Source organism: Caretta caretta, chromosome 2, assembly GCF_965140235.1.
Source record: "Caretta caretta isolate rCarCar2 chromosome 2, rCarCar1.hap1, whole genome shotgun sequence".
In the NCBI taxonomy this organism is placed as follows: Eukaryota; Metazoa; Chordata; order Testudines; family Cheloniidae; genus Caretta; species Caretta caretta.
In genome coordinates, this window is record NC_134207.1 from 146,001,707 (window position 1) to 146,131,562 (window position 129,856).

The window sequence follows — 129,856 nt, forward strand, 5'->3', positions numbered from 1 at the left end:
TTTCAAAAGCTGGGAGGAGGGAGAGAAACAAGGGGTCTGTGGGTCTGTCTTTATGCTGCCTTTGCAGGGATAGACCAGGAATGGAGTCTTAGAACTTTTAGTAAGTAATCTAGCTAGGTACGTGTTAGATTATGATTTCTTTAAATGGCTGAGAAAAGAATTGTGCTGAATAGAATAACTATTTCTGTCTGTGTATCTTTTTTGTAACTTAAGTTTTTGCCTAGAGGGATTCTCTATGTTTTAAATCTAATTACCCTGTAAGGTATCTGCTATCCTGATTTTACAGAGGGGATTTCTTTACTTCTATTTACTCCTATTTCTATTAAAAGTCTTCTTGTAAGAAAACTGAATGCTTTTTCATTGTTCTCAGATCCAAGTATTTGGGTCTGTGGTCACCTATGCAAATTGGTGAGGCTTTTTATCCAACATTTCCCAGGAAAGGGGGGGGTGCAAGTGTTGGGAGGATTGTTCATTGTTCTTAAGATCCAAGGGTCTGGGTCTGTAGTCAGCTAGTCAAATTGGTGAGGCTTTTTACCAAACCTTGTCCAGGAAGTGGGGTGCAAGGTTTTGGGAAGTATTTGGGGGGAAAGACGTTTCCAAACAGCTCTTCCCCAGTAACCAGTATTTGTTTGGTGGTGGTAGCGGCCAATCCAAGGACAAAGGGTGGAATATTTTGTACCTTGGGGAACTTTTTGACCTAAGCTGGTAAAGATAAGCTTAGGAGGTTTTCATGCAGGTCCCCACATCTGTACCCTAGTGTTCAGAGTGGGGGAGGAACCTTGACAATGCCCGAGCAATATTTTTATACTCTTCCCTGGTGATTTGTCCAATCTTCCACTTCTTGTAAGCTTCTTTTTTATGTTTAAGATCCGCAAGGATTTCACCATTAAGCCAAGCTGGTCGCCTGCCATATTTACTATTCTTTCGACACATCGGGATAGTTTGTCCCTGTAACCTCAATAGTGATTCCTTGAAATACAGCCAGCTCTCCTGGACTCCTTTCCCCTTCATGTTATTTCCCCAGGGGATCCTACTCATCAGTTCCCAGAGGGAGTCGAAGTCTGCTTTCCTGAAGTCTAGGGTGCGTATTCTGCTGCTTACCTTTCTTCCCTGTGTCAGGATCCTGAACTCAACCAACTCATGGTCACTGCCTCCCAGATTCCCATCCACTTTTGCTTCCCCCACTAATTCTTCCTGGTTTGTGAGCAGCAGATCAAGAAAAGCTCCGCCCCTAGTTGGTTCCTCCAGCACTTGCACCAGGAAATTGTCCCCTACATTTTCCAAAAACTTCCTGGATTGTCTGTGCACCGCTGTATTGCTCTCCCAGCAGATATCAGGATGATTAAAGTCGCCCATGAGAACCAGGGCGTGTGATCTAGTAGCTTCTGCGACTTGCCGGAAGAAAGCCTCATCCCCCTGGTCCGGTGGTCTATAGCAGACTCCCACCACTACATCACCCTTGTTGCTCAACGCTTCTAAACTTAATCCAGAGACACTCAGGTTTTTCTGCAGTTTCATACTGGAGCTCTGAGCAGTCATACTGCTCCCTTACATACAGTGCTACTCCCCCACCTTTTCTGCCCTGCCTGGCCTTCCTGAACAGTTTATAATCATCCATGACAGTACTCCAGTCATGTGAGTTATCCCACCAAGTCTCTGTTATTCCAATCACGTCATAATTCCTTGACATCACCAGGACCTCCAGTTCTCCCTGCTTGTTTCCAAGGCTTTGTGCATTTGTATATAGGCACTTGAGATATTATCCTTCTTCCCAGAGCCACGTAGTCCGCAGTGATCTGCTCAAGGTCATTCTTGGCAGTATCATTGGTGCCCACGTGGAGAAGCAGGAAGGGGTAGCGGTCCGAGGGCTTGATGAGTTCGGCAGTCTCTCCGTCACATCGCGAATCTTAGCCCCTGGCAAGCAGCAGACTTCTCTGTTTTCCCGGTCAGGGCAGCAGATAGATGACTCAGTCCCCCTGAGGAGAGAGTCCTCGACCACCACCACCCGCCTCCTTCTCTTGGGAGTGGTGGTCGTGGAACCCCCAACCTCAGGACAGCGCATCTCATGCCTTCCAACCAGCGGAGTCTCCTTCTGCTTTCTCCCCCCAGACGTATCATCTGGTCCACTCTCCGCAATGGTACCTGCGGAGAGAACATGAAAACGGTTACTTACCTGTGTCCGCGTTGCTGGTACCCGGACATTCCCCCTTCATCTTCTGGAGGTCACATGTAGCTAAGCTTCCTCACTGGCCTCTTGGCTCCACTGTGCAACCTGCTCTAAATCTTTAGAGCTTTGTGCCCGTAGAAGCATATCCTGACTTTTGTCCAGAAAATCCTCAGATTCTCGTATGCAACACAGGGTCGATTCTCGTATGCAACACAGGGTCTGTAGCTCCAGACCTTCGATCTTCTCTTCCAATATGGATACTAGCTTGCACTTTGTACAGACAAAGTCACTTCTGTCCTGTGGAAGAAAGACAAACATGGCACATCCAGTGCAGGTCACAATAGCTGAATTTCCCCCCCCCCCTTCCATATCACCTTCCTACTATGAGCTTCCTCAGAGAAGTTGGCAAGATGTAAGCCTCACTGGGCTCACTCCAGTCGAACTTCCAGGCAAACTCCTGCTGTGTGCTGCTCTGCTGGTTCCCCGCCGCTCAGCTGGTTCGCGGAGCTCTGGCTATTTTTAAACAGCCAGGCTTCCCTGAAACAAACAGACTGCCCCAATACCTGCCCCCTGCAGGCTACCACCCAATCAGGCACTCGCTCAGGCTTTCAAACTGCCCTCCCAGCAAACACACACTCGGATACTCACCAATCCTAGGCAAACTCCTGCTGTGTGCTGCTCAGCTGGTTCCCCGCCGCTCAGCTGGTTCGCGGAGCTCTGGCTATTTTTAAACTGGGGATTGGTCCTGCTTTGAGCAGGGGGTTGGACTAGATGACCTCCTGAGGTCCCTTCCAATCCTGATATTCTATGATTCTATTATTCAAACCTAAGGGATGATGTGGTTACATTCCTAGGAGCTGAACAGTTGACAGCTGGTGGGGAGAAAGTTCAGTTAATGGGAATTTAGGGAGAGACGAAGAAGCTGAAGGTCAATAATAGAATAGACAACAGAGAAGGTGAGAAGAAAGAGACTGTAAAACGAGAAAAATTATAATGACCTCAAGAGAGGCTGCTCTTCAGAAGCAACCTTAGTGACAGAAGACATGTCAAGCAAAGAATGAGTGTCAGAAGTGTCAAACAGGACACAGAAGAGAATAAGAAACTCAAAGGAAATTTCTCAGGTACATGTACTATTGGGAATTTCAGCAAAGGAATAACAGGAAAGTTATTTTTGATTTGCTAATTTTCATAGACACGTGATATTTCTGTTTCTCATGCATCTACTTTTGAATCTTAAAGGTCTTGTGGATATCTGAAACCTTCTTAAAATCAAAGTTTCAATCACGCATTTCAGTTCCTATAAGAATTTAGATAATAATGAGATTTAGATATTCAGGGACTGGAAAATCAGGGTTTTGGTGATGGCACAACCCCTCTTGATGCTCCTCAGCTCCACTTTTTCCTCCACACTGCCCCACAGTACAGAGCTATGCAATATGCATGCGCTTGCCCTCAGAACACAGATAATCCTAGTAATGTTGTCTGATGGTCAACAAACTTGGCTTTTAATGCAGCAAAGTGAATTCCCCAGAAATGCCTTGCCACCAGCTTCCTTCCTTTTAATCAAGGGGCTGATAATGTAAGTGTGGCAGTATCACTTGGGAAGAGAGTTGGTCTTTTAAATATACATATTCCAGACTGTTGTAAAGTTTTATATGTCAATAATTAAAACCTTTAATTCAACCTGGAAACCAATAGTTAGCCATTGGAAATGACAGAGCACCAGCATACAAATTTACCTATAAGAACGATAATCCACTTAATAAACTGACCACCACATTCTGCATCATCTTAAGTCTCCAAATGCTTTTAGGATGTAGCCCCACATACAGTGTGTCACAGCAGTCTAACCTCAAGGTGGCAGAGGCATGGAGAGTGGAAATGAGATCCATAGCCAAAAGAAAGGGGCACAATCTCCTAGACACTAGAAAAGCACTCTTGGCCATTTCTTGTACTTGATCAGATAAAAATAGATAAAAACTCTAACAAAAAACTCTAATAAAAACTCTAATAAATCACCCAAATTGCAAAATAAAGTAACAAATGGTGGATGTACCACTCAGTCATAAGCATCAGTATAGTCTCTGTCATATCTTCTAATTGCTCTCCATAACCTACCACCTCAGTCTTACCTGGACTGTGTAGTGTGGCTGAATTACAGTTGCTGTAGGAGCCCAAACTTTGAATTTATTGACACTTGTGCATACATGAAACTGTAAACAGTATATTACCTATACCGATATGAACTTCACAATGGGAAGGGACTTTCTGCTTTTAACTGAAATTTTGTTCCATTCTATCATATATTTATGCAATGTTGAAGAATGAATTCTATGCCTCCATAAATTTCATACCAATGAAGGCTATTGATTCACTGGAGACTATCATAAAATATTTCAAAATGTGCATGCAAACATCTCCAAGGTTCAGAAATTCAAAAACTTAAGTAAAGTGAGGAACAGTAATGCATTTTCTTACAAGTCAGATAATCTACATTATCATAAGAGGACAGGACAAGGAGTAATGGTCTCAAGTTGCAGTGGGGGAGGTTTAGGTTGGATATTAGGAAAAACTTTTTCACTAGGAGGGTGGTGAAACACTGGAATGCATTACCTAGGGAGGTGGTAGAATCTCCTTCCTTAGAAGTTTTTAAGGTCAGGCTTGACAAAGCCCTGGCTGGGATGATTTAGTTGGGGATTGGTCCTGCTTTGAGCAGGGGGTTGGACTAGATGACCTCCTGAGGTCCCTTCCAACCCTGATATTCTATGATTCTATGATCATATGAAAAGGAAAAAAATGAAGAAAGAAGTTTTAAAGACATTAGCTTTTACGATACATTACTGTATGCAGTGGCACTGCCATATGATTGCACAAGTGAATCCTTTATAGCTGGCCTGTGTGTGGTGTTGAGGAAATTATGAAAATATACTTCTAATTATTTTCCCCACTTGACAAAATTGTAACTTGACTTACTTCACAGTGATACTTTTGACATACAGTAGCATAAGTAAGATCAGATTTGGGTCCTTGATGTGCTATTCTCCATCTCAGATCTGCTTCATCACATAAGTTCTCTCACTTTTTTCTTCCTACTTTGGCATTGTTTCTGCTGGTCTCATCCCTAATGGAAATTGCACTAGGCTTTGCCAGAATCCCCAACTAGTCTCTACTGGTTTTCTCAGATCTCTATTGCTTTCTTCTGGAGAATCTATAGCCACTAGACCAGTTGCTCTGTTTGAAAACTTAGCTGTTCAGCTGGGACCAGATGAAACTTTCAACAGGAATTTCTACTAAATATATTAGAATGTAAAAGTAAAGTAAAACTGTATTGTGCAGTCGTACAGTATAGCAGATATATGTGTAAACATTAGCACAAGCATTGGTGTGATTGTGTTTATTTCACTAATGCTTAGCATATGAGCAAAGGTTGAGTACTATTAATAAATCAGAACGTGTTCTGATAAAACAATGTATGCTTTCTTACAGGATAGCTTCCCTAGTAGGTATTCATCTTGTATTAAAAGAGAAAAGGTCACTTAGGGACTCGAGTACCGTACAAGAGCCTGTTGCTCACAACTCTTCATATTCTATATCAGGACTGCTTAAATATAGCTTATTAACATAGTACCAGAATAGATCAAGATAAGAGGTTTACAACAAAAACAAAATGTCTCTTTAGTTCTATATTAGTTCAGCTATAGGTTAGCATTAGATAAAGCTTAGTTCAAAACCAATATATGAGATCAACTGAAAGCAAAATGAACAGTTCACATTGCAATTACTTACCCTTCATTCTCTCTATTACAGCCAGCCTAATGGTATCAAACACAGACTACTATGAGGTTTGCAAAGACTTTCAATGTTGTGGGTAGTTAATATAAAGCAGTCTTGATCAGAGATTGTCTTATAGTGAGTACATTTTTAAGTGAGTATGTTTTTTAAAAATAAAATCATTATGTTATAGTTAACTGTAGAAATTAGGTGAACTCAATAAACAGGAGGAAAAATGTCTGCTGACAGTAGATGTAGGAACAGTGAACAAATAGGAACATGTGATCCTCTGACAATTACTATCACAGAATGTTTTTAGTTTCAAGGCTGCAAGACAGGGATAGATGAATTTAGTAGCTGGCAAGTAAAGGTGGCAGCATTTACCCACCACAAAATTACATTCCTCAGTGGAACTCAGAATTGACTGTAGACATTTTTGCCTATTGTGTCTTTCAAAGTCATTTCAATTTATCAGAACATTTTGTGTGTATTTACATAGGGAAAAAAGCCAGAAGGACACAGTGACTCCTCTGAAAATGATAATTTTTCAAAACTTTTGATCCATGACTATTTCTTCCTCTTATACCTCTTACAAATAAAGGAGTAGTTTTAACATGGAATTATTAATGCACATGGTGTGACACCCTGGCACCTCAGGGTCCACCACTGTTATATCATTCAGATAGGTTTTGTACAAAGTATGCCTTGTGAGGTGTCATTCTAAAAGTCTTGATCTGCTAGACAGTCATATCTCATTTGATTGTATGTGCTATCATCATATGTGAATTAATGAAGTTTGGCTACGTATGTGTTACTTAAACATGTCGTGAGGTTGAAAACACCCACAAGCAGCCTTTCAGGTACAACAGTAAAAAGACCAAACCATGTTAATGGCTTATTGAGGGAATGCACACAAGCACAAGGATTACCCCAGGAACTGTGTACAGTAGAAACCTCTCAGAGATAGCACTACACAATGGGAACTGTTTGACCCAGGTCACAGCAAAAGAGCTTTCCAGCAAGTGGGAAGAAGATATAAAAGTGGGTACCTCACTTTCCCTACAACAACACACCTGGAAACACCTGAGGAATAATGACTGAACTGGGGAAGGTGATGGTCCCAGGCTAAAAGGGATTGCTGGCCTGTGTATGAAAACCTGGGAAAGCCAAGCTGCAAAGCCAAGGCAGCTTGTGCCATAAGAATCTGCCAGCATGTTTATCACTCAGGATGAGAATTTGCTAATTCATATCCTATCTATCTATTAGGTTAAGCTCAGTTTGAGGTTTTGTTTATTTACTAGGTAATCTGCTTTGATATGTTTGCTATCATTTATAATCACTTAAAATCTTTGTGTAGTTAATAAACTTATTTTGTTTTAATCCAAACCAGTATTCATTTGATTAAGGTGTCTGGGGAAAATCTCAGCTTGGTTATCACAAGTGTGCATGGTCCTCTTCACATTGAGGGAGGGATGAACTGGGTGTTAAACCCATATACTTGCCAGATTGACCAGGGCAGGATTGTACTTCTCTGGGGTCTGAGGCTGGTGGTTAGAGAGCCTGTATGTGACTGCAGCTGGGTGTGTCCCTACCTGTGTGAATGCTGGTGAAAGTGCAAGCTTGGAGGGCTTTGCAACTGGTCACAGCAGCACAGTGTGAGAGGGAGCCCAGGCCGGTGGATCAGAAGGCTCAGTGGTACCCTAGTTCCAGGTGGCACCCTGGAGGGAACCTGTCACACACAGATATCAAGTACTTTCACATAAATTAGGAATTTGTGGAATTCCACCTGACCCATTGGATACATACTTGGGAGGGTAGCTTGAGCCACCTTGCATGCTACTGTGGTGACACTGCTTGCTATTTTTAGCACACTAGTTTGAGCAGATCCAGCAGATATAATGCCACACTGGGAAGCACTCTCCCACCTACAGTGTAGACAGAACCTAATAATACAAGGGAATCTAGAGCTGAGAGGAGAAGAGGGGAGGAGAAAAGGGAAATTTAAGTCATTTTTGCAGATAGGCTTTTTGTGGCCCTTCAATGTCATTACACAAAGTAATGTTTACTTCTTCCCCCCCCCCCCGCCCCCCAACGTTCCTCAGACGTCCTTGTCAACTGCTGGAAATGGCCCACCTTGATTATCACTACAAAAGGTTTTCTTCCCTCTCCCCCACCCCCACCCCGCTCTCCTGCTGGTATTAGCTCATCTTAAGTGATCACTCTCCTTACAGTGTATATGATAACACCCATTGTTTCATGTTCTCTGTGTATATAAATCTCCCCACTGTATTTTCCACTGAATGCATCTGATGAAGTGAGCTGTAGCTCACGAAAGCTTATGCTCAAATAAATTAGTTAGTCTCTAAGGTGCCACAAGTACTCCTTTTCTTTTTGCGAATACAGACTAACACGGCTGCTACTGTGAAACTAGTGCATTTTAGAATCCTCTGAAAATCTAGGATAGTGTTTCTGTAAAAAATGGATAAGCTATTAGACTTTAAATCCATCACTGATCTGGCACTGCATACTGCCTATTCTGCAAGTTTAAGAACATAGATAGCCCCTGCAGTGTGCCCTGAGAGCCAACAAACTCAGGCTCTATCAGTAGTTGGGGCAGTATAAATATCCTTCACTGAGCACCCAGTTCCAGACCACATCTCTTTAAAGACCAAATCCTGCTCTCAGTGAAAGCAGTGTCTAGAGTGTCCAGTGAATTGAATAGGAGCAGGGTCTTGGTAAATCTGGGAACCCTTTTAGCTCAAGCACCTCAAATATAAAGAGAGAAGATGAGAGACTCTCCAAAGAACTAAGAACATAAACGATAAGGGTTTCATAGATCAAAATACTCATCTTGAATTGCACAAGGGTAATATTAGGGGCCAATCCAAAGTCCATTACAGTTAATAGGAGTATTTCCATTGACTTTGGATTAGATCCTAGGAAAGCAGTAAATAAAATGCACTGAGAAAAAAAATCAAGTGTTACACAACAAATGAAAAGGTAAATGTTAAGCAGACCCATAGTGCACTGTAAAGCACAGCTGAGAAGCAAGGGACTGCACTAATGGGAGCCACAGACTTGATCAGATTTATTTCTGTCATCTGTATTATTATGTTACAGTTGTTTAAAAGTAAGCACTGATCAAAACTTGTGATAAAGTAATGGCTATAAATGGTTAAAGTATTCCATGAAAATTATTTTCCGCTTTTTTATTTAAAAATAAAATGTTTTATAATTAAAATTTGCAGCCTAAACATTTTTCTGCATGCCTGGAAAGTAGTGAACAAAGGAACAAAAAGGTCAGGATACTGCAAGAGAAGCAAAATGCCACTGTATTTTGGGAAACTGCATTAGCAAAGCTAAATTTAGCATTAGGTACACTTTTATGTGCTGGCTGAATGATATTTTCATCAATCATTTCAGGTTGATTTTTCACTTAGTGACCTCCTCCTAGCTAGAGGACCTGTTTCCTTGAAATCTTGAATTTACTAGCTGCCTAGTAAAGCTGTGGAGATGAGGAACTTTCACCTATCCTTTAAATAAGCATTTGCTGTTGTATTTTGTTAGTCATTGGAGGAAGGACTGGGGCCTGGGTCTACCAAGAGAATGCGATTAGGGTATAGTCATGTCCTTTCGTAGGTCCAATGAATATTCAAGTACCTCTCCTTGGCATTCCCTACTGGCTAGTTTACACTCTCTACTGGTGTGATGGCTTCTGTGAATTTCTCTTTTAAGTGCCTAAGGCCAAGATTCACAAAGGTACTTAGGCACCCAACTACATTTGTGAATCTGGGCCCAAGTTTCCCCATGCATTGTACAGGGAGCTTAGGTACCTAAATCAAGGGGCTCTGAATTCCACTTGGCAGTAGGTTGCCTAAAAGTTAGGTGCTGCCATGCTCTGCATAAGTCCCTCTTGTGAATCCCACCTGTAGATTCTTCAGAGTTACACGTGTGGACAACCTAGTCCTTCAGCCTCTAAGGGTAAAGTTCATCTGTGCCAGAAACAAAAATTTATCAGCGGCTGGTCCAGGACTGTGGGATGAACTTCCACAGGAACTAAGGACCATTGCAAACCTCACTCCAAGTCCAAGGCACATTTCTTTGACCTTGCTTTATTTTAACAACTACATAGCAACATGTGTATTAAAAACAAAAATTCCCTACCAAAACAAGACACTCCATTGTACACACACCTGTCTCTGTGGAGAAGCAAAGAGAAGAAATACTTGCCAGGTGCAAGTCACATTGCTTAATCATAGAAATATAGGGCTGAAAGGGACCTTGTTTGGCCAGCTAAATCAACCACACACACACACAATGAGGTAGGACCAAGTGTACAACAAGAAGAACACAAGATATAATAGGGAAAGAACAGGTTAAAGAATATTTAGATAAGTTAGATGTAGTCAAGTCAGCAGGGCATGACAATATTCATCCTAGGGTATATAAAGAACTAGCTGAAGCAATCTTGGCACCATTAGCAATTACCTTTGACAACTCATGGAGGATAGATGAGGTCTCAGAGGTCTGGAGAAGGACAAACGTACCTATCTTTAAAAAAGGGAAACAAAGAGAACCCAGGGAAGTCAGCCTAATTTCAATACCTGAAAAGATACTGGAACAAACTGGTACACAATCAACTTGTTACTACCTAGATGATTATAAGGAATAGCCCAAACGGATTTGTCAAGAACAAATCATGTCAACCCAATCTAATTTTCTTCTCAGACATGGTTACTGACCTCCTGGATAGGGGAGAAGCAGTAGATATATCTTCATTTTAGTAAGGCTTTTGACACAGTCCCAGATGACATTCTCATAAGCAAATTAGGGAAATGTGGTCTAGGTGAAATTACATAAGGCGGGTGCACAACTGGTTGAAAGACCATACTCAGAGAGTAATTATCAATGGTTCACTGTCAAAATGGGAAGGCATATCTAGTGGGGTCCCCATCCCTCAGGGATCAGTCAGGGTCCAGTACTATTCAGTATTTCCATTAATGAACTGAAGAATGGAGTGGAGAGTATGCTTATAAAATTTGATCATGACACCGAGCTCAAAAAGTTGCAAGCACTTTAGAGGACAGGATTAGAATTCAAAATGATCTTGATAAGTTGAAGAATTGGTTTTAAATCAACAATATGAAATTCAATAAAGCTAAGGAAGGAAAAATCAAATGCACAACCACAAAATGGGAAATAACTAGCTAGGTGGTAGTACTGTTGAGGGTTATAGTAGATCACAAATCGAATATGAGCCAACAATATTATGTAGTTGCAAAAAAAGCTAATATTCTGGGGGGCAGTAACAGGCATGACATATATAAGATGTAGAAGGTAATTGTCCCATTCTACTCTGCACTGGTGAGGCCTCAGCTGGAGTACTACATCCAATTCTGGGCATTATCCTTTAGGAATGATGTGGACAAATTGTAGAGAATCCAGAGGAGAACAACAAAAATTATCAACGGTTTAGAAAACCCGCCCTATAAGGAAAATTTAAAAAACAAAACAAAATTGGGCTTGTTTAGTCTTTCGAAAAGAAAACTGAGGGGGGACCTGAAAAGTGTCTTCAAATATGCTAAGGGCTGTTATAAAGAAGACAGTGATCAATTGTTCTCCATGTCCACTGAAGGTAGAATAAGAAGCAATGGGGGATTTAATCTGCAGAAATGGAGATTTAGGTTAGATATTAGGAAAATGTTTTTTAAAAGTAAGGGTAAGTTAAGCTCTGGAACAGGTGTCCAAGGGAGGTTGTGGAATCCCCATTGTTTGCTGTTTTTAAGAACAGGGTGGACAAACATCTGTGAGGGATGGCCTAGGTTACTTGGACCTGCCTCAGTGTAGGTGGCTGGGATGGCTTCTCAGAGTCCTTTCAAGCCCTACCTTTCTATGATTTTGTGATTCTATACACAGACCATCTGTAACCATGCCTTAGTGGGTCACATCTGAGGATGCAAAATTCAGGACAAACTGCTGAGAAATAGGGCAACCAAAACCCAAAAACTGATATACCAAACCAGCCACAAAAGTAAACTCCTATCTCACCACACTGGCTAACAAGAAAACATAAAGTCAGTTTTCTCAGGCATTCCAGTTCTTACATTACCGCCAGAAATACTGGATTCAGAGATTAGTGGTTCTTTATAACCAGTCTCATAAAATAATAGTTTCTTCTGATCCCAAAGGACCAGCTACACACTCAGGTCAATATATAACTTAGATCTTACCCAAAAATCATGCTGATGCCAATCCTTTAGTATCTAAAATCTAAAGGTTTATTCATAAAAAGAAAGAAAGAAAGGTGAGAGTTAAAATTGGCTAAAAGGATCAGTTACATACAGTAATAGCAAAGTTCTTGGTTCAAGCTTGTAGCAGTGATGGAATAAACTGCTGGCTTAATTCAAGTCTCTGGAGTACATCCACAGCTTGGATGGGTCATTCTGTCCATTTGTTCAGAGCTTCAGTTCGTAGCAAAGTTCCTCCAGAGGTAAGAAGCAGGATTGAAGACCAAGTGGAGGTGTTTCCAAGTCCTTTTATAGCTTTTGCCATGTGCAGGGCATCCCATTGTTCTTACCGTGGAAAATTACAGCAACAAGATGGAGTTTGGAGTCACATGGACAAGTCACATGTTCATGCCCAATTTCAGCACTACACTGCAGACAGCACATTTACATGACCTAGTGAGGAGGGCTTTAAACCTAGTGAGGAGGGCTTTAAACTAGGTTCACCGGGGGAAGGAGACCAAAGCCCTGAGGTAAGTGGGAAAGCGGGATACCGGGAGGAAGTACAGGCAGGAATGTCTGTGAGGGGAGGGCTCCTGCCTCATACTGAGAATGAGGGGCGATAAGCAGGTTATCTCAAGTGCTTATATACGAATGCACAAAGCCTTGGAAAAAAGCAGGGAGAACTGGAGGTCCTGGTTATGTCAAGGAATTATGACGTGATTGGAATAACAGAGACTTGGTGGGATAACTCACACGACTGGAGTACTGTCATGGATGGTTATAAACTGTTCAGGAAGAACAGGCAGGGCAGAAAAGGTGGGGGAGTAGCACTGTATGTAAGGGAGCAGTATGACTGCTCAAAGCTCCGGTACGATACTGCAGAAAAACCTGAGTGTCTCTGGATTAAGTTTAGAAGTGTGAGCAACAGGAGTGATGTAGTGGTGGGAGTCTGCTATAGACCACCAGACCAGGGGGATGAGGTGGATGAGGCTTTCTTCCGGCAGCTCGCGGAAGCTACTAGATCGCATGCCCTGGTTCTCATGGGTGACTTTAATTTTCCTGATATCTGCTGGGAGAGCAGTACAGCGGTGCATAGACAATCCAGGAAGTTTTTGGAAAGCGTAGGGGACAATTTCCTGGTCCAAGTGCTAGAGGAGCCAACTAGGGGGGAGCTTTTCTTGACCTGCTGCTCACAAACCGGGAAGAATTAGTAGGGGAAGCAAAAGTGGATGGGAATCTGGGAGGCAGTGACCATGAGTTGGTTGAGTTCAGGATCCTGACACAGGGAAGAAAGGTAAGCAGCAGGATATGGACCCTGGACTTCAGTAAAGCAGACTTCGACTCCCTCAGGGAACGGATGGGTAGGATCCCCTGGGGGACTAACATGAAGGGGAAAGGAGTCCAGGAGAGCTGGCTGTATTTCAAGGAATCCCTGTTGAGGTTACAGGGACAAACCATCCCGATGTGTCGAAAGAATAGTAAATATGGCAGACGACCAGCTTCGCTTAAAGGTGAAATCCTAGCAGATCTTAAGCATAAAAAAGAAGCTTACAAGAAGTGGAAGGTTGGACATATGACCAGGGAAGAGTATAAAAATATTGCTCGGGCATGTAGGAATGAAATTAGGAGGGCCAAATCGCACCTGGAGCTGCAGCTAGCGAGAGATGTTAAGAGTAACAAGAAGGGTTTCTTCAGGTATGTTGGCAACAAGAAGAAAGCCAAGGAAAGTGTGGGCCCCTTAATGAATGAGGGAGGCAACCTAGTGACGGAGGATGTGGAAAAAGCTAATGTACTCAATGCTTTTTTTGCCTCTGTCTTCATGAACAAGGTCAGCTCCCAGACTGCTGTGCTGGGCATCACAACATGGGGAATAGATGGCCAGCCCTCTGTGGAGAAAGAGGTGGTTAGGGACTATTTAGAAAAACTGGACGTGCACAAGTCCATGGGGCCGGATGAGTTGCATCCGAGAGTGCTAAAGGAACTGGCGGCTGTGATTGCAGAGCCATTGGCCATTATCTTTGAAAACTCATGGCGAACGGGGGAAGTCCCGGATGACTGGAAAAAGGCTAATGTAGTGCCAATCTTTAAAAAAGGGAAGAAGGAGGATCCTGGGAACTACAGGCCAGTAAGCCTCACTTCAGTCCCCGGAAAAATCATGGAGCAGGTCCTCAAAGAATCAATCCTGAAGCACTTACATGAGGGGAAAGTGATCAGGAACAGTCAGCATGGATACACCAAGGGAAGGTCATGCCTGACTAATCTAATCGCCTTCTATGATGAGATTACTGGTTCTGTGGATGAAGGGAAAGCAGTGGATGTATTGTATCTTGACTTTAGCAAAGCTTTTGACACGGTCTCCCACAGTATTCTTGTCAGCAAGTTAAAGAAGTATGGGCTGAATGAATGCACTATAAGGTTGGTAGAAAGTTGGCTAGATTGTCGGGCTCAACGGGTAGTGATCAATGGCTCCATGTCTAGTTGGCAGCCGGTGTCAAGTGGAGTGCCCCAGGGGTCGGTCTTGGGACCGGTTTTGTTCAATATCTTCATAAACGATCTGGAGGATGGTGTGGCTTGCACTCTCAGCAAATTTGCGGATGATACTAAACTGGGAGGAGTGGTAGATATGCTGGAGGGCAGGGATAGGATACAGAGGGACCTAGACAAATTGGAGGATTGGGCCAAAAGAAATCTGATGAGGTTCAATAAGGATAAGTGCAGGGTCCTGCACTTAGTACGGAAGAACCCAATGCACCGCTACAGACTAGGAACCGAATGGCTAGGCAGCAGTTCTGCGGAAAAGGACCTAGGGGTGACAGTGGACGAGAAGTTGGATATGAGCCAGCAGTGTGCCCTTGTTGCCAAGAAGGCCAATGGCATTTTGGGATGTATAAGTAGGGGCATAGCCAGCAGATCGAGGGACGTGATCGTCCCCTTCTATTCGACATTGGTGAGGCCTCATCTGGAGTACTGTGTCCAGTTTTGGGCCCCACACTACAAGAAGGATGTGGATAAATTGGAGAGAGTCCAGCGAAGGGCAACAAAAATGATTAGGGGTCTGGAACACATGAGTTATGAGGAGAGGCTGAGGGAACTGGGATTGTTTAGTCTGCAGAAGAGAAGAATGAGGGGGGATTTGATAGCTGCTTTCAACTACCTGAGAGGTAGTTCCAGAGAGGATGGTTCTAGACTATTCTCAGTGGTGGAAGAGGACAGGACAAGGAGTAATGGTCTCAAGTTGCAGTGGGGGAGGTTTAGGTTGGATATTAGGAAAAACTTTTTCACTAAGAGGGTAGTGAAACACTGGAATGCGTTACCTAGGGAGGTGGTAGAATCTCCTTCCTTAGAAGTTTTTAAGGTCAGGCTTGACAAAGCCCTGGCTGGGATGATTTAATTGGGTATGGGTCCTGCTTTTGAGGAGGGGGTTGGACTAGATGACCTCCTGAGGTCCCTTCCAACCCTGATATTCTATGATTCTATGATTCTATGACAGTCCACTCAGTGTAGATGGGCATCTCCCATGGTCCATTGTCAGCCAAGTGTTTCTTGATGAGCCACTTAATTCGAATAGTCCCTCCAAGATGTGCTGTGTGTTACCTTGTGGGCATTACCGCAGGAGCAAACATTTGAAATCCATGTATAGAGCCAATACTTATAACTTTAACTACAAAAACAATACATGCACCCAGATAGCATAATCATTACCAGCAAATCATAACCTTTTCATAGACGCCTCATTTGACAACCTTTGTACAAGATTTGCTGCAAATATATAACAGTGGTTGCAACAATTATCTATATGGTCATATTTTAATGAGATAATGTCACACCATCCCTGATAGATGTTTGTTTAACCTCAAATGACAGAGATTCCACAGCCTCCCTAGGTAATCAGTTCCACTGCTTAACTATTCTTATAGTTGGAAATTTTTCCCCAATATCCAACCTAAATCACCCTTGTTGCAAACTGAGCTAATTACTTCTTGTTCTCTGAGTGAATATGGGAGCTGTTAGGGGGCTTATTCCTTCACCCACTTACTTCCCTGGTCCTTCTCGCAAGAACAGAGAACAACAATACCCGAAGTCCAAAGGTGCAAACAATTCAATGTTTATTGGGGTTAACTTCCTGCAAGGATGATTCCAGTTTCCTTCCTTAGTGTCCCCCTTCCCAGCTCTGACACCACAGAGCCTTACACCTGTGTCCTTGTTCCCATTCCTGCCCTTAGCCAAACATGATTCCAATTTCCGCACCCCCATTCCCTGTTCCCATTTCCCCCTTTAGCAAAACATGGTTCCAATTTCCCCACCCCCATTCCCTGTTCCCATTTCCCCTCCCCACACCCACACCTTCACTTCCTGATTGACTGCAGACTATATAGTAAAACTTGTGTTCTGCTTAGCTATACCTTAGCCAATCATTTTCCTGAAATTTAATTAACCAATCCTAACATATTGTAACATGATTATGTAACCAATTATATCCCACCACCTTAATTAGTTTACACCCAGCAAAATTAATTATACAGCAGACAGAAACAATCACAGAGCCAGACAGAGATTATACAGACAAACAATAGCAAAGTGGGAACTATAATGACAAAACAATACAGAAGTGAGGATTTCACATCCCAGCTTTTGATAAGTGAGTTCTTGCCAGACAGGATGCTATCAAACTAAGTTTCCTTTTACATCTTCTAGTCACTTCCCTTTCTCTGGAGGTGATAGGCACTATCAGGACAGGATTGTATTCCTAACAGCCCAATAGCACCTTCTTTCTATGTGACTAGTTTGGAATGTGAGGATGTGACCGGTCACTTCCCAGCTTATGGCTGCCTCTGCTGCTTAGCCAAAGGCCTTAGCCTAAGAACAGGGCCTCAGACTGTCACAGTAAGGGAAGGACCTTACACTGGCAGACAGTGATTTTGATTCTTTCTTTTATAGCTCTATAACTAGCCAAGTGATAAGAATACACCTAAATTCTTAAAGTACAGGCCTTTGCAGACAGGCCTGAATATCTATATCCTAACAGGAGCCATAGGTCACCGTCTTCTGTATAACAAACTTTTACATATTAGAAGTCTGTTATGTTCCCTCTCAGCCTTCTCTCTTCTAAAATAAAATGTCCAGTTGTTTCAATCTTTCCTTATAGGACACGTTTTCTAACCCTTTTATCAGTTTTGGTGCTCTCCTCTTGACTCCATTTATCCACATCCTTCCTTAAAGTGCAGTACCCACAACAGGACACAGTACTCCAGAGGAGAGCTTACCAGTTCAAAGCAGAGCAGCACGGTGGCGTCCCATAGGACACTTCTGTTAATTAATACATTCAAGAATGACATTGCCTTTCTCACACCACCATCACACTATTGAATCACATTCAATTTGTGATCTACGGATTCTTTTCTGAAATATGGCTGCCTAGCCAGTTATTCTCCATTTTCTATATAGGCATTTGATTTTGCCTTCCTAAGTGTAGTACTTTGCACTTGGACTTTATTAAACTTCATCTTATTGTAGGAGTACTGCTACAGTCAGGATTGTGATAAGGAAGACTCACAATAATTGAATATTGCTGGACTGCTCCTGGGCCTGAGAAATGAGCACTGACTGGTGCAACTGTGTCATGATGCACGTCTGGGATGATGAAAAGTGATTGCAGAACTTCCAGATGTAAAAGGGCACTTCATGGATCTGTGTGCTGAGCTCGTCCCAGCCCTCCTTTCAATGCCAGATTCCTACTGGTCAGCGCACAATCATTTTGGAGTAGGAAAATCCAGACTGGGGACCATCGTCATCCAAGTGTGCAAAGACATTAAACATCCCCTGCTACACAGAACTGTGATTCTCAGTAATGTGCAGGAAATTGTGGATGGATTTGCAGCAACGGGTACCCAAACTCCAGTGGGGCGATATACAGCACGCATATCGCTATTTTGGCACCAGCCCACTTAACCACTGAGTACACTTACCAAAAGTGGTACTTTTCCACAGTTATGAAAGCTAATGGATTACTGGGAACACTTCACTGATATCAATGTGGGCAGGTCAGGGAAGGTGCATGACACTCACATCTTTAAGAACACAGGACTTTTCAAAAAGGCTGCAAGCAGTGACATTCTTTCCCAACCAGTGGAATACCATTGATAATGCTGAAATGCCAGTAGTGATTCTGAGGGACCCAGCCTAACTCTTGCTCCCTGGCCTCATGAAGTTTGGTACTGGCTGCCTCAACAGGGTCAAGGAAAGATTCAACTACCAGCTAAACATTTGCAGGATGAGTGCTGAATGTGCAGGTGAAAATGGAAGTAAACAGTAAACATTTATGTCCAGGTATGTAAACAGTAGTTCAATGTGGTCTGCGGTGGATATGTATACACCAACCTGTGGTTGTCACAGTATGGTATATGTGTAGCTACGGCTCTCCTTGTTCTTTTCTGGCGTGTATTTATAACGGTAAGGATGTAAGGGGGATGCCACATAGTATGTTGGAGGGTATAGAAAGCAGCAACCGTGGCATTCTTCAAGGACTACAAAGGCTGCTGGGATCTTTTGGCCTGAAGGTCAAGAACGCTCCACAGTATTTGTGGCACCCTAGAGACTAACAAATTTATTTGAGCATAAGCTTTCATGAGCTACAGCTCACTTCATCGGATGCATTCTTTTTGCGAATACAGACTAACACGGCTGCTACTCTGAAACCACAGTATTTGTGTTTGTTAACAGAGTAACCCCATTATATCTTGGTGCATTTCCTGATGCTCCTCTCAGTCCTTTTACATCTCATGAAGCAACCACTCTCTCCATTCTCCATTCTCGGTTGCGATCTGATGAGCCCTCCAAGTATGGTCCAAGGCAATAGTGGTTTGGAGATCTCTCCGAATATATCCTCCTTAGTCCTCTTCCTTCTCCTCCTGATCGGGTTCAAATGTTCAGCCAGCATATTTTATGTAGAAAGCTGTAGCTGTTTACCTTCATATGGTGGCTGGCCTTGCTCCACCTGTTTGTAGCAAGGCAGTGATTGGTTGTAAGCATGGGACATGATATCATGCATCAAGACACATGGCTAACAATCAGGAAAATGCCAATTAAACTTCGCTGTGTAAACAGAGGAAAAGAGGGGAAGTGAGAATTGGAGAGGAAATAAGATGACAGTCAACTTAAAAATCACAATTCTATCTGGAAAAAAATATTACCAACTATTGTACCAGCAAACCCCTCAGATTTCTATAACTTAATGATTAGAGAAAATGTCTTGTTTCAATTTACTCTACGCATTTGACAGCAATGCCATTTTTATCATATCCCCATAAAGTTGGATTGTGGTATTCATATGGGAGTTTCACTCAGAGAAGGGAAGAAATAAAGTATTCAAGTATGAAAAAAATCATTAGCACATCATTAGCTGGGGCCCAAGAGCAGCTATACAACCTGAAATTGCAATCGTTTTTTAAACTGACTAAATTTAAACTGACAGTCTTTTGCTGTCCCCATGAAAATCCACCTGAATTCTGCCAAGTTATGAGCCTCTGGAAAGTGCAGTTTACACTTGCTCAGTCACAATTTGGCAGATAAACTCTCTAGAGAGTCCACATGTATTGGGAATGCTCCAACACCAGAGATGCAGGACTCAGCAATTGCTCCTGCTGGCCATCGGGTCTGCTGTAGCACTGAGCATGGGTAGACAGCAAAGAAGAGGGGTCAGCTTGACTGCGATGCAGAGGGATGAGGAGAGATGCGTGGAATGTGGATACAGACTGTCTGGAAATGCTAGAAGTGGTCATGTGTGGAGCGAGAGGGAAGAAGGGGCAGAAAAGTGTCTGACCTCTAGAGAACACTCCCCATAGAACCTGAATAAAGCCCAAGATTCCTGAGACTCAACATTTTGCTGCTGTCAACAAATTACTGTGAAATCCACTGGAAAATCATGAGCATCATCTCCCTCTAATGCTCTTGGTAACTCTAGCTTATGATAAAGGTGTGCTGTCAATTTAAGGATTCTAACCCTGCTAGACCACCAGGGATTTTATGAACATTCAGAAGTTGGTTAAAGGCAATATAAAGGTTGCCCATTCACCCTTAATTTGGCACCTTTGTACATAATGAGTTTTTAGTCCCATACTATTTTTCCCATTGCACCCCTGCCTCATACAGTGCACATGGGGAACACACACACACACTGCAATAAGAAACATATATAACTTTATCTTACCCTTCTTCTACGAACTTTGCTTGTCAAAGTGGAAGGACATATTACATTTCCTCTAAACAGTTTGTTTAGATTTTAAAAATGTAAAAATAACAAGGTCAAACATAAGAACGGCCATACTAGGTCAGATCAAAGGTTCATCTTTCAACAGTGGCCAATGCCAGGTGCCCCAGAGGGAATGAACAGAACAGGTAATCATCAAATGATCCATTCCCTGTTGCTCATTCCCAGCTTTTGGCAAACAGAAGCTAGGGATACCATCCCTGCCCATCCTGGCAAATAGCCATTGATAGACCTATCCTCCATGAATTTATGTAGTTCTTTTTAGAACCCTGTTATAGTCTTGGCCTTCACAACATCCTCTGGCAAAGAGTTCCACAGGTTGACTGTGCATTGTGTGAAGAAATACTCCCTTTTGTTTGTTTTAAACCTGCTGCCTATTCATTTCATTTAGTAACCCTAGTTCTTGTGTTATGAGAAGGAGTAAATAGCACTTCCTTATTTACTTTCTCTACACCAGTCATGATTTTATAGAGCTCTATCATATCCTCCCTTAGTCCTCTCTTTTCCAAGCTGAAAAGTCCCAGTGTTATTAATCTCTCCTCATAGAGAAGCCGTTATATACCCCTAATAATTTTTGTTGCCCTTTTCTGAACCTTTTCCAATTCCAATACATCTTTTTTGAGATGGGGTGACCACATCTGCATGCAGTATTCAAGATGTGGGCATACCATGGAAAAATTGGAAAGAGTCCAGCGGAGGGCAACAAAAACGATTAGAGGGCTGGAGCACATGATTTATGAGGAGAGGCTGAGGGGACTGGGATTATTTAGTCTGCAGAAGAGAAGAAAGAGGGGGGATTTGATAGCTGCTTTCAACTACCTGAAAGGGGGTTCCAAAGAGGATGGATCTAGACTGTTCTCAATGGTAGCAGATGCCAGAACAAGGAGTAATGGTCTCAAGTTGCAGTGGGGGAGGTTTAGGTTGGATATTAGGAAAAACTTTTTCACTAGGAGTGTGGTGAAGCACTAGAATGGGTTGCATCCGATGAAGTGAGCTGTAGCTCATGAAAGCTTATGCTCAAATAAATTGGTTAGTCTCTAAGGTGCCACAAGTACTCTTTTTCTTTTTGTTGCCTAGTCACCCAGTTTTGAGAGATCCTTTTGTAGCTCTTTGCAGTTTGCCTTGGACTTAAATATCTTGAGTAGTTTGGTATCATCTGCAAATTTTGCCACCTCACTGTTTACCCCTTTTTTCAGATCATTTATGAATATGTTGAATGGGACTGGTCCCAGTACAGACCCCTGGGGGACACCACTATTTACCTCTCTCCATTCTGAAAACTGATCATTTATACCTACCTTTCGTTTCCTGTTTTTTAACCAGTTACCAATCCATGAGAGGACCCTCCCTCTTACCCCATGGCTACGACAGTTTACTTTGCTTAAGAGTCTTTAATGAGGGACCTTGTCAAAGACTTTCTGAAAATCTAAAAGAAAAGGAGTACTAGTGGCACCTTAGAGACTAACCAATTTATTTGAGCATATGATTTGATGTTTCTGAATGTACATCAAATCATATGCTCAAATAAATTGGTTAGTCTCTAAGGTGCCACTAGTACTCCTTTTCTTTTTGCGAATACAAACTAACACGGCTGCTACTCTGAAACCTGAAAATCTAAGTACACTATATCTAGTGGATCCCCCTTGTCCACGTGCTTGTTGACTCCCTCAAAGAATTCTAATAGATTGGTGAGGCAAAAACCTTTACAGAAACCATGTTGACTCTTCCCCCAACAAATTATGTTCATCTATATGTCTGAGAATACTGTTCTTTACTATAGTTTCAACCAGTTTGCCCAGCACTGAAGTCAGGTTGGGGTCACCTCTCGAGCCCTTTTTAAAAATTGGCATCACATTAGCTACCTTCTAGTCATTTGGTACAGAAGCTGATTTAAATGATAGGTTACAGACTACAGTTACTGGTTCTGCAATTTCACATTTGAGTTCCTTCAGGACTCTTGGGTGAATACCATCTGGTCCTGGTGACTTATTACTGTTTAATTCATCAATTTGTTCCAAAACCTCCTCTAATGACACCACAGTCTGGGACAGTTCCTCAGATTTGTCACCTAAAAAGAATGGCTCAGGTTTGGGAATCTCCCTCACATCCTCCACAGTGAAGACTGATGCAAAGAATTCATTTAGTTTCTCCGCAATGGCCTTATCATCCTTGAGTGCTCATTTAGCATCTCGATCGTCAGGTGGCCCCACTGGTTGTTTAGCAGGCTTCCTGCTTCTGATGTACTTACAATTTTTTTTGTTATTATTTTTGAGTCTTTGGCTAGCTAGTCTTCACATTCTTTCTTGGCCTTCCTAATTATATTTTTACACTTCATTTGTCAAAGTTTATACTCCTTTCTATTTTCCTCATTAGGATTTAACTTCCACTTTGTAAAGGATGCTTTTTTGCCTCTCACTGCTTCTTTTACTTTATTTAGCCACAGTGGCACTTTTTTTGGTTCTCTTATTGTGTTTTTTAATTTGGGGTATACATTTAAGTTGAGCCTCTATTAGGGTGTCTTTAAAAAGTTTCCATGCAGCTTTCAGAGATTTCACTTTTGGCACTGTACCCTTTAATTTCTGTTTACCTAACCTCCTCATTTTTGTGTAGTTCCCCTTTCTGAAATTAGATGCTACAATGTTGGGCTGCTGTGATGTTTTTCCCGCCACAGGGATGTTAAATTTAATTATATTATGGTCACTATTACCAAGCGGGCCAGCTATATTCACCTCTTGAACCAGATCCTGTGCTCCACTTAGGACTAAATCAAGGATTGCCTCTCCTCTTGTGGGTTCCAGAACTAGCTGCTCCAAGAAGCAGTCATTTCAGGTGTCAAGAAACTTTATCTCTGCATCCCGTCCTGAGGTGACATGTACCCAGTAAGTATGGGGATAGTTGAAATCCCCCATTATTTTTGAGTTTTTTATTTTAATAGCCTCTTTAATATCCCTGAGCATTTCACAGTCTCTATCACCATCCTGGTCAGGTGGTCGGTAATATGCTATATTCTTATTATTAGAGCATGGAATTACTATCCATAGAGATTGTACGGTAATTTGATTCATTTACAATTTTTACTTCATTTGATTCTACGCTTTCTTTCACATATAGTGCCACTCCTCCACTAGCACGACGTGTTCTGTCCTTCTGATATATTTTGTACCCTGGTATTACTGTATCCCATTGATTATCCTCATTCCACCAAGTTTCCGTGATGCCTGTTATATCAATATCCTCATTTAATATGAGGCACTCTAGTTCACCCATCTTATTATTTAGACTTGTAGCATTGGTATATAAGTACTTTAAAAATGTCGCTTTTTAGCTGTCTGCCATTTCGTGATGTAATTGAATGGTACTCTTCTTCATTTGACTGTTTCTCATCAGATCCTACCTCTATTTTACCATTTTCCATCCTCTCCTCCCTACTAGAACATAGAGAATCTCCATTAATAGATCCTCCCCTTAGGAATGTCTCTGTCCGAACCACATGCTCCTCCACACTTTTTGGCTTTCCCCCAGCCCTTACAAACTGCCATACAACCTTTTTAATTTTAAGTGCCAGCAATCTGGTTCTATTTTGGTTTAGGTAGCGCCCATCCTTCCTGTACAGGCTCCCCCTTTCCCAAAAGTTTCCCCAGTTCCTAATCAATCTAAACCCTTCCTCCCTACATCATTGTCTCAGCCAGGCATTGAGACCCTGCAGTTCTGCCTGTCTAACTGGCCCTGAGCGTGGAATCATAGAATCATAGAATATCAGGGTTGGAAGGGACCTCAGGAGGTCATCTAGTCCAACCCCCTGCTCAAAGCAGGACCAATCCCCAATTTTTGCCCCAATCCCTAAATGGGCCCCTCAAGGATTGAACTCACAACCCTGGGTTTAGCAGGCCAATGCTCAAACCACTGAGCTATCCCTCCCCCTAACTGGAATAATCTCAGATAATGCTACCATGGAGGTCCTGGACTTCAATCTCTTACTTATCAGCCTAAATTTGGCCTCCAGGACCTCTCTATCCTTCCCCATGTCATTGGTACTGTGACAGACCCAGACCAGTGGGGTACAGGAATCTGGTCCTATTAGGATCCAGGAAGTGGGCTGGAGTAAACCAGCCAACTGCTAACGGGTCGTTGCCCCCCCCAGGCTAAGGGGGGGATCCATAGGACCTGGAAGCCAAGAGATTTTGGGGGACAATTAATAAAATAACAGGAACAGGAGTGTGGTCAAAGGGTCAAACAAAGAGAGCCTGAAGGGGACACCGAGCAGAGAACCCTGGACAACGTCCACTGCTCCTCGAAGGCATCAAGGGAGTCAGTGGATGCCACCCAGAAGAACTTTGCCCGGATGCTTGAACAGATGGAGGATCGGAAATAGGCCCCACAGTCACAGGAGTCTCCATCGGCCAACCTCCTCTCCCTGGTTTTATAGATGGCCATTTTAGCCAGGGCCAGGAGGAGGTTGACCAGGAGGTCCCATGGCTTTGTGGGGCCACGGATAGGGAGTGCATAGATAAGGAGATGAGGGGAAAAGTGTAGCCAGAAACTTAACAAAATATTTGTGAGGAGCCGGAATAGGGGCTGCAACCTGGTGCACTCCAAGTAAACGTGCGCCAGGGTCTCCCTCACACCACAGAAGGGGCAGGAGTCTGGGACAGGGGTAAACCGCACCAAATACATGCCCATGTTCACAGAGCATGCTACCATGGAGCCGACAACTGATATCCCCGGCGAGCCTCGGGACCAGGGTAGAGTATAGACTGGGCCACCGGGGTTCCTCACCCTCTAAAGGTGGCAGGAGATCCAGCCACTTTGTGTTGGGGCAGGATGTGAGGGTGAGGAAGTGAAGGGTGTGGAGCATGAGCGTGTATAGATGTTTCCTTGGCGCAGTCTGGAAATGAACCAGCTGCAAGTTGTGCAGCTGGCTCACAGTGAAGGGGCGGGGGGGCCAGTTGGGTCGACGGGGCAGGGGCCTGATGAAAAGGTCTGGAGAGCCTGGAGTGGAGGGTGGGCAGGTCGTGCCTTCTCACAGGACCCAGTCGAGGTAGGCCCGAGCAGCAGTCGGTAAAGCGGCCTTCACCTCCTGAAGTACATACTAAGGAGTACAAGGTCTGGAGAGCCCCATGTGCCAAGCAAGCGTCAGGGGATCCAGCCACTCTCCCCGGTCGTAGTCCAGGAGGTCTCCAATTCTGGTGACTTCTGCCAGGACCAACCTCTGGTGCACCCAGGGGGACTCCACCACCTGCACACAGAGCTAGGGATTGTGTAGCAGGGGCTCCGCAAGGAGATCTGCCCCCTCGGTGGCCGCCACGGACCTGGTCACCGAGAACAGTTTCCAGGTCCGGAGAAGGTCCTGGTAGAAGACCGGCAGCCTGGAGAGGTCTTGCGGAAGACCTCTCGGATGGAGATAAAGGAGCTGCCAGTCATATCGGAGCCCTCAGAAGCGGCGCAGGAAGGCGTGCGTCAGTACTCTCCACACCGGACCACTTGCACCATAAAGGAGCCTCTGCAGGGCCTGGAGATGGAAGACATGGACCTAAGTGCACAGGCACTTCAGGCCCTGCCCTCCCTCCTCCAGGGGCAGGTGGAGGACCCCTGCAGAGACCCAGTGCATGCCTGGCCAAAAGAACTCCAGAATCACCGTCTGGAGGTTGGCCAGGAAGCCCGGGGCTGGGACTAGGGTGTTGAGCAGGTACCAGAGCATGGACAGGACTAGTTGATTGAGCATCAGTGCCCTCCAGCGAAGGGAGAGGCACTGGAGTAGTCCTGTCCATTTCTGGAGCTGCTCTGTCACCCTGCCCTCTAAACCGTGCCAGTTCTCTGGTGGAGGCAGAAACATTAATGCCCAGATAGAGCAGCAGACCTGGTCTCCACCGGATGGCCTAAAGTGCAGGTGGGAGGGAGCTAACCTGCCACCCATCCCCGACCACCAGGCCAGAGCGCTTGACCCAGTTGACCCGCACAGAGGAGGCTGCCAAGTAGACTTCCTGGCAAGCCTCCACCCACGCCAAATCACCTGGGTCCTGGACCACGAGGAGCACGTCATCGGCGTACGCTGACAGGAACAGCCGCAGCTCCGGCTCTCGCAGCACCAACCCCATCAACCTCTCGTGGAGGAGACAGCGGAAGGGCCAGAGCATACAGCAAGCCTGAGAGGCGGCACCCCTGTCGTATTCCCTGCCCGAAGCTGACCAGCTCAATCAGGTCCAGTTGAGCCTGACCAGACACTCTGTGGAGGCGTACAGCACCTGGAGAAAGCCCACAAACTGCGGTCTGAAGCCTAACACTCGCAGAGTGCCTAGGAGATACCTATGGTCCACCCTGTTGAATGCCTTCTCCTGATCCAGGGACAGGCGGGCGAATGACAAACCATCCCTACACCCAAACTCCAAGAGATTCCAGACCAGATACAGGTTATCAAAGATGGTACGGCCCGGGATTGGTGTAGGTCTAGTCTGGGTGGACCACGTCTGCCAGCATGGATGCCAGCCGCAGCAAGATGGTCTTCGCTATGACTTTGTAGTCTGTGCTGAGGAGCGAGACAGAATGCCAATTCTGTAAGTTGCGGAGGTCCCCCTTCTTTGGCAATAAAGCGAGCATGGGCTCACCTGCACGAGAGAGGGAGGACCCTGCTCTGCAAGGACTCGGCCCAGATGGTGACTAGGTCCAAGCCAAGGACATCCCAGAACATGCGGTAGAACTCCACGGTCAGCCCATCCATGCCCAGAGATTTATTGGTGGGCATGCAGCGGAGGGCTTCCGAGAACTCGGCCAAAGTGAGAGGCAGCTCTAGCTGGTCTCAATCGCTCGCACTGACTGTCAAGAGCCTGTCCCAAAGCACTTTGCAAGCTTTAGGATTGGTCGGATCTGTGGAGAGAAGGCCTGCTTAGAAGGTCCTGGCCCTCCCGCACATCTCCTCCGGATCTGTGAGGGGGGTGCCATCCTCTGCCAGAAGGCAGGTGACGTGCTTCTTGTCCCCCCTCCTTTTCTCCAGGGCGTGGAAGAAGCGGGAGCTGTGATCCATCTCCCGAAGGAGGAGGATGTGGGATCGAACAAAGGCACCCCAGGCTTTGGACCGCTCCGGGCCCTTGAAGACCATTGTGGTCTTCAAGGGCCCGGAGCGCCTCCCGCTTCTCCCGGCACGCTCTGCAGAGGGATGGATCCTCGGGGCTGGCAGCCAGATGCCTCTCCAGCTCTCAGACTTCTCGTTCCAACTGCTCTATCGCCGCATCCCTCTGTCGGCTGGCACCCCGGGTGTAGTCGCGGCAGAAGAGCAGGGCGTGCACATTCCCCACATCCCACCACCTTCATGTGGAGGGAAAGGTGTGCCTCTGCCCTCACCAGGCCAGCCAGAACTCCTGGAAGGATGCCACGAAGCCCACATCCTCCAACAAGCTATTGTTGAAATGCCAATAGGCCAGCCCCGGCCTCTCTGCGCAGAGAGAGGCTGTCACGGTGACTAGATGGTGATCCGGCTGGATGCTGGAGGAGTGGGCCCGTGAAAGGTGGAAGTGTGACAAGTAGGTGCGGTCCAACCGGGAGTGGCACAACCGATGGGCCTCCATCTGGAAAAAGGTGACCGTCAAGATGTCGTCTGGGTGGTGGTCATGCCAGACATCCACCAGGGAGTGATGGTCAACAATCTCCCAGAGATTGGAGACCCAGAGGTACAGCAGACAGCTTGGCACAGCCTCAGCCACCCCCAGCACCTTGGGCCCTAGGCTGGGGGAGAACAGGGTAGCCACTCCAGCTGTACGAACTGTGAGATGGCTAAAGTAGACCCTGTCCCCCCACTCCAGCTATCTTCGGTGGCCAGATCTGTATGGTTTTCCTGCAGGAAAACCACAGAGTACCCCCCACCCTCCGAAGGAAGGAGAGCACCTGGCACCTGCGGAGACCCATCCTACAGCCTCAGGTGTTCAATGTTGCAAAGATGCCATGAGGAGGGCTGGGGGGGATGTTGGATCATATTAAACAAGTTCTGTATTAAAATCACAAATGAGTTTGATTCCCCATAGTTTAAATTCCAGGGTATTACTAATTAAGAGGTCACTTGGTTTTTGGTACTGTTTCTCTCCCTCTATGTGTGAAACTTGCAAGCTGCTAATTGCGTTAGTACATTCTAAGACAGAGTCTGTTCTCAAAGCAATTCACACAGAGAGACTCAAAGCAATACTCTGTAACAACAGACACAGCACCCAGAGACTCCCCGCCCTTTTGTTGTATTAACAATTATGATTAAAATAGAGATAGAGGATGTATGTGGATGGATGCTTGGTGTGGATAATAACTGAATGATCAGGGAGGTGCCAGCCTAAGAATCCAGTGTCCATCATCTGAAGAACGCGTCAAGTGGAAATAACCAGACGACCCCCGGAGGGCAGACTGGAATCCACCCAACAGCCTCAAGAATGGGAGAACCAAAGAACAAGATAACATCTAGCAGCACGGAGCCGTCAAGAATGTGCTATCTGCTGATTGATTCAGCAACAGCATGATGAATCAATTCCCAGACTGGCATAGGAAGAAATTCCTATAAAAATGGACTCTAGAAAGTGAGAACTTTGGGGTCTGATTCTGCAAACCAACTTCCAGGAGCATCAGATGAGCATCTGACAAGGCCCTGCTCCCTCCTCATGTCCAGGCCACCTGGCCAGTGGCTTGGCATGAGCAACTGTAAGGCTGGTAATTATGATAACAACTTGCAGAACCTGTGTGTGTGTATGAATGAATGTGTGAATAAATATGAAATTGAATGGAATGTTATAGCTATAACTAACTGCTTACTATGATTCTTTCTGTATTCACAATAAATGTGGTATTTTGCCTTTTTCCTCTTTAATAAGATCCTGCTCCGGAGACCCATCCTACAGCCTCAGGTGTTCAACATTGCAAAAATGCTATGAGGAGGGCTGCGAGGGGATCCTCGCCGGCAGCGACATTCACGGTCCCCATTGGGCAGCGCAGCAAACTGTGACCTACCCCATAGGTGAGCAAGGAGTCACGGAAGCCATGGACCCTCTGGTAGGCCGCAGCAGCCTGCTTCCTGGTCCTTTTACCCTCCCTGATAAGGGCCCTTGCGGCGTGGAGGATTTTGTGAAAATCCCCCCATTGTTGGAGAGCGAGTTGCACCTTGTTGCGGGAGCCAAGGACATCTTCAAGAAATGCCCACAGCTGTTCTCTCGGCATATGGGGGGCCGGGGTCACTGGCCCCGGCCTTCCTCTGGAGGGGCTCCTGGCACAGTCCTGTGGCCCACCGAGATGGGGAGGCAAAGGGAGGACCCCCAATGTGGCACCAAATAGGCTGGTGCCACTTGGCCCGCCTCAGACCCCAGCTCAATTGGGGGCGGCGGAGGGAAGATAGCAGCCCCTAGTGGGTCGGGACAGGGGAACATGAAGGCTGCTTCCTGGGGGTCATCCTCTGGGAAAGGGAAGGAGACAGCCACAGGGGTGGCAATAGCATCATGGGAGGTAGAGAGGATAGGGACGGGGTCAGTATCAGGGGCAGGACAGGGGACAGGAACAGGGTCGGGATCCTGGGCCCCAGTAGCCAGGCTGCTGGGAGGTTGCCCCTCTTGGTCAGGCTCAGGAGTCTGCACGGTGGGAAGGGGGCCCTCTGTGATGCTGGGCTCAGGCTCTATGGCAGGTGTGACAGCCACGGCATCAGGAGGTGGACAATCTTTGGTGAGGCCCCCGCCCAGGAAGGAGGTCAGTTGCCCTGTACCAACGAGGGTTGCCCCTGGTGACTCGGGTCCCGGTGGCGTGGCACTGGCTGTCGCCTCAGTAGGCTCGGCAGCTGTCAACGGGGTGCCACCTGCGGCCGGGCAGATGGAAGAATCCAGGGGTCCCTCGGAGGTGGGAGCAGAAGCAGCAGTTGGGGGAGGGAACATAGGGAAATGGGAACTGGGGTGAGGTCGCCCAGATCAAGGCCTGCTGGCGGAGGGTCATCCTCCCCCTGGGTGACCAGGGTCAGACCCAGGGCCTTGATCTCCTCATAGATGGAAGGGAGATCGCCTTCCACCACCCTGGGGTTCTCCCCAGCAACACCTGAAGCAACGCTTGCCTCAGGGCTCACAGGGGCTTCAGATGTTTAGGGGGCAGGAGGGGCTCTATCAGGGGCCTCCATGGGAAGGGACTCCAGTGGAGGGGCAGCTCTTCTCTCCGGTGCTGCCACATTTTCCCCAGCCGGCACTGGTGGATGGAATACACCCGTGGGTAAAGCGGAAGGCTCAGCATCAGTGCCCCCCTTCCTGGTCTTCCGAGAGGCCTCTGCACTGGATGGAAGGAGTGGAGCCCGAGCCTTCTGCTTGCCCCGCTTCCTCTGTACTAGGGCCCAGCCCTCCATGGCATCATCTGTGGGCTGGCTAGCAGGGGTCGGGTCAGAGGGAAGGGGCAATGGCTCGGGGAGGTAGCAGTGGGGCAGCACAAGGGAGGGAAGATTCCCCCTGTGGCAGGCCCTTTCCCATGCCTGGTGGTACCCCTCTGCCCCCTCCTCCACAGGTCCCGCTAGACTGCATGCAACAGAGGTGGGGCTCTCCCGCTCATCTGGGCATACTGGGGGAGGTGTCCCTTAGGCCCAAGCGGGAGCAGTGGTGGACTGAGAAGGAGGAGGGGCCACTCCGGGTGCTGGGCAGCCAGCGATGATGGGGCTGGCGCCCTGCTGGGGTCAGGGGTACCGGACACTGCTCCATGCCAGGCCAAGGGGCAGTCCCTCCGGACATGCCCCATCGCCTGGCAGAGGTAGCGCCAGGCCTCCCCCATTGAATAATGCACCCAGTAGCGGGCCCCCTGATAGGGGACCAGGAAGGACCCCTTGCCGTCACATGCCGGTGATAGCAGTTGAAGCTGCACCTGCCAGCAGAACAAGAGGACGTGACAGAGGGTGGGGTTTTTGCAGCCCAGTGGGAAAGGGCTGACAACAGAGATTGGTTTCCCCAGGGTAGAGAGGGCGGGTAACAAGGTGGCATTGGGAAGAAAGGGAGGGACAGAGGTCAGGACTATTTGGACACCCAGGTCCTCTCGCAGCTCCACGGGGGCGAACACCCCACCACCACCACCAGGCCCTTCTCCACTGCCTCCTGCGCAGTGGCCTCTGATGCTAGGAAGAAGATGACCTTTCCACACATTTTGGAGGCCACCACAATAGCCATGGGCCTAACCACCCTCGCCAATGCCTGCACATAGGTTTCTACATGGGGCGAGTGGGACACCAGGAGGCAACGGACGCCATGCTTCCTGGTCAAGGTGGGGAAGGGGCCCCGGCCACTATAGATAGTAGCAGAGGCGGTGGTCAGAGATGACAAAGCGGCAGGCGGGGCGGGGGGGGGCACCCAGAGAGTTGGCGGAGGGAGCAGTGGGGAGGGATGCTGTGGCCGGGCTGGAACAGTGGGGGCCTAGTCTTTCTGGTGGGGTCCTTACCCTTCTTCTTGCCCTGGCCCTTCCCACCAGCTGGGGGGGCTCCCCCAGAGTCAGAGGGGGCTAGAGACATGGCAGCAGCGGAGGTCACCCCGTTGCCCGCTGCTGCCGGCATCCCAGCGGGGGCGATAGCAGGTGGTTCAGCAGCAGCGGTTGAGGTATAGGCTGGGGAGGTGATGGGGGCAGGTGGAGGAGGGGCAGTGGGGCCTGCCCGAGGAGTCCCACCTGCCTCATCCTCTGCCATAATAAGGTGGGGGAGACAAACACCAGAGGATGGGGCGAGAAGGGGAACAGGTCAACCACTCCTCCCTGCTAGGCTGCAGGCAGGGGAGGAGGGTGCCAAAAAAGGGGGGGAATCTGTCACCAACTCAGGACAGGATTCCAGCTCCTTTAGCTGAACTAGAGGAGGGGGGGTTACAATAGCATTAGGGGGGGTGTCAAGATTCCTTCCCCACTCTGAACTCTAGGGTACAGATGTGGGGAACTGCATGAAAGACCCCCTAAGCTTATTCTTACCAGCTTAGGTTAAAAACTTCCCCAAGGTACTAACTTTGCCTTGTCCTTGCCACCACCAAGTGATTTAAATAAAGAACAGGGAAAGAGACCACTTGGAGACATCTTCCCCAAAAATATCCCCCCCAAGCCGTACACCCCCTTTCCTGGGGAAGGCTTGATAATATCCTCACCAATTGGTACAGCTGAACATAGACCCCCAAACCCTTGAATCTTAAGAACAATGAACAAGCAATCAGGTTCTTAAAAGAAGAATTTTATTTAAAGAAAAGGTAAAAGAATCACCTCTGTAAAATCAGGATGGTAAATACTTTACAGGGTAATCAGATTCAAAACATAGAGAATCCCTCTAGGCAAAACCTGAAGTTACAAAAAGACACAAAACATTCTCTCCAGCACAGCTAATTTTACAAGCCATTAAACAAAAGAAAATCAAACACATTTTCTAACTAGATTACTTACTAACTTTACAGGAGTTGGAAAGCTTGCATCCTTGATCTGTTCCCATCAAAGGTATCACACAGACAGACAAAACCCTTTGTCCCCCAGATTTGAAAGAATCTTGTCCCCTCATTGGCCATTTTGGGTCAGGTGCCAGCGGGGTTACCTTAGCTTTTTAACCCTTTACAGGTGAAAGGCTTTTGCCTCTGGCCCGGAGGGATTTTATAGCACTGTATACAGAAAGGTGGTTACCCTTCCTTTTATATTTATGACAGGGGTGCAGTGATATGAGAGTCAACTAAAACAGAAGGGGCACAAGCACATAGGAGGGGGGCATGGGCGTACAGAGCGAGGGGCTAATCAGGGCAAGGGGGATCGCAGGGGGAGGGAAACAACCAGGTTGGAGGTAGAACAAGAAGACCCAGGAACTAGCTTTAGAGGCAGGGGCAGGACAAACAAACAAAGGCTGCAGAGGGAAAAGGGCGGGGCAGGCAAACAAACTGAAGCCAGTGAGGTCCTGGGGTAAAGGGGAGGGCAAAAAGGCTGCAAGGGGCAAAATGGGGCAGGTGGCAAGGGACAAAGCTGGGGGCTTGCTGAAGGGGGTCAGTCCAGGATGGGGCGGGGCACGTGCGCCCACATGCACTTGTAAAGAGTCAGTGCGGGCTGGCTGCTGCTTCAGGCCCAAAAGGTGGTGAAAGGGGGCGGCAGGTCAAGCAAGCAGCGGAGTCCCAGAGGCAGGAGTTTGAGGCAGATGGTAAGTGTCCACTGGGGGTGGTGGAGGGGGCAGTGCCGACGGTGGTGGTGGGGATTGAGGGGGGGCACAGATGGATTGGGGGGCAGGCTCCACGCCACACCCCGTGTCCCCACAGACACAGTCAGAACCCTCACCACAAGAGCACAGTCCGAAAGTTACTCAGCCTTCAGGCCCCCTCCACAGTGGTCTGCAGAGTCCTTGTGCACTCCCCCAGCAGCAGATGGCCTCGTCCCCTCCTCCTTCGGGGTCCAGCAGCCCCAGGCAGCAGCCCCGTGGCCAGGCAGGCAGAGAGGACCCCCACAGGTGGTAGTGGTGGTGTCATCATCCACAGCAGTGGTAGCAACGGCTGGGGTAGGGGTCCCTCACTCCCCTCCTCTGGGGAGCGGGCCAGCAGCCCCCCCAATGGGCTGTAGCTGGAGCAGCAGTAACTGAGGGCGGGGGAGTCCAGCAACCAGGTAGTAGAAAAGGAGGGGGTGGTGTCTGGCCTAGCCAGGGGAGAAGCTGGAGCAGGAGTGGGAGCCCAGGGCCTAGCAGCAGTCTCTTGCCTCCTTCTAAGCCAGAGGACTACAGGAGAGTAGTCAGAGGCAGAGCTTCTAGCCACAGGAGAAGTAGGTTGCTGTTCCCTGACTGACCAGAGCAGGAGCTGCTCTAGGCAATTAGGAACCTGCTAAAACCAATTAAGACAGGCAAGCTAATCAAGACACCTGGAGCCAATTAAGAACTTTCTAGAATCAATTATGGCAGGCAGGCTAATCAAGACACCCGATTTAAAAAGGATCTCCCATCAGTTAGTAGGGGGGTGCATAATAAGCTGGGAGTGAGAGGTACTGAGGGGTATGCTGCTGGAGGAATGAGGAGTACAAGTGTTATCAGACACCAGGAGGAAGGCCCTGTGGTGAGGATAACAAAGGTGTTTTGAGGCAGCTATGGGGAAGTAGCCCAGGGAGTTGTAGCTGTGATGCAGCTATTACAGGCAGTACTCTAGACAACTGCAATCCACAGGGCCCTGGGCTGGAATCCAGAGTGAGGGTGGGCCCGGGTTCCTCCCAACTCCTGATCAGACACAGGAGGAGTTGACCTGGACTGTGGGTTCCACCAGAGGGGAGGTCTCTGGGCTGTTCCCTGACCTACATGGTGGATCAGCAGAGACTGCAGGGGGTTGTTCTTTTCTTCCCCATGCTAGCCAGTGATGAGGTTATCTGAGTGAATAGCAGATTTGAGCCACAAAAGTGGCCAAGCTGGGGGCTGCCGTGAATCTCTGAGGAAAGCAAATCCACAAATAAGCGCAGGACCCACCAAGGTAGAGGAGGAACTTTGTCACAGTACCTACATGTACCACAACCACCGGCTCCTTCCCAGCACTACACATACATCTATCTAGATGTCTTGAGAGAGCCACAAACTTCACACCAGACAGGTAAGTCACCATGTGATTCTCCCAGCTATCTATGCAAACCCAGCTATGTTTCTAATGATTGAATCTCCCATAATTATTACCTGTCTCTTCCTAATAACCGGAGTTCCCTCCCCCTGTGAGGTATCCTCAATGTGGGAGGATACCTCATCATCTGGAAGAAGGGTCCCAACTGTGGGATTGTTTCCCTCTGCTCCCGTTGTATGTTCTCCTTCCCTGAGACTTTCTTCCAAAGAGGTTGTCAGACTCGGGGGTGGGACTGTTCTACTGTGTCCCAGAAAGTCTCATCTATGTATCTCTTTTCAGAGTAACAGCCGTGTTAGTCTGTATTTGCAAAAAGAAAAGGAGTACTTGGGGCACCTTAGAGACTAACCAATTTAATTAATTAAATTAATTAGTCTCTAAGGTGCCCCAAGTACTCCTTTTCTATGTACCTCTGTCTCTCTTAGCTCCTCCAGTTCAACCACTCTGGTCTCCAAAGCCCGTACACTGTATCTGAGAGCGAGGAGCTCCTTGCACCGAATGAACACCTATACTACCTGCCCATAGGGCAGGTAATCATACATGCTGCATTGGGTGTAAAACTGGATAGCCCCCACTCTGTTGCTGGCCTTCTGTCTCCATTATCTTTTCACTCCTGAAGCTTGTTCCTTTGTTTTGTTTTTTCAGTGGTTTTTTTTTTGTACTTTAAATTTAAAAGTTAAGTAATCTAGCCCCTAACCCCCTCGCTCCCCATTAGCCGCTCCTGTTCACGGACAGCACATGGTCCCCTAAACAAACAGGGCACACGGTATATTTCAGTTAAGCAGCAAGCACACCACAAACAGAGAGACACACACACACTAAAGACAAATTTACCTCAAGGGTCACATAATCTCTCCTCCTTCACCTGGAGAACTCCCTCGCAAAACTCCTGTTAGCCACTTCTGTTCACTAGCTTAAAAGCAATGAGTCCTGCCAGAGAGTGCATCATTGAGCTTTTACTGACATACTTTCCAGATGGAAGAAGTTGCATCATCTGCCTTCATCGGAGGTCTGCACCACAACCCTACTAATTCACACCATGTTGGTACTTATTGTTATATTGGTTTTAAAGTACTGGCTCTCAAATTGGCCAATGGACTATTGATAGGCGGCCAAGCCGCTGCTTTTAACTTTTTAAGGATTGATCACTCCAGTGATGTTTCCAAAGAGTTGTAGCCCACTCCAGGACTTAAGTGACCAGGGAGACTATTTTTTTTTTTTTTCTGAGCCAACTATAAAAACATCCAAACGTCCCTGCACTTTCTCAGGTTTTTTTGAGTTTGTTTTTAACTGGTGACTTTTTAATGTAAGTTTGACCATGATTAAATCTGCAGAAGATAAAACTAAATGTTAGTAACACACATGGGCAAACAGAACCACACTGCAAATTTACTTAGAAAGTTAAGAGCAGTGGGAGGGCTGCAGGGCGGGACAAAGGGAGATTTGTTACTTATAAATGTAAAGTAAGGCTGATCAAGTGTACAGAATTTCATTTTGAATGGCATTTGATTTTTAGGCAAGTGAAAATCAGTCAAATATATCCAGACTCTGCTGTATGTCTTCAGTGAACACACTGACATCAGTTGTACAGGCTAGTTGCTAATTATTCCCCTGCCCACCCCACCCCACCCATTTGCCAATGTTTATCTACATCCAAAATTCAGTTCCAAAGTCCCTACAGTCCAAGAGAAAATAAATGCAAAAATGAAAACTAAGGACGATGAATAGATATGAAAGTAAACATTTTCATTCTGGTCATATTAACACTATTTTTTTCATTGTAGTTACTCCATGCAAGGTGTAACTTAGGGCTTGGAAAGAGAACTGGGCAAGGAAAGGAACATATCCATATTGTGGAACACTTAAAGTTTGAGAACCAGCAACTTAATGCAATCTAAAATATGCAATAGTAGTGAATGATTTATGTACATGTAGCAAGTTCTCTTAGGCCTCTTATATTTATCCGAAATTCTCATGGTGTGCCGATGGTAGGATTTTGTTAGAATCATAGAATATCAGAGTTGGAAGGGACCTCAGGAGATCATCTAGTCCAACCCCCTGCTCAAAGCAGGACCAATCCCCAATTTTTTTTGCCCCAGATTCCTAAATGGCCCCCTCAAGGAGTGAACTCACAACCCTGGGTTTAGGAGGCTAATGCTCAAACCACTGAGCTATCCCTCCCCATTTAGGGGTAGCAAAGGATCATTTTGCAGGTCTGTCTAAAAAATATTAAGGTGGCCATACTCACCCCACTCTCTCTGGGGCTGGGCATCTCGGGAATATTTTAATGGAATTTTATTAGGCATTTTATGATAAGTGTTCTTGTACCTCAGCACACAATTTCTGGATTACTGTGATGAAGCTTTATGAAGTTTGTTATGCATGGTCCAGAAACTGGTTATGTACCTAATACACAGCTTATGAATTACTGTGATGAAGTCCTATTTTAACACATGTAATAAAACCCATATATGTAGCCTTGTGTGCAAATTAAACAGTTTATTTTAAACACATATGAAAATAATAATTAATATAAAACCTGATAGGCAGACCAGTTGCCAGCAAGACATTTAAAAAAAGTGCATATTAAGAAATCAAACAAACGGAAGTACAAAACAGTCAAACTATGTATACTACCACCATAACAGTTTAACTGTTGCAGTGTGGCCCCTGTCCTACTGTTTTTCTTGGCCCCTCTGGTGTGTTTCATACATGTGGTTCGTTGTTGAAGAGGAGTGGACGAATATACAGGGTACACATGACTGTTCTGTGTAGTGTTCATTGCTTGGGCCATGGACCAGTCAACCCCGGATTTGTACAAAGGCTGCATAGGCTGTTCTCATCTGGAAAGTCAAAATACAGGTTTTGTCTACAGGGTATTTTACATCTCATCAAATCCTGAAGTCCAACAGCCACATCAGCAAGCCAGTATTCAGTATCAGTTTTACATTTCTTGAATAAAACCCTGTTTTAACTGATTTTATTGATTGATCTGCACTGGAGTGCCCTCTAGTGGCAGTCTTCCACTTTGGCCATTCTGGTCCAAAAATGACCAGGATTTCTCATTTCTAATCACAAGAATTAATAGTAGTTTTAGAAACATACTTTGATACAAAACTAAATGAATCAATGTTAATTTACATTTAGAAAAAGGAGTAAGGTTTCAAAAGGATATGAAAGTTGCATGGCTCCATGCACACCAGTGAGTTATTAGCAAAACTTTTAGACATTATGCCATTAAGATTTTTAACATGTTTTGCCTTGCCAGTGTAGGCTAAAGCACGGGTTTTTTAACAATGTTGAAATGGATATGTTTGGTATGCAACAGTCAAGTAAAAGAAAGTAACGTATAACTAAGAATTGTATTTTAAGGTTGATGAGAAAGCAGCCTGTTAATAACTCTATACTTCATATGTATAAAAGCAAAATGGAAACACTAATAAACTTTTCCCATGGCAATCAAGAGTTACTAAACAAACTTATTGGGCAATTTTTCCAAATACAGTAACTATTTTGGAAACTTGTCTCAGCTACTTCTTTTTAATTAATTACCATCTGAGGTGAAAGTATTGAAATGACCACTACAGACATATGAATGGTTCACTTTTGTTTTTTATTATAAAAACATTCGGACAATAAAAAAATGCTGTGTACAAGTATATTAGAAGTTTAAACAAGGTAAGTTTTTTAAACCATTTTTTCTATATATACACACACTAAAATTCCCAAAGTGGAACAACATCAAATGTGAAACACATTATAGGCATATACCATATATACAAACTGACAGAGATTTGTTATCTCAATCTTTTTACTGTACATATAATTGTCTGATATAAGTAGTTTAAGTTAATGGGACAAAGTTAAGTTGGATTGAGTCCAACAAATCTTTCAATTTTTACTGCATCTTCCACATAAAATATGATGTAGATGAATAGTTTAATTTATAAACTGCTGCCCAGTCTTCTGTTACAGCAAGTAGTCCACCAAAAAGATAAGAGCTTTGGTAGCCTGAGGTTCAGCCAATGGAAAACCTATCAAAACAGAACCTTTCCACTTTCATAGGGAAGGGATTTTTCTGGTTTAAACATCCACTAGCACTCATGTAACCTATGAGTTACACCAGAACACACACAAATCTATGACGTCATGTCTTTCTGCAGCAGAGGGCAAACAAAATACTTCAGAGCCTATTTTGTTTATAATACTGTCTGACACCTACATAAACAATGAGTGCATAAGTGTCCCACCTTCCCCAAAAGGAAAGCACAGGGCTCTTTTCCTGGTTTTCCCCCTTCATACTGTTTCTAACTTTCATCCTAAAAGACATCACCTAGTTTTCATTAATAAAAGGCACTTTCTGTAGATGAGGCTACCTTCCCTCATCTTAGTGTAATTCTACTGTGCACAGAGAGCTGACTTCAGATATGCCACTTGTGACTGCAGATGGGATGCTGTTAGTAGTCACTGTTCTCCAAGCTTGGATGGTCTCAACAACTTCTAGTGGATTGCTTGGACCCAAGTCACAGAGTGCATATACTGCTGCCAACTGCACTCCCCAAGGCACATCTGCAAAGATTTGGTAAGATAGTAAATCTACAGAAAAAAATCAGTATTTAAGAAGATATCTTACATATAATATTTCTCATCAATTAACCTGATTCAGAAGATTACTTGTCAAGAATTAAAAGCATCTATGAGGAAAAAAAATTAAAAAGTGGCCTATGAAAAGTAATACAATGATACTTTAAAAATAGGATTAATATATTTGCTGTATTCCAAACTGTGCAGTTTAAAATCCATGACATCCAATTTCCCGTTAGAAAAAAATATTTTTCAATGTTTTAAATAAACTTCTGAATTCAATGCATCTAGGACTTTCAAATGAGCACCTGAGGGAGTTCTTAGTCCCCACTGAAAATCCAGGCCTACAAGCATAAGTACTGTTTCCACTGTGATACAGGACTCCCAGGGAGCAGTGTTAGAGGGGAAATATATAAGCCCTAGGCTAATTAAGGCATGGTTCCCTGTAGACTAGGGAGGGTTGCTACAGGTTAATTGGAGCACTAGTTGTCAATTAAGGCCTTGTCAGGAAACTAATAAAACCCCCTGCTTCAGGCAGTCAGGGAGAAGGAGGAAGGAGAGAGGACTGGAGCTTGGAGGTGTGTTGTGAGATTTGGAAGATCAGAGAACTGAAGTAAGGGAGACCCTGCCTCAGCAGAACAAGGAGACTCCCTCCCCCCAGTGTCTAAGGACCAAGGGTAACCCCATCTAAGGGGGATGAGGGTAAGAAACCTGTGGGGGTTGAGAGGGGCTGGGACTCAACGTGCAGAGCAAACCCAGACTCTTCCCTCCTTTATCACTTTCCAGGGCCACTAGCAGGGTCCTCGGCGGGCAAGGGGTGGCATCTTAGCCTGCCTCCCCGCCCCCCCCCAAGAAAAGCACAGGACCCACCGTATGAACATCGGCCATCTTGTCACACCACTTTGACTATAAGGGAGACAGCACCATTTATTTCCTGTACTATGGGATCTCATACCTTTAGGATGGTCATGTCTACCTCCAAAGTGAATGTCACCTCATAAATTAGTCAGACACGTAATGAAAGAGCGATAGGACTTACAGACAGTTATTGCAGGAGCTAGGAATCCAGGAACTGAGGTCGATATAGCACTGTTCTAAATAAAATCAGTCAACTACTTGTTCAGTTACAGCTCCTCAGGACAAAACTGAATAAAATCAATTCCTGGTCTGCCAGACCTATTTAAATGCCATTTTCTATTGCTAACTGATCTACATAAGGCTAAACCAGGTACTGAGTGGGGAAGTTATTACGTGGCATGATTCTGCAGATCTTTACAAAAGTGAGTAACTTACCTCATGTGATTAGTAACCTACCTCAATGGGACTATCTATGTATATACAGAAGTGTTTGAAGGACTGAATTCACAGCTCCCATCCTTCATGAACATACTGGCAAAAAACCTTGATTTAAGAATATGCAGTAAAAAAAAATTTTCTACAGAAACATTACCTTCTTCTTTTGCATGCTGTATAAAGCGTCCAATAATAGAACTGATATTTTTCACAGCAGAAAAGAATCCTTCCCTCAAACCTATTTGGCCTAAGCGACCTAAGAAAGGAGAAAAAGATTACCATGTATCTGTATAACTGATCACTAAAGAAGCTTTATTTTTAGACATAACCTTCCTAACATACAACAAAGTACAGCAGAGCCTCAGTTACGAACACCAGAGTTATGAGTTGACCAGTCAATCACAGACCCCATTTGGAACTGGAAGTATGCAATCTGGCAGCAGCACACACACACAAAGGCAAATACAGTACAGTACTTTGTTAAACAAACTACTAAAAAAAGGGAAAGTTTAAAAAAAATTGACCAAGTAAGGAAACGGTTTCTGTGCTTGTTACATTAAAACTAAGATGGTTAAAAGCAGCATATCTTTTTGCATTGTAAAGTTTCAAAACTGTATTAAGTCAATGTTCAGTTGTAAACTTTTGAAAGAACCACCATAACGTTTTGTTCAGAGTTACAAACAACCTTCGTTCCTGAGGTGTTCGTAACTCTGAGGTTCTACTGTTGAAACCAAAGTCTTGACTAATCTGTATAAAATGAACGATTCACTTCAAATATGAAGCCACAGAACATTGGACTGGTTTCTGTATTTATTTTAGGAAACAACTATGACTAAGAATCTCAAAGCACTTTTCAAATTTACCAAAATTTACAGGAAATCACACACCTAATCAAGGTAAAGTTCCTGTTAGGAACGTGGCAGTTTAACAGTGCACAGCAACACTGCACAATAGTTTTAAGATGAAGGAAAAGAGGAAGTTACTTACCTGTAACTAAAGATTTTTTGAGATGTCTGGTCTCTATCTGTTTTCCACATGAGGGTGCACATGCATACCATGTACTTGAGTCCGGAAGCATTTCTTAGCAGCGTCCGTTAACCTGCATGTGTATAGTGCATCTCCTCATGACCCACACTACCTCTTATGCTCTTGGCTGGGAGCAATGCCTCCCAAGTCTGTCTTACCATAATGGAATCCAGTCCAAAGCAGAGGAGATGGAGGGTGGGTACTGGAATACAGATTGGAGGTTCTTCGAGATGTGTGGTCCCTAAGTGCTAAGAAATGCTTCTGGACAACAGCTAGGGACCACATATCTCAAAGAACCTCCAGTTACAGGTAAGTAACCTCCTCCTCTTCTTTGAGTGATGGTCCCTATGTGTATTCCACACATGGATGATTTGTGAGCAATGATCAGCAAGCACAGTGGTGGGTGCAAGGATTCCAGTAGAAGTGAAATCTACCGTTCGGCCTGGCCTACAATGGCATCTGTTGCTGCTGCTTGTGCAACGGCGTAAACGTGTAAACACACTATAACAGAGTGCCATGTTGCTGTGCGGCAGACGTCTTGCCAGGACACACACCTCAATGAGGCTGATGTGGCAACTTGTGCTTGGGTATGTTGGATTGGGTATGTTGTAGCATTCACGATGCACCCCAAGACCCATTTGGAGATGCGTTGGGACGAGCGGGCTTGACTTATGGATCATTCAGCGATGGCCACAAATACTTTTGGCAATATGCAAAATGGGGTACCTATGGAGGTAGAATGCCCGTGTATGTTGGACGTCAGTCGGGAAGGCATGTGGTTTGGAGGGGAAAACTGGCAGGTGGATGGACTGATTGAGGCAGAACTCAGGCATCACTTTTGGGAGGAATTTAGGGTGCAGCCATAAGGACCGCTTGTCCTTGTGGAATATCATGTGGGGGGGGTTCTGCCATCGTGGCCACAAATTCACTGACTTGTCTGGCTCAGGTAGTGGCTACTAAGAGTCACTTTTGGTGGGAAAGGGAGCATATCGCTAATGGCTCAAAGGGTGGCATGGGCTTCAGTACTGGTGGAAGGGCGTTAGTAAAGCTTTCATGAAGTGGATAGTGGCAGGGTGCGTAAACACCGAGGTGCCGTCCATGGGAGGGAGAAAGGCACTTGAAAAGAATTGAGGGCCAGGACCAACATCTTAATGGCAAGGAGCTAGTCGAGGATTGCTGGAAGAGAGACCATGCTCAGTGAGTAGTGGTGGCGGTGGGCACGTGCCATAAAGTGTCTTCATTTAGCTTGATAGCAGGCGCTGGTGGATTATCTCCTGTTCTGGGCAAGGATGTGTCAAAGGGGGGTAGAGTATGCATGGTCTACCCTCAACTCCCATCCAAATACCAGGCTGTAAAGGTGAAGAGGGCCTGGATTGGGATGATGGACCCTCCTGCCCCCAATCTTGTGTTAGCAGATTCAGGAGTATGTGGAGGTGGAGTCGTGTGTGGGCAGAGAATCTGAGGAATTCTGTGAACCAGAACCGATGGGAACAGAACGGGGCTATGATGGTGGCTCTGTTCCAATGAATCTTGCCTAGCAGCTGCAGCAGGAAGGGAATGGGGGGGAAAGGCGCAGTGAAGGTCACCTGTCCAGGGGAGGAGGAAAGCATCATCCTGAGAGCCCTCCCACAGTGCTCCTCTCGAGCAATAGAGAGGCAAGCTCTCTGTTCTTGTGAGTAGCAATGGTCCCATCAGTGGGAGGGGTGTGCCCTACTTCATGAAGAGGTACAGGAGCGTGTTGTCATGTAGCTGGTACTGGCAGTGGCCATCTGATGGAGTGTGTGGGAGGGGGATGATCGCCACATCTGGTGAGGAGGATGCTCTGTCAGAACCAGTTTGATGTCTCCCTCTTTTTGATATATTGACAGCACTGGTGAGTGTACGGGGGACAGCTGGTAGGATGCCTGAGATAGTGCCTGGCATAGGGATCCCAGGGTCTCCAGTATGGCCAAAAGGAAGGGTCTCTTGGATGTGGTGGGCCGCACAGGAAGCAGTACCAGGCCTCTGCTGTCAGATCATATGCCAGAGGGTAGGGCAGCCTGGGATGTATGTCCAGACGCTGGCATGACAACAGTGAGAAAGAGGGTTCTGGCTCTAATAACGCCTTGGACTCTGAATATGGTTCCGGCAGAGGAGGGAGGGCGTCGGTACCGGAGGGCTGTGGTCTGGCAGAGGAACCGGCGTCTCTGGCAGGAGCAGAAGGACTTCATCCAACAGGGTCAGGATGGTGTGGATGAGCAGGGGGCCAGATAGAAGACAAGACAGAGGGTAGAAAAGGATCAACTCTTCCACTGACAGAAATGCCTCTGAGCATACAGGGGTCTGCAGTGTACCTGTCAAGCTATTGAATGGGCCTGGCGATATCTGCAGAGCCGGCTTGTCTGCAAAACACACAGGTACTGGTGGAACAGGCAGTGCGCATGCCAGTGAGCAGGCCGCTTGGGTGCCAAGGTCAAGTTGAATCTCATTTGCACCTGGCCTTACCCTCCCTATTCAGGTAATCTTGGGTGCCAGTCCAGCCAGATCCACACATGACTTCTGACCTGACCTGGCATGGCTCCGGAAGAAAACCCTGCGGTCTGATCTTGTGCCCGGGAGAGTGTTTGCTCTCGTGCCGGGACTTATCTTTGGCCTTCAATACTGGCTCCAGGGCATGCGCAGTGCTCAGAAGAGTGCTCAATGCCGGTGATGGGGAGGGGGTTCTCCTGGTCTCAGATTAGAGTGTGCCCTGGGTCTCATCGCTTCCTCCCTCAAGTATTTATGAAGGTGAAGCCTGTGGGCTTCCCGGGTCTGGGGCAAGAAGGATTTGCAAATGGCGCAGCGAGCTGTGATGCGTGCCTTGCTGAGGCAGTAGAGGCATTGGTGGTGCTTGTCGCCCACAAAAAGGGAGCCTGGGCAGGAGAAAGTTTTTTGAAACCTGGAGCCTGGGGCACAGTCCTGGGGGGGGGGAGCGGAGGGGGAGTGTGTGTGTTTTATATATAGAAAGAGATGGGAAATACAGTCACTGAATGGGGAAAGAACTACTACACTAATACTCAGCTAATTACCACTAAAAAACCCTACATACTATTATTTATAATGAAGTAGAGGTGAGTCACACTCTCAGAAAACTAAGATTGTGAAGGAACAGGGGGTTCCAACTCAGGCTATGTGGTAGTAAGAGGGAACTGGAGAGGTGTTGACTGACACTAGCTCTTATACTTTTGACTTGGAGCATGAGGAGATACACTACACACATGCTGGTCAATTGACGCTGCTAAAAACTGCTTCCAGACTCAGACACATGGCATGGATGCACACCCCCATGTGTGGAATACACATAGGGACCATCACTCAAAGAAGAATCAATAATACTGTATGTACAATTGAAACTGCAGAATGAATGTTTAGGTAGGAAGAAAAGGAGGACTTGTGGCACCTTAGAGACTAACATTTATTTGAGCATAAGCTTTCGTGAGCTACAGCTCACTTCATCAGATGCTTTCAGTGGAAAATACAGTGGGGAGATTTATATACATAGAGAACATGAAACAATGGGTGTTACCATACACACTGTAACAAGAGTGATCAGGTAAGGTGAGCTATTACCAGCAGGAGAGTGGGAGAAAAAACCTTTTGTAGTGATAATCAAGGTGGGCCCTTTCCAGCAGTTGACAAGGAAGTCTGAGGAACAGCCGGGGGGGGGGGAACCTGGGGAAATAGTTCTACTTTATGTAATGACCCATCCACTCCCAATCTTTATTCAAGCCTAAATTAATTGTAGGAAGATTACTTAATTTACGATTTAAGCAGGATACTGGGGACAACATTTCTTTCAAAAGCAGCATGATATCTTCAATGACCACAAATGGGTTAAACATCTGACGTGAAAGAGCACCTCCAAAAATCCAGTGCGCCTCATTAGCGTATTGCATCAGTACTTAGCCAGGAAAGAGAGCCACCTACTGAATTAACGGCTTTCCACAGCACCTGTGTGTTCTTTGGAGATCTCCTGTACACATAGGAGCAATCCTGCTTAGTTTCTAAGATCAAACTAAAAAACAGTCTGAGATAGTATAACATGCTAATGAAGGATATACTTATCTGATACTCTTTATGGCAGTTACTACTGTATTTATACACTGTGATACAACTTTCATTAAAAAGAGATTAAGCAAGCATCTCACAGTCCATCCTATGAACGACATTTAGCGTTTATTTTGCCACAATAATCAACTGTAGCAGCAGCTATTTTTCTTTCCTTTGTTGTTCCTTTGAACTTTAAGGAACTCTTGTAGTTAATCAAATAATATATACTGAAGAAATAGTTAAAATTCGAGAGAAGAGCTTGATAATCTAAAGGATTTATGGAAATAACCAAATGCAATGTTTATCTAAAAAGCTTGCTTCTTCCTTCATGTGAGATGCATGAAAAGAGACCAGAAATCAACTAGGATCACCATATCCATATGCATCTGATGAAGTGAGCTGTAGCTGTTAGTCTGTAAGGTGCCACAAGTCCTCCTGTTCTTTTTGCAGATACAAACTAACACAGCTGCTACTCTGAAACCTGTTATATCCTCTGAGTAATGTTATTTCCAAACAGTTAAATCAAAACTTGCTCCCCTACTTCAAAATGAATGCAGAAGATAAAATTCTGCTGATTAAAAACTAAATGACTTTAAGACAGTTGGAAAGACAAGGTGGGTGAGGTAATATTTAATTGGACCAACTTCTGTTGGTGAGACAGAGAAGCTTTCGTAAAGCTCACTTAGGGAGACAAGGCAGGTGAGGGTAATATCTCTTCTTGGACCAACTCAAGTTGGGCCCAATAAGAGATTACCCTCACTTACCTTGTCTCCAAGTGTCTTGATGTCATTTAGTTTTTAATTAGCAGAATTTTATTTTCTACATTCACTTTTAATATGCTCTATACGCTAACTGCTAAACTACCCTAGAAAGAGTTCCTTTATACAATATCTTAATTCTCTTGGAAGAGTCACTGAAATTAGACTTTTTAAATAAATTATATTCAGTTGGGAGTTTTCGTTCTTCAGAAAACAAGACCTGTGGTCTCTGATGATCTGCCCTGAGATAGGCACTCACGGTTGTGAGCCACTCCAGACAGTGTGACTCTCACACACACACACACACACACACACACACACCTGCTTTAAGTTTCACATGAAATACAGCTCCTTCTGCAACACCATGCCCTTTACCAATATGCTAGAGCAATGGTTTTTCACCTGTAGAAAACAGATCCCTGGTGATTTGTAGACTATGTCTAAAGGGCTCACAAAAGGTGGCTGTTACCATAGAACAGTGGTTTTCAACCTGGGCATCTATGGACCCTGGAGATACGCAGACTATATTTAAGTTTTCCAAAGGGATCCATTTGAAATTTTTTTAGGGATCTGCAATGAAAAAAAGTTCAAAGCCACTGTGCTAGAGAATTTGTTTTTTAGTAACTCAGAGGGGAGAGTCACCTACTGGAATCAATGGTATTTATATAAAATATAAGTGTATAATGAAATCTTTGTGGGATGAGCAAGCCAATAGAAAATCTTCTAATTTGTATAGAGATTCCCAAGTAATGGCTCAAAGAGCTGGCTAGTCAAATAGTACTGGGTTCTATTTCTTCTTGGGCCAAAAGAAATCTGAGCTTCAACAAGGACAAGTGCAGAATCCTGCACTTAGGAAGGAAGAATCCCATACACCACTACAGGCTGGGGACCAACTGGCTAAGCAGCAGTTCTGCAAAAAAGGACCTGAGGATTACAGTGGATGAGAAGCTGGATATGAGTCAGTGTGCCTTCGTTGCCAAGGCCAATGGCACACTGGGCTGTATTAGTAGGAGCATTGCCAGCAGATTGAGGGAAGTGATTATTCTCCTCTATTCGGCACTGGTGAGGCCACACCTGGAGTATTACGTCCAGTTTTGGTCCCTCCACTACCAGGGATGTGGACAAATTGGAAACAGTCCAGCAGAGGGCAACAAAAATGATTAGTGGGCTGGGGCACATGACTTATGAGGAGAGGCTCAGGGAATTAGGCTGCAGAAGAGAAGAGTGAGGGGAGATTTGATAGCAGCCTTCAACTACCTGAAGGGGGGGTTCTCAGGGGTGGCAGATGACAGAACAAGGAGCAACGGTCTCAAGTTGCAGTGGGGGAGGTCTAGGTTGGATATTAGAAAACACTGTTTCACTAGGAGCGTGGTGAAGCACTGGAATGGGTTACCTAGGGAGGTGGTGGAATCTCCATCCTTAGAGGTTTTTAAGGCCCAGCTTGACAACGCCTTGGCTGGGATGATTTAGTTCGTGTTGGTCCTGCTTTAAGCAGGGGATTGGACTAGATGACCTCCTGAGGTCTATTCCAACCCTAATATTCTATGACAATTAAGATACATTAATATTGGGAGTGTATTTTACTTTCCCATTGAAGCAATTCCTTCTGTGGTCACAGTGCTGCACAATCATGATAGGAGAAAGAGATGGTTTATACAAGGTTAGGAATATACTAGAAAATCAGAGGAAAGTTTGAAGAATCCTAAAATATAGGGGCACCAGAATTTCCCCTTGTGGAAAAAGTGTACATTAAGAACTATTTACTTTTTACTAACAGACATAGATAGTAATCGAATCATTAGAAATCTCCTATACAGCTTGGCATGAAGCCGTAGTAATCTCTCCTCACAAGATTAAATACATATCACTGTCAAGCGATTAAAAAAATTAATGATTAATCGTGTTATTAAAAAATTAATCACGCTGTTAAATAGAATACCATTTATTTTAATTATTTTGGATGCTTACTACATTTCCAAATTTCAATTACAACACAGTATACGAAGTGTTCAGTACTCTATATTTTTGATTACAAATATTTGCACTGTAAAAAAAGAGGTGAATTGAAAAATACAAGTACTGTACTGCAATCTCTTTATCATGAAAGTTGAATTTACAAATGTAGAATTATGTACAAAAATATTATAGAATTTTAGAGCTTACAAGTCCACTCAGTCCTACTTCTTTGTCAGCCAAACACTCAGACAAACAAGGTTGGTTACACTTTGCGGGAGATAATGATGGCCGCTTCTTGTTGACATTGTCATCTGAAAGTGAGAACAGGTGTTTGCATGGCACTGTTTTAGTTGGCATTGCAAGATATTTATATGCCAGATGCACTAAAGATTTATATGTCCCTTCATGCTTCAACCACCTTTCCAGAGGACATGCTCCATTCTGATGATGGGTTCTGTTTGATAACTATCCAAAGCAGTGTGGACTGACGCATGTTCATTTTCATCATTTGAGTCAGATGCCACAGCAGAAGGTTGATTTTCTTTTTTCATGGTTTGGGTTCTGTAGTTTCCACATCAGTGTGTTACTATTTTAAGACTTCTAAAAGCATGCTCCATACCTTGTCCCTCCCAGATTTTGGACAGCACTTCAGATTCTTAAAGGTTGGGTCGAGCACCATAGGTATTTTTAGAAATCTCACATCAGTACCTTCTTTATGTTTTGTCAAATCTGCTGTGAAAGTGTTCTTAAAACCAACATGTGCTGGGTCATCATCCAAGACTGCTATAATATGAAATATATGCAGAATACTGATAAAACAGAGCAGGAGACATACAAATCTCCCCCCAAGGGGTACAGTCACAAATTTAATTGACGCTTTTTTTTTTTTTAAACAAGCGTCATCCGCATGGAAGTATGTCCTCTGAAATGGTGGCTGAAGCATTAAGGGGCACACAAATGTTTAGCATATCTGGCATGTAAATACCTTGCAACGCCAGCTACCAAAGTACAATACAAACGCCTGTTCTCATTTTCAGGTGACATAAATAAGAAGCAGGCAGCAGTATCTCCCATCAATGTAAACAAACTTATTTGTCTTAGTGATTGGCAGAAGAAGTAGGACTGAGTGGACTTACAGGCTCTGAAGGTTTACCCTGTTTTGTTTGACTGCAGTTATGTAACCAAAAATAATGCATTTGTAAGTTACACTATCATGATAAATATATTGCACTTCAGTACTTGTATGAGGTGAACTGAAATACTATATTTTTGTTTATCATTTTTTACAGTGCATATATTTTGTAATCAAAAATAAAATAAAAAGTGAGCACTGTGCACTTTGTAGTCTGTTGTAATTGAAATCAATAGTGAAAATGTAGAAAGACCCAAAAATGTTATAAATTTCAACTGGTATTGTTATATGTGTGATTAATCACAATTTTTTTAACCACAATTAATTTGAGTTAATCGTGTGAGTTGACTGATTAATTAACAGCCCTAATATCAATATAACTGATCTTCACAGACAGCATAGAGAAGAAATATTTACTTAGTTATTGACAGTGGTGAAACATCACATTTAAAGTAACAATGAAATTCAAAAGCCAAAAATGTGTGAGTACTTCAATTCCAGCTTCCAGAAGCCATCCAGGCATTTTCAGAGGGTTTATTTATACAAAGAAGGAGTTCAACCAAAACTTATGGTACTCACCAATTAGCCTAAGTGTTGATGCTACAATAATATCTGGAGTAGGTGGAACAGTCTCATGTCCTTTCCTATGCTTTACCCACTGATCCATGACAGGCCAAAGCTCTTTACTGTGGAAGAAGACGTGTTGAAAACATATGGTATAGTGTTGATAATTATAGGATAAAATTAAATTAAAGAGCTGTGAGATAAATTATCATGCACCTTTTACAATCTCACCTGCTCAATAATTCATCTACTTGGAACTTATACATTCCCAACCCCTGAGCAGCTGTTTGTTTGTTTAAATTAACCTGTTAGAGAAATGACTTGCCTCCTGAGGCAGAAACCCAGGATATTACACTTGTCACAGTGTGGCTGGGTTACAGCTGTTCAATACTAGAGCAGTTTTGAATACAATGCATTTCAATTTAGTTGTATTTTCCAGTCACTCTTATGTCTGTTGGAAACTAACTATTGTCTTCAGAAGATGATCAAGCATTTTATTTCCACTTATACATTGAGCTGAGCCAAGAGTCCCAGAGGTGCTCCTAAATCCATTTACAAAGTAAACCACTCTGGTAACACACAGTTTCACACTGATGTTTTCTTGCTATAGTATCAAACAATTTTGTAAATCATTTTTGACTAGTTACTATTGCTGTTCTACTATGGACTGATACTACCAAAAACAGTAGCCATTTTATAGCCTGGATTGTCATCAGTTAGAGAAACATAAAATGATCACTACAAGATTTTGTTTTTAAAGCTTATAGGTTAAAAGCAAAAGAACTGGCTTTTGAATATAATGAAAAGGAAAAATTTAACATTCTGAAGTAAGGAGTAAGTAGCACAATACCTTATGATATTGTCATGTGTCCAACTCCATTTCAAGTGACAGCAGAGGAGATCAATAGCAAGTATACATTCCCAAGTGCTTTCACTCAGATCTTCTCCATATCGCTCACTCAACTGGAATTCCATTTTTGGACACAATTGTAGTGCCAAAAGCAGACTTGAGGCCATAATGCCTGTATCCAAAGGTGGACTCTGGAAAATTATAATCAATTTATCTTAAAACAGGAAAAGGCAACTATCCAGAACTAGTGTACTTTTCTGATCCTAAAAATGGCCAGCAGGCAAAACCACCATACACTATTCTCACAGGAATTCATTTTGTATAAATACTATAATTTGATTACTTTTGGAATTATAACCCCATTTGTATATACTCAGTATTTTCCTTTTCTATAGCTGGTGTCATTCCAAACATGATTTTTTTTTTGGCAGTTAGAACATTTTCATTTAAATTATGCTAGAGTGAGAAAACATTTTCCACTGCAAAAAGGCATTTTTGCTCACAACTCACATTTACTGAATTTTTGAAGTCTAATCTAAGGATTGTCTAATCCTTACTAGAGGCTAGTTTCCAAGCAAGTGTGTCAAAGATATTTTAAACTAGCTAAGTAACAAGTGATTAAAAACTATTTTGCACATCTAAACTGAAGCTAGAATAATCAGGGGATTTAAATGCAGATACATTTTTTTAAACATCCAGGTGCAGGACTAATTTTCTCAGGACAGATATTGTTACAACAGAACAGCAGTAAATTCTGGAATGATTATGCATTACACTAAATTGATACTGTGACCTTGAATGAAATTGAGAGATTTAATACTTTCATAGACAGGGATAATTCTGATTGGATAATATGGATCTTTATATAAAGGAGCTGTTACTTACCAGGACCTGTTCTTCTAAAGTTGCCTCTGTATTTCCACTTATGGAATATGATGTCCTGCGCACTGATAGAACTGCTTTGAAAAGCCACATCCATTGGGGGAGAAAGGGTGATCGTGAGAGATCTCACATGAGGGTAATGTCTTCACCCTACTCCACATAAGGGAGTGCTACCACCGCCTCAGTTCCTTCCTTCTACTTGCAGCACCCTGATATTATATAGAACTCTAAGGCAGAGGGGAAGATGGGCAAGTAGCACGAATGCACAGAGGTAACTTCCAAAGAAAAAACTGTTACCTACGTTGTCGTAACTCTTGTTTTTAGAGATGTGTTGCTTATGTCCATTCCATTCTAGGTGTGTGCGCGCCCATGTGCGCAGTCACTGGAAATTTTTGCCGTAGCAGTATCTGTAGGGTTGGCTGCGGCACCCCTTTGAGTGCTGCACTCATGGCGCTGGCATATTAGACGCCGTCAACCCTATGTCCTCAGTTCCTTCTTGCTGGCAACTCAAACAGAGGAGTAAGGAGGGCAAGTAATGGAATGGACATGAGCAACACATCTCGAAGAACAGTAACGAAAAGGTAGGTAACCGTTTTTTCTTCTTCAAGTGCTTGCTCATGTAGATTCCATTCTAGGTGACTTGGAGGTGGGCTCAGAGTTCACAGTCTAATGGCTTGCAGCACTACTCTACTGAAGACAGCATCATCCCAGGCCTGCTGGTAAGTGCTCAATGGGACATAAACATGTGGACGGACGACCAGTGGTCACCCTACAGATGTCCTGGATAGGCACTTGAGCTAGGAAAGCTGCCAAAGAGGCTTGCGCCCTGGTTGAGTGGGCAGTTACAATCACTGGAGGGGGCACCTTTGCCTGATCTTAGCAGCAGTGAATGCAGGCAGTGATCCAAGAAGAAATTCTTTGAGCAGACACCAGATGACTTTTCATCCTGTCGGCCACATTCCGCAAGTTGACACAATCTTCAACTTGCGGAATGGCTTGGTCCTTTCAACGTAGAAAGCTAGCGCCCTCTTGATATCTAAGGACAGCAACCTATGCTCCTCCTCTGACTTATGCAGCTTTGGAAAAAAAGACAAGTAAATGTACTGTCCCATATGAAACTGTGAGACCACCTTCTGCAGGAAAGCCTGATGTGGCTGCAGCTGGAACTTGTTTTCGTAAGAGACCATGTAGGGCAGTTCTGAGGTAAGCACTGTAATCTCAGACCGGGCGGGCAGATGTTATTGCAACCAGGAACACAACCTTCCAGGAAAGGACGAGAGATCAGGAAAGCCAGAGGTTCGAAGGGGGGTCTCATGAGCTGAAACAGCGCAAGTTCAGGTCCCTTGGAGGAACGGGGTCCCTGACTTGTGGGTAGAGGTGCACGAGGCCCTTGAGGAACCTGGCAGTCATGTACTGGGTGAAAACTGACGTACACTAGAGTAGCGGATGGAAGGCCGAGATAGCAGCCAAGTGGACCTTGATACAAGGGACAGACCTTGAAGCTTGAGATGCAGAAGGTTGTTCAGGATTACCTGGAAAAGATCCGGATTACCTGGAGGAGGCCCACTCTGGCAGAATGCATTTATCTGAGATCCAACCACCGCTTCCATTTGGCCAGGTAGGCCGCTTTGGTTGAGGGCTTTCTGCTGCCCAACAGGACCTGCTGGACAGCGGCTGAACACTCCTGCTCCCCCACATTTAACAATGCAGCAGCCAAGCTGTCAGGTGCAATGCTGCCAGGTTCGGATGCAGAGGACTGCCATGGTTTTGGGACAGCAGGTCCAGCCTGAGCTGAAGCAGTAATGGAGCGGTCACCGAGAGGTCCAGCAGCGTGCCAAATCAGAGCTGGCACGGACAAGTCAGCACTATGAGGATCACCTTCTCCCTGTCCTGCTTGATCTTGGTAAGGACTCTCTGAATTAGCAGCATTGGGGGAAGGCATATAACCAAGCCCCCGACAACAGGAGCAGAAAAGCATCCAACAGGGAGCCTTTGTCGATCCTCCAAATTGAGCAGAAATATGGCACTTCCTGTTCTGCCTGAATGCAAACATGTCCACCTGGGGAATCTTCTGGATGGAGGGACCACTTATGATGAGACGAGAAGGTCCTGCTGAGGTGATCTGCCAAAGCGTTCCTGGCCCTAGAGAGGCGTGTGGCTACAAGATGGATGTTGTGTTGCACACAGAAGTTCCAGAGCCTGAGGGCTTCCTGGCCAAGGGCAGACAAGCTGGCTCTGCCTTTTTTCTTGATATAAAACATAGCCGTTGTGTTGTCCATCAGGACCTGGACCACCCAGCTTTTTATGTGAGGTAGGAAGGCTTGGCAAGTCAGGCAAACTTCTCTCAGCTCCCCGACGCTGATGTGTAGGGAGCGATCTCGACTTGACCAAGATCTTGTGTACTGAAATTGCCCTCTCACCCCAGTTCCAAAGCATCGGAGAGTAGGGTCATCAAGAGGGACGGAACTGCGAAGGGAACTCCATCCAACCTGGTGGATTCTTAGCATTTTAGGGGGAGGGATAGCTCAGTGGTTTCAGCATTGGCCTGCTAAACCCAGGGTTGTGAGTTCAATCCTTGAGGGGGCCATTTAGGGATCTGGGGCAAAAATTGGGGATTGGTCCTGCTTTGAGCGGGGGGTTGGACTAGATGACCTCCTGAGGTCCCTTCCAACCCTGATATTTTATGATTCTGCCACAATGTGAGCGACAAGAGTAAGTGGTCTGGGACCCTGATCACAGGGCCCATACTATTTCTGTTGGGGACGAAGACCGACACCAGCCATGCCTGCAGGAGCCTGAGGTGGAGCCACGTGTGCTGGACCATGTAAGTTCAGGCCGCCATGTGGTCTAACAATTTCAGGCACGTGTGAGCAGTGGTGGGGGGGATGGGCTTGCATGCATAAGATCAGGTCCACCATGGCTTGGAACCAAGCCTGGGGGAGGAAGGCTCTGGCCTGAGTAGTGTCGAGGACCACTCCAATGAACTGTGTTGCACTGGAATTAAGGTAGACTTTTTTTCTCTTTTATTAACAGCCTCAGGTCACAACAGGAGGAGCAAACCAGGTCAAGATGATACCATATCTGATCCTGAGATTGACCCTTTATTAACCAGTCGTCAAGGTATGGAGAAATTTGAACCCCTCGGCGCCTCAGGTGCTATGCACTTTGTAAACACTTTGGGGCTGACGAGTGACTGAAGGGCAGCACTGTAAATTGAAAATGGCAGTGGCCCAACACAAAATGGAGGAAACACCTGTGCCCTGGGAAAATGGAAATATGCATCCTTTAAGTCGAGGGCAGCGTACCACTCTCCCAGATCCAGAGAGAGGGAATAATGGAGGCCAAAGAGACCATGCAGATCTTTAACTTGTTGAGAGACTTGTTGAGGCCCCTTTTGCTTTGGGGAATAGGAAATAGCAGGAGTAGAACCCTTTCCCTTTCAAGTCCGGAGGGACATCCTCTACTGCCCCCCAGGCATAGGAGGTTCTCAATCTCTTGAATGAGTAGTTGCTCATGAGAAAGGTCCCTGAGGAGGGACTGAGAAAGGAGATGGAAGGGAGGGTCGGCCACAAACTGTAGGGTGTAGCCCGAAAACATTGTCGAGCACCCAACGGTCCAAGATCAACTGCAACCAGAAGAGGCGCAGGTAGTTGAAGAAAGAGCGGGGGAGGGGGGTCTGTGTGTGCATAATGGGAAGTGACTGGGGCGCTGTCCTCAGGAGCATCCTCAAAATGCCAGCTTCTGGCTTCCTTAGCGTCTGGAAGAATCAGGCTGGGTAGAAGAATGGGAAGATAAAGGGTGACACCATTTAAATTCTTGGTCTCTGACCACCTTCCTGTAGGAGCTGGACTGAGGGAAACCCCATGACCTTGACAGTGGGGGATGGAACACTTTCTAGCCTGCTGATGGGTGGGTAGGCCCAAGGACCAGAGGATGGCACGGGAGTCTTTAAGGCCGTGGAGCCGTGCATCGGTCAGCTTCAAAAAGAGCCCTGATCCCTCAAACGGGAGGTCCTGGAGGGTAACCTGCATCTCCTGGGACAGCCCGGAGGACTGGAAAAAGGCTAATGTAATGCCCATCTTTAAAAAAGGGAAGGAGGAGGATCCGGGGAACTACAGGCCAGTCAGCCTCACCTCAGTCCCTGGAAAAATCATGGAGCAGGTCCTCAAGGAATCAATTCTGAAGCACTTAGAGGAAAGGAAAGTGATCAGGAACAGTCTGCATGGATTCACCAAGGGAAAGTCACAGACAGCTGTAAACAGGGGAGTTTCAGTGGGAGTTTGAAAGGGGAGTTTGTATTGTGGTGCTTCTTTGGGGTTTGTTTTTGCTGTGGGTGGTGGTGTTTTGGTGTGGTTTGTGTTTCCCAGATTAATAGGATTTAGGTGGGAAGGCTATTACAGAGGCAGCAGTGGGAGTGACTCATGTAGCGGAAGACACAATGAACATGACTGGATGTGGAAGCTGTGGTATGTATATGATCCTGGACGGGGTACCTGGTAACAGTTTTGTCTGCATGAAATGCCATCTGATAGAGCTGATGGAGGAAAGGATCCGAGGTTTGGAAATCCAGGTGGAAAGTATGGTTGAGTTTAGAAAGGGGTTCAAGCAGATTATGGAGCAAAGACATTGAGGTATATGAAGGGAAAAGCTCAAGACTTGCAGATGGAAGCAGGATTGAGGAATTCTGAGGGGAGACTGCTGGGTGAGGAAAGTGGTCAGTGGAAGCATGTGACTAAAAGAACCAGGCAGAGGAAAAGACGGGCTAGTGAAGGAGAAATAGAGCTCAAGAATAGCAGAGTTGGAAAATGAAGAAGGGGCTCAGCAGGTAGTCACTGAAGGTGGCAGGGAAAGGAAGAAGAGAAGAGCGGCTAGCCCTATAGGAAAAGGGGAAGAGTCATAGAATATCAGGGTTGGAAGGGACCCCAGAAGGTCATCTAGTCCAACCTCCTGCTCGAAGCAGGACCAATTCCCAGTTAAATCATTCCAGCCAGGGCTTTGTCAAGCCTGACCTTAAAATCCTCTAAGGAAGGAGATTCTACCACCTCCCTAGGTAACGCATTCCAGTGTTTCACCACCCTCTTAGTGAAAAAGTTTCTCCTAATATCCAATCTAAACCTCCCCCACTGCAACTTGAGACCATTACTCCTCGTTCTGTCATCTGCTACCATTGAGAACAGTCTAGAGCCATCCTCTTTGGAACCCCCTTTCAGGTAGTTGAAAGCAGCTATCAAATCCCCCCTCATTCTTCTCTTCTGCAGGCTAAACAATCCCAGCTCCCTCAGCCTCTCCTCATAAGTCATGTGTTCTAGACCCCTAATCATTTTTGTTGCCCTTCGCTGGACTCTCTCCAATTTATCCACATCCTTCTTGTAGTGTGGGGCCCAAAACTGGACACAGTACTCCAGTTGAGGCCTCACCAATGTCGAATAGAGGGGAACAATCACTTCCCTCGATCTGTTCGCTATGCCCCTACTTATACATCCCAAAATGCCATTGGCCTTCTTGGCAACAAGGGCACACTGCTGACTCATATCCAGCTTCTCGTCCACTGTCATCCCTAGGTCCTTTTCTGCAGAACTGCTGCCTAGCCATTCGGTCCCTAGTCTGTAGCTGTGCATTGGATTCTTCCATCCTAAGTGCAGGACCCTGCACTTATCCTTATTGAACCTCATCAGATTTCTTTTGGCCCAATCCTCCAATTTGTCTAGGTCCTTCTGTATCCTATCCCTCCCCTCCAGCGTATCTACCACTCCTCCCAGTTTAGTATCATCCGCAAATTTGCTGAGTGCAATCCACACCATCCTCCAGATCATTTATGAAGATATTGAACAAAATCGGCCCCAGGACCGACCCTTGGGGCACTCCACTTGATACCGGCTGCCAACTAGATATGGAGCCATTGATCACTACCCGTTGAGCCCGACAATCTAGCCAGCTTTCTACCCACCTTGTAGTGCATTCATCCAGCCCATACTTCCTTAACTTGCTGACAAGAATACTGTGGGAGACCGTGTCAAAAGCTTTGCTAAAGTCAAGAAACAATACATCCACTGCTTTCCCTTCATCCACAGAACTAGTAATCTCATCATAAAAGGCGATTAGATTAGTCAGGCATGACCTTCCCTTGGTGAATCCATGCTGGCTGTTCCTGATCACTTTCCTCTCATGCAAGTGCTTCAGGATTGATTCTTTGAGGACCTGCTCCATGACTTTTCCAGGGACTGAGGTGAGGCTGACTGGCCTGTAGTTCCCAGGATCCTCCTCCTTCCCTTTTTTAAAGATTGGCACTACATTAGCCTTTTTCCAGTCATCCGGGACTTCCCCGGTTCGCCACGAGTTTTCAAAGATAAAAAGAGTCAATGGAGACTACACATGCGGAACGCAATGCCATCCACAGCCTCAGAAACAACTCTGACATCATAATCAAAAAGGCTGACAAAGGAGGTGCTGTTGTCATCATGAATAGGTCGGAATATGAACAAGAGGCTGCTCGGCAGCTCTCCAACACGAGTTTCTACAAGCCATTACCCTATGATCCCACTGAGAGTTACCAAAAGCAACTACAGCATTTGCTCAAGAAACTTCCTGAAAAAGCACAAGATCAAATCCGCACAGACACACCCCCGGAACCCCGACCTGGGATATTCTATCTTCTACCCAAGATCCATAAACCTGGAAATCCTGGGCGCCCCATCATCTCAGGCATTGGCACCCTGACAGCAGGATTGTCTGGCTATGTAGACTCCCTCCTCAGGCCCTACGCTACCAGCACTCCCAGCTACCTTCGAGACACCACTGACTTCCTGAGGAAACTTCAATCCATCGGTGATCTTCCTGATAACACCATCCTGGCTACTATGGATGTAGAAGCCCTCTACACCAACATTCCACACAAAGATGGACTACAAGCCGTCAGGAACAGTATCCCCGATAATGTCACGGCTAACCTGGTGGCTGAACTTTGACTTTGTCCTTACCCATAACTATTTCACATTTGGGGACAATGTATACCTTCAGATCAGCGGCACTGCTATGGGTACCCGCATGGCCCCACAGTATGCCAACATTTTTATGGCTGATTTAGAACAACGCTTCCTCAGCTCTTGTCCCCTAAAGCCCCTACTCTACTTGCGCTATATTGATGACATCTTCATCATCTGGACCCATGGAAAAGAAGCCCTTGAGGAATTCCACCATGATTTCAACAATTTCCATCCCACCACCAACCTCAGCCTGGTCCAGTCCACACAAGAGATCCACTTCCTGGACACTACAGTGCTAATAAACAATGGTCACATAAACACCACCCTATACCGGAAACCTACTGACCGCTATTCCTACCTGCATGCCTCCAGCTTTCACCCTGACCACACCACACGATCCATCGTCTACAGCCAAGCTCTGCGATACAACCGCATTTGCTCCAACCCCTCAGACAGAGACAAACACCTACAAGATCTCTGTCAAGCTTTCTTACAACTACAATACCCACCTGCAGAAGTAAAGAAACAGATTGATAGAGCCAGAAGAGTTCCCAGAAGTTACCTACTACAGGACAGGCCTAACAAAGAAAATAACAGAACGCCACTAGCGGTCACCTTCAGCCCCCAACTAAAACCCCTCCAACGCATTATTAAGGATCTACAACCTATCCTAAAGGATGACCCAACACTCTCACAAGTCTTGGGAGACAGGCCAGTCCTTGCCTACAGACAGCCCCGCAACCTGAAGCAAATACTCACCAACAACCACATACCACACAACAGAACCACTAACCCAGGAACTTATCCTTGCAACAAAGCCCGTTGCCAATTGTGCCCACATCTATTCAGGGGACACCATCACAGGGCCTAATAACATCAGCCACACTGTCAGAGGCTCGTTCACCTGCACATCCACCAATGTGATATATGCCATCATGTGCCAGCAATGCCCCTCTGCCATGTACATTGGTCAAACTGGACAGTCTCTACGTAAAAGAATAAATGGACACAAATCAGATGTCAAGAATTATAACATTCATAAACCAATCGGAGAACACTTCAATCTCTCTGGTCACGCAATCACAGACATGAAGGTCGCTATCTTAAAACAAAAAAACTTCAAATCCAGACTCCAGCGAGAAACTGCTGAATTGGAATTCATTTGCAAATTGGATACTGTTAATTTAGGCTTAAATAGAGACTGGGAGTGGTTAAGTCATTATGCAAGGTAGCCTGTTTCCTCTTGTTTTTTCCTACCCTCCCCCCCCTCCCCCCAGATGTTCTGGTTTAACTTGGATTTAAACTTGGAGAGTGGTCAGTTTGGATGAGCTATTACCAGCAGGAGAGTGAGTTTGTGTGTGTATGGGGGTGGGGGGGATGTGAGAGAACCTGGATTTATGCAGGAAATAGCCCGACTTGATTATGTAAAGAGTTGTCACTTTGGATGGGCTAGCACCAGCAGGAGAGTGAATTTGTGGGGGGGGGGGAGGGGTGGAGGGTGAGAGAACCTGGATTTGTGCTGGAAATGGCCCACCTGATGATCACTTTAGATAAGCTATTACCAGCAGGACAGTGGGGTGGGAGGAGGTATTGTTTCATATTCTCTGTGTATATATAAAGTCTGCTGCAGTTTCCACGGTATGCATCCGATGAAGTGAGCTGTAGCTCACGAAAGCTCATGCTCAAATAAATTGGTTAGTCTCTAAGGTGCCACAAGTACTCCTTTTCTTTTTGCGAATACAGACTAACACGGCTGTTACTCTGAAACAATACACCAAATATGAGCCCCAGGAAGATACAGGAGAGGTTGCAGAGGATTGCAAGGGAGAATAGGAATGCAAAGAACTTGCAGCCAGAGGGAACAGGGGATAGACTGGAGAATAGTACCGTCACCAGGAAAAGGCAGGTCTATGTGATCGGGGACTCTTTACTGAGAAGAATAGACAGGCCTGTAATCAGAGCTGATCCAGAGAATAGAAGGGTGTGCTGTCTTCCAGGTGCTAAGATACGGGATGTAGCCCTGAGGTTGAAAAGGATCCTAAAGGGAGCGGGAAAGAATCCCCTAATTATCCTTCATGTGGGAACAAATGATACGGCTAGATTCTCGCTGGAAAGTATTAAGGGAGACTATGCTAGGCTAGGGAAGACGCTTAAGGAAATTGAGACTCAGGTGATCTTTAGTGGGATTCTGCCTGTTCCTAGAGTAGGCCAACAAAGGTGTGACAAGATTATGACATCAACAGATGGCTTAGGCAGTAGTGCTATAAGGAGGGCTTTGGGATGTATGGCCACTGGGAGGCATTCATGGACAGAGGACAGTTCTCTCAGGATAGACTTCATCTGAGTAGGAAAGGAAATAGACTTCCAGGATGGAGGCTGGCACAATTGATTGAGAGCTTTAAACTAGGAATTTGGGGGAGATGGTTGGGAGATGTCCAGGTAATCTCCACACTGGATTTTAGCATTGTGAGGGAAGAAAACAAAGTAAGAAAGGATACAGCCATGGGTAGGAGAATGTATATAAGGAGGAAGGGCAGTGTGGATACCAGTCTCGTAGGTTATACTGGCTGTAGAATGACCATGCCTAATTGGGTACAGAATGTGAGCGAGGCCAAACAGCAAAAATTAAGATGATGTACACCAATGCGAGGAGCCTAGATAACAAAATGGAGGAACTAGAGCTACTGGTGCAGGAAGTGAAACCAGATATTATAGGGATAACAGAAACATGGTGGAATAGTAGTCATGACTGGACTACAGGTATGACGTGTATGTGCTGTTTAGCAAAGACAGAAATGAAGGCAAAGGCGGTGGAGTAGCATTGTATATCAATGATGAGGTAGAATGTAAAGAAATAAGAAACGATGGAATGGATAAGATAGAGTCCGTCTGGGCAAAAATTACACTGGGGAAGAAAACTACTAGAGCCTCCCCTGGGATAGTGCTTGGGGTGTGCTATAGACTGCCGACATCTAATTTGGAGATCGATAGACCCTCTTTAATGTTTTTAATGAAGTAAATACTAATGGGAACTGTGTGATCATGGGAGACTTTAACTTCCCAGATATAGACTGGAGGACAAGTGCTAGTAATAATAGTAGGGCTCAGATTTTCCTCGATGCGATAGCTGATGGATTCCTTCATCAAGTAGTTGCTGAACCTACTAGAGGGGATGCCATTTTAGATTTGGTTTTGGTGAGTAGTGAGGACCTCACAGAAGAAATGGTTGTAGGGGACAATCTTGGTTCAAGTGATGTGAGCTAATTCAGTTCAAACTGAATGGAAAGATTAAGAAAAATAAATCTGCAACTAGGGCTTTTGATTTCAAAAGGGCTGACTTTCAAAAATTAAGGAAATTAGTTAGGGAAGTAGTCTGAAGCATTTATGGATCTAAAGGCAGAGGAGGCCTGAGATTACTTTAAATCAAAGCTACAGAAGCTATCGGAAGCCTGCGTCCCAAGAAAGGGGAAAAAATTCATAGGCAGGAGTTGTAGACCAAGCTGGATGAGCAAGCATCTCAGAGAGAAAAGGAGTACTTGTGGCACCTTAGAGACTAACCAATTTATTTGAGCATAAGCTTTCGTGAGTTACAGCTCACTTCATAAGCTTTCGTGAGCTACAGCATCTGATGAAGTGAGCTGTAACTCACAAAAGCTTATGCTCAAATAAATTGGTTAGTCTCTAAGGTGCCACAAGTACTCCTTTTCTTTTTGCGAATACAGACTAACACGGCTGCTACTCTGAAACCTCTCAGAAAGGTGATTAATAAAAAGCACAAAGCATACAGGGAGTGGAAGATGGGAGGGATCAGCAAGGAAAGCGACCGTATTGAGGTCAGAACATGTAGGGATAAAGTGACAGGCTAAAAGCCAAGTAGAGTTGGACCTTGCAAAGGGAATTTAAACCAATAGTAAAAGGTTCTATAGCCATATAAATAAGAAGAAAACTAAAAAAGAAGTGGGACCGCTAAACACTGAGGATTGAGTGGAGGTCAAGGATAATCTAGGCATGGCCAATATCTAAACAAATACTTTGTTTCAGTCTTTAATAAGGCTAAAGAGGATCTTAGGGATAATGGTAGCATGACAAATGGGAATGAGGATATAGAGGTAGATATTACCCTATCTGAGATAGAAGTGAAACTCGAACAGCTTAATGGGACTAAATCGGGGGGGCCCAGATAATCTTCATCCAAGAATATTAAAGGAATTGGCACATGAAATTGCAAGCCCATTAACAAGAATTTTTAATGAATCTATAAACTCAAGGGTTGTACCGTATGACTGGAGAATTGCGAATATACTTTCTATTTTTAAGAAAGGGAAAAAAAAAAGTGATCCAGGTAACTACAGGCCTGTTTGACATCTGTAGCATGCAAGGTCTTCGAAAAAATTTTGAAGGAGAAAATAGTTAAGGACATTGAGATCGATGGTAAATGGGACAAAATACAACATGGTTTTACAAAAAAGGTAGATTGTGCCAAACCAACCTGACCTCCTCCTTTGAGATAATGACAGATTTTTTTAGACAAAGGAAATGCAGTTTCAGTAAGGCATTTGATACTGTGCCACTTGAGGAATCATTAGTTAAATTGGAAAAGATGGGGATCAATATGAAAACTGAAAGGTTGATAAGGAAATGGTTAACAGGGAGACTACAGCGGGTCCTACTGAAAGGTGAACTGTCAGGCTGGAGGGAGGTTACCAGTGGAGTTCCGCAGGAATCAGTTTTGGGACCAATCTTTTTATTACTGACCTCGGCACAAAAAGTGGGTGTGTGCTAATAAAGTTTGCGGATGATATAAAGCTGGGAGGTATTACCAATTGAGAGAGACTGGGATATCACACAGGAAGATTTGGATGACCTTGTAAACTGGACTAATAGTAATAGGATGAAATTTAATAGTGAGAAGTGTAAGGTCATGCATTTAGGGATTAATAACAAGAATTTTAGTTATAAGCTGGGGACGCATCAATTAGAAGTAACGGAGGAGAAGGATCTTGGAGTATTGGTTGACCACAGGATGACTATGAGCTGCCAATGTGAAAAAAGCTAATGCAGTCTTGTGATGCATCAGGCAAGATATTTCCAGTAGAGATAAGGAGGTTTTAGTGCCCTTATACAAGGCACCAGTGAGACCTCACCTGGAATACTGTGCAGTTCTGGTCTCCCATGTTTATGAAGGATGAATTCAAACTGGAACAGGTACAGAGAAGGGCTACTAGGATGATCCGAGGAATGGAAAGCCTGTCTTATGAAAGGAGACTCAAAGAGCTTGGCTTGTTTAGCCTAACTAAAAGAAGGTTGCGGGGAGATAGGATTGCTCTCTATAAATATATCAGAGGGATAAATACCAGAGAGGGAGAGGAATTATTTAAGCTCAGTACCAATGTGGACACAAGAACAAATGGATATAAACTGGTCATTGGGAAGTTTAGACTTGAAATTAGACAAAGGTTTCTAACCATCAGAGGAGTGAAGTTTTGGAATAGCCTTCCAAGGGAAGCAGTGGGGGCAAAAGACCTATCTGGCTTTAAGATTAAACTCGATAAGTTTATGGAGGAGATGGTATGATGGGATAACATGATTTTGGTAACTGAACTTTAAATATTCATGGTAAATAGGCCCAATGGCCTGTGATGGGATGTTAGATGGGGTGGGATCTGAGTTACTACAGAATTCTTTCCTGGGTATCTGGCTGGTGAATCTTGCCCATATACTCAGGGTTTAGCTGATCGTCATATTTGGGGTCGGGAAGGAATTTTCCTCCAGGGCAGATTGGAAGAGGCCCTGGAGGTTTTTCACCTTCCTCTGTAGCATGGGGCACGGGTCACTTGCTGGAGGATTCTCTGCTCCTTGAAGTCTTTAAACCACAATTTGAGGACTTCAATAGCTCAGACATAGGTGAGAGGTTTTTCGCAAGAGTGGGTGGGTGAGGTTCTGTGGCCTGCGTTGTGCAGGAGGTCAGACTAGATGGTCATAATAGTCCCTTCTGACCTTAGTATCTATGAATCTATAAGTCATGCCTGACTAATCTAATTGCCTTCTTTGATGACATAACTGGCTCTGTGGATGAGGGGAAAAGCAGTGGACGTGTTAGTCCTTGACTTTAGCAAAGCTTTTGATACGGTCTCCCACAGTGTTCTTGCCCGCAAGTTAAAGAAGTATGGGCTGGATGAATTGACTATAAGGTGGAGAGAAATCTGGCTAGACTGTCGGGCTCAACAGGAAGTGATCAATGGCTCCATGTCTAGTTGGCAGCTGCTATCAAGTGGAGTGCCCCAAGGGTCAGTCCTGGGGCCGGTTTTGTTTAATATCGTCATTAATGATCTGGAGGATGGAGTGGATTGCACCCTCAGCAAGTTTGCAGATGACACTAAACTGGGAGGAGTGGTAGATACGCTGGAGGGTAGGCATAGGATACAGAGGAACCTAGACAAATTAGAGGATTGGGCCAAAAGAAATCTGATGAGGTTCAACAAGGACAAGTGCAGAATCCTGCACTTAGGATGGAAGAATCCCATGCACTGCTACAGACTAGGGACCGAATGGCTAGGCAGCAGTTCTGCAGAAAAGGACCTCGGGGTTACAGTGCACGAGAAACTGGATACGAGTCAATAGTGTGCCCTTTTTGCCAAGAAGGCTAACGACATTTTGGGCTGTATAAGTAGGGGCATTGCCAGCAGATTGAGGGACGTGATCGTTTCCCTCTCTTCAACATTGGTGAGGCCTCATCTGAAGTACTGTGTCCAGTTTTGCCTCCCCCTCCACCCCCACTACAGAAGGGATGTGAACAAATTGGGGAGAGTCCAGAGGAGGACAATGAAAATGATTAGGGGGCTGGGGCACATGACTTGTGAGGAGAGGCTGAGGGAACTGGGATTGTTTAGTCTACTGAAGAGAAGAGTGAGGGGAGATTTGATAGCAGCCCTCAAGTACCTAAAGGGGGGGTTCTAAAGAGGATGGAGCTCAGCTGTTCTCAGTGGTGGCAGATGACTGAACTAGGAGCAGTGGTCTCAAGTTGCAGTGGGGGAGGTCTAGGTTTGATATTAGGAAACACTTTCACTAGAAGTGTGGTGAAGCACTGGAATGGGTTACCTAGGGAGGTGGTGGAATTTCCTTCCTTTGAGGTTTTTAAGGTCAGGCTTGACAAAACCCTGGCTGGGATGATTTAGTTGGGGATTGGTCCTGCTTTGAGCAGGGGTTTGGACTAAATGACCTCCTGAGGTCCCTTCCAAACCTAATATTTTATGGCTGTATGACTAACCAGGAGCTGTGCCTCATGACCACCACAGAGATAAGTACTCTGGCCACTGAGTCTGTAGCGTCCCTGGCCATCTGGACGGTGCCTCTCGCCACCCCTCTGCTCACTTCCAAAGTGGCAAACTCCTGGGCTTGATCCTGTAGGCGGCCCTCCTTCAACTTGCTCAAAAAGTACCACAGACTGAAGTTGTACCTTCCTAGCAGGGCCTGATGGTTAGACACCCAAAATTGCAGGCTCGTTGTGGAATAAATTTTCCTGACAAACCAGTCCAGTGTCTTGGCATCTTTATTTCTTGGTGTGCCACTCACCTGGCCCTGCCTATCCCTTTCATGGACGGTGGAGATGACCAGGGATCCCACTGCAAGGTGAGTGTACAGGTACTCAAACTCCTTTACTGGGACATAGTACTTCTTTTCCGTCTTATTGTAGATAAGCGGAATGGAAGAGAAGGTGTGCTATACAGACATAGCAATTTTTAGGACCCCTGGATAGCTGGGTAACGCAACTCGGGCCAGGGTGGAGGAGGATGTGACATTAAAGAGGTCTGCCTCCTCCCCTAGCTCCTCAGCCTCCAAGTTCAGGTTGACAGCCACCCTTTTGAGCATGGCTTGGTACTCCTTGAAGTTGTCAGAGGGGATGCTAGTTTGCGAGAGGCCCACCACCCCTTCATCCAGAGATGAAAGACTACTGCACTGCAAGGGGAAGGGTGGCTTCCCTTTGCTAGTCTGCAGTCAGCTCTTAGGGCATTGGTGCCCACTGTGCCACCCTGACATCAGATTCGGCACTGTGCTCTGACTCCAGTAATGGCGGGGGCAGTTTGTGCGCCGGGGAAGAACGGTGTGAGTATTAGACCAGCATAACAGGTACACCCCACTGGTTCCAATATTGCCACTGAGTGGGCCCCTCTCCCTGCCTCCACGCCACTGCTGCAGGAGCCGTGCTGGTCGCATTGCCTAGTGGCAAGTCGCCTTTTATAGGTGAGGGGGCTGAACTGTCCTTTGGACTATTGCCCTTCCAGTGACCAGGTCGGAGCGTAGATGCCTGAGTTGGCCGACTGACCTTCGTCAATGACCGGTAAGGAGAGGGTGAGGATTGGTGCCTGCCCGAAGAGCAGTACTAGGGAGTCAGAGAACAGTGCCACAACTGGGAACAATCCTGCACGGGGGGAGGGTGGGAATTGAAGCCTGGGAGACTGTCAAGACAATGGTGATCTGCACCTTGGCGATCTCTGGTAGGAGGCCCAATTGTACTGTGGGTACAGGGATCGGTGTCATGGCTCAGGTGTCCCGTGCCTTGTAGGTGAAGACCTTGGCGTCAGGGACCTGAGCCTTTTGACAGGGGACCGAGGCTGCTTTAGAAGGGGGTCCCATAACTGGCTTGCCTGAAGATGCCAGGGCCTTAGGAGGGCTTGTCACCTGGCTTGGCATCTGCAGTGCCTGCCAGTCTACTTGCTCTTTGGCTGCCAGGCCCTCTTTGGGCACTGATGGCCCTACAAGGGGCTGACCCCCTGCCCCTCCCAGAGTCGGAGGTGGGTCCCTGGCTGAGCTGGGGGTCCAACTGCAGTGTTACCTCAAGTAGCTCCACAGCAGGCACCTGGCCTAACCTGAAGCCCCCTTTTTCTGTGGTGCCGGCGGCCCCATCGACTTTGACCGCTTCTTAGGCGCCAGCAAGGGGGAACGGTGCCAGTGGTGCGCTGCACGCCGATGCCAAAGTGTTGTTTGGATTCCGATTGAGAGGGCTCTGAGGTAGAATGAAGCGCCGTCTCCACGAGGAGGGCCGTCAAGCGAATATTCTGCTCCTTTTGAGTTTGAGGGTGAAAGTTTTTGGAGATCCGGCACACTGGGCCTTTCTGTGGGACTCCCCCAAACACTTTAAACAGCTATCATGGGGGGGGTCACTAATGGGAATCAGCAAGCTGTACGATGAGCACGGCTTAAAGCCCCATTCTGAGGTGAAGCCCCTGCCAGGACTCTAACTACTAAACTACTCTAACACTTAACTTAATGGTATAATTAAGTACCCAACAACTAAAAACAAAGGAGACAGAGCAATGGACTATAAGAACTGCTCATGCTCTTGCGATGCAAGACAAGGCGCTCCAACCATCACAGGCAGCAAGAAACCGAGAGGGCATAGGGTTGGCGGCGCCTAATATACCAGCGTATGAGCGCGACACTATCAAGGGGGCGCCACAGCCAACCCTATGGATACTGCTAAGGCAAAAATCTCCAAAGACTGTGCACATGGGTGTGCTCACATCTAGAATGGAATTGATATGAGCAAGCACTCGAAGAACAGATACTGATAAGTAACCTCTCTTTCATGATTGAGAGGCTCTGTATTCCCATTTCAGGGAGATTAACAAGTGGTGTCCCACCAGGATGGCTGTGGGCAAGGAATTCTTAGCTAAATATGGACCGCTCTCCACAACTGGGGATCAGAGCACAAAGCTAAATCCAAAGAGTACTGATTGGTGAATGTGTACACTAAACTTCAAGTTGCTGCATTATATATCTCCACTAGGGAAGCTGCCAGAGGCATGCCACTAATGGAGTGCTGGCTCTAGTGGAGTCACTCTTTAAACCAGGGGACACTGGTTTTCTAGCAAAGATGCAAGTGTGCTCCTCTGTGGTAAGGAAATACTATTATCCCAGTTTTACAGACGGGGCATGGAACAACAGAGAGGTTAAGTGACTTGCCCAAGTTCACATAGGAAGTCTTTGGTACTTGAACCCAGATCTCAAGCTAGTGCCATAACCAGTGAACCATCATTCATCTCCCCATATACTACATATAACCTATAGGATTTTCTAACAAGCTTGGTATTTTCCAGGTAAAAACAAAGCATCCTTTTTACATCTAGAATATGGAGAAGAGTTTCCCCTGCAAGGGAATGGGGTCTAGGGAAGAACATGAAGGAGATAGTTGGGAATCTGAGACCACTTTAGACACAAAGCTAGGATGGGGCATCATGGTGACTTTCTACTGCTGTACCATAATATGAAGTGGAGTGGCCTAAGCTCATGCACCCTCCTAGCAGATGGCCATTTTGATTGAAAAGCACTCAAGAGGCTTGTGCCAGATACGCATAAGTAGGGCCCATCAACTTAATCAGGGCAAGCTTTAGGTCCATGAAGGTGAGAGCTCACTAACTGGGCGGGGGGGGATGGGACACCTTTACCATGTGTGAAAGTGGAATTTTCTGCATTTTTTTATGAATCCTATGTGCACCTCAGTTTCCCTCTATAATTAGTACTTAACCCACCCCCATCCCCCAGGACTAAGTCTTCTCTTAGGGGCAGCACAGGACATGAGTTACCTTGCTGTCTGGGTTGCAGTGATTAGGGTCACTAAGGAATTGGCTGAAACCTGCTGAAAGTAACAGATCAATACTGAATTCAAAGGAGACAACAAAAAGCCCCAGTGGCCAGAACATTGACACCTAGGAAATAACACAGAGGAAGGAGATTTTCCTCCCACCATGCATCACGGAAGCTGAGCAGAGACCCCAGCTTAAGAACAGAGGACTGAGACATGAACAGCAAGGGATAAAGTGTGGGCTTCTGGAGGAAGCTGGCTGCTCTCTCCTAGGACAAACAAGTGAGTCCGAGAGAGCCTGAGATAGAATCCACTGTACTTGGCTGGTGATCTGCTCTGGCTTGACCAGAATGGACTATGCTTTAACCTTTATTTCTCTATGTTAACATAAGGACTTTGAACGCTATGTTCCAGCTGACTAATAAACCCTACTCTGTTTTGAAAAGATGGTTTGTAACTGCAAATACTTGTGGGGGGTGGGGGTAGTGCATTAGTCCCTGAAGAGTGTATAAGTGTCTACAATCTATGCCTGACCTATCAGTCCTTGTCCCCATCCTCAAAGAAAACTTGCACAACACTTTCAAAAGACAAGCCTAGGAGATAAAATTCATAACTCTGCTAGATACTAAAAATCATGGACTGAACAGACACTGGATTTGTTGTAATAAGCCATAATCTGTAACCCACTATCCCCCTCTTTTTGTCCTATGACTGCAGGGGTGTTAATGGACTGCTCTACCTTGAATGGTCCCTTAGAATATGTGCTACCTAATTATGCTAAATGGATCTGTTCCATCTTGCATTTAGCTATGACACTCAGCATATCTTTTCTACACCTAAAGAGTTTGTGTGGCTCAAAAGCTTGTATCTCACACCAACATAAGTTGGTCCCATAAAAGATATTACTTCACCCACCCTGTCTCTCTAATACCCTGGCTACATGTATATAACATGTATGTAACAATAACATGGCTACAACTACACTACATGTAATTACAATAAATAGATACTGCTCCCATGTGGACTTTTAAGAAAGCTATATCTACGCCCTGAAACTTAAGGTGTACAGGGTACTCTAGGACTGCAGGGACCCCAGCTCAAATGGGATTAGTCCTTGACTAGTGGCCCAAACAGAGAACTGCTTCATTTCTGTTTATAGCATTTCAGTAATATGGCTTGGAACATCTGAGACATAGGCTCTCAGGCCAGTGCTGACAAGGCCATGCTAGAAGAGACGATTACGCACCTGTGCAGCAACTGAGGTTCTTTGAGATGGCTGTCCCTGGGGGTGCTCCACTTTTAGGTGTTTGAGCGCCCCTACGCTTCTAATAGGAGATTTAAGGTAGAAGTGTCCTGGTCGGCAACGCTCATTCTGCTCGGAGTGGGTATCGCAAGCGCGTAGCCAACTGCCCCCCAGTTCCTTCTCTGCTGCAGAGGATCGAAGAGAAACTCCGAAGCAGAGGGGAGGAGGGGGGTAGTGGAGCACCCACAGGGACACTCATCTTGAAGACCCTCAGTTACTGCACAGGTGAGTAGTTGTTGTTTCTTCTTCCCCTGTGGGTGCTCCGCTTTTAGGTGACTATGGAGCAGTACCTTTCAGTGGAAGGAGGGGCTTTGGAGATATTTACTGAGAGGCGGATAACATTGATTCTCCAAAATGAGCGTCAACAGCTGATCGCTTCTCTATAGCATAATGACTGGTGAAGGTGTGGTGTGATGCCCAGGTAGCTGCTTTACATATATCAATGATGGGTATATCTTTAAGAAAGGCCAGTGAGATGGATATAGCCCTGGTGGAATGCGTGTGAAGACCAGAGGGGGGTTCTAGATCATGTTCGCGGTAGCATAATCAGATGCACTCAGATATCCATTTTGAAAATCATTGTTTGAAAATGGTTAGTCCTTGAGATCGTTCCATTGTGGAAACAAACAGTCTGGTGGATTTTCTGAATGTCTTTGTTCTATCTATATAGAACGTGTGTGCCCTACGAACACCCAGCGTGTGAAGAGATGCTTCCCTGATGTCAGCATGTGGCTTTGGGAAGAATACAGGTAAGTAGATGAGCTGGTTGAGATGGAAGGATGAGGCCACTTTAGGTATGAATTTCAGATGTAGGCGAAGGATTACCCTGTCCTTGAGGAATATGGTGTAAGGTGAAGTTACCATCAGGGCACCAAGCTCTCCAACCCGTCACGCAGATGTAATTGCGACTAGGAAGGCAACATTCATGGACAAGTGTAATAGTGAGCTGGTAGCCAGAGGCTCAAAAGGTTTGCCCATGAGGATACATAGGACTAAGTTAAGGTCCCACATAGGAATAGGGTCTGTGACAGTAGGGTAAGTATTCTGTATACCCTTGAAGAAGCGTTTAATGAGAGGAAGTGCGAATATAGTGAGGCCATGTACTTTGCAATCACAGCTTTCCATTCCACTTAAGTGTACCCAGAGTGAACTCATAGAAAGACCTGATTTTTTTTAAGGTCCGCATATATTCAAGTATTGCAGGTAATGAGGCTGTTCAAGGGAAAAGTTGTTTGCCTCCGCAACACAGTAAGAAATGACGCCACTTTTGAGCATATGGTTTTTGTGTGGTTAATAGTCTGCTGTTCATCAAAATATCCTGGACCTCTGTGGAACAGCCTGCCTCCAGAGGTGTCAGCCACAAATTAGCCATGCCTTGAGATGGAGGATCGGGATGTTGGTGGCAGAGACTACCTGATGCCTGTGTGAGTAGGTGAGGTACGAGTGGGAGGGACCGTGATGGTGGTGTAATCATCTGGTTGAGGTAGAGAAAACAAGTTTGTCTAGGACATGGTGGTGCGATCAGGATTACTCGGGATCTGTCCTGTTTTATCTTGTAAAGGACAAGAGATATCAGAGGAATCGGGGGAAAAGCGTACATTAGAGATGCTTCCCATTTCATGAGGAAGGCGTCCCCGAGGAAGTTTTCCCTGAGTCCTGCCCAGGAGCAGCATTGAGGGCACTTTGTATTGTGGGGCATTGCAAAAAGGTCTATTTTGGGGAACCCTAGTGTTGGAAGATAGTGGTGAGGATTTCTGGGTCCATTTCCCATTCATGTATCTGGGAGAAGTTTCTGCGTAGCTCATCCGCTGTGATGTTTTGGCTTCCCAGTAGGTAGGCCGCTTTGAGAACTATGTTGTGGGAGATGCACCACTCCCTCCCAAAGGTGAACTGACTGTACAGTGTGGGTAAGATCGAGCCCCACCTTGGTGACCGATATAAAACATAGTGCAGATCCTTACAGACAATTTGGCCACCATCTTGTTGTGAATGAGGAGCAGAAAACGGTGGCATGCATTGTGGATCACCCGGAGCTCCAACAGATTTATGTGGAGCATGGACTCCATGGAGGACCATCTGCCCTGGATGATATGTTCAGACAGGTGTGCCCCCCAGCCCTGGAGACACACATCCCTGGTTATCGTTACTGATGGGGTGTGTCGTTGGAATGGGACACCCATGCAGATATTGGAATGGTTTGTCCACCAAGATAACGAGTTCTTTATCGTGGTGGGCATGGTCAGTCGCTTGTGAATGTAATGTCTGTGAGGAATGTATACTATACGGAGCTATGCCTGAAGGTGCCTCATATGAAGTCGTGCATGTTCCACAACAAATGCGGTTGTTGACATGTATCCTAGAAGTTGGAGACATAACCTGGCGGATGTCTGCGGGCTGTTTTGTATAGTTGCTATGAGGTTCATTAATATGAGGAAGTGTTGTTGGGGTAGACTTGCCAATGCTGTGGTGTAGTCCAGGTGGGCACCTATGAATTCCAACTGTTGGATCAAAATTATGGTGAGTTTTAGGGCACTGATTTGTAGGCCTAGTCTTATGAACAGATTTGCAGTGAGCGACAAGTGTCCATCGCCTGTTGGCATGAAGACACTTTCAACAGGTAATCGTCCAGACAGGGGAATATAATTATCCACTATCTGTGAAGATGGGCTGCGACTACAGCGAGGACTTTGGAGAAAACTCGCAGGCCACGGTAAGCCCCAAATGGGAGCACTTTGTACTGGAAATGTAGGTTGCCTACTGTGAAACGTCTGCGTGAAGGATGTATGGTAACATGGAAATACGCATCCTGGAGGTCGAGGGCTGAGAGCCAATCTCCCTTCTCCAATGCCAGGGTAACCATCTTGAAACGCTGAGTTCTGATAAACTTGTTTAGCTTGCACAAGTCCAATATGGGCCTCCAGCTGCCCTTTTTCTTTTGGATGAGGAAATAGTGTGAATAAAACCCAGTCCTCCTGTGCTTGGGAGGTAGAGGTTCTACAGCACTGAGTTGCAGGAGTGGATTTCCTGCTATAGTAGATGCTCGTGAGAATGGTCCCTGAAGAGGGACGGGGAAGGGGGGGTGGGGTTTGTTGAATAGAGGTGAAGGGTATGGAATAGCCCTTGCGTATAATCTCCAGAACCCATTTGTCCGATGTAATGGTTGCCCAGACCGAATAGAAAGGTGTTAGGCGGTCTCCAAATGGACTGGAATCGGGAGATGGTTGCGATAATGGAATGTGAGGGGCTCTCATGCCCTCAACCAACACTTAAAAAATGCCTGTCTAGAAGTAGATGGTTGGGACATGGCGCATTGCCCCGGTGTCTGTCGTTGTCTTGGCTGACGATGGTAGCACTGTCTCTGCAGCTGGGTGTACAGAGCAGTACAGAAGCACTGGGTGTGTCATAAATATAAGGGGAAGGGTAAACCCCTTTAAAATCCCTCCTCGCCAGAGGAAAAATCCTCTTACCTGTAAAGGGGTAAGAAGCTAAAGGTAACCTCGCTGGCACCTGACCAAAATGACCAATGAGGAGACAAGATACTTTCAAAAGCTGGGAGGAGGGAGAGAAACAAAGGGCCTGTGTCTGTCTGTATGATGCTTTGGCCAGGGACAGAACAGGAATGGAGTCTTAGAATTTAGTAATCTAGCTAGGTATGTGTTAGATTATGATTTCTTTAAATGGCTGAGAAAATAGCTGTGCTGAATAGAATGACCATTCCTGTCTGTGTGTCTTTTTTGTAACTTAAGGTTTTGCCTAGAGGGATTCTCTATGTTTTGAATCTAATTACCCTGTAAGGTATCTACCAACCTGATTTTACAGAGGTGATTCCTTTACTTCTATTAAAAGTCGTCTTGTAAGAAAACTGAATGCTTTTTCATTGTTCTCAGATCCAAGGGTTTGGGTCTGTAGTCACCTATGCAAATTGGTGAGAATTTTTACCAAACCTTCCCCAGGAAGTGGGGTGCAAGGCTTGGGAGGATTTTGGGGGGAAAGACGTGTCCAAACTATGTTTCCCAGTAAACCCAGATAAAGTTTGGTGATGGCAGTGGAAATCCAAGGGTAAAATTATTTTGTATCTTGGGGAAGTTTTAACCTAAGCTGGTAAAAGTAAGCTTAGGAGGTTTTCATGCAGGTCCCCACATCTGTACCCTGGAGTTCAGAGTGGGGAAGGAACCTTGACATGGTGGCAGAGCGGTGGGATTAACCTGAAATCCTTTTGAGATCAATTTGAGATTTTTTGAACCAGAAAAACAAATTTTAAAAAGGAAAAAAAATTTTTTTCCTTTGGGGCTCCTGGAAAGGAGGTCCAACTGAAAGCAGCTAGTTTTTTCTCTGCTTTGGGGCCAGAGCAGAGACAAAAGGGAATTGCAGGTTTTCTTTGCCTGGAGGCAGAGCAGTTAACCTCCTGCAGGGAAATTCACAGTCTTAACTTGCAACCTGAGGCCCTGTGTGCCGAGGGTACCAGGGCAGATTTAGCAGTCAGAGATTACTTTTTGCATGGTGATTCTCCCTGGCGGGGGGAGGAGTGAGCCCGCTTCTTTGTTTTCATGAGGGCTGGGTCCTTTGTGCTTGTCTTAGAGGAGCATCCCATGTCCGACAGGGCAGCTGGTGAGTGAGTGAGCTGGTAGGGAAGGGTCCCCTGCTCATGGTCAGAGGCAGGACACAGGGATTTCTCCAAAGCATCAGTTTGAGCTGGAGTTCCCTAGCCTTTCTGGTCCTTGACGTTAGCTTTTTGCAGTGGTGTACTTCTGCATAACATGAGTCTCCCCCAGGCAGCGAACACACTGGGAGTACCATCAGAAGCTGGTACTGACAGTCTACAGGTGAGGCAATGTTTAAAGCCTGGAGAGCCAGGCATAGCCGTTTGAAGAGAGTCTCTGGTTATTGTTTTTTAAATGAAAAGGGAAGAGACAGGAACCCCACAGGGAAGAGAAGGGGTAATTTCAGGCAAAAAAGGAAAGGAAAAAATATTCTGAGGAAAAGTATTCTGAGGTGCAGCTGTTCCGACCGAAGCCAACAGCAGCAAAGAAGAAACTGGGGGATGGCTACACACAGAGCAGCATGCGCTGGCTGCAGCATGTGCGTGGCCAACCAGGGCATTGCTACCTTAAATCTCTGACTAGAAGCGCAGGGGCGCTCAAATACCTAAAAGTGGAGCACTCACAGGGACACTCCTCAAAGAACTAACAATTTTGATTCTGTCCAATCTGATCTTCTTTATAATGCTAGATATCAGGGAAAAGGGAGGGAAGTCATTTTAAAAAAAAGAAGCGTTGGTTCCAACAGAGCCGAAACCTATCCAAGAGGAAGCTTCAGTGCTCTTGTGCAAGGTATGTGGGAATTTGAAGTTGTGTTCAGACACAGAGAGGTCCATTACTGGGTGGTTGCATCTGTCCTCTGGACACAATGGGTTTCAAGGATCACAAAAAAAATCTTCCTCTCCATTTTCATTCTTTGCCAGGTGCAGCACAACAGAAAAGATTCGACTTTGGATGTACCACAGCCCATTTTCCTGTGTCTTCAGATAAGACCAGAGAAGATGCTCCCCTCCTGCTTCTTGATGTAATACATGGCCATGTAGAACAGGTGTTTACAGACCACTCCAAGTCTCGAGGACCCATTGTACTGCCCTGAACTTCAGTAAGCTAACACAGCCTCTGGACTTCCAGATGTTCCAGAGGGCTTACACTTGGATGTCTTAACATGTGGGAATTCTATATTAGATTTCTTCTTGACAGATAAAGTAGTACTGATCACAGAACTAAAAAATGATTACTTAGGTACAAATGATCATGACTTAATCACATTTATAATGTGCTAACAGAATAAAATCCAGATCAATGCTATGCATATTTGGTGCTTTAAAAGGGCCAATTTCACAAAGCTGAAAATAATTGAGACAAATCAGCTGGGAGGAAGAATTTAATCAGAAAAATGTGAATGGTAATGGGAATTGTTTAAGAACACTTTACTAGATACACAAAGCCCCAATTGATGAAGACTGGTTAAAAACAACCTGGTTTGGGGGGAAGTGAAGCCAGCTATCAAAAATAAAGTTATATAAAACAAATGGAAGAAAGGGGAAGTTGATAGCAATGAATATAAATGGGAAGGTAGGAATTGTAGAAAGTTGAAAAGGGAAGTAAAGAATCACAAACAGGATTTTATGGCCAGAAGAGTAATGGCAATAAGTGGGAGTTTTTTTAAGCATACTAGGAACAAACAGAATCCTTACAATTGTATTGGTCCATTACTAGGTGGAAATGGTAGAATTATCATTAATAATGTAGAAAAGTGTTCAATAAATATTTCTGTTCCGTATTTGGAGAAAAAAAGATGATAAAGTATCCTACTTCTTCCACTCCATTAGTACCTCAGGAACATGTTAAACAGCAGCTACTGAAGTTACACATTCTAAAACCAGTAGGTCCGGATAACTTAAATCCGAGAGTCTTTAAGGACCTGGCTGGACCAGCAATGCCGATCTTCAGTAAGTCTTGGAGCACTGGGGAAGTTCCAGAAAACAGCTAACGTCATGTCAATATTTAATAACTGTAAATGTGATGACCCTGGTAATTTATAGGCCTATCAGTCGGACATCAACCCTGGGCAAGATATTAGAGTGGCTGATAGGAGACTTGCATAATAAAGAATTAAAGAAAGGTAATATAATTAATGCCAATCAACATGGATTTATGGAAAACAGATGTGGTTAAATTAACCTGATTTTTTTTTAAAATGAGATTACAAATCTGGTTGATAAAAGCTAATAGTATTGATGTAATACACGACTTCTGTAAGGCATTTTACTTGATACTGCACAAAATTTTGATTAAAACACTAGAAAGATATGAAATTAACATGGCATACATTAAATGGATTAAAAACTGTCTAACTGATAGATCTCAAAACTTAACTGTAAATGAGAAACCATTATTCAACAGGTATGTTTGTAGTGGGGACCCAAAGGAATAAATTCTTGGTCCTATGCTATTTAACATTTTTATTAATGACCTGGAAGAAACCACAAAATCATCACCGATAAAGTTTGCAGATGACACATATTGGAGTGGTAAATAATGAAGTGGACAGGTCACTAATACAGAGTGCTCTGGATTGCTAGTTAAGTTGTGCTCAAGCAAACAATACACGTTCTAATATGTCTAAGTGTAAATATATAAATCTAGAGACAAAGAACGTAGGCCATACTTACTGAGTGGGTGTTCTATCCTGGGAAACAGGGATTCAGGGGTCATAATGGCTGATCAACTGAAGTTGAGCTCCCAGAGCGACACTGTGGCCAAAAGAACTAATGCAAACCTGGGATGCATAAACAGGGGTATCTCGAATAGGAGTCGAGAGTCTATTTTACCTCTGTATTTGGCCTGAAATACTGTGCCCAGTTCTGGTATCCACAGTTCAAGAATGTTGATAAACTTGAAGAGGTTTGGAAAAGGTTAAAGGGTGACTTGATCACTGTCTATAAGTACCTACACAGGGAACAAATATTTAATAATGGGCTCTTCAATCTAACAGAAAATGGTATAACATGATGCAATGGCTGGAATTTGAGGCTAGAAAAATTCAGACTGGAAATAAGGTGTACATTTTTAACTGCCAAAGAATTAATCACTGGAACAACTTACAAAGGGTCAATGAATTGTCCAACACTGATAATTTTTAAAGCAATACTGGTTATCCTTCTAGAAGATGCACACTGCGAATTATTTTGGAGAAGTTCTGTGGCCTGTGTTACACAGTAGGTCAGACTAGATGATCACTGAGGTCCCTTCTGGCCTTGGATTCTAGGAACAATGTGCACCCCAGTCCAGAATAGACACATCAGTGATTATTACGATTAAAAGGGATGGGGCAGAGTAAATGATACCTCCTGGAGAATTTTGTTCCTGTTCTACCACCAAGAAAGCTGTTGGAGCAATTGAAGAGGGACGGTCTGTCTCCTCTGAAAGCAGTGCATATTTAGTGTGCAGTGTTCTGCCACCTAGAGCTGCAAAGATCTCATGTTCAGACGAGCAAACAATGAGATACAGGTCAATGAGGACATCAGACTTAATTGCCTTAGCAAACACTGTGCGGTCTGCACTGATTGTTCAGAGAATCTCTGATGCCCTTAAAACTTTCCTGTGCCAATGGTGATATCTGAGGGATCCACTCCCCGTAAAGGGCCAAGGAGATTGTGGTCTCAAGACCTTAGCAGAAGGTGCTGTTAAATCCATAGCAGGGGGAATCTCTCTTGAATCCTACAACAAGATTTTGGCACACAAGCTGGGCTCATTCAGTACTACCAAAAGGCCCATTAGAGTATCAGGCTCCAGGCCAGGGATCGTCAACTTTTTGGCACGCGGCCCATGAGAGAAATCCGCTGGCGGGCCGGGACAGTTTGTTTACCTGCAGCGTCCGCAGGTTCGGCCGATTGCAGCCCCCCTTGGCCTGGAACGGCGAACCGTGGCCAATGGGAGCAGCGATCGGCTGAACCTGCAGACGCTGCAGGTAGACAAACCCTCCTCGCCCTTGTGGATTTCCCTGATAGGCCACGTGCCAAAGGTTGCTGATCCCTGCTCTAGGCAACAACAGGCAAGAGAGAAGCCTGGACCCACAACATCTCTCCCCCTTCTGGTCCCGAGAATGAAGGCAGAGCAAGATGTACATTGGGTAGCAGAGTGGGCCTCATCCACACAGAAGGGACTGGATGTGGGTCTCAGATTCTGGTATGATTGTTGGGCAAGAGGTATACCGCTTGTAGGTTTTAGGGGGTTCAAGATCCAACACAATCTCAGTAAGGGGCCCAGTCCCAACAGCAGGTTATGACTATTTATACTACAACTAAACAAACTACACTACGCTATTTGCAATATAATGTACAAGGCTAGGGTTTGACCTGAGGACACAACAGAGTGAGTTCCATTCCATTTGTGGCAGTGACAAAGGAAAATGCTGGTGGGGTGGAGGGTGCACTCCCTTATATAGGGCAGGTCAATGATGTCACCTTCATACGAGATCTCTCCTCACCCAACAGATACTGTTTTTCAAGGCAGTTCAGAAGCTCAATGCCAGAGGTGTCAAATTCTATGAGTGGCAATTCAGAGGCCCTCAAGTAGAAGTACCAATTTTAAGATTGCCTTACAACCTTAATTCTGCTCCCTTCTGCATCCACCCAGTGCACTGAATGAGAAAGGGATTCTATCAGAAAAAACAAATATGTGATCATGTAAATTAAAGACTGCATCATAATGCAAACACACAAGGAGGCAAAATTAAGGTTGTACAGGCAACTGTAAATGTGGCATTTTTAAACTCTTGAGTACTTGACCTGCAATCTATATTTTAAAGACAGATTTTTTTTGTATGTAACTTTTTAAGGTTTGTTGGGATTTTTTAAAAGGAAAAAAATAAACATGTCTATTATACAATTGTAACTACTGCCCCATCATGCATCATCAGCAGGTTTGAACCCTAATCCTCCAGCACCGCATAAACTCCTACAACTTGAGATATAGGACGAATGAGACTAGCAGGCAGAAAGAGTATGCTGATCTCAGAGTGGAAATAAGTCGCTGGTATCACACACTGGGTCTCCAGACCAGGTCTCACCTCTGCCTGCTGGATGTAGGGGGCCTCCTGCCTTATGTGGTTGCCCCATGGGCAGACGGGAGAGGATGCTAGCATATTCATCTGCTGGGTCTGAGGGGCTATGGGAGAAATCCAGCCTGATCGTCTTCGTGCCCTACACTACTACAGATGCTCTGATAGCACCCAGATGTTTCCAATTGCTGCTGCAGTGGTATAGGGCCAGCTCTTTAGAACATTAATGTTAAGTTATTTTGTCATTTACCAAAATTTTCAGAGTAAAGCAAACTGAAGATAAATAGCAATTTTTAACTGTTAAATACCCAAAATAATTGGTTTTAAAATTCTTCCCCTTCCCTCCACAAGTTAAGAAAACTCTGTACCACGCAATGATTACACATCTTATCCTATTCAGAGTTAATCTGCATCAACATTTATAAAACAGTGATCCACAACTCAGGAAGCAGCTAGGATATGCACGATTTATAAATAGAATTTGTTGCTCAGTTTAGTCTTCGCTTCTGGGCATGTTACTCAAACAAACATTTTAACTAAGGTGTAAATTTACACTATTCATCTGACTTGTAAATTATGCTGTAAATTTAAGAAATCTGAAGGACCCTGCAAAACAAACAAAACAACCACTTCAGAAACATGCTCTGAAGCAGCCTAGAACTGCTCCAACTCCTCTAGAATCACTCATCTCTTACTTTAGAGGTAGCAGTTCTTTTTATTCAAACCATTTAATATTTTGCACTGTTGGAAGAATCCGTCCCAGAGAAACATGCACTGCCAGCCAAAACTTCCATTTCATAGGGATTTACAGAACATAAATGAGAAATGATGTGAAAGTTGCTGAAATAGTCACTGCAATGGCACCAAAGAAAACTAGAAAAACCCCAAAAGAATCAGTAATTACACATTTTGCTCAGAAGTATATTATTATACTACTGTTTTCTTCGGCCTGAGCTACACACAGTTGTGCGCGCCTTTTTTTTTTTTTTTTTTTTTAAACTGAAATGGTTATATCGGTAGAACCTCTAGTGTTGGACACAATTATACTGTACAAAGGTGTCTTATACCAATGTAGCTTATTCCCTTTCACATTCGGGAATTGTTGTATTGGTATAATACACTTTTATACCAATATATAAAACTCTTTCTACACAAGGAAGTTTACACCATTAAATATAACAGTATAAAGCAGTACAACTTGTCTAAAGACAAATCCTTTATGAAACGTAGACAGATTCAGAAGTTTATAATGGAGACAACTCATATTACTACGTCAAATGGAATGTAGTTATTGAAATGTAATACTTTTATGCACTAAAGTAACTATAGCCCATTACATTAGATATGAAACATACTGTGTATGCATATAAGTGTTGGTGTGTTACAAAGGTTTATCAGCATGAGTGAGATGGCCATATTACTTGTTAGTAGCAAAACCACAGTTGAGTTATATAGGTCATCCCAGAATAATAATCTCATGTGGGGGGGACGGGACAACAATGGCCTTTATTTCTATAGAGATAAGGTGGGGGAAGGTATGGAAGGGGTGATGAGTTTTAGGATGGAGGAGAGAGGAAAGCTATGTGGTCATGTATGAGAGATAGTGAGAGTTAAGACTGGGAGGGAGGGGGGAAAGGTTTTATAAAATCAGAGTTAAAACAGGAAGGTCAGGGACAAGCTAATAGACTTACAGGCAAAGTTTAAAAAAGAAAAAGGTTTAGTAAGAAAAAAGATACACCATCAAGGTTTTAACAGAATGAGACTTGACAGTAGTAAAAAAGCTATAAAAAGCAGCAGCGTTAGTTGTGAAATTTAACAGATTACGTGGGGAACTTGTACAGTGTGCCTTCTTTGCCTTTAGTCTGCAAGCTGTATAATTAGGCTTTGATCTTTCCTAGGAATCAGTGCAGGCATAAGGGACCTACCCAAACAGTAAAAGTGAAAGTTACCTTTTCCCAACTGAGATAAGCACGCAGACAGTTCAGCACCTCTCCTCGTGCACGTTTCCTGACAACTAACTGCATAGCTTTGTTAATCACGCCTTGGAAGGAGAATATATCATCCCACACATTTGTGATAAACAAAGTTAATTTGGCAGATTCTGGGAAGTCTGGAAGAGAAACGAGAAAGGATAAATCAAAAAAGATAAACCTCTGAATACCCTTTTAAATTTACTGCTCAGATTGCAAAGGCTAACTCCTTACAGGTATTTCTCCTAATTTTTCCAGTGTGTATAACAGGTACACAAGACAAATTAGCACATTTAAAACAAATTTTTGAGCTACTTTACTAAAATAATTTTCAGAAGATTAGTATATAATCTTGGCATATACACAGTACCTTCAAAATCATTCATCTTTTAAATAGGAATTGTAGGAACTGGTAGCGCAATTCAAATTAATGATTTTTGGCATATTGTTAAAGATAAACCCAAGAGTATGAGATCTGACAAAGATATTTCAGTTTATTTTGTGCAGTTGACACTGTCTAGTTAGTTGCATTGTTTCCCCTTTTGTGTGGGGTTTCATTTTTGAATCTAGTAATACCTCTGGCCTTCACAAAATCCTCTGGCAAGGAGTTCCACAGGTTGACTCTGAACTGTGTGAAGAAATACTCCCTTAGGTTTGTTTTAAACTGGCTGCCTATTAATTCCATTGCATGACCCCCAATTCTTGCGTTATGGTCAACACAACCATCCATTCTGACCCCCGCACACAAAGGCTACAGAATTTCTCCCACAAACTGGATTATCTCTTATTCTTTAGAATGATATCTAACATCACTTTAAAGACTAAGTGAAGGTGAGTCCCACCACTAGCCTCTGGTAATTGTTAATTACTCTAACGGCTGCAAAACCGTATCTTATTTCAAGGTTCAACTTCCAACCACTGAATCTTGTTATACCTTTGGCAGCAAGGTTGAACCCCCTTCCTGCAATATCAGATATTTTTCTATTTATAAGTACCTATACCCAGTAACCAGGTCACCTCTCAACTTTTTCTGCCTTTAGTTGAGTTCCTTAAGCCGCACATCATAAGTGTTGTCTTATTCCTTTGTGAGACTGTCTACAAACTGAAATAAAAATAGTTGTATTTGGAGAGCAAGACTGGTAATTAATCACCCTCATCTGGAGGCTAGCTGGCAAGTACACCTTAAAACTCAAGAGATCCAATTTCTTGTGTGTCCTTCTGAGTAGATTTAAGTTTGAATCTCTCCTGACTAGCTGCTACTACAAGTGAACCTAGTCCCAGATGGGTGTAAATATATTCAAACCCCTTACAGACACCTGATGCCTCCTGTCAACTCATTTTGAAGCAGCCACTGTAGATGCAGTAGTTCCTCATTTACGGGCATGGTGATCCCTCTGGTGTAGAAGCATGAATGATGTGCAAGAGTTTGTTATTTCTCTTGGGCTACCTCTCCAACTGTATATCCAAGGTCTCCACCATCTGTTTCATGAGCTCCTTCAACACCTTGAATTCATCCACCAATGCAGCTATAGAAAGATTCACTTCCTCATCTGGGAAGAATGAGACGATAGCAGCAGGGATCAGCTCTTCTCCTCATAGTTGATGCTCTTCTTCATTATCTTTTTCTCGCCTCTACAGTATCCAAGACTGCACCAGCTAGTTTATCTGAGGTGATTTAATTCGTCTCTTCAGGGGAGAATGAACTAGCCCAAGAAACAGAGGGTGATGCAGCCTTTCTGGAGTATGGCTGTACACTCTGGATGTCCAATAGGGCCATGGCTGCTAAAGGTAGAAAAACTGAGGTAGGGGACACTTGGTGAGGGACAGGTGTCAGGAGGGGTGCTCCTTATGAGGGCCAAGTCTTTTTTTCTGCCTCTCATGGAATCCTCTCGACTCCTTTCCTGACTCCCACTGTGTTACCCATGGAGGGAAAGGTGGACAGAGGTGGTAAGGTGGTAGATGAGTCCCTACTATACCCAGCAAAGGAATAAACTTTCATTTTACAGCCAGTGGAGGAGAGGTTGATACTGGAGATACCTACCTAATCTGGCATACCAGTGACTAACTCTCATGGCCAAAAGTGTCCAATCTTGCATACAAAATGTGCATACTCAGTGAGCAGACTCTATGTGGACAATCACCCGAAGAAGAACTTGGTATCAATACATTATGCTGAATGTGACCTTGTCTGTTAACAGTGTACTGTACCCTGTTAGTGAAGGATTTCTTCATATGTTAAAGACATTAGCAGCATTTATGTTCATCATGCATAAACCATATATGAAGAATTTTAACTACGAGCTCCATAGCCATGGACAGAGGGAAAGAAATACATGCACACATGGATGGAAGGAAGCGGATACTGGTGAACATGAAGAAGTTATCTTCATGATCATTCTGATTCTCCAGTGAACTCTACTGAAATATCTCATCACCTCCTGCACCATGCAAGCAAGTGCTATGTTTGTTCTCAACAAGACAGGAGTAAAGGTTAGAAAGTTTCTTGAGAATCAGACAAGATTGCAGGAAGAAGGCCAATGCAAAAGCAGGCTACAGGGTTAAGAAAATCCTGGTGCTTCAAGAGAACAAGATTAGAACTCTCAGCAAGTCCCCTTTGTGATTCCCATGAGATAAATGTACCAAGTAGGACAGGGATTCTAACAGTGTTTAAAACAGAATGTTAAGCAATCATATGTTGCAAACAAACGTTTTGCTATGATTTATTTAGATTTAAATAAAAATTTAAATAATTTGTTGCTATTTACACGGTTTATTCTGCATTTCTCTAAACTTGAACACTGAAAAATCAATGCAGACAATTTTAATTTTTGATATTCACCTTCAAGTTCTTAGAACTACAATGTGTTTTGGGATTGTTTGCTTAAACAGCTTTCGTTGGAGTTTAATATCTATGAAGCATGTGATGAAAACAATCTAGAAAGAAAAAGCATACAAACACAAAATGGCTATGTCACACCATACCTTCCTTAAGTAAGCTGTAGCAGAAGAGGCGAGCTCTTTCCAAATCTCCCAACTGCCGACAGATTCCTACGTATACTCTACATAAAGCCTGAGTAAAATTGTGGTTCAAAGACATCTTCTGAGTCTTCAGTTTATTGAGAATAGCATGCAGCAGTGACTCTGCTAAATGCTGTAACACACAAAAGCGATTTTTACTAACATTCATTATCCACAGTACAGTTGATAGAACTTCACAAGTATTATTTTGGGTGTATGCTGAGTAAACAGTTGTGACATTGTCCTTGAAAGAAATGCTCTTGGTAATTGTACTAAAAAGGCACATGGTGAAACTTGCAACAAATTTAAAAAGATAAAAATACTAGTACCCAAGGTGAGGCCAGACCTACCAAAAAAGTATAATAAACCAGAGGCAAACCAGAAGGAATAATGTGACTTTTCGTTGCCCTTTAAATAAAATGAAAATAAAAATGTTCAAGTTATGAGATAACACAGACTTACAGTAACATCCTATTAAATAGGACTGGCACATAAGTGGAGAAACCCCTAGATGAACAGTGAAAATTGGGTAGGCAAGTTTTGGGATATTTTAGACTAACCAAACCCAGGCAATACCTTCAAAAGTTTGCAGCCTTTTGCTATGATCATTTTGACAGTATAAATATCTGCATTACAACTGGCCTGTCTGCTAATTTAGTCTAATTTATTACACATTTGTATTCTATTTGGACAAAGGGGATTATTAAAATATGAAATTCAGAATTACACTATGTACCTTGTTTGCGATACCAAATTCATAGACAACTTCTTTCTCTTCATCTCTCATTACCGGGACCTTCGAAATATTTCCCACGTACACATGACTCCAAATAACAGGTAACAGGTCAAAACAGGATTCAGCAATTTTCTTCAGTGCCAAAGTCACAGGATCAATAATATTCTCTACTGGTGAAGGCAATTCTGAATTGCAGTTGCCTGCTAATTGCCTAATTTCACAATTGCTGAGTGAGACAGTTTTACCTGCAGCACTCAGTACTTCAATATTAAAGTCTCCTATAGCTTTGATTGCAACATCTTCCTTGGTCTCCAATTGTGGCAATTCACTGTCTAGCCTCAGCCGCTTTGCACTTCTCGGCATAGAGGCTGACAATATCCTTTTTCCAACATGACTCTGACTCCCTGAATCTTTTTGATCTTTATTACTGTGAGATTCTGAATTACTCCCTGTTTTAACAAAAGCAGTGGATGTAGAAGAAATTGCTTTGAACCCACTGAACTGACTCACTGGCCCTGGTACATTCTTGTATTCTGAAGGGGCATGCCCGGTGGGCTGAATGTTACCTTTGAGAATGTTGAGTGTTCTTGCTCTTGGTGATAGCTCTGGATACATAGTGTCCAAGATTTTCACAGAGTTCTCCTGAGGAGCATCTAAAGCAGAACTACCAGCTGCAGATGGAGGAAATCTTCCTGGCACGGGAAGTGCATGCTTTGGTGTGGCAGCACAAAATTGCAAAGGTGAGGACAGGATTCTTCGACCAACTGCTGTCTCTGAGGGAGATGAAGTGGAAAATATAGGGGGAGATTTGTACTTTGGAGCATCTGACAAAGGAGACATTAGTGGAGGAAATGGAGTTACTCTTAGAGGGGAAATAAGACCATCAAGAGGAGATGGCAGAGAGGACCGGCTAGATGAAGACATTATCGGAGAAACAGGAAGCACAGTTCTTGGAGGGGTAGTTATTAGAGGTGGGAGCAGGGGAGGTAAAGGTGGACCCATCTCTTGTCTAATTTTATTGATGGTCTCAGGTGAACGTTTGGTTGGTGTAGAAGTATCAGCATTGGCTAGAACTGGCTGGGTTAGTTGGACCTGCTGAGTTTTTTTTTTTCCTTTACCTTGAAGTAATCTCTGCGTTAGTCTGCCCTGGCCTGCTTGGATTGATGTCTTGGCTGAAGCATTTAAGACATCTGATGGTTCCTGGACTTCCCACTTCAATCTACTGTTGCTTTTGGATATAAGATCTAGAGATGACTCTGAGTCCACAATGTGGGTGTTTTCAAATATTGCTTTTTGTGATTTAGAGGTTTCATTGACGGGTCTAGGGTCAGATATTTCATCGGACACGGTTGGATGCTGATAGAATTCTGTCAAAAACTTTCTACCTTTTCTTTGAAAATGTGTCTCCTTAAGAAAAACATCACTGTAACGGTCATCAAAACAAGACTGACCGCCATCTTGAACAATATTTGTGTCGATATCTGCTGAGGCAAAAGCAACGTAAGTTTCTTTTTGTTTATCATTTAATTCTTCACAAATCACTGTATGTGATTTAGACCCTTCTATGCCAGCATCACATGACACACTTTGTTCCATATTTGATGCAAGTTTTTCATTACCATTTATTTGTAAGAAATTGCCAGACAGATGTGTGTCTAATTTACTATTTTTTGTAACAGGTTTGTAGATTTCTGAGCACTTGGCTAACATATAGTGTGATAAATTAATTTCTGAAGTAGTTTGTTTTGTGGGGATCTTTTCCGATACCTCAGCAGATGTAGATGATTCTTCTAATTTTATCAAGCTATTCTCATTGCCAGATGCTGACCCAACTGTTTTAGAATTTTCTCTATGTTCAGATGCTCTCTCATTATTTTCATTATTATGGAATACAATTCCATGTGCTGAGAAAAGTTTGCCTTTAGGATAAACCTTTTCTGTTAAACATGACTGCTTCTTCACAATACTTGGAGAATGGTGAGTTATACAAGGCATAGGCATATCTGCTAGTGCATCTGAGAACACTGAAGGAGGGAATTCACACATTTGGTCATTTTCATCAACAGCTGTGTGAATTACTGGCACATCCACTGAGTAAATCCTGAAAGTTCTCAATTTCTCACTGGACACTAAAAAACGTTCATGCTCTTTTGTATACTTGACCTTTCTATAAGGAAAGTCTTCCTCTTCAGATTCATTTGTCTCCTTTGGAACCTCAGAAGTACTTTTAGAAGATTTGTTCCCATTTGTCTCTCCAAATAGCTTAACGATGTTCAATTCTTTGTCATTGTTCTTAATGGTTTCATCAAGCCTGTATTCTATAGATCGGACCTGACCTTCAGAAGACCAAAGAGGCTCCACTCTCTGAGGTGAAGTTTCTTTTATTACAGAAAGAGTCGTGCCAATTTCCTTCAGGCTACATGTTTCACATTCTGCTTCTTCAAAAACTAGACTAGCTTCCTTTTCCACATGTGTACCCCTGTCAACAGAACTCTTATCGAAGATCTGTATATTTACCAACGTATTTTGTGGTTCTTTGGCATTTGGCTGCTCCTTTTCATTTTCAATTTCTGTTCTACTTTTATTCTCATATTTATTACTGGGACAATCAAATGGCTTGATCTTTTCTTTATCATTATGTATTGTCTTGCTCTTCACCAAATTACCTACAGAATAATTAGGCATACTTTGAATATCATGATCATTACAGTTTTCATTTCTTCTAGTTAGGGATGAAGCAGTACTAAGTGCTGTAATAGAATCTTCTTCACTATTAGCGTCAAACGCTTGGCAATTCTGTTTGAAAGGTTCACCACACACCTGAAAACTGAAAGCAGTAAAATCAATGAACGCTGCTGTGCTCTCCAAAGTTGCTGTGACAGGTGAGTTAATTTTTTTACTATCTATACTTCCAGTCTGCAAGACATCTTTTATGGGTAAAGCTGGTTTTCCAATAAAATCCTTTTCTGAGACAACCTGGTCTGAGACATCTGGAATCTGGTTTCTCATCTCTACTTCCTCCACACCATTCTCTTCCAGATCAGGTGAACTGTTACAGTTCTGAATCACCATGCTCTCAAATGGTTTGTCATTTAATTTCTCTATTTCCTCACACTGAGAATTTTCAGTTACTGAACATGAATCCAGAGGTTTCAAAAACTGTGCCCAAGAAGGGTGTTCACTTTCCATTATGACAGACTTCACAGTATCTATTTTCTCAGTTTCTAATGGACCACTGCTTCTCTCTTTAAGTTTCAAATGTTCCATTTCAATCTCCTGAGATTCAAATACTCTTATAAAATTTTGAAATTTGGAAGACCTCTGTTCCGATAAAATGTATGTATTTTTAGCCTGCCTCATTTCACTAGTTCTTTCTGTGACATACTCTGGTACAAGTAATACACGATTAGTTCGAACTATTTCTTCAGGTTCTAATGGATCATTTTCTCCATTTATACCAGATGCTGGATTTCGTGACATAAGCGTAGTTTCAAAATCTGGTTTCTTTTGCAATAGGTTATTAGCATCTTTTTGTTCATGGTCTAGTTTAGCTTGTAGACACCTTTCCTCCGTTGCATCTTGTAATTCTCCAACTTCCATAACATGGAGCGATTTAGCAAATGTATATGCTTCTAGAAAATATTCCTTGTTTACTGAACTACCAGAGAAAATATTTTGTTCAGGCTGAGTTATATTGACCTCAACACACTGCTCTCCAGTTCTGAGCAGTTCCCCATCTCCATCGTCTGCAGACACTGAGCAAGCAGTTCTGCATACCTCTGCAGTATGGTTTTCCCTATCCATATATAATGAATCTCTGCTTCTTTCAGTGGCAAGTATAAATGAGTCATGTCTAAAAGCATTATTTTTTTCCAGTCCACCCTCTTCATTTACTCCATGTTGTTTTATATGCTCAAACTGTTTATCCAGTGTCTCTTCATTGCTGATTTTTTCTTCAGAGCATTGTGATTTAGTGGAGATATCTTTAGCTTTAGTGTCTATTTCAGTTTGCAGAAATGTTCTTGCACCATTACATTGACACATCAATTCATTATCATGCTCTGCTCCAGAAAGGAATTTCGAATGTCTGAAACTAGATCTCACATCTTCCTCTTCATTATGACTTGGTTCACTACTTGTCTCTACACAGAATCCTTTTGTGGTTATTGTAGCTATTATTCTCTCCTCCTTGGATACTTTTTCAATGTGCTCTTCTATGCAGGGTGTTGTTTTTATCACATTAGATTTTGTTTGTATGTCGCTGGATTCATTTTCCATTTCTTCATTCCTCATCACTTCACTAGGCTCTTCCTCAAAATTCTCAGGGGTTACCAAAACACTTTCAGTTGCAAAGATGGGTTCCTCAGTTTGCAAGTGAGCATCACCTCTGAGAGTGGATGCTGGTTTTGGCGTTTCTACTTTTCCTGGTAATTCAGCTTCCTCTGTTTCCATTAATTCACTACACCTTTCTTTCATAGGTTCAGAATTGGCTGTAGTATTTAAATTTATAACTGTAGTCTTCTCTGTTTGTACTAGTTCATTAGATTTTTCTTGCAAGTATTGGAAGTTAGAGGACATAGCTGAAGAGGTTTTATCTTCATTTTGTATCTCGTCAGTATGGACTTCCTTCTCATTGATGGCTTCCAGTTTAGGAGTTGCTACCTTCAGTGTTATGTCTATCTTTGCAGGCCCTATATTCTCAGAGTCCTCTTCGAAATGTTCTTCATTGGCCAACGTGTTCATACTTGAAACAGTCATCTCAGTTTGCTTTGCTTCAGCATCTTTCTTCTTAACGTATCTCAATTTTGCTGTGAAAGTGTCTATATAAATTGGTATCTCTTCATTCTCTCTCACTTTAGTTGAGATTTCTCTGTCATGAGGTTCATGTGATTTCTCATGTTCATTGCTTTCTTTCATACTGACAAAGCTACTGTTACTCTGTGACTCTGCTTTGCCTTCTTCTAAAATACTTTCCACAATGTGAGCATTATGATCAATTTCTTCATCACTGGAATCAGTGGACTCTCCAAACAGAGTATCCTTCAATTAAAAGATACAAAAAGGACAGTTTTTCAAACTGCAGTTTTTCAAATTCAGTATAATTCTATGGCTATAATATTTTTTTCAGTGATTGTACTGGCAAGCACTGGGAACTTATGCAATGTAACCACTTAAACAGGTACAGCTTGGACAGCAGAATTACAAGTCTCTCTATCAATGTTCTCTAATAATGGCCTAGAGGGGACACTTATGGCAGACTCAGTGTCTACCTTTTCACCAGTTGATATCTTAGAGCAAACTGTGGAATAATGAGTAACACAGAAAGGAAAGGAGAAAGGACTACATCAGGCACCAATAAAACAAGGAGGCTGAAGTTACTGTCGGCCAACTTTTCAATGCTTGGTGCCTGAAGTTAGGTTCTTAAAATCAAACAAGTACATCTCTAGGCACTCAAGTTTGAGAGTTTTGCTCTCAAATTCAGATTTCCAATGGTAACCTTGCTAAACAGGCAACAGTGCCTAATGAAGTAGTTATAGCAAACTAAAAAATTTCCAAGTCCATGAGAAGTACTGGATGCAGGGGACTTTACTGACTCAAAAGTCACCTCCACACTCGTTACTTACATTCTGATTGTAATGTATATAGTACTGTATATTTATTGATTGTCATGCCATTATTTTAGTCATTCACGCTTATTGCATTACAAGAGATGTGTCACACTATTTTGTGGAGAGAGAGAGAATTTTAAACTCAGCAAATATTAACTAAATTTGGATCTAAACATTGTGACAAAGTCCCTGTAAAGTGTTTGAAATTAGACAAACACTAATACTTTAGACAAGCCTATCAAATCGCTTTAATTATTTTTGCAGTACTAGAGAAGCTGAGCTTTTGCCAATTCAGTCTTACTATAACTCACCTGTGTAGCCAGTGGTGAAAAACATACTGGCGATAGAAGAGGCGGGAGAGGCCTGGCCCAGTTCAAAATATCAAGCAAGTTTCCACTAAGCTGTTCTTGTTCCTGATCAGGGGACTCTGAGCTACTGTCTGTTAAGTCTGTCTGTACAACCACCTCTATAGTTTTGTCCTCATAAAAAGCACTGTCACCATTATAGTCCTGAAGACGTTCTTCAGTGGTCTTGCTCTCAAAGTGATCACTTCCAGAAGGCTCCTTGTCTACTTTTATCTGCAAAGTTGTTAAGGAACTTTGTTTTTCAGTGGTTTCTGGTGAAGAATGAGGGTGAAGCATTTTGCCGTCTGATTTCCTGAATTTTTGGTGGGTTTGTGCAACTTCTACAAAAGACAAAAATATAACCGGTTCTTGTATTTTTCGTTCTGTTTTAATCAAGTTAATACTATTTTGTGATTAAACATATTTTGATCACGATTTTCTAAATATTTTCAAAGATAACTGGAAGAAGCACCAACAAATTTCATTTTCAAAAACATTGTTCATGAACTAGGATTAAAATGAAGACCTTCATATATTCTCAAATATAATTATACGTTATCATGTCAAAAAGATATTGGGAATATTAAGGATGTACAGGTTAAGGACTCGAGTCAGGAAAGGCCAAAAAATCAAAACTGCTTGAACAACCTTAACTATGTCTATTTGCCATATATGCACTAGAACTATATAATGTAGTATTTCACGTATATTTCTATAACCCTAGATACACATGCAGCATCTCATAATTTTCATAATTTTATATTAGAACAATGTGTAGTATAGTGTCTTTACTGGCATAGGCCCGAGATTCTGCAAACATATGTGCCAGCACAGACTCCAGCCTTCCAGCAAATACTTTCCCACACCTAGGTGTGTGTCGTTTCAGAGAAAAGCGTGCAGAAGGGACAGAAGTTTAAACTGTTTGTGGTGGTGGGGACAGTGTAATTTAGGGAAGAGGGTGACAGAAGGCTGGCATCCCTACTGGGGCAAAATTACAGTTCATTCTCTGTGGTGTATGGCGATTGGTGAAATGTCTCGCTGGGTAGAGAACTGCTTGTTGCCTTAACTTTTCATTCCCTTGCTTTTTAGACTGCATGGTGTGTTAAGCATAGACCCAATCTTAACTGACACACAAAGCAATGCTGTGATGTTATAGTTTATTATTTCATAACATAAGTGCTTAAGGACTCCAAGGATCAAGACACCATTGTACCAGGCACTGTACAGAAAAAACAAAGGCAGAACTTGTCCTCAAGAACTCAAAATGCAAGATTTAGACAAAACAAGAAGTGGAAGTGGTCTTTAACATCACAGTTCTCATTTCACATTCTGACTGCCATCTCCAAGGACACAAAAAGCTAATGTACCAGATAGAACGGAAAAGAAAAAAGTTACATAACTCTCAGTATCTGTGGTTCTTCGAGATGTTTTGTACATAGATCCCACTGGTAGTGCAACATCTTGCACATGAAATCAGAATATTTTGAACAGAACTGCATGCTCTCGTATCTTCCCATCCCAGGGCATATGATACGGAGCAAGCATGCCCACCTCTCAGTTCTCTCTTACTACCCGTGACATTCATAGACATGGAGCCATTGATCACTACCCGTTGAGCTCGATGATCTAGCCAGCTTTCTATCCACCTTAGGGTCCATTCATCCAGCCCATACTTCTTTAACTTACTGGCAAGAATACTGTGGGAGACCATATCAAAAGCTTTGCTAAAGTCAAGGAATAACATGTCCACTGCTTTCCCCTCATCCACAGAGCCAGTTATCTCATCATAGAAGGCAATTAGATTAGTCAGGCATGACTTGCCCTTGGTGAATCCATGCTGACTGTTCCTAATCACTTTCCTCTCCTATAAGTGCTTCAAGATTGATTCCTTGAGAACCTGCTCCATGATTTTTCAAGGGTCTGAGGTGAGGCTGACTGGCCTGTAGTTCCCTGGATCCTCCTCCTTCCCTTTTTTTAAAGATGGGCACTACATTAGCCTTTTTCCAGTCATCCGGGACATCCCCCGATTGCCATGAGTTTTCAAAGATAATGGCCAATGGCTCTGCAATCACATCCGCCAACTCCTTTAGCACTCTCGGATGCAGCGCATCCGGCCCCACGGACTGGTGCTCGTCCAGCTTTTCAAAATAGTCCTGAACCACTTCTTTCTTCACAGGGGGCTGGTCACCTCCTCCCCATACTGTGCTGCCCAGTGCAGTAGTTTGGGAACTGACCTTGTTCGTGAAGACAGAGGCAAAGAAAAGCATTGAGTACATTAGCTTTTTCCACATCCTCTGTCACTAGGTTGCCTCCCTCATTCAGTAAGGGGCCCACCCTTTCCTTGACCTTCTTATTGCTAACATACCTGTAGAAACCCTTCTTGTTACTCTTAACATCCCTTGCTAGCTGCAACTCCAAGTGTGATTTGGCCTTCCTGATTTCACTCCTTCATGCCTGAGCAGTATTTTTATAGTCCTCCCTGGTCATTTGTCCAATCTTCCACTTCCTGTAAGCTTCTTTTTTGTGTTTAAGATCAGCAAGGATTTCACTGTTAAGCCAAGCTGGTCGCCTGCCATATTTACTAATTTTTTCTTCGCATCAGGATGGTTTGTTCCCGCAACCTCAATAAGGATTCTTTAAAATACAGCCAGCTCTCCTGGACTCCTTTCCCCCCTCATGTTACTCTCCCAGGGGATCCTGCCCATCAGTTCCCTGAGGGAGTCAAAGTCTGCTTTTCTGAAATCCAGGGTCCGTATTCTGCTGCTCTCCTTTCTTCCTTGTGTCAGGATCCTGAACTTGACCATCTCATGGTCACTGCCTCCGAGGTTCCCATCCACTTTGATTTGTAACTGACAGGTAGCTGTCTGGATTCGCCAGCTTCCACACAGCGATTGCAACACACTTCTCTACCAGAAGGGCAGCTCTCAATCTGGTTTCCTTGCGCCACAGGTCGGGGGCCAGCTCAGCACATAGCTCCATGAAGGTTGCTTTACGCATCCTAAAGTTCTGTATCCAAGGACTGTCATCCCACACCTGCACGACAATGCAAGCCCATCAATCAGTGCTAGTTCCCTAGCCCAAAAGCGATGGTCTACCGCACGGGTGGGCAACCTGAGCCTGAGAAGGAGCCAGAATTTACCAATGTACATTGCCAAAGAACCACAACATATCAGCCGTCTCCCCATCAGCTCTCCCCATTCCGCCCCCAGTGCCTCCTGCCCGCTGGCAGACCCAGCGATCAGCGCCTCCCTCTCCCTCCCCAATCATAGCTGTTTCACAAGGTGCAGGAGGCTCTTGGGGGAAGGGGGAGGAGCAAGGGCATGGCAGGCTCTGGAGAAGGGGTGGAGTGGGGTCAGGACCTGGGGCAGAGCCAGGGGTTGAGCAGTTAGCACTACTGGTACATTGGAAAATTAGCACCTGTAGCTCCAGCCCCAGAGTCGGCACCTATGCAAGGAGCCACATATTAACTTCTGAAGAGCCGCATGCGGCTCTGGAGCCACAGGTTGGCCACCCCTGGTCTACCGTACGCAGCTTCTCTGTGAATGCACAAAGCACTGGTAAGTTGCTGCCGTCCATATCACACTCGGGTGCCTGCAATTCACCCTCTGCTAACGGTGAGTAACTATGCAAGTAACTGTGCTGCCATGCACAATGTCCTCATGACAACTAACAGCGCATAGGAGAGAAGCGCGGGATCCATCCTCTCTCACTGCAGATGCTGGCGTGCACTACAAAAGAATGACAGTTGGAAAAATGTCGCAAAAGGAAGCCCGAGACCTTTGGAGGGGTGGGACACAAAGCGGTGTATGACGGTACATTTTGCACATCCCAGGATGCGCCACGCTCCATTTCCGCATTCCCACAACACCAAGAGACAGATGGTGTCGCCAGGCACTGTGGGATACATACCCACAGTCCATTGCTCTTGCTGCCACCCCAAATGCAGACACCATCTGTTGACAGAGGGAGCAAACGTACACACACTTTGGCGCCTTTGCTTTTGTCGATTTTTCCTTGGCGACATTAGTTTCATCAAAAAAAAACTTGCCAGTGTAGACAAGCACTTAAGACCTAGCATAACACTTTTCAAATAGTTAATTTGTAATGTTCTGAGATAATACAATAGCATTTAGCCTGAATTAGTGCATTTATTTTTATAGCAAATACATTAAAAACCTATTGCAACATACCTTCTGTAAATAAGTTGCCTGTTTTTTCAGGCATCCTTGAGTGACCCTGAACAGAAGCTGCTGAGGAAAAAAAACAGTCATTAATACAATTTATTCTCAATGAGAAAGATTTAAAAAAAAAGAAGAAAGTTTCAACAGCATTCCAAGACTTTTTGTGCTCCATCTCACCCAAGATATAATCATGTTCGTGGTTCTGTGTTTTTCCTGTTGTGCTGTCAATGCACATCCAGAGCTCCTCCAATAGCAGCTTTATTTTTCCTGTTAAAAATAAATACTTTACAATTAAATAGCTTTTTAAGTTTGGGAATTTGTCATATCACTTTTGTTCTAAGCAAGCATACATGTATGAATACAGTAAAATAGAGAATACTAAAATCTAGTATTATATATTAACTAAAAGTATAAAAAATGTAAAGCAACCATTTTATCTGGGGAAATATATCCTAGATACCCAATCCAGGAGTTAACGGTCCTTCACGCAGGTTCTTCTCATGGGTAGGAACTTGGAGAAAATACAATAATTGTATGTTTTCATGCACATTTGCTTAGCTACAATCAAGGCCCAATATCCTAAGCAGTAGATCAGACCTGAATTATGCAGCAGGTAGTCCTCACTCTGTCAGTGGCTTAACACTTAGTGCAAGAATGGTATAGATGAACCGAAGTTATATACTGCTGCATGTATGATTCACAGGGGGTAGAGAGGCTGTGGTTCATGAGAAGCCCATGCCCCAGTCCACTGCTTGCTCCTCCCCACAGAGAGCCTTGAGACTCTAAGAAAAATGCTCTCCATACTGAGCTTCTAAGGCAGGCAGGTGCAGGGCTCTCTGGTCTCTAAGCCCCTGGCCTGCACCTCCCCATGCACTGTGCCAGCCATGACTTTCTCTCCTCCTACAGAGCTCAGTAAATTCAGGAGAGATAGAAATGAAACAAGAAATTTGGGAGCAGATTCAATCAACTTAAAATTAATGGAGGTTTTTAGTAAATTAAAAATTACCTACATGCCATTTCCTGTTGCAATATTAAGACAAAGAACTTATTTAAAAGGCACTACAAAGCACATGAAATTAAGTAAATGCAGGCAGATCGATACTCTGAGTGTTAACTTTCAGAGGGGTATAAACTGAAATGGTTAAATAATGAAAATACAATTATAGCAGCTAAAAAGAAAAGCAAAAAATGAAGAGAACGCTAACAACCTTATGAACACATGTACAGGTGCACAGGATCAGACCAATGGTCTACCTAATTCTGTAGGTCAATAGCAGTTGCTTCAGGGAAAGTGCAAGAATCTCTGAAGTGTGAAATTATAGAAGAATCTGTTAATAGAGGAAGTTTCTTCATAACTCCTTCACAGGTTAGTTTACAGCCTGAAGTACAAAGGTTTGTCTCTCACGACTTTTTTTTTTTTTTATAAACACATTACTAATGAAATTTTGGATACTTGTTATATGTACTTAGATATACATATATATATACACACACCCACACATATATATCTCCAGCCATTTTTGGCATCTTCATAAACTCTTGGCCTCATTGGCTATATCTACACTGAGGCTGGGAGGTGATCCACTAGCACAGGCAGAGAGACTCATGCTAGCACACTAAAGATAGTAACGTGGACATTTCAACAAGGGCAGCAGTTCAGGCTAAACACCCAAGTCCAAGCCTGACTAACTCCCAAGTCTGCTGTAATGTTCATATTGCTATTTTTAGCAACCAAGCTAATGTAGCTAGGGGAAATCTGTCCACGCACACCAAGATTCACATTTCCAATTGGGTAGACATACCAAATGATTTCTTGTGATGAGCTCCTTTGGCAACCGTACATCATGAAAAAAAATTCCATTTTATCAGTTTTAAATTTGCTCCCTTTCAATTTTGCTGATTATCCACTTGCTCTTGTATAATGCGAAACGGTAAATAGGAGCACTTACTCCACTTCTCTGTACCATCCAAGATTAAGGCTGCAAGTTTGTCATGTAGGTCACGGATTCTGTGACTTTCTAGGACCTCCATGACTTTGAGTCAGCAGTGTGCCCTTGTTGCCAAGAAGGCCAATGGCATTTTGGGATGTATAAGTAGGGGCATAGCGAGCAGATCGAGGGACGTGATCGTTCCCCTCTATTCGACATTGGTGAGGCCTCATCTGGAGTACTGTGTCCAGTTTTGGGCCCCACACTTCAAGAAGGATGTGGATAAATTGGAGAGAGTCCAGCGAAGGGCAACAAAAATGATTAGGGGTCTAGAACACATGACTTATGAGGAGAGGCTGAGGGAGCTGGGATTGTTTAGTCTGCAGAAGAGAAGAATGAGGGGGGATTTGATAGCTGCTTTCAACTACCTGAAAGGGGGTTCCAAAGAGGATGGCTCTAGACTGTTCTCAATGGTAGCAGATGACAGAACGAGGAGTAATGGTCTCAAGTTGCAGTGGGGGAGGTTTAGATTGGATATTAGGAGAAACTTTTTCACTAAGAGGGTGGTGAAACACTGGAATGCGTTACCTAGGGAGGTGGTAGAATCTCCTTCCTTAGAGGATTTTAAGGTCAGGCTTGACAAAGCCCTGGCTGGAATGATTTAACTGGGAATTGGTCCTGCTTCGAGCAGGAGGTTGGACTAGATGACCTTCTGGGGTCCCTTCCAACCCTGATATTCTATGATTCTATGACTTCTGCAGCAGCTGGTCCAGGAGCCACCCGAGCAGCTCAGGCAGCTCCTGGGCCAGCTGCACCGGCTGCTGCTGGGGCCATCTCCGGCCACCATGCAGCAGCAGGAGTTTGTGTGTGGGAGGGGGCTCAGGGTCATGTTTACCTCAGAGAGCTCCCCAGAAGCGACGACATCCCCCTCCGTCAGCTCCTAGGCAGAGATGTGGCCAGACAGCTCTGCGCACTGCCTCCGCCTGCTGGCGCTCAAGGGCCCCCCCAAGATTTAGTCAAGGACATATAATACAAGTCATGGACAGGTCGCAGGCCATGACTTTTTGTTTACTGTCCGTGACCTGTCCATGACTTTTACTAAAAATACCCATGACTGAAACATAGCCTTATTTATGAGCTCATCAAAACAAGAGTATATTTATATGATGTCCGTTCATTTTGATCTCTATTATAAAATAAGTTGTCCCTATCTTCCCTCTCTTTATATGGAGGTTTTCCGTGTCTCTAAGCATTTCTATCACTGTTGCTGAATCCTTCTATTTCTGCTATATCCTTTATTAGATACAGTGACCAGAACTGAACTTAGCATCCCAGATGAGAGTGTACCACTGTTTTATGTAATAGCAGTATAACATTTTCCATCCCTTTCTCCGTGCACCCTATGTGTATCCTGTATCAGTGTCACTGGTAAGGAAGAACACACAACTCGAGACATAACAATACATTTTACGCTAGCTGGAACAAGTTTACTTTTGATAGTTTGTGTCAGATTACCACCATATAGCTTTGTTGAAGTTTGAAAATTGCTGTGGTGTCACACTTCATCATGACCTCTATCACATAAATAGGCATATTATGTACATTAGGTATTTTCCACTGCCACCTGTCATTTATGGGTTCTCTGATTTGGAGATATCTACTTAGCAGCTATTTTCCAAAAAAACTTCTCATTAACAGCAAAGCCCTCTCACTTCCTGAAACTGAATTTAAGTAGTATCCATTTACACACCAAATTAGAAACAGAAGGATGAAGTTAAGTGCAATTGATTAGGATTTTCAAAACCAAATAAGCAACAAGTAACAAATGTCAGACTTATTTTGCAAAAAACAATTTTTGTTGTACTTAAAGTTGTATACAAATGCTCTAAAACAAGGAATACAACTGGTCAGAAAAAAAGGGAAGTGTTTCCTTTTTTCTCCTGTTTTTGTGTTCATCAAAAATTTTTAAGTAGTTTTTAAAAAATGAAACAATTGGTATTCAAACAAAGCACATATGTGAGTTGCAAAAGTACAATCAGTTAGGAAACCCTCACTTAAAGTGAGGAATCCCTCTTCAGCAATTAAAATGCATTCTGGAAGAAGGTTACAGTCAGGACAGTGTTTGCTTTGCTTGCTCAGCAATTTCCATTTGGAATTAGAGAGGTAAAGAAAAGAATAGAACAGTCTACTGAATATTCAGCAGATGTGTTAGCTTTATGCAAGGCAGAAGTGATTCATTACGATGAAATTTTTCATTTCCCTTCTTTTAGTCCATTCTCCCTGGATTTTTGCCTCCTTGGGGAAGGTATAGCCTGTTACAGTTTGACAAACACCACCGAAGATTTGATTCATATTTTCTTTTATTTGCTTTACTTGCCTCTTCACGATCTGAACTGAGGACACTGGAAAATGGAATGAGATGATGGGATATCTTACAGTCTGTTGTTTTCAGGCTGGATTTTGGGTAATTGCTAAGTGGTGTTTGCGTATGAAAAGTGAAAAATTGTTTTAAAAAGTGACAACTTAAAATAAGTCTTTAGAACCTTCTCACATGAAATAATGTAAATAAATTGCATATCAACTTTAGTAGTGTATATTCCCTCATAAAAGTATTTTGCTTTTCATTCCTAATACCAGCTAAATCTGCTCTTATAATATATATTCATTATAAATCCATTTCAAACATCTGTACTGCTAAAAATACTGCTGCCAAGACAGCAAGATATATTCCTGCAGAATTACAGTATGTTTTGAACCATTTGTACTGCACAGAAGAAAGTCTAACAGAAGTGTACCTTTGTCTATGTTTGCTACTGGACCTTCTCTTGCACTCTGCGTCTCTGCATGTTTTAACACTGAAAAGAATATATACAGTTTAATAACATACAGAAAGTAACAGTTTAAATACAACTATAAATCTAAAGGCAAACAAAAACTGGACACTCACCCTTTTTGCATTTCTCTTTGGGAAAGTCATCACGTTTTTCCTGTTTAACATTAATTAACTGCGTTAAATTGCTATGCAATACATATATATTTTACAATAATCACATTGAAAAGACCAATGATCTTTGGTCAATATTTATTCAAAGTGCACTAACTTAATAAATGCTGTGTAGGGTCTGAAACAGCAACTAAAATACTAAGTGTTGTAATTCAATATCCCCAAGCTAATTCAAGATCTTACTATAATAGTATAGTTGAAAACCTCAAACTGAGATATTCATGAAATTCACAGTTATTGTATCTACTTTTTTTTAGAAATACTACAGAAAGATTTTCCCCCCCAAAGTTGCCAATTACTACCTGTGCCTTCTTTAGCTCCTTTTCAAGAACTTTCTTTTCAGTCTTCAACTGTCTGAAGTCTTGCATATGCTTTGTTGCAGCCTCTTTATTTAAGGAAAAAGAACCATAGGCATGAGACTATTAATGCACAAGTCAAAGCACCTGAAACCAGCAAATATAAGTGTAGAATGCAGACCTATAGAAACACACTGCATTTTTGGTTTGTTAAACTTTGAAAGTTTATCTGGGATCCATCAATGTATGCGTGATTTCTTCTGAAGTATTTTACCAGGATTAGAACACACTAGATGTATATTTAAAGTTACAATAAGACAACACCCAAGCATCACAATATGAACCACCACTCGAACTTAAATACAGCCCCATATTCCCCAGATAGGAAAGGCAGGTCCAAACTGGGTGATGATATTTTTCACATGCCCTATTATCCTATTTAATGAAGGGGCTAGGGAATTAGAAGTTAGATAAAAAATAAAAATGTGTTGATGTTGCAAAGGAATCTGGTCAAATTCAGTCCTACTATATAAGATGCAAATCCCTTTGACTTCAGTGGGAGCCATGCTCACTTGCACCAAGGCTGAATATGGTCCAGTTTCAGCATGGATACCAAAGGTCTTTGTACTGAAACTTGACCTGTAGAGATTTTTTTCTTAAGGTGATTTATCAAAATTATAGAGCTGAAACCAAAGATACTGACTGTAATGACTTATTTATGACATCCTGACATACCTCAGGAGATTCTGGAGTTATAGTCTAATTTCTGCATTTTGTAAAGCACCAACTAAAAGCCTCTTCTCCATTAGAGATGTGTACGCTATGGTTCATTCTCAACTTTATTATCCTTAAGATATTTCAGCTTTAGAGCCAATAAACGTGGCCAAAAGAGAGCTTATCTTTCTTCCCAAACCCTTTCTCCTACCTTCATGCTCCATTGTGACTGACATTAATATATCCTTCATGTCACCAAGGTCTGCAAACTGGAGGTCGTCTTCAACTCCTTCCCCTCCTCACATCCAGCCCATGATCAAATCCATTTTTCTAAAATCTGTTCCTTCCTTGCTGAATGTTGACCAAATTGCTCAACCACACCATTATCTCCTCCTCCCAGGTCATTATGATACTAACATTTAATTCCTCCAATTGTCAAAAATGCTAGTAAAAATAATCTCTAATCTGTTACACAACTGGATAGCCATTCCTGGGTCCTGATTTGACATCATACCACAAGATGGGTAATAATGTGAGTAATATGAAGATCCCATAGTTTCAATATTTACAAGTCAAACATTTTATTGTGCAGTCTGAATGAGGCAGCTCTATCTAGACATTTAAACAAATTTGAGGAGCTGACCCAGGAGCAAGCCGGAACAAATGTTTAATTTCTAAGATATACACAATTTTGATTGAAAAAGTTGTTGATAAGAAAACAATCCAGATGAAAAGATGGGAGAGGGATTTGGACAAAGAAGCTGATCTGCATGAGTGGGTCTCTATAAGGGAAAAAGGCTATCTTCAATTTGCACAAAACAAAGAAAATTTTATAAATTACTGTATAGACGGCATTTGACTCCAGTTAATATCCATCACATTTTTGCTACTAGGGCTGTGCTCTGATGGAGGGCTTGCAGGGAAAGGGGAATATACTTGAACATGCCGTGACTGTGTACAGGAATTTGATGATTTTGGGAGAAAGTTATTTATGAGATTCATTTTATGACAAAATGCTGGCTTCCCAGAGATCCCCACACCTGCTTACTAGATACTCTAGTAAAGGGTTTACATTTTAAACAGAATGAAATTAATTTTTTTATTGTTAGCAGCTAGACTTTGTATTTCACATTATTGAAAAAAGTGATTCCTCCTATGGAATTGTGATACAGTAAAATATGAACTGTTCTTGTAATGAAAAAGATTTCACATCACGTCAGACATGAGAGAAGAACCAAAAGGAGGATAGGCATTTAGAAATCTGGTCACCCTTTGTAACGTAGTCAAAGGATGCAGGCTCCCCAACCATCAGGTGAGAATTTTAGCCAAGTTCTTTAAATATTAACCTGATCCTGAATAAGTGATGTCATATGTTAATGTTCGATTTTAAATTTGCGTTAATAAAAGGTTTAAAAAAGATTAAGTGAGCCACTAATATTGTAACTTGAATATAAAAAAGTGACAATTACCTTCCAGTTTCTTCACTTTGGCTTCCAGTTTCTTCTTCCTGATCATAATAAAAAAATAAAAAATATTTTAAAAAAATTATTTTATATTTAGATCTCAGTAAGAGACCAGCTGAATTACAAATAAATCCAACAGTTTTTGTGGAGAAAGTAACTCAGCATTTCATAGATTAAGTTATTCAAACCAAAATCTTTTAACATGAGTGCCTAAAGTTAAGGATTTAACTATTTCTCAGAAGTGCTCAAATTTGCATGGGGGGGAGAAGGGAGGGGGAAAGAGAAAAATCAGGCCACTGAGTTAGGTATCTAAATATGGGTTTAGATACTTTATCTGAAGCAACAGTTTGAATATTTGGGCTTAACTTGTATGTGCTTTAGCTACTCCATCTATAACAGTAATCGCCAAACTTTTTACCCTACACCCACCCTTACCCCATCCAAGCACTGCCAAGGCTGGGGCTGCAGTCGCAGCTAGGCTGAGAGCCAGGGGCAGATGCCAGAGCCATGGGGGTGGGTCAAGGGCAGAGAGCAGAGCCATGACGGCAGTTGGGCCCGGGGCCAGGCCAACAGTTGGAGAGGGAGCTGCCCCCACGAACATTCCTCTGTGCCCCCCTACAGTTTGAAGACCCCTGCCCTAAAAGGTGGAGAGAGTCCGTGCTTAACAAGATTTGAAATGAAGCCAAATTAAGATGGGTCACTGAAAAGGGGACTAGAACTCAGGAAATCCTATGTCGCAGAGCCTGTTTATTCAGAGTATTAGAGTGTTTAGATATGGCTGTAAGTGCCTAACTTTTGGTACCCCAAATCGCAAAAATTCTGACTTCAGTGACTTGCCCAAAAATGAACAGAAATTTATAGCAGAACAAAGATAAAAACACAGGATTTCTGAGGTCTTCTTTACTAGATCACTCAGGAAGTTTTCTTCACATCGTTGCGTTTAATTATGATTGATAAAGAGGGTAATAATGCTTACCCAACTTCTTAAAGCAGAGACCAACAGATAACTATGGACTAAGAGTATTTTAAATTATATTTAAAAAATACTATATGATTAAGTCTATTGTAATGTATTTAAACAAAGTAGAGAGGCCATTTCGATATTAGAAAAATTGCATCAGTGTAACTAGATTAACTTCAAACAAATTCTTCTTATACAGATGCAATGCCCGAGTTAAGATTACACGTTCTCTTAACAATGGCATATCCCAATTTGAGGGTTTAACATCCAATCCAAAGGTTTAACATCCTTTGCTGTAATTTTTTCCTCACAGCAAAGGCCCACATTATATTAAGATTCCCATGATAACTGTTTCTGACACAGATGTGGTTTTATAGAAGAGATAAGACTTTTTCCTTCACACATTTTAGTCAAAGACAGCTGAACTTTTAAGCTTTATAGATGCTTAGTCCTTTGGGGAATCAGTTTCCAGATCAATTAACAAAATGAACTAATGCATTTATAAGCAAATAAGTAGTTGGATATTACATAGGCAGACAATGAAATTGCTAAATTAGCATCACAATATTTACAGAACAAAATAATGTTAATTTTATAGATCTTCTGTACTGTCATTTATTCCTGTAGAATTCCATAGCCACTAAGGAAGTGTAAAGTGAAGTCATTACACAAAACCCAAATCTTACTTTAGTTACATTAACTTAAGATTTTATTAAGGGTATATCTGCACTGGAGCTGGAAGATGTAAATTCCAGTTGGAGGAGACATATCCATATTAGCTCTGACTGAGATAGCTCACTAAAAATAGAAGTGCAGCTGCGGTGGTGCAACAGGCTAGCTACCCCAAGTATGATCCCATCTAAGACCACAAGTACATACTCGGGGCAGCTAGCCCCTCACACCACTGCAGCTACACTTCTATTTTCAGTATGCCAACTACATGCTCTCACTCGCAAATGGCTACACCATCTTTGCTGAAAAACTTTCAAAACAAAACTATCCTGAAACATGAAAAACTATCAAGAAAAATTTCAGCACAAAATTGTTAAAATCTAGCAAGTCAGAAGCAACTGAAAATAGGGTCTTCCCATGGGAAGCATTAGGCAACCTTAACAATAGGTGTTGATGCCAGCTCCCCCTATTATATTTGCATATAAAGAGAGTAAATACAAAAACACAATCTCTGACAATTTACAGATAGCTTGTGCATTTTCATAGAAATGACAGACAAGAGTAAGTTTTTAGAAAAGACTCACTTACACAGCATCATTTCTAGCAATTTCTTCTTTCACTCGAGCATATTCCAGATGAGTTTGCTGATAAATCTTGAGAGAACTCTGAAGAAAATGACAATAAAGCATGTCCTTATAGTGGACAGAAAACAGTGGATTGGCAGAGTTTTGCCTGTTCTATAGTACATAAATGGACAGTGATCAAGGAACACACTCTACTCAGGAATAAAAACAAATTAGAAAAGGATGTGTTTCAGCTATGATTCGTTTTTTCTGAAGGTACAAGCTGTGACATCTGTATTTGTCTGTGTTCCCAGCACCTAACTAGATGTTAAACTCTACTCAACTGTGCGAACACTGTGGATGGTACATTCTGCCCTTGCTGAACAGGTGACAGCACCACTTAATCCTTGCTGACAAAAGGAACTAAGGACATTAATGAATGAATCCCCAAAGTACTGTCTACAGTGAATACATAAGTGTGGATTTAATTCAACGTATAAAATCAGAAACCATGATTTAAAGGTAATTGTTTTCTCCAAAGGCATTAGTTAATGAACCTAGAAAATTCCCACAGTTGTATAGCAGTATCCATAAATGTTTTTTAATCTCCAAGACAGCCTCAGCCAAACAGTGAAATAAGGAAAACTATTAAAGGCAAAGTCAAGCACCAAATAGTGAGCAAGAACCAGTGTTCAAACTGCCATGAGAAGTAAGGCATAACTTCTGCAATTCTGGGCACAACCCATCTCTCCTAAGGAGTATAGGAGCTGGAGAGTTCAGCACTCCAGTAAGATATGTACTCAAGCCTCAAGAAGCCAGAGCTTCTGTTAAGTAAAAACATGTAATGCTTTTACCAGTCACGCAGTACAAAATCAAGTCATGTGAAGCGGTATAATCCTTCCACTCCACTTGGACTTCCCTATACTAAAAGGCAAGGTCTCTCCATAACAGCTAGAACAGCTGAGAATCCTATGCAACAGTCTATCTGCTACTTGCCTATCAGAGTCTCATCAATGCCCCAGCCTGTAACAGTCTCCTGGAAGAGAGCCCTTTCATTTGCCAGGCCCCAATGACTCATACAGGATTCATAAAAATCTGACAGAAAATTCAGACTTTGTCACAATCATCCAAATTATCCAGGCACCCAAGCACACCAAAAGATGCTGAAAATGTCTCCTCAAAGTATTCAAATATATTATAGGTTGAGGAAAGCAAAAGGATCAAATTAGGTCAAGTAACCTATATTCAAATGCTAGAAAAGTCTCCAAATGCTTAACTTTATCAGGTTGAGCCTGATTAAAATGACTGTGGAAAGAGCAATAATGAAGATGAGCACTACTATCAGAAGTAGGGAAAAGGAACTCTCAGTAGTAGGGTCTGTACCCTTCCAACACAAAATGGAATATACTATCAGCTGTTCTAAGATAGCAGCCCTCAAAACTCTCTAGCTATGAAAATCAGGCTCTAGTCACACAATAGAGTTATGACCCTTTAACTCCAGGGACCCAGTACAATCAGTATACTTGAAGTATTTTCAAAGAACAATGGTAGAGGGATGGGCTAGAACATCTGAGAGATCTTCTTGCTCTAATGTATACAGTTTGCACACAAAACAACTATAACCTTCAAAGACAACCCACAATTCTTTTATAAAGTATTTTAGTAGCTCAAAGAGGCACTAAATGCCCTCAATAGACTGGCTAAAAATAGAAATACATTATTACTTTATATAGAAGCTTTCATTCCAAAGGATGTCAACCCATTTTATAAAAAGAAAAGGAGTACTTGTGGCACCTTAGAGACTAACCAATTTATTTGAGCATAAGCTTTCATGAGCTACAGCTCACTTCATCGGATGCATGCAGTAGAAAATACAGTGGGGAGATTTTATACACACAGAGAACATACAGTGTGTATAGTAACACCCATTGTATCAACGAGAGAGATCAGGAAAGGTGAGGAGAGGGGGGCCAAAAAAAAAAAAAAAATCCAAACAAACAAAAACACTTTTTGCAGTGATAATCAAGGTGGGTCATTTCCAGCAGTTGACAAGAATGTGCGAGGAACGGGGGGGCGGGGGGAATAATTTTACTTTGTGTCATGATCCATCCACTCCCAGTTTTTATTCAAGCCTAATTTAATGGTGTCCAGGTTGCAAATTAATTCCAATTCAGCAGTCTCTCGTTGGAGGCTGTTTCTGAAGTTTTTTTTGTTGAAGAATTGCGACTTTTAGGTCTATAATCGAGTGATCAGAGAGATTGAAGTATTCTCCGACTGGTTTTTGAATGTTATAATTCTGATAAGCGATGGTCACATAAACGCCACCCTATACCGGAAACCTATTGACCGCTATACTTATGTACATGCATCCAGCTTTCATCCAGACCACACCACACGATCCATTGTCTACAGACAAGCTCTATGATACCACCTCATTTGCTCCAACCCCTCAGACAGAGACAAACACCTACAAGATCTCTATCAAGTGCTCTTATAACTACAATACCCACCTGCTGAAGTGAAGAAAGATTGACAGAACCAGAAGAGTACCCAGAAGTTACGTACTACAGGACAGGCCCAACAAAGAAAATAACAGAATGCCACTAGCCATCACCTTCAGCCCCCAACTAAAACCTCTCCAACTCATCATCAAGGATCTACAACCTACCCTGAAGGACGACCCATCACTCTCACAGATCTTGGGAGACAGGCCAGTCCTTGCTTACAGACTCTCCCCCCCACCCACAACCTGAAGCAAATGCTCACCAGCAACCACACAACAAAACCACTAAGCCAGGAACCTATCCTTGCAACAAAGCCCGTTGCCAACTGTGCCCACATATCTATTCAGGGAACACCATCATAGGGCCTAATCACATCAGCCACACTATCAGAGGCTCGTTCACCTGCACATCTACCAATGTAATATATGCCATCATGTGCCAGCAATGCCCCTCTGCCATGTACATTGGACAAACTGGACAGTCTCTACGTAAAAGAATAAATGGACACAAATCAGACGTCAAGAATTATAACATTCAAAAACCAGTCAGAGAACACTCCAACCTCTCTGGTCACTCGATTACAGACCTAAAAGTCACAATTCTTCAACAAAAAAACTTCAAAAACAGACTCCAATGAGAGACTGCTGAATTGGAATTAATTTGCAAACTGGACTCCATTAAATTAGGCTTGAATAAAGACTGGGAGTGGATGTATCATGACACAAAGTAAAACTATTTCCCCATGTTTATTTTTCCCCCCTACTGTTCCTCGCACATTCTTGTCAACTGCTGGAAATGACCCACCTTGATTATCACTACAAAAGGATTTTTTTGTGTTTTTCCCCTCCTCCCGCCCCCCTCCCGCTCCCGCTGGTAATAGCTCACCTTACCTGATCACTCCCATTACAGTGTGTATGGTAACACCCATTGTTTCATGTTCTCTGTGTATATAAAATCTCCCCACTGTATTTTCCACTGCATGCATCCGATGAAGTGAGCTGTAGCTCACGAAAGCTTATGCTCAAATAAATTTGTCAGTCTCTAAGGTGCCACAAGTACTCCTTTTCTTTTTGCGGATACAGACTAACACAGCCGCTACTCTGAAACCCATTTTATATATTACCTACACCTGGAGGAATCATTTCATATACCAATTAAATGGGACACTTCACTCACTGCCCATCATAGGCAGAAAGACAAGCTATTCACTGTGGGCTTGGCCCAGAGCCAAAGTTGTCTGTACCAATGGCCTCTTGCATGAATGCTTTGCACTCCAAACACTGTGCCAGAGAGAGAATCTCCCACAAGCTGAGAACACACTGGACCCAGAAATCATAGAATATCAGGGTTGGAAGGGACCTCAGGAGGTCATCTAGTCCAACCCCCTGCTCAAAGCAGGACCAATCCCCAATTTTTGCCCAAGATCCCTAAATGGCCCCCTCAAGGATTGAACTCACAACCCTGGGTTTAGCAGGCCAATGATCAAACCACTGAGCTATCCCTCCCCCCAATTCAGGGAAAATAAATTGGCACAAGGCACAATATTTGAAGCCCCTACATGGTTCTTTTACTAAGGCAAGACCCTGAGCACTCAACAACATGCAATTTGCAATATCTAGAACTACTTAATTATATGTAATAAAAGCACAGAAAGTAAGGGTCTGTAGTGCAGACCCAGACACTGCAAACAGGTTTCAGAGCGTTAGTCTGTATCAGCAAAAACGAGGAGTCCTTGTGACACCTTAGGGACTAAAATTTATTTGCGCATAAGCTTTCGTGGGCTGTGGGTTTTAGCCCACGAAAGCTTATGCCCAAATAAATTTGTTAGTCTCTAAGGTGCCTCAAGGACTCCTCGTTGTTTTTGCAGACACTGCAAAGGGTTCTTTGAGTACTCTGCATAGCGCAGGTGAAGGCACAGAGGCAGGTGGATGCTGCTAGTTCTTACGTAGTCTCAAGCACACATTTAATGCCACTACAAGGCATACGGAGGTAGTCCAACTAGACAGCTTTGAAAGAGGATTCTGTGCTTGAGACACCACAGGGTGTCATTTCCATGAGTGTGAAAGCATCAGCAATCTTCAAGTAATTACCACAGCACTTTCAATACCTCTGCTCTACCACCACTCAGGAGCACTGATTCTTCCTACTGTATTTTCCACCACATACATCCGATGAAGTGTGCTTTAGCCCATGAAAGCTTATGCTCAAATAAATTTGTTCATCTCTAAGGTGCCACAAGTACTCCTGTTCTTTTAGTGATTCAAGAGGAAGAGTGTGTCATATTCAATGGCCAAAACCAAGTACCATGGCATCCTAGGAATTGAATTGTCTTCCATCCAAGTAATGAGCCAGCTGAGCTTGAAAAATGATAGGCTCACATGTATGCAAGCCATGTACATTATAAATTCTGAAGTTACACATTAATATCTTCACACTTTGCTAGATATTGGGGACATTCCGTAAAGTTTGTTACACTTGAGCCAATTTTAAACCTCACATTAAAGAGGATTTCCTAAATGTTTATGAAGTATTGTAGAGCTGTAAATTGCCCCCCTCCCACAAGTCTACAAAGGCTGTCCTAGCAGCGTTGGGCAGATTAGGCTACGTTACTTTCACAGTAAAGGTACTACTCAATGTCAGTAATATGATTACAATAGGTCTACTTTCAGAGTAAAGGTGACAGAATTTGAAAATTTATGACTCAGAGCTGCCAAGCAGTTTGAGGGAGAGGTGAGATCACTCCAAGATGTTGTTTAGTCACTACTAAAGTTAAGATACTGGCAATAAAACTAGGGGCAAAAAATCAGTTAGTCTGTTGCAAGAAAGCATTTTTTAAACAAAGATTTCGTAAACTTTTAAACAATCCTCATACTTTTCAGCATACCTTTTTCTCTTCCAATTCTGCTTTCAGAGACCCCAACTCTTGCTGACACTTTTCTAGAGGAGAGATTTTTTGTAGCATCTGTTCCACTTGGTGACGAAGAGTGTTATTCTCTCTGAAATGGACAAAGACTACAGAACATTCAGCCAAAAAACATAGATTTTGTTCAAGTCTGAACTCAGTGCTGTATTTCCCGAAACAGCAGCTACTTTGCTTTCCACTACAAGACAGCTGAAAATGCTCTCCAGCTACTTGTTTGCTTTATTGTTGTACTTGTGTGAGTCTCAGGATATTAGAGACAAGGTGGGTGTAGTAATACGTTTTGCTGGCCCTGAAGAGCTCTGCGTAAGCTCAAATGCTTGTCTCTTTCAGCAGCAGAAGCTGGTCCAATAAAAGATTATCTTACCCACCTAGTCTCTCCAATTACTTTAACATTCTTGGTGTGTGAGCCAACTTAGCGTTTTTCCAGGTAATATGCTTTCCTCATAGAAAATTTGGGTCAGATTTAAAGAGAAACGAGTGGAGTGGGTAAGCTTAAGTTCCCATACTGGCTCACAGACCATAAATAAGAATATAATTCAGCCCTTTCCACTGAATGCATTTGAGTCCCTAGACCCCTCACTTTGAACCCATACCAGAGGCAAGAACCTCACCTCCACTTAGGCCCCTTTGTGTCATGTAAAAAGGCCTCAAAATCCTGAATCTACCTGGGGGTAAGATTCCCCAGCACGGACACTGTGGAAGACAGACTTAAGTCTGTCCTCAGAGAATCCTTTCAAATCTTTGGCACAGTGGACATGCCTAGGATGGAGTTGTAGCACTGCAGAGATTTCAAACAGCAGTGTTGGTCAAAGAGCAGCCCCAGGCAGCTACCATTACTATGACAGGCCATTTACGTCGAAGTTACACAGGGAGAATATTGCAAACTGGAGTCAATTAATGGCCATGTAAGTGTCCATTACTTTGCATTGATAAATACCCCTCTTGCCTACTTCAGAACAATTACCAAACCAAGCAGAGATTTAAACAGACCTAAAACTGAATTTTGTTCTTACCTTTCAGCCACCTGAAGCTGTGATACCTTGTTAAGGGAAAAAAAAGTAGTAAGTTTACCACAATTTTCTCAAAAAAGTGTCAAGAATGGAAGTAGTATGCTGGAATCTCAACAACTGTGAAGAAATATCAAGTCAACACACCCTTCCCAATGGAAGATGACTCGGAGGAACAAAAGTAATGTAACAATTCTGTTGTACCATTAAACAAGTATGACAAAGTAAAGTATTATATGAAGTAAATACATTGGGGAAAAAAACAATACCTATGTAGAATCACTGACTTTGTTAAGCACTTCAAGCAATAATTCTCAACCCCTAGTTTCACTATAGACCCAATTTAAAAAAAAAATACTGGAAATTGCCAAAACTCAGGCATGTTAAGTTTCCACTTCTGAAGTCCAATTTTTTTCCAATAGACTCTATAGATTCAGTTGTTCAATATTTTAGAATAAGTAGTACTTGCTACAAATAAGCTTCTAACCTTAATTTTTAACTTCATAAATTCCCCAAAGCCCTATCTGTCAAATGAAATGTTCACATGTAAATACAACAAAACACTAAGAGAAATACAGAAACAAAGGATATCATTACACTTCTGTTGATACTCTGTCAGCAAATGGCTGTAGAAAGAAAAGAATAAGTTGTTTACAGGGGTGATCTTTCAATTCATTTTTGAATCTGACCTGGACAATCAAGTTTTAAGATTCCATTTTTAAATTTTGTCAGGCTTTTTGAAAAAGTCAAATCTGAACACAATGCTAAGGTTGTGGATTTGACGTCATTAACTTTATTTTTTCCTAACATTTTCAATTTAAGCTTCTTCAGCAACACTTCTCAATTTAGGCTATTAAGAGTACCTATAGCCTCTCTCAATTTAATTATGACTTGGCTCTTCTGATAAATTGACCTCACTCCAGTATATTATATTTAATATAATTAACAACTGGTAACAGGGATTAGCATCTTAATGACAGAACTAAATTTTCTTGAGAAAAAGTGGACAGTAGAACAAAATCTTAATTCTCGGACTCTGCCTCCAAAGAAGCTTTCCACTAAATTTTCTTACTGCATGTTGGGTAAAAAGGAACACTCTCTTACTTTCAAAGATTTGTTTGATATAAGTAGTTACTCCTGGGGGAATTCTGTGCCAAAAAATTAAAAATTCTGCAAAATTCTGCATATTTTATTTGTCAAAAAATCATGCCAGTTTCAATTATTTTGGTAATTTATTTCAAAATACCTGTCAGCAACTGTCTGTGACAATACAGACACAAAAAAAAATTCCCCCAGGAGTAGAGAAGTAAAGAAACCACTGTTTCTCAGCTCCCTCGGCCACAGAGCCCAACAGGGAGGCCAGACACCCGCACCCCATATCCTCCAGAGCCCCCGCCCACCCAGACACTCGCACAGACTCCCTAATCCCCAGAGTCCAGCTGTGGGCCCACCCCAACCCAGACACACAACCCCTCCCCACTAGAGCCCTGCTACAAGGCCCACCCCAGCGCAGACACCCGCACCCCCTCTCCACTAGAGCCCAGCTGTGGGGCCACCTAGAGCCTGGACACCTGCACCCCGTCCTCTGCCAGAGCACAGCCACAGGGCCACCCTCAGCACCTAGCTACAGGGTCTCCCCCAGCTCAGACACCTACACCCCCTATCCCTTCAGAGCCCAGGCACTCACAACCCTGCTTCCCCAGAGCACAGCCATGCCATCACCCAGACACTTGCACCCCCTAACCTCCAGAGTCCTGGGATCCAGGAGAAATAGCCTGATGCTGGGTCTCAGGCTTGTACAGCTGCCTCCTTCCTTCAGGGCGTGCCAGGAACTGCAGCTTCCAGGAACCCTCCAGCTCCCTCCCCGTCCCTCCTACAGCATCTTCTATTTGTGAGCTGGGCTGGCTCTGCCATATCCAGCGCACCCTAGTGGTGGCCAGCAGCTCTGCAGCCAATTTGGGGGACGGGGTGGAGGCAGCAGAGGGAAGGAAATTCTGCGCGCACAGCATTAATTTCTGCTCAAATTCTGCATGCACAGTGGAACAGAATTCCCCCAGGAGTATGCAGTAGTACAGACATGAAAGCAAAACTGACAGCAAGTCTGAAGAACACTGCTAAGAACACTCTCTACACACTTCACATGTTGCAAGTAAAAACTAAAATGCAATACTCTATAGTTTAGACCTGAGCTCTTTCCTGAGGAAACCATGCCCATTCTACTTTTTTGTGATAACCAACAACCACAATGGACAATAGATTAAAACAGTCATATACTGCTATAAAATGTATTTTTTTAAAAAAAACTACTAGCTTAAAACAGTAAAAATGCTTTTGTGTAAAATATATCAGTTGTACTTACTCTGTGTCAATTATTTTTTGCTTCAGTGCAATTAATGCAGCTACATATTCATTCAAATTCTGTAAGGAAAAAAAATCTCAAGTTGGCAAAGAAATTTCACACCAAAAATAGTACACAGACACTATAGACGCCCCAAATTGAGGAAACTTGTTAACTACTAACATTCTATATATTTTCAAGTTGACTGGTTAACCTAATGTCTTTTTTCTTTTATGCCCCACATTAAATCCTGACAAACAATAAAACTAAACTAAACCATAACGCAGTTCTCTTAATTTATCTATGTCCAATGGTTTTCTAATTTACAATTCAAATATTTCTGATAATGCTAATGCTCATTTCCAATTCAAACTTTCTTTAAAAAAAGATCCTACCGGAGAAGCATATCTTTCATCTAAAATGGATTTATTGATTAATACTACTGAAAATATGGGCCTCTGAGTTTTAAGAAATTACAATGAAAAATTGAAGATCCACATTTCCACATGGGCTATTTTAAATGAACACTGCCGAAATCCAAAGGTATGTGAATTGAAAGGATACACTTATGAAAGATGAGGTAAAGACAACAGTTTGGAAAACTGCTCTGCCATTCTGGACTCTGGAGAGTTAGACTAGTTTAAACAAAGCAAATTTTTTTGACAAATACACAATATTTCAGCCTCTTAGAAATCCAGAACTACTCTTTACTTTGCAAACACTATTCCCAAGATTTATCGCCTAGGTTTCTGCCACTTGGGGAGAAAGAATTAGTATTTGTTCAAAAATTATATAGTACACAGGTTAAGAAAAGAGTGTCTGTACATCTGGGTATAGTGCTTAGAGTATCCACAAATACAAAGTTTGTTTTTAAAGTCATACGATACATATAGTGCATAATCAGCAATAACCCAAATTTAGGTGAATAAATTTAACAATACAGTTTAGATTAGCAAAAAGAAAAGGAGTATTGTGGCACCTTAGAGACTAACAAATTTATTTGAGCATAAGCTTTTGTGAGCTCAATTCATCGGACGCTCATGAAAGCTTATGCTCAAATAAATTTGTTAGCCTCTAAGGTGCCACAATACTCCTTTTCCTTTTGCGGATACAGATTAACACAGCTGCTACTCTGAAACCTGTCAGTTTAGATTAGGGCAGTCAATTAACTGCCATTAAAGCATGCCATTAACGCACACCACAATTAACGCATTAATTTTTTTAACGCGCGTTAATCGCAGCAGGGCAGCATAAACTGCTTCAGAGTACCTACCTCAGGTCAGACAAAGTAACAAGCCACCACCGGAGGGCGGCAGAAAGAGAAGAGGCTACAGAAATATGCATGTGGTTCTCATGCCAGCTCCAGCCGAGAAGTATTTTTTAGAAGTAAAAACAGGATGGCCAAGGGTTTGCCCGAGCCACCCTCCCCATGAGCCCCGCACTGCCCATGCCAGGATCTCTCCACCCCCCAGCCCTGTGCCACCTGCAACTGGGGCTAACCCCTCCTCCCGAGCCCCATGCTGTGTGGGACTTACACTCACACCCTGAGCTCGGGGGCTGACCCCCCCCCAAAAAACTAGGCTGACCCTACCTCCCGATCCCCATGCCGCCCACAGTTGGGGCTGATCCCCTCCCCCCCACCCAACGAGCCCCATGTCACCTGCAGCTGGGGCTGAGCCATGTGGCGCCCAAGCCCCCCCCAAGCTCCACAATGTCCACAGCTGGGGCTGATTCCCACTTCCCCACTCCCGAGCTTCACACCACCCAGAGCTGGGGCTGACCCCTGTACCCCCAAGTTTGGGGGCTGATCCCCATCCTGAGCCCCATGTTGCCCACAGCTGGGGCTGACACTCCCCTCAGCCCCATGCCGCCTGGGGCTGTGGCTGGCCCCCCCTGAAGTCGGGAGCTGACCCCCTCCCGAGCCCCATGTTGCCTGCAGCTGGGGCTGAGCGCCCCCACCCCCAAGCGCCACATTGCCCTTGGTGGGGTCTCCTGCCCCAGACCTGTGCCATCCACATTTGGGGCTGGGGATGACCCCCGCCACACGGCACTGGAGCTGATGCCCCCTCCCCCGCAAGCTCCATGCCACATGGGGCTGACCCCCACTCCCAAGCTCCATGCCATGCACAGCTAGGGCTGAATCCTCCCCCCAGCTCCGTGCCTCCCCCAGCTGAGGCTTACCTCCCCACCTCTGTGCCACCCAGGGGTCAGCTCTGAAGCCAGCACTCCATGCCAGCAGCAAATTTCTCCACTTTCCTGCTGGCAGGCAGTCCTATCTTCAGCTAACCCCTCAGGCAGCAGCCGCCTCTCTCTGCTCTGCCTTGCTGCCAGGACAAACGCCCAGTTTTGGTGAAAAAGGAGGGACGGCCGGGACAGAGCTGAAAAAGGGGCCTGTCCTGGACAAAACGGGACGTATCGTCACCCTAGCCAGCCTGCGCCCTATTGTGCCCAGCTGGCCCCCCACTCCCAGGACCAACCCCCCTGAATCATGCCCCATTGCCCCTAGCTGGCCACTTGTTCCGGGGGTACCCCACAGAGAACATGAGCCTGGCGAGCTCAGCCTCCCTGCCCCAGCCTCTCCACCCCTGCAGTACGATGAGTCCCTGAGGTTAAAATCCACTCTCCCTTGCAAACAAAGGCTCACTCTGCTGAAGGGAGCCCACCTAACTCAGTAAAAGGAGGCGAACATGGCGAGCCCAGTACCAGAAACCACCCTTCCAGAAGCAGCACCAGCAAGACACCTCCCTCATCCTCCTCCTGCACAAGTCATTGCATACTTCTCCCCTCCAAGGTCGTCCCCACAACACTGTATGCAGATTTCTAAGATGAAACTCTCTTTGGACAGGAGGTGAACCTGGTGAGCTCAGAAACCCAATCCAATAGGAGCAGCATCAAGAACTCACACACCTCTCATCTCCAGAGTACGGAGTCAAAAAAAAAAAATCTCACCCCTTCAATAAGCCAACACTCCTCTAAAGGAGGCATACAAAATAGTATATAAAAGGCTAACCCAGCAGCAGCAGGTGAAAAAAAAGCCTCCTGCACAATTCACTCCCCTACTGAATGTTAATCCTGAGAGAAAAATCTTTCCATATCTGTAGCAAGGACTCTTTTGAACAGTATACAAATATATTGATTATATTGAATTATTCCAGACATTGACACAGTTCTACTGAGTTTTCATGATCTGATTTAAAAAGGTAATGGAACAAAGTAGCAACGGTTCAGGTCTTTTGACTAGGAAGTTTATATTTAAAATACTTCCAGATGGTTCTTTGGCTAAAAAGACTTATCTGTAGCTATTGCAAGGCTGAGTTCCAATACCATAGAAGCACTTCAAGCCTGTAGTACCACCTACGTTCTAAGCATGCTTTTGCATCCGGATCTTGTGCTACAGATAATCCACCACCATCAAATTAATCCAGCCAGCCGCAACAGAGTACAATTACAGAGTTTCAGGATCGCTACAAACCCAGGGATCAAACAAAGTACAACACCTTAACCAATGCTATTGCAAAGTGGATAGCTATGGACCGCAGACCACTCAACATTGTAAAATGACAGAGGACTAAGAGATATTACTCAAATTGCATCTTCCAATCAGACATACACTTTGCATCACAAAAAAATGACCTATATGACAAGGAGAACACTACAATGTTGGAGCTTCTGAAAAATGCACTAGCTGTTGCTTTAACTGGTGATCACTGGACATCCCTGAACAATCATAGCTATCTTGGTGTCACTGCACACCTTATCGATGCCGTATGGACACTGCAGTCATTTGCTGTAACAGTAACTCATACTGAAGAGACATTATGCTGAAGCACATGCAGACTGCTTCATGGATGTTGTGAAAGAACAGAATATTCAAGAAAATGTAACATCAATTAGTACTGACAGTGCACGTAAAATGGTAGCAGCAGCCAGTCACTTGCCTTTTGAACACATGATGTGCATTGCTCACAGTCTGCAGCGATCCATTACAGTAACGCTCAACGATGGTGGTTTTGAAAACGTGTTGGCACAATGTAGAAAACTTGTAGACCATTTCAAACAAAGTCTAGATAACAGTACAGAACTAGGAATACAATAAGCTGCAAATGGAAAGAAACAAGAACTTCTCATACAAGATATTTCAACCAGATGGAACTCCGCATTGGCTATGATTCAGCACCTGCTTTGCAATAAAGCCGCTATCACATCCACATTAGCTCTTCAAAAGCACCATCTATCAGTGCCAATAAATAAGGATTTGGAAAAACTGCAAAAGCTAGAAACACTACTTGAGCCGTGCAGGATTGAGACTGAACTTCTTGGAGGGGAATTGTATGTCTCCTGCTCCATGGTTTTACCTGCATTCTGCCATATATTCCACATTACGGCAGTCTCTGAAGATGACCAGTATATGTTGCTCAATTTAAAAATACTTTCACAACAGATTTTACAAAACACACTAAACCCAAGTTTTAAGAATCTGAAGTGCCTTCCAAAGTCTGAGAGGGATGATGTGTGGAGCATGCTTTCAGAAGTCTTAAAAGAGCAACACTCTGATGTGGAAATTACAGAACCCAAACCACCAAAAAAGAAAATCAACCTTCTGCTGGTGGCATCTGACTCAGATGACGAAAAAGAACATGCGTCAGTCCCCACTGCTTTGGATGGTTATCGAGCAGAACCCATCATCAGCATGGGCTATGTCCTCTGGAATGGTGGTCGAAGCACGAAGAGACACATGAATCTTTAGCACATCTGGCACATAAATATCTTGCTACACCAGCTACAACAGTGCTACGCGAATGCCTGTTTTCACTTTCAGGTGACATTGGAAACAAGAAGCGGGCAGCATTATCTCCCACAAATGTAAACAAGCTTGTTTGTCTGAGTGACTGGCTGAAAAAGAAGTAGGACTGAGTGGACCTATAGGCTCTGAAGTTTTACATTGTTTTATTGTAAAGTGCAGTTATTTTTTTTTTTACAGAATTCTACATTTGTATGTTCAACTTTCATGATAAAAAAAGATTGCACTACAGTACTTCAATGAGGTGAATTGCAGTCTTTTTTAGAGTGCAAATGTTTCCAATAAATAAAAGTAAAGTGAGCCCTGTACACTCTGTATTCTGTTGAAATTCTATTGAAATCAAAATAACTGAAAATGTAGAAAACATCCATAAATATTTAAAGAAATGGTATTCTATTATTAACACCATGATTATTCACACCATGATTATTCAGGTTTAATTTTTTTTAAATCACCTGATAGCCCTAGTTTAGCTTTTAGCATCCAAGTATTCAGTAACATCAGTCATGAAAAGTTATACAGAGAGTTGTTTGAGGAAAGTAAATATAGCAGTGAGTGAAGATTGTCCGTCAGTAATTGAGAATTAGGGTAGGTTGTCCATTTAGAAAATACAACCCATGAGGAAATATTCCAGTTACTTTTCCCACTGCGCTTCTCATCAGCACTCCATCTCATCCCTCCTGGTACTGCCGATGTCTAGTGATGTGTCTACTCAAAATCATAACCAAATACAAAAAAACCCAGGATATCCCTCAAGATGCATGCACCACTAATTTAAGTGGTGGTCTTAACACCTTCAGCCTCCCTTTCTATAACTCTTTCTTATTCTTAAATTAGGCCCCAATTCTGCAATGAGTTCTCCATAGAAAGACAGACCACTGAGCCTTTGCTGAGTGCCACTAAAGTCAAGAGAACTACATGCATGAGTACGAGCTCACATATGCACAGAGTAATACTAACTGGTCTGGGAAGAAACGCTGCCATTTTCTTTTTTGTGAAGTACCTTACACACTTGTAGTGCTGTAGAAATTTGTAAAATAAATAGATTAGGTAGAAAAGCAATCAAATCAGTTTACAAAAAGAAAATCTTTGTAAAATCCAGCTGAAGAAGTGCATGTTATCCAAGACTTAGGAAATCCAAAAGTGCAGAAGAAAGGGTGACACTAGTGGAATTGTTAGAGAAAAGTGACAATAGAGACCTGAGCTTTTTTTCTGACTCTTTCTGAAACAGACGTGACGGGGCTTCTTTCCGTTTGCTATTTACATTCGCAATTCATGTTCCTACCCACTCTATTGCCCTTGAAAGGCTACTGACAGCTGGAGGGCTCGGCACCTGCCCGCCACATTAAGGTTCAAGATACCAAGATTGAGAATTAAACTAATTCTTTTTAAGACTTAAAATTCAACATGCTCCGGTGGAGGCCAAGGACGCTCCCAATCAGCTGAGCGAGGGCTGCTGCGGAGCCTCCAGCAAGCAGAGGGGAGATAGAACTGGCTCTGCCCACGCCCTGTGGTTAAATGTCACAGCAGCAGGAAGGTCGCTAGGCTCTAACCAGAGGCAGCGGGGGAGCCAGAGCCGCCCGCCCAGACCGAGCACCAGAAAACAGGAGCAGGTCCCGCCGCAGGCAGGAGCGCAGGTGGCTGGGCGCCACCTGCATAACTGTAGGGAGCGGGGTCCAGCCGATACCGGTCCCAGCCGGCCCGGGGGGCGGGAGGGGACAGTCCCGGCCTGAGCCGGGCGGGGGCGGGCGGGCGGACAGGAGGCGCGGAATGCTGGTACCTGCTGGAGCGCGCTGCAGTTCGCACAGGCCGTGGCGGCCTCGGCCGCGATCCCCGCCGCCGGCGCCTCTCCGGGCATCATGGTCCCCGCGGCGCCGAGTCCCCCACACCGGCCCTGCAGTCCCGCAGCCGCTTCACCCTGGGCAGCCGCCGTGCCCTGCCGCCGCGCGCCTCCATCCGCCCCCAGCCCCGGCAGCACAGCGCTGGGCCGGGGCAGACGCGGTACAAACGCACCGAGCCGCAAGTGCCAGGAAGGACCCACCCCCGCCCCCCGCCTGGTGCCCGCCCAGTTGCCTGCTCGGGAGCGGAAGACACCAGCCGGCTTGAGGCACTGTTGGCCGGGGCAGGGGCTCGCTCCGTAGAGCCGCTCAGACCCGGATTAACGAGGGGTTCTACAGGCAGCCGCCCAGGACAGGGGCATGTTTACAAACAGGCTATTCCCTAGAGCCCCGCTTGGGTCCTGCTACGTTAGGGCGGGTCGCTGCCGGGGCCGATTGGCGGCGCTTCACCGGCAGTCATTGCGGAGAGAGAGCGGCCCTTCCCGCCTCCCACGTGACGTGGGCTGGGGACTGAGAGTCTGAGACTGCATGTCCCATCATGCAATGCGGCCAGTCTTCTCGAGCGTTGCGTGCTGGGAGCTGTAGTCTTCTGGGGCATCCCCAAAGGGACTGGAAGAGCGACGGCGCTTCCTGCTAGGCTCCCGCTGTCCCGTGCGCTTCTGTGGGAGTGGGAACTGCGCCGAAGGGCTCTGGGCTGCGATGGTGCTTCCGCCCCAGGTGATTTCACACAACTGTGTTGGGCACTGAGCGGCAGCAGCGTGGGAAGGACGCGGGTCGCTGTCCTGGAGAACAGGGCCGGCTGCCTTGGGGCCAGAGTAACGCGGGAACGAGAGCGATTACTGTGTAGCCAGACGGACTACAAGGATTTTACCCACGGGGTTTTAGAAAAAGGGAGCATGGCAACAAAAACAAAAGTTTTGGCATAGTGCTTCATTGATTTATTAAATAAAATCTCTACATTTCCAGGTTAATCAAATATAAACAATCCAGGATACATCATTAATAAGGCACATTCACTACCTCTCCCTTTCCTTATTTCCTTTATTATTTCATTTTCTCAAGGTCAGATATAAGGTACTTGCTTTTTAGAAACCAGCCAAAGCATACGTGTGCGCACATGCTTGTGTATGTATAAATGACTATGTATAAATATTTATATGTATAAATCCCCGCTGCTCAGCTGGTTCTCCGCCGCTCAGCTGGTTCGCGACGCTCTGGCTATTTTTAAACAGCCAGGCTTCCCTGTCGCAAACAAACAGACACCCTACTGCCCGCCCCCTGCAGGCTAGGAGCCAATCAGACACTCACTCAGGCTCTCACACTGCCCCCCCAGCAGACACACGCTCGGATACTTCCTCAGCAAGCAAACAAGAGTGATGTAGTGGTGGGAGTCTGCTATCGACCACCGGACCAGGGGGATGAGGTAGATGAGGCTTTCTTCCGGCAGCTCAGGGAAGCTACTAGATCACATGCCCTGATTCTCATGGGTGACTTTAATTTTCCTGATATCTGCTGGGAGAGCAATACAGCGGTGCATAGACAATCCAGGAAGTTTTTGGAAAGCGTAGGGGACAATTTCCTGGCGCAAGTGCTAGAGGAGCCAACTAGGGGGGGCGCTTTTCTTGACCTGCTGCTCACAAACCGGGAAGAATTAGTAGGGGAAGCAAAAGTGGATGGGAATCTGGGAGGCAGTGACCATGAGTTGGTTGAGTTCAGGATCCTGACACAGGGAAGAAAGGTAAGCAGCACGATACGGACCCTGGACTTCAGGAAAGCAGACTTCGACTCCCTCAGGGAACGGATGGCCAGGATCCCCTGGGGGACTAACTTGAAGGGGAAAGGAGTCCAGGAGAGCTGGCTGTATTTCAAGGAATCCCTGTTGAGGTTACAGGGACAAACCATCCCGATGAGTCGAAAGAATAGTAAATATGGCAGGCAACCAGCTTGGCTTAATGGTGAAATCTTAGCGGATCTTAAACATAAAAAAGTGGAAGGTTGGACATATGACCAGGGAAGAGTATAAAAATATTGCTCGGGCATGTAGGAATGTTATCAGGAGGGCCAAATCGCACCTGGAGCTGCAGCTAGCCAGAGATGTCAAGAGTAACAAGAAGGGTTTCTTCAGGTATGTTGGCAACAAGAAGAAAGCCAAGGAATGTGTGGGCCCCTTACTGAATGAGGGAGGCAAACTAGTGACAGAGGATGTGGAAAAAGCTAATGTACTCAATGCTTTTTTTGCCTCTGTTTTCACTAACAAGGTCAGCTCCCAGACTGCTACGCTGGGCATCACAAAATGGGGAAGAGATGGCCAGCCCTCTGTGGAGATAGAGGTGGTTAGGGACTATTTAGAAAAGCTGGACATGCACAAGTCCATGGGGCCGGACGAGTTGCATCCGAGAGTGCTGAAGGAATTGGCGGCTGTGATTGCAGAGCCATTGGCCATTATCTTTGAAAACTCATGGCGAACCGGGGAAGTCCCGGATGCCTGGAAAAAGGCTAATGTAGTGCCAATCTTTAAAAAAGGGAAGAAGGAGGATCCTGGGAACTACAGGCCAGTCAGCCTCACTTCAGTCCCTGGAAAAATCATGGAGCAGGTCCTCAAAGAATCAATCCTGAAGCACTTGCATGAGAGGAAAGTGATCAGGAACAGCCAGCATGGATTCACCAAGGGAAGGTCATGCCTGACTAATCTAATCGCCTTTTATGATGAGATTACTGGTTCTGTGGATGAAGGGAAAGCAGTGGATGTATTGTTTCTTGACTTTAGCAAAGCTTTTGACACGGTCTCCCACAGTATTCTTGTCAGCAAGTTAAGGAAGTATGGGCTGGATGAATGCACTACAAGGTGGGTAGAAAGCTGGCTAGATTGTCGGGCTCAACGGGTAGTGATCAATGGCTCCATATCTAGTTGGCAGCCGGTATCAAGTGGAGTACCCCAAGGGTCGGTCCTGGGGCCGGTTTTGTTCAATATCTTCATAAATGATCTGGAGGATGATGTGGATTGCACTCTCAGCAAATTTGCGGATGATACTAAACTGGGAGGAGTGGTAGATACGCTGGAGGGGAGGGATAGGATACAGAAAGACCTAGACAAATTGGAGGATTGGGCCAAAAGAAATCTGATGAGGTTCAATAAGGATAAGTGCAGGGTCCTGCACTTAGGATGGAAGAACCCAATGCACAGCTACAGACTAGGGACCGAATGGCTAGGCAGCAGTTCTGCGGAAAAGGACCTAGGGGTGACAGTGGACGAGAAGCTGTATATGAGTCAGCAGTGTGCCCTTGTTGCCAAGAAGGCCAATGGCATTTTGGGATGTATAAGTAGGGGCATAGCGAGCAGATCGAGGGACGTGATCGTTCCCCTCTATTCGACATTGGTGAGGCCTCATCTGGAGTACTGTGTCCAGTTTTGGGCCCCACACTTAAAGAAGGATGTGGATAAATTGGAGAGAGTCCAGCGAAGGGCAACAAAAATGATTAGGGGACTGGAACACATGAGTTATGAGGAGAGGCTGAGGGAGCTGGGATTGTTTAGCCTGCAGAAGAGAAGAATGAGGGGGGATTTGATAGCTGCTTTCAACTACCTGAAAGGGGGTTCCAAAGAGGATGGCTCTAGACTGTTCTCAATGGTAGCAGATGACAGAATGAGGAGTAATGGTCTCAAGTTGCAGTGGGGGAGGTTTAGATTGGATATTAGGAAAAACTTTTTCACTAAGAGGGTGGTGAAACACTGGAATGCGTTACCTAGGGAGGTGGTAGAATCTCCTTCCTTAGAGGTTTTTAAGGTCAGGCTTGACAAAGCCCTGGCTGGGATGATTTAACTGGGAATTGGTCCTGCTTCGGGCAGGGGGTTGGACTAGATGACCTTCTGGGGTCCCTTCCAACCCTGATATTCTATGATTCTATGATTCTATGACTACATAGCTAAATCTTGCATGGAAGGCTGGATTTACACCTTACGCACTCCTAGGCACAGCATCTTCAGTGCCCCACCGCCACCACCACCACCTACAGCTGACCTTTGTGTTTTCCATAAAAAATGAAACTTTTAAGCCAGTTTTAGGTACCCCTAGAACACCGGCACCCCTAGACACGTCCCTACTGTGCCTAATTGGAAATCTGAGCATGCTTGCATGTTGTGTATATTTAGTAAGCTATGGTTATTTGAACAGCGACTAGTGGGAGGGACACAAAGGGGGCACCAGCTAAAGGGGGGCATGTGACCTGCCCGTGTGACCCCCCCACATGACTCCCTCACGTGACTCCTCCATAACCCGCTGCCCACGTGATCCGTCCCAACCCGGGGGTCCTGCGCTTTCCCTGTCCCCTCCCCATCCCATAAGCACTGACTCCGTGGGTGCTCCAGGGCTGGAGCACCTATGGGGAAAAACTATTGGTTGCTCTGCACCCACCTGCAGCCAAGTTCCCCGCCCCGCCCCATGTCCTCCTCCCCCCCGAGCGTGACGTGTCCCCACTCCTCCACCTACCTCCCAGCATTTCCCGCTCAGCTGCCGCCAAACTGCTGTTTGGCAGCGTTAGTACACTCCGGGGTGATGAGCGGGAACATGGCACACTCAGGGGAGGAGGCAGGGAAGAGGCGGGGCGGGGCGGGGATTTGGGGAAGGAGTTGGAATAGGGGCAGGGATGGCGTGGAGTTGGGGCAGAGACTATGGGGAAGGAATTGAAAGGGGGGCAGGGAAGGGGTGGGAAGAGCCGGGGGAGGGGCAGGGCCTCATGGAAGGGGTGGAGTGGGGGCGGGGCTGGGGGCAGAAGGAGGTCAAGCACCCAGGGAAAAGAGGGGAAGTCGGTGCCTATGCCCCATCCCACGTTTCCTGGTGGGGTGCGCCTCTGCTCCAGTCCCCCTGGCATAGGGAGCCACTAGTCCACTCTCCCAGGCAGCCTCCAGCCACTGCCTGCCTGGTATGCTGCCCATGGTGCGGCACGCAGCAGCTGCTCTCTCCTTCTGGCTCTGGCCCTGCCCCTTCATCTCCCAACCCCGGAATTTTGAACTCCACTATGCCTGTATAGTTTCTTCATGCTTATTGTTATATAAAGGGCAAAGAATTCAGCATTTCTGTATTTCAGCATATCAGCTGTAGTCCCAGTCTGCAGAAGAGAGACAATGTAATGACACTGAAGTCATTGTACTGATTATTCTGAATCATAAAACTAGTTGTTGGGCATGGTCCTGCTATCATCATAGTGAATGGGGATGGCGTATGCACAGCACCTCTGGAAATCCAACGACTTTTATTTAGAGGCCTAAGTATGGGTTCAAGTGCCTACCTCCAGGCATTCAAGATTGGAATTTTTGACCTAATAATATAGGGCCTCAGCTGGTGGGACGATGCTTGCCCCCTTCTCAGCAACTTCTGTCCCCACTGACTTCCAGGAAGGTGGAGCATGCTTAGCACCTCCCATGATCAGGCATGGACATAGCAGAGACTGGCTGCTGCAGAGATCCAGTTGTGGTCCCCTGATTCAGGGCCTCCTGGTCTTCGTGCAAGTCAGTGATGCACAGGGTTATCCCCAAGGCTATGTCTGCACTATAAAGTTTGGTTAACATAAGATGTCAGTATACAACTGTCACCGTGCCTCTGTGGGTCACAACTGAAAACCGCTAAGAAATAAGACAGACGTACCCAAAAACTGGTGGTTATTCTTCCATAAGATATACCAAACCAGCAACAAAAGTAAACTTCTGTTTCACCACAGTGGCTAACAAGTATTCAGAAAAGCAGTATCCTTAGGCATTCCAGTCCTTGAATCACAACTAAAAACACTGGACTTAATGATGAGTGGTTATTTAAAACCCATTTAATCAAACAAAAGGGTTCTTCTGATCCCAAAGGACCAGCCACACACCCAGGTCAATATACAACTCAGATCTTACCCAATAATCACACTGTTCCCAATCCTTTAGTATCTAAAATCTAAATGTTTATTTATAGAAAGAAAGAAAGAAAGAAAGAAAGAAAGAAAGAAAGAAAGAAAGAAAGAAAGAAAGAGATTTGATTAAAGGAAACAAATACATACAACAATTGCAAAGTTCTTGGATCAGGCTTGTAGCACTGATGGAATAAACTGCTGGTTTGTTAAGTCTCTGGTTGCTTCCAAATCACTGGAAGGTCTTCGGTCCTTTGGTTAGAATGCTCCCATTAGTACAAGTTCATCGTAGTCTGGAGGTTTGAGAAGGAAAGAGGCAAAATGGAGATGTTTCCAGGGCCTTTATAGTTTCTGCCAAGTGAAGAGAAACCCATCAGCACTTTTGCTGACAAAATACTTCCAGCCCCATGAGCAGTGTTAGCTTTGTCCACTCAGGGCCGTCCCAAGCCATTTTGGTGCCTTCTGCAGGCCTCTGCAGGAGGAATGGGGGGGCTGGCCCCAGGCATCTGCGGGAGAGCACGAACAGGCTTGAGGGGCAGGGTTGGGGCTGGAGCGGAGCGGGTTGGGGCCAGGTCGCTCCACTTCCTGCCGCCTGGTGACTACAGGGCGGGCCCGACCCTGCACTCACGGGGCAGTGGGAAGTGGAGTGACACGGCCTCAGCCCTCTCCGCTCTGCTCCCCTGGCTCTCAGCCTTGGGACTTGAGGGCTGGGGGGAACCGCCCCCCAGTACTTACCAGCAGCACAGCTGGGAGCCAGCGGAGCACAGCAGGTTGGGACTTGGTCGCTCCACTTCCCGCCACTTGGTGAGTACAGGGCAGGCCCGACCCCTGCTGCAGTCCTCAGGGGAAGGGGGTGGAGTGGGAGCAGGGCGGGGGCGGAGCAGGGGTGGGAAGAGGCACGGCTGGGGCAGAGCAGAGCGGGGGCCATGGGGAAGAGAAATTTCCTGGTGCCCTACGCAGCTGTGTACTTTGCATATGGGTAAGGACAGCCCTGCTGCCACTTGCATCAGCAAAACTTTTGTCTTTTGTGGGGGGGCTTTTTTAAGTACCCATGAAAGACAAAACTTATGTCGAAAACTTCGCAGTGTAGACATACCCTCATTGTTCTCACTGTGGAAAATTACAATAAACAAGATGGTGTTTGGAGTCCCATGGGCAAGTCACATGTCCATGCATTCTTTCGCTTAGTCATAGTAGAGGCTGTCATAACCATACAGCTAAGGATAGCCTAGAATTCCTCCTTATCTGTAAGGGGTTAAGAAGCTCAAATAACCTGGTTGGCACCTAACCAAAAGGACCAATGGGGAAAGAAGGTACTTTCAAATCTTGGGGCGGGGGGAGGCTTTGTTTTGTGTGTTCTCTTGGGAAGTGGAGAAGCAACAGGTCAGAAAACTCCTTCCCCTATAAACAATCCTAAAAGTCTCTTATATTACAACAATTGTAAGTAAAAGCCAGGCAAGGCGTGTTAGATTATTTTTTGTTCTGCTTGTGAATTTTTCCTTTGCTGGAGGGAGGTTTATTTCTGTTTTTTGTAACTTTGAAACTAAGCCTAGAGGAAGTTCTGCTATATTTTTGAATTGTTTGTTACCCTGTAAAGTTATTTTCCATCCTGATTTTACAGAGGTGATTTTTACTTTTTTTTAAAATAAAAGTCTTCTTTTAAGAACCTGACTGATTTCTCTATTGTCCTAAGACCCAGGGGTTTGGGTCTGTGATCACTTTGTAATCAATTGGTTAGGATATTATTCTCAAGCCTCCCCAGGAAAGGGGATGTAAGGGCTTGGGGGGATATTTTGGGGGAATAGGAACTCTAAGTAGTCCTTTCCCTGATTTTTTGTTAAATCACTTGGTGGTGGCAGCAGACCGTCCAAGGGCAAAGAATTTGTGCCTTGGGGAAGTTTTAACCTAAGCTGGTAGAAATAAGCTTAGGGGGTCTTTCATGCAGGTCCCCACATCTGTACCCTAGAGTTCAGAGTGGGGAGGGAACCCTGACATGGTGGGAGCACGGTGGGATCATTCTGAACCAAAAGCACAGTAGGATTTTAAAAGAACAATTCCTCCCCTCCCCCCCCCCCCCCCGTTTTGGCTGCTTGGAAAGCAGGGAGGGGTTTTTTTAAGGATTTTTTTTTTAAGCTCTGAGCAGCTGGAGTTGTTGTTTTTTTTCTCTGCCTGAGGGCAGGGTAGTTAACCTCCTGCAGGGGAATTCACAAGTGTTTTTTTTTCTTTCTAGCTCTTGGGTTAGGCTAGATTAAACACAGAAAGGCTAGGATGACTGACAGTGACGTCCAAAAGAAATTAGAATTAGCCAAATTCGAAGCTGATGAGAGACAAAAAGAACATGATATATGGATGGCCTTAAAGCGCTTGGAATTGGAGGCAGAAGAAGCTGCCCACAAGAGAGCCCTGGAGTTAAAAGAAAGAGAGAGGAAGCATGAACTGGAGGATAAAGTAAGAGAGAGGAAGCATGAACTGGAGTTATAGACAAAACGTTTAGAGATGGAAAGGGCTAAGCAGAATATACTAGACAACC

At 44.2% G+C, this 129,856-nt stretch overlaps 2 protein-coding genes across 6 annotated transcripts in view; one reads left to right on the forward strand and one right to left on the reverse strand.

The window, feature by feature from the left end:
• Nucleotides 1-38,580: 38,580 nt before the first annotated feature.
• Nucleotides 38,581-121,633, reverse strand: ICE1 (interactor of little elongation complex ELL subunit 1). 5 transcript variants are annotated; one of them, XM_075125472.1, is made up of 21 exons: nucleotides 121,383-121,629; nucleotides 114,823-114,881; nucleotides 113,054-113,089; nucleotides 112,470-112,487; nucleotides 111,418-111,529; nucleotides 106,055-106,131; nucleotides 103,840-103,877; nucleotides 101,663-101,745; nucleotides 101,304-101,343; nucleotides 101,152-101,211; nucleotides 96,606-96,695; nucleotides 96,438-96,497; nucleotides 92,215-92,588; nucleotides 87,413-91,334; nucleotides 86,295-87,067; nucleotides 85,523-85,691; nucleotides 82,520-82,680; nucleotides 51,218-51,408; nucleotides 50,383-50,489; nucleotides 41,021-41,119; nucleotides 38,581-39,555 (listed from the first exon to the last, which is right to left on the reverse strand). In XM_075125472.1, exons 1-21 carry the CDS (start codon nucleotides 121,461-121,463, stop codon nucleotides 39,374-39,376), a joined length of 6,732 nt encoding a protein of 2,243 aa, XP_074981573.1. In that variant the 5' UTR covers nucleotides 121,464-121,629; the 3' UTR covers nucleotides 38,581-39,373. The 5 variants fall into 5 exon arrangements, with proteins under 5 accessions (XP_074981573.1, XP_074981571.1, XP_074981570.1 ...); XM_075125470.1 differs by having other exon boundaries at nucleotides 86,295-91,334; nucleotides 96,438-96,494; XM_075125469.1 differs by having other exon boundaries at nucleotides 86,295-91,334.
• A 6,596-nt stretch (nucleotides 121,634-128,229) lies between these two features.
• LOC142071118 (uncharacterized) overlaps nucleotides 128,230-129,856 on the forward strand; it is a 7,024-nt gene continuing 5,397 nt past the window's right edge. The window contains exon 1 of the mRNA XM_075125476.1: nucleotides 128,230-129,856. This exon is cut by the window's right edge and continues 1,689 nt beyond it. The gene's annotated coding sequence lies outside the window, so the exon portion shown is untranslated.

Bases quoted from the DNA above. Each gene is read 5' to 3' on its own strand.
- ICE1 (XM_075125469.1), bottom strand. From the start codon at position 121,463: ATGATGCCCGGAGAGGCGCCGGCGGCGGGGATCGCGGCCGAGGCCGCC. The intron at 101,212-101,303 runs GTGAGTGTCCAG...TATTCTTTTCAG, and splicing joins CAAAGAGAAATGCAAAAAGG to TGTTAAAACATGCAGAGACG. The intron at 91,335-92,214 runs GTGAGTTATAGT...TTTTAATTGAAG, and splicing joins TTTCACCACTGGCTACACAG to GATACTCTGTTTGGAGAGTC.